At 40.9% G+C, this 144179-nt stretch overlaps 4 protein-coding genes across 4 annotated transcripts; 2 read left to right on the top strand and 2 right to left on the bottom strand.

Moving 5' to 3' along the window:
• The first annotated feature begins 3245 nt into the window (after positions 1-3245).
• On the top strand, positions 3246-41452 carry NSMAF (neutral sphingomyelinase activation associated factor). Its single transcript, XM_072329645.1, has 31 exons — positions 3246-3428; positions 13498-13587; positions 13686-13764; positions 13851-13918; positions 14006-14042; positions 16958-17008; positions 19445-19516; positions 19897-19944; positions 20043-20095; positions 20602-20731; positions 21686-21757; positions 22608-22716; positions 26032-26208; positions 27021-27100; positions 28293-28383; positions 28476-28539; positions 28650-28701; positions 30425-30545; positions 30825-30956; positions 32281-32323; positions 32693-32850; positions 34277-34385; positions 35189-35247; positions 36006-36073; positions 37474-37541; positions 37780-37903; positions 38585-38668; positions 39166-39316; positions 39700-39802; positions 40386-40495; positions 41086-41452. Exons 1-31 carry the CDS (start codon positions 3376-3378, stop codon positions 41178-41180), a joined length of 2751 nt encoding a protein of 916 aa, XP_072185746.1. The 5' UTR covers positions 3246-3375; the 3' UTR covers positions 41181-41452.
• A 3051-nt stretch (positions 41453-44503) lies between these two features.
• SDCBP (syndecan binding protein) lies at positions 44504-57812 on the bottom strand. Its single transcript, XM_072328346.1, has 9 exons — positions 57536-57812; positions 53671-53736; positions 51998-52076; positions 49430-49530; positions 49016-49174; positions 47783-47958; positions 46250-46421; positions 45674-45765; positions 44504-45224 (listed from the first exon to the last, which is right to left on the bottom strand). The coding sequence occupies exons 2-9, from the start codon at positions 53719-53721 to the stop codon at positions 45170-45172; spliced, it is 885 nt and encodes a 294-aa protein (XP_072184447.1). The 5' UTR covers positions 53722-53736; positions 57536-57812; the 3' UTR covers positions 44504-45169.
• CYP7A1 (cytochrome P450 family 7 subfamily A member 1) lies at positions 57679-78932 on the top strand. The gene is made up of 6 exons (XM_072328344.1): positions 57679-57827; positions 73160-73400; positions 74135-74745; positions 76384-76514; positions 77165-77340; positions 77966-78932. The coding sequence occupies exons 3-6, from the start codon at positions 74246-74248 to the stop codon at positions 78263-78265; spliced, it is 1107 nt and encodes a 368-aa protein (XP_072184445.1). The 5' UTR covers positions 57679-57827; positions 73160-73400; positions 74135-74245; the 3' UTR covers positions 78266-78932.
• An 18331-nt stretch (positions 78933-97263) lies between these two features.
• Positions 97264-113417, bottom strand: UBXN2B (UBX domain protein 2B). The gene is made up of 9 exons (XM_072329970.1): positions 113267-113417; positions 112338-112429; positions 109910-109981; positions 109570-109729; positions 108250-108327; positions 104489-104598; positions 104134-104271; positions 102162-102323; positions 97264-98909 (listed from the first exon to the last, which is right to left on the bottom strand). The coding sequence occupies exons 1-9, from the start codon at positions 113387-113389 to the stop codon at positions 98747-98749; spliced, it is 1098 nt and encodes a 365-aa protein (XP_072186071.1). The 5' UTR covers positions 113390-113417; the 3' UTR covers positions 97264-98746.
• Positions 113418-144179: the final 30762 nt, after the last annotated feature.

Genomic DNA, 144179 nt, shown 5'->3' on the forward strand with positions numbered 1-144179 from the left:
AGAAATGGTAAAACTAGCTTTAAATCAAGCTAATCTTGGTTCTAAAAGCAGGCTCATCATAAAAGCATACCATTCTATATGAGTTAATTAACCTCCTTTCTGCATGGTCTAGGCTGCAACTCAGTAATTTAAAGCTAACCTAGATTTCCTACAGAGAACAATAGACTCATTTTTAATTAAACATACAATAGCGAGCTATCTTGATGTGAACAAAAGGAAGAGGAAGCTTAGGTAGACTGTGTTAAAGTCACATTAAGAGCCCTTCAAGGATTTGAATAAAAGTCATAATAAGGGGACAAAGAAGACTAATATAAAGGCATAAAATCACGTAGCCTACAGTATAAAATGAAGTAGAATGAGATATAAAAGGCAACAAGAAAATATTCTGGGAATATATTAGAAGTGCTCAGATACTTACTTAAGTTTATCTTACAGAAGAATTTAAAGAAGAAATGAGTTAAAAACTATTTAGATGATATGTGCTTGAGTTAAGAGCCTGAAGAACTCGGTTCAATAGTATAGCAAAAAATAATGTGACTTGTTAAAAGGCTGTGCAGATTCAAAGAGACCAGAATAGGATAAAATGCGTATAAGGAAAGCACATCCAAAGCGATCTAGGTTAATTTTCACCCTGAGGGGCATTCTAGAAAAAAATATGTTTAAACAAATTTGTCAAGAATATGTGATCTCACATTAATCTCATGGCCTTTTTCACAAACAATTTCCCCAAGTCTGTAGAAAAAAAGCTGTCACGGATCTTAAATTTAGAATAAGTCAGAGACTGCCCCATGACAGTTTTATTAAAACAAAAAGCAAAGTAAATACAATTGTAATGAAATACAGTTTTCATGAAATCAAAACCAAAAGGCACGTTCCTTGCAAAAAACAAACATGGAGAACATTTTCAGCAAGCTCCCATAAGGATATATTGTCATTTCACTCCACTCAATCATCCCTTTAATGATCTGCAAGATATAACAGAATATACTTGGGAAAACTTGGGAACTGCAAGACAAAGTTAGAGCTCAAAATCAGTTCTGTAACTTGGATAAGTATCTAAAAGTTAGCAGGATGAAATCATCAGGGCTAAGGCAAAATGTTACACCTGAGAATATAAATGCATAGTCTAAAAATGAGAGAACTAGGTGGCAATATATTAGAAAAGGTTCACAGCAGAAGTAAGGCTTTTGTCACAGAAGCAATCACGGAAGCAAATTATTTCTGGGATGTATTGATAGAATTTGTTCTTACATCCAATAATGTAATAACATAATTTCTACACTCTAGTTGGTGTTGATGTCTCAGCTGGACTACTGAAAGAGGCATTATACGCTAAGGTAAATGCAAAAGTCATACTGGAAAGGAGCTAGAGAAGAACAAAAAGTCATTTATTTAATGTAGGCTAGGATGAACGTGAGCAACACTGTTTTGTCTATGAAAAGATAGTGTACATATCTACACACAAACACTTGTACAAATGAATGTGCATGCATATTAACGCACACTTAAAAATGTGAATATATTAAAAAATATTTTAAAGTATTGTTCATTTTCATTGGAAATATGAGAAGGAACGCAGCAAGAAAATTCAAGTTGGATACAGGAAATATATTTTCATGCAGGTAAGCATTGGTGCAATCTACACACAAGCGTTGCAGCTTTCCCTCAAGTAGATGTTTTTATAAATCAATTAGACAATTTTTTTGTGGGTGATGCCACTTTTGAAAACGTGATCCACAGCCTCCTTAGATTCTGTGAACTCCTCCAGAGAGGTCCCTGAAAAACAAATGAGCAAAGCAAACCTAATCTCAGCATATACAACAGTGCTCATATTCATGTTTACGAGTGCACAATTGCGGATCAACATATATCTGAACCTGCTTCAGTTGCAGAGATTAGATTAAACTCTTGGGGCCTATGAGCCTATAATTCTTTTTATTCCTATGTTAAAAATCACATCCCCTCTGCAACTCAATTTTCTTTTACTTAACAAAAACGCAAATAGTATTTTCCTGTCTCACATGGGGACTGTGTCAGTACATGCATTATAGATTGCTCAGATAGAGTGGCAGTTTCATGAACTAAAGCATTCAGAATTCTATTTACCTCTCCTCCACAGAGGTCTTCTAGGTTTTGAACATCTGGAAGAAGGATGTGGAGCTTCTGGAGTAGGCCCAGAAGAGGGCCACAATGACAATCAGAGGGCTGGATCGCCTCTCCTACAAAGACAGGTTGAGGGAGATAGGCTTGTTCAGCCTGGAGGAGGCTCCAGGGAAACCTCACCAGGGCCTTCCAGTGCTTAAAAAGTTTCTAAGCTTGTAGTAATAGGACAAGGATGATCGGCTTTAAACTAAAAGGGGAGATTTGGGTTAGATGTTAGGTGGAAATACTTTTCTCAGAGGGCAGTGAGGCATTGTCACAGCTGCCCTGAGGGGCTGTGGTGCACCATCCCTGGAGGTGCTCAGGGTCAGGCTGGATGGGCCCTGGGCAGCTGAGCTGGTGGGGGGCAGCCCCATTCTTGGGAGGGAGATGGGACAGGATGGCTTTAAGGTCCCTTCCAACCAAAGCCACTCTGTGACTGCATGATCATACAGCATGTGTAACATCGTGGGCAAAAGGAGTCTCACATCAACTGTATTATATTTACAACGACTTATTTAAATACAAGTAAGTAAGCTCTTTTGATACCAAATAAAGAACAGATAACATGAGCGCGTGCAATTGAGAAGGCTTGCAACAGAAACTTCCACAAAGCTTTCACAAAACACAACGGCTCTGAGTACAAAAGCTTCCAGTCAGCCCTACAGAACAAGAGAAGCTCTCAATCAGCTCCTTCCCACTTTGTGCCCGCTGCCTAGGAAGTACGCTGGATTTTGACGGTGGACAGGAGAACCGGGCTGCTTCCCTGCACTTCAGAGCAAATTTCGGCACAGGCTTCAAACCAGCCTGGAGGCAGCAGGGACGCCGGGCCCGCCGTCACCCTGCTCTCTTACTTCCGCAGCCGCCCGCATGGCCTTGGGCTCAGGGGTGGCACCTCCGTACCCGCAACAACAGAAACAACGCGGCGTTAGTTCTGAGGAGGAAGAAGAAGGAGGAAGGCAGGGAGCGATGTGAGCGTTGCCTCACGGGAGTCCAGAAGAGACCCTGACCGGCCGCAGCGCCGCAACAGCCCGGGCGAGGGCGCATAGCCCGGTGCCGGCAGCCTTCCTTCCCCTTCCCCGCCTCTCCGCCTGTATAAGCGGGGCGGGCGCCCCCGGCCGGGCCCGCCAGACCGGTTGGCTCCTGTGGGTCACGGTATTCTCTCCGCCTCCCTGAGGCGCGGCCCGGCCCGGCTCGGCCCGGCGTCCTGCGGCCGCACAGAGGCCGGGCGGCTCCATGGCTTTCATCCGCAAGCGGCGGCAGGAGCAGGAGCTGTACTCCAAGGAGAGGTGAGCGCCCGGCTCGGCCTCGGCGCGGGAGCGGGCTCACCCGGCCCGAGGGGCGCGGGCCCTGCGGGAGGCCCCGGCGGAGCGCTGGGTGGAAGGGGCGGCTGCGGTGCCCGGCCTCGGCGTCCTTGTTACTACTGCTGTCATCGATTACCTTGACATAAGGCTGAAAGGGCTGCAGGGTAAAGCTGGAAAACTAAGAGTTGCGTATAAGCTCCTGTTTTTGGAGCGTTCATGGCATGGAGGTGCAGACCTCTTGCACCGTAGATGCTGTTTATGATTTACCTGAACATGCTGATCAGAATGTTGTCAGCCCTCGTGTTATGGGCTCCCTGGCAGCTCCCCAGAGCACTGAATGCAGCTGCTTTTCCTGCTGTCTGACTGCAGCCGCTGTGCTTTGTGCCTGTGACTACCTGAACCTGTGAGCAGGCCATACCACACGTGCCTGTGTGAGTCTTGAATGTGCTCTCTTATTTTTAGCTAGTGACACAGTTTATTTTATGCGCCTAACCTACATCTGGCTTGTCAAAAAGCTTCAAAGTCCCTTCTGATCTTGGTATTTCCACGAAGATCTCTGTGAAGTAAGAACTGGGCTCAAGTGCTCCCTAGTTGTGGCCCACACTGTGAGAGGCAGGTCCCACATGGACACGTTGCTGGTGCACATCTCTGCTGTTTGTTGTTTAGGAGCATATCACGTGGCAAAGAGTTTGGCTCCCTTTGTCCTGTAAATTCTGATTCGTTGCTGTTGAGAGATGATGCTACTACAGCCTTTGGAGTGTTGACATGGGGGGGGGGGGGGGGGGGAAATCTTAAAAACATTTCTTAAACACTCTGAAGAGCTTTTGTCTCTGAAATATCAAATGAGTAATATGTAATCCTGCTGCCTTTTGTGTCAGTCCTGCCTTAAAGCAGCACAGAGAAGCTGTTTACTTCTCTCTCTCTTGAAGAGGTTGCACTGAAATCTTCTCTTTAAGCCTTGCTGGGTACATGTTGCAGGGATACAACACAGGTTCCTGCCCCTGAGCTTCCCTTGTCTGAAGTAACATCCCTGTAGCTATTTCATAGTGAGCTGACTAGGGCTTGAAACTTAGTGGTAGTGGTGTTTCACACGTGGGTTTGTTGTTTGATTATTTATATAAAGCAATGTACAAATGTGTAAGCTGTGGAAGTTCTGGTTAACAGTACTGTGAAACAGTGGGTAAAAAGTTAATCTTCTTACATAGTTGCTTTGGGGGAGGAAGGAGGGAAGACCAGTTCTAAGTGGTAAGAAAAAGGCCCTGAACTAATTAGTTGGACTGAATTAATATCTGATTACATAAGCCTACTTTTCTGACTTATTTTCTAGGAGAAAACAAGGTAATTCTAAAATGGCTTGTTTGTATGCTGAGAACGGGGAAGGGGGGGGTTCCTTTATATAAACCAATCCACTGGCAGCAGTTTCCCCTTCAAACATACCTGTGTTAGAAGACACTTTTTCACTTTTCCTGGGTGTTCAGAGTTTAATAAAAGATGAGATATTGTGTCTTGTCTTAATTATGTGTGTGGTTACCCAGTGCAACCTTTAAAAACAGTCTACATTCATGGGTAGGAATAGATGTGTATTTTTCCCAATTAATCTTAGTTAAAAGTGAAATTAAGTGATGTTTTGCTGAGTTGCTGCTTTCTTTATCTCTTGAGTTCTTGGTTCTGCTGGCTGTGTGCCCAAGCACAGGTGTTTCTAACACTTGCTACACAGGTCTTTTATAAATAGACCTGCTGGTTTGCCTGCTTGGCTTTCTGTTGCCAGAGTTTATCTGTTCTGCTGCTAACATCACTCGTGCAGCGTAGGTCCTGCAGGTTCACCTGTGTGATAGTTGCTTGGTGCTTTAAATCTGTATCTTTATCTCGCCCTCTTGGGACAAAATATTCATAACGGAGGGTTTTATACAAACATTAGCAAATGAGTCCTACAGTTGGCTGGCAGATGCTGTGCTTTTAAGAGGAGGCTTGCTGTTAGAGCTAGTTGATGTAGCCACAGGCTGCCACAAAGGTGGGTGATCTGCTGTGATCCTGACAATGTACTTCCATTATCAAGACTGTGCTTCCAATATCTGGTCAAGTGATGGCTCAAGGTGTGTCCAGTCAAACACCTTAAGGTATCGTGCCCCAGTGGTTTTCCAGCATGTGCAGTGAAGTGCTGGAAATGGGAACAGTGGAACAGTGCAGTCACAGTTAAGAAATTAAAGCAGGATCAATGGGCTAGCTTCTCTTCTGGGCAGTATACACAGAATTTTGCTGAGATGTGTCCCTGCACACTCATTCCTATGTTCAGTTAGAACTGATTTGGTGCTTGAGTTGGTAGGTGATATTGGTACATAAAATCAATTGTGGGTCTGTCGGTTTCCTTTTGCTGTTTTTGGGTTGGTTCTTCCACACCCTGAACAGTCTTCTGCTGGTTCTCAACTGGAGCTCAGTTTGGTTCTTTGAGAACTGAAGTATAAAAAGATATGCACGTTAAGCAAAATAAAAGGCCTCAAACCTAATAAAACTGTGTCTGCTGGGAGATATGTCATAGCATTTCAGCAGGGCTTGTGCACCTCAAGTTGAAGTTGGTATGACAAGAATTCTACATTTCGTTTCAGTGCTGCATGCTTTGAACAGTGCCGGGAATGTTTGGGGTGTAATTTGGGTACCCGAACCTTATATTTAGGAGATGACATCATGTGAAGTTCAGTTTTGCAAGTGTTTTTCCTGGTACTTAGCATACTGCCTAGTTCTTTGATGTGTCTTGGGTGTGTTCTTGGCTCGGATCCCCCAGCCCTTTTCTGAATGGCAAATTATATGTCAAAAATAAACAGAAAGCCAGAATTCTTCACTGCTTTGTTTCCCAGCCTCACCTGCAGTATGCTACTACTGCTGTAGGTTAACTAGATTAACATTTGTTTTGCTTGGCAAGGTGCTTATGCTTTGTTTTGTTCTGCTCTTTTCTTGAGGCTATTTCCACATTGCTTCTATACGGATCTTTCAGATTTCCTTCATACCGTTTTTCTGGGACAACACAAGAATATGAAATTGTCTCCAAGTTATATTGGCACGTTTTAATTTACTTGTAAGTGTGGGTACTTATTTTCTAAGCTCAAATAATTACAAGAGTATCTGTTTACTCCACAAGGTTCAGTGGACTAATGCCAGTGGATGTGGGTTGGTATCAAGATGCTCTGATGCAGAAGTTGTTAGAGCCTTTACTAAAGTTCCTTCTTCTAGTCTCTCATGACTGCTTCTGCTGTTGGTCTGAGATGGAAGGTTGGCTTTAAGTCTGAGATGTGGCAGCTTAAATGTTTTTCCACCCACCATAAAGATCAAAACTACTGATTGATTTCATCCTGGAAAGTGGAACTGCTGTTTTCGCTGTCTCTGACCAGAGCTGCCTGCCAAGCAGAAGGGTCTCCTCTCTACCCATATTGTTCTTGTCATGACCACTTCACACTGCATGGTCTCTGGTCCTTGTTGTTACCTTCCATCAACTCATTCAAGTTATTCTAGCCAGGCAAACTATCCTGGGGAAACTGCGTGGCTCTGAATGGAAGCGTGTATACTTTACTGTTCTGATGGCTTCTTCAGTTGGAAGTGAGTTGTCTCTGCCGCTTTAAGCAGGTTGTGGGGTGAAGGAAGTTGGTAGGCTGAGTTGGACCAGTGAAGTTGTTAAAGCTCTTGTTCTTCAGATTTTGAAGTGATCCAAAGCTTTATGCACGTAATTATTTTTATTTTTATTTTTATTTTTATTTTTATTTTTATTTTTATTTTTATTTTTATTTTTATTTTTATTTTTATTTTTATTTTTATTTTTATTTTTATTTTTATTTTTATTTTTATTTTTTTATTTTTATTTTTTATTTTTATTTTTATTTTTTTGAGAAGCTTCCTTGCAATTTTACTTTCTATTGGCAAGAATTTGAGGATAGAGATGAGACTGTTAAGAGTCTAAAATGCAAGGCGTGAGCATCTTTGAAACTCTCACTCTGTACATATATTTTAATCATAGAATCACCAAGGTTGGAAAAGACCTAAAAGATCATCCAGTCCAACCATTCACCGTTCACCAACAGCTCCCACTAAACCATGCCCCTCAACACAACATCCAGTCTTTCCTTGAATTACCCCCAGGGTCAGTGACTCCACCACCTCCCTGGGCAGTCCGTTCCAGTACCTGACCACCCTTTCTGAGAAGTAATACTTCCTATTGTCCAGCCTGAATCTCCCCTGCTGCAGCTTGAAACCATTCCCTCTGGTCCTATCACTAATGACACAAGAGAAGGGGCCCACCCCCAGCTCACTACAACCTCCCTTCAGGAAGTTAGAGAGAGCTATAAGGTCTCCCCTGAGCCTCCTCTTCTCCAGGCTGAACATCCCCAGCTCCTTCAACCTCTCCTCATAAGGCCTGTGCTCCAGACCCCTCACCTGGGGGTGTTCAAGGAATGATTGGATGTTGTGTTGAGGGACGTGGTTTAGCGGGAGCTATTGGTAATAGGTGAACGGTTGAACTGGATGATCTTTTAGGTCTTTTCCAACCATGGTGATTCTATGATACTATGAATTAAATAGCTTGGTGACCACAAAGAATGTGAATGTAAGCCTGTGACAAATGTCTGTATTGCGGAGCCAGAATGAATATATACTACGATATGCTAAGCTATGAGTTTTATTGCTTGATTTCAAGGGCTTTGGCATCAACAGGTACTTTCTGAGTTGCTTTTCAAGAGAGCACAGCTTCTTAGATAAGTAATATCTTTAATAAATGCTAATGAAATCATATATAAGTAGGAAGTTTCAAGTAACAGTTGAACTACACATTTTGCAGGTGGGTTAAAGTGAACCTCTTGCTGATGCTAAGGCAAATACCTCAAACTTGATCCTTTTGTTTGCCTGAAACAATGGCTTCAGATAGACAACTGTTACTGCGTTATGGGAGAGCAAGGTTTGAGAGCAGCAGCCACGTATAGAAGATACTTGTGTTTTTTTTAAATCAAAAAATACAAGTGCTTGTATTAAAACAAAAACTCTTATTTTCCAGATACTAATTCTTGCTGATAATTTGAAAAGAAAAAAAAAATCATTTTAGTTGTGATGATGATGGTGTGCATTTCCTAGTTGATAACTACTGTTTGTAGTTGAGTTTCTTTTTTGTTGTTGTGGCTTGGTTTGGTATTATTTGGAGAAAATGCTGCTGTGAATAGATGTTTGGTTTTTCCCGTGGGAGGTGTCAAGCCGCTTATGTTACTGAAGTTGACCATTCATTTTCCCTGGAACACCTTGTTAACATGTTTGAGGAGCAGCCTTGCCTGGTGTCACACAGCTTGGTACTGGCTTTGTGTGCTAAGCTGTTCTACCAGAGCAGAATGACAACTCATGGGCCTGCACACCACAGTGAACAGCACAGCTGCTCATTGGTGCAAGGCCAAAAGTACAAGTTCTCCACTTATACTCTGCCAGTTTCTTATGCTGGGTTTCATTCTCTTCCTACTGCTTGGTTTTGATTTCCCTTTTCCTGCTCTCTCTCCCCTTGTTGCACACAGAAGAATCAAACTGCCATTCTTGATGTATACCAAACATGCCTACAATTCTTGTCATAGGACTATGTGACAGCTGATAGCACATAAATATTGCATGTCAGTATCCTGATAACCACAAGTGTCTTTAGTATACCTCTAGTTCTTTGGAAGACAATCACACTGCAGGTTCATCTGAAGTCCGTCTCCTTGGCTGCATGTTGAAGATCCCCATTGCTGCAATTGTGTAGTTTCTGTGCTAGATTTTCTATTTGTGCAGGCCTTCACAACACTGTTAACTACTGATGCAGCATAGCAGGGGATGTTGTGTTCCCTTGCTGTCTACTTGTTAAACCTCCTGACAATCCTGAAACAACATCTGATGTGGTGATGGCCCCTCACGAGAGACCCTGTTGATACAACAGTATTCGTGGCTATACTTTTTGACTTATTTACACGGAAAAAGTCAATTTTGTGAAGGTAGAAGCTCTGACTGTTCTATAATAATGTTTGATAAAACCAGATTTCTTTCATTTCTTTCTTTTTTTAAATTTTTTTGATGACCCCATGGATCACTAGAATAGACAAATGAAATAGAAATACTTAAACTATAAGGGCTGATAAGAGTTGGAAAAATTCCAGGTTATTTTGCAGGTCATGCTTCATAATTTCAAGGTTCATTGTAAGCCGTAATTTAAACTGGTCTAAACTTGTAAGCCAGTCACAATTGGTTGAAATACAAGGTTGAAGATTTTGGTATAATAAATAAAATTTAAACATATATTCATATGTTTATGAAATAGAAGTGAGGTGGAACTACTACTGAAGGACAATAATTGAAAGACAACAGAAGGAAAGGGAAACCCAAGGAGCTCCAGGGAATTGGAACATGCTGGTAATATCTTAGAGAGTAAAATAGAGCTTGGTCTATGTAAGCATGCAGTTAGACTCAAGAAGAAAATGTTTTTCATCTTAGCTTACAATCTCTTTAAGTAATACATTCTTATGTCTTGGTGAGGAAGCAGTGAAATCATTTGAGGAATACAGTATGGCTGAGAGGGGTGACATTTCTGAAGTGGTGCAGTTTTCATGACAGAATCTTTAGCGACATTGTAAGTTCAACTTGATTGTGACTGAGGCCTTAGATTAAAAGCTAATGGTTGTGTGTTGAGAGACTTGATGTCTGGATTTGTTAGTCTGCAGAAATGACTTGGTAGCCTGAAAATATTAAAGGAAAATGCAGTTTGGGTAAAGAGAATTGAATGGGAGAACAGCAAGAAGCATGTGGATGCTTGGAAGAGGCTGCAGAACCAGCTGGAAGTTTTTGTGCATTGCAAAGAGAAAGACAAAATGTGGGAAAATGTGCTCTTCCTCAGACAGCAGAATTGAGAGCAAAGGTTGCAGTGCAGGGGAATGCTGGTCTCCTGCAAAGCTTTCTTTGTAGAACTGAATAGCATGTAGTGGTGTGGAAGAGATGTGAAGAGGCTAAGACTAAAATGGTGAACTGGATGCTGATGGTAAATAGTGTAATTTAAAGGAAAAAAACAAAAAGAACCTAGTTTTCTACAGCACCTAGTTGAACTCTTCATAATAGCTATGTGTCTTTATCTTGAGTTTTTGAGCCTACCTTAGGCATTAATGCTTCACAAACATCGGATGCAGTGGCAGTGAGGGTAATGCAAGGGGAAGTATACCTCAAGTCCTTCCCACTGGCCCCATGCATCTGGCTTTGGGAGGATGAATTGATGCAAAAGCTGTTGAGTATGAAGACAGAACACTTTATGGTATGAAAGAATCATCCTGAAACGTTTCAAAGAAAACTCTTGGCTTGTGTATTTAGTTTTATGTAAATGTGTTGGTGTCACTGCAAATAGCATAGCTGATGTTTTGATGTAGCTTATCTTGAATATATGAAGAATTCCTGCATTTGTTAAAACCTTAAAAGGGAAGTCTAATAATTGTGTAGACAACAGGTGCATTATGAAAGACCGTATAAATGTGTGGAACTTGTCCAAAGGATGGATGAAGACAAAGGAAGGAGCGTAAAAATGGAGAACTTCAGAAACTAATTCAGTGGAACATGGCCAGTTGTCTTGGAAGAGGATTTTGGGACCACTAACATCATTGGTCTGAAGCTGGTTGTTTCCTATGTCTGTAGTGTCAGATCCTGGATGAAGAATTGGAGTAGTTTTCAAACAAATCAAAGGTGTTTAACTTCTAAAAAGGTAATTACTTTGTCTTGTGGATACTAAGCAAAGTGTATAGGCATGCATATAGATAGATAGACAGACAGATAGATAGATAGATAATGTCAGAAAGAAATGTTCTGATGGTGAATTACTGTTTAGGTATTCTGATGTAACTTCAATAAAAGGCTTTAAATAAAAGTATGATAGCACTTGCTGTATCAGTGTTTGCAGGCGTCCAGGCCTTTTAAGCTTGTCCCAAGTGATTTAGGTAATGTTGAAAAATGAGATTTAATGGTAGCTGTGTGGAATCTGCTACAGTTTCGTACTTATCTACCCTTTTAACGTGTAGAATGCTCTTGGTGAAGGATTTTTTTTCCCTTCAAAATGTGGAGCTGGAACCTTTGTTTCCTGAAATGATCAAAGTAAATATGATTCAGCTCCTTCAGAGGCACCAAAGCCTCTGAAGCCTGGAAATTCAGTTTATGCCTGTTGACAACTCTTTGGAAGGGTAGAAAATAGCAAGACAAAGGGAAATGGTTATGAGTTGAAGGAGGGAAGATTTAGGTTAGATATGAGGAGGAAGTTCTTTACTATGAGAGAGGTGGGGTACTGGAACAGGCTGCCCAGAGGGGTTGTGGATGCCCCATCCCTGGAGGTGTTCAAGGCCAGATTGGATGGAGCCCTGGGCAGCCTGGTCTAGTATTAGAAATTGAGGTTGGTGGCCCTACATGTGGCAGGGTGGTTGGAGCTTCATGATCCTTGAGGTCCCTTCCAACCCAAGCCATTCTATGATTCTGTGACAGGACGTGCTTTCATAGGTTGCAGTAAGTTTGAAAAATAAACTTCTATAAATAAAAGAAGGCAACTGATGTTTTGTCCTCCGAGAAACTGTGAAGGCAAAGCTCTTAAAACTCAGATGAAAACTGGAGATATTCAAGAACCGTACAGTACCAGCAACATTGGGATAGGCTGGTGTGATGTATACCATTGTAACTTCTATGTTTTCTTAGTGGCATCATAATATACCTGTGTTCAGGAGTATAGGGGTGTTGATAACATGCTAGACTTCTTTAAAAAGCAGCGAGAGAATTAGAAGAGTGTTTTGGACATGGGCTATTAGGAGGAGAGGCAGTTTTGACCATGTAGATCCATTGCTACTTGTAGTTACAGCCAACTTTTGTTACGCTCTGTTTGGTGTAATGCAGTCATGACACAAAACTTAAGTAAACAAGATGAATTTTCCAATAGTACTCTTTTTTTTCTAGTATATAATATGCTTTCTTAACAAGCAGACACTTTAGTAAGTAGTTCATTTTGTGAACCCTTGACACGCTTACTGCTTGTTATTTAAATGTGAAATACTGCTCTGGGGATGCTTGGCACTTATTAGCATTTTCACAAGCGTTTCTTGTAAAATGCATCACGAATGCATTACAGAAGTTAGCTCAAAGCATGGATGTGACTAATGGTAAGTACTTCTGCCTGTGAGGGAAGCCCCATGCGCAAGCAGCTGTTGTTCCTGTGACTGAAGGACGTAAGATATTTCCACTCCTCCTGCTGTGCCAATGCTCAGTCATTCCCTACCGCTGAAACTTGTAGGTGAGCACGGATTCACCCTGCTAGTAAATATTTAATTACATGCAGCAGTTGTTGAAGCTGTTTGAGGATGTAGGTTTGCGTTATATCAAGGCTAGCCTACTTGCATTTACCTTGTGAGAGTATTGGTGTCACAGTGGTCCTACAGTGAAATACATCAGACTTTTCTTTTTGGTTGAGGTTTGTTTATTAGTCCATTAACAGGCTTTCTGTGCATTTGAGCAAGCACAGGTACAAGGAAAAGTGGTTAGAGAGGAAGGTTATGCTTCACTAGGAGGTATCTATTGAGTGGTGCAGCCATATTATAAAAGCCACACGTGGTCTTCACTTAATGTTTTAAACCAATGACACTCGTCTTTGCTTCAGAAAGATCTTCACTTAAATGTAGCTTGCTGTTAGTTCCTGCTCCACCTCTCGTGTCACTGCATATTTTAGCTGGCTTACACTGATGTGAGTTAAATGAATTACTATTTTAAAAGACTGGCTGTTCTAGGATAGTTCACACCTGAGATGTGAACAACCTGAAAGATCAAACTTTACATCTTTTGGAGGAGCATCAGACAGTCGTTGTCACATGCACGGAATTCCCATACAGATTTGTTCTTCTAAAAAATTAACTTATTCATTCTTAGGGGTTGAGTGAGAAGCAGGGCACCAATAGCAGCGAACATTTCCCGTGCACTTGATGTATTTTGTTAAGGGTATTAACTGTTCTATGTTGTTCTGGTTTTGAAGGAGTAATTTGAGTTTGTTTATTCGTAGGTTTTCACTGCTGCTTCTTAACCTGGAAGAATATTACTTTGAACAACACAGAGCTAATCATATCATAAATAAAGGTTGCAGAGATGAAAGGTACGAAAGTTTTACCTTCACTCATTTACAGGAGCCATTCTAGTCTCATCTACCTGCAAAATATACACAACCACTTCTTCATTTATTGTTTCCTTTAGGAAAATAAGGGGTTCTCTAAAAATCTGCTCAAAGTCAATCATTTTTGAACCTGATGAAAATCTCCAACCCATTATCAAGGTAAGCAGTGCAACACTGCAACTTCTTGGGAAGGTAAGATTGCATTTAAGGAGCACATATGTATATATTTTTATGACCTGCTGCAGATACCATTGAGAGACTGCATTAGTATAAAAGCACCAGAAGACAATGAAGCGAATAACCTCTTCTTACGGTATGTGAATTTGAGTTATTGTATATATGCATTCAGCTCTTTTTAAAGCTGAAACGTCTGTCTCTAAATATCTTACTTTCATTTTAGGGAGACATCTGGTGGGATTTCTGTTGTGTGTAATCAGGTAAGAGCTGCATATAACAGATTTTCAATGTATAAATGTGAGATGTTATGTATTTCAATGGTGTTCCTCAGAGCTGGAATTCTAGGACGAGGAGTTGACTGGAAGCAAAACTTGCATGAATGTGAAGCTGTTGATGCTTGGTAACTTTAAACTATTAGTGGCTCTATTAATGGGACTTTGATTAAAGGGAATTTTCTGCGCTGTGCATGCTATAATGGAACTTGGGACAATTGTAGAAGAGAGTACAAGAGAGAAGATTGAAACTGGTTATATCTTTGTTTTGGTCTTGCTACAGTTACATATAGTTTTCTTCCTTCTGTAGCATGTATTGGTAATGGCAGAGCCATCTTAATTCTTGAAGTTCAGTGGAGCATGTTTTCACAAAGTATACGTCCACCAAATCCTTTTCAGTAGCTATCCTAAATCATGGATTCAGGCTTCAGTTGTGAGTTATGACTGACTTGAACGTGTTTGTACTTGGTAAAAAACAACAGAATGTACTTAAAGCTTTGATTAATTGGAGCTGGGAAGTGTTCCAATGCTTCAAAATAAGTTCATGTTTTCATTTCAGGAAATAACTGAGATGAGGTGGGAAATACTTCCTTAAACATTGCAGCAAATCTATAACGTTTCTTTTTAAAAAGACTTGCATTTAGTAGCCTTGCTCAGTTAAGTGCTGTGACAGTCAAAAAGGAGCTCAGGCATGTAATTTAATTTGCACTAGAAAAGTTCGTGGCCTGTGTTAAAGTAATCAGTACACTTAATTTCATCTTGAAACTACTTCTCTGAGGAGTTCTGCCTAGTTAAGGCTCATTGTGTTCATGGTTTTTTTTTAATGTATTCAGCTGTTTTATTTTTATAAGTCATTTCTGGTTATTCTGTGTAAACTTCCAGGTGGTAAAGGAAAAAATAAAACACAAATCTGAAGTATTGTCTTTAATGTCACTGCCCTTTTTATTACCTGTCCCTCTATCATATGGTATTAACATATGATCTTCAGAACAGGTTTGTGCAGAAATATTACAAAGGGGAAAAAAAAATAACTTTTAAAATGGCAAATGTTGTCAGCCCCACCATGTAGAATGTCCGTCATCGTTCTGTCAATGGGGAAGTGCTCTGAAATGTTTTGCTGGGATGATACGTGCTTGTATCTTTGTATAAGAGTATGTCAGGTATGAAGTACTCACAGGTCGTATTCGTGATAAATCATGACCTCAATATGAATATCTCTTCTGAGTGGAATTTCTGCCTTATAGGAAAGTGAACATGTTTAAGATGATCTGATCATTCAATATGTTTGCCTTTTTTCATGCTCAAAATAGTGTTAATCCATAGCTGGACAAGAAGCTTTGCTCTGTCTAACGAGTAACTTAAAGACTAATGGCTGTACAGTACAGTAAATAGAAATAATGTGGGATTATATAAGCTTATTTTTCAGTAATTTTTCTCAAGGTAGAGTTGGAGAACCATCTTACAAAACAGGAAACTAATACAACATGCTAATTTTAATTCATTTATTTTTGTCTCTACTTCTGTGTGTATTTTGCTGTGTACTGTCTGCTTTTCCCATGTCATTTGGAATTTGGGTGTCTCAGTGTAGAAAAGTCTTTAATTATTGTACAAGAAGTAAGAGTTAAGTATAAAGCGCATGTCTTTTACTGGGTTGATTTTTCTTATGTCCTAATTCAGGTCTGTAAAAGCTGATATCAGATTAAAGGAGCTAATTATTATTTAAAATAGCACTTACAGAGGCATGCTGAGCATACCATTTAATTTCTTCTGGCATATCGGTACTGTGTGTTGTCTTGTGGCAAAGGCCACCTTTCCTACTTGTGGGTTCTACTTCTGTCAAGGCAGATGCTACCCACTCACTTAACCTTTGTTTGTCAGGCCAAAGTCTCTTCCAACCTGAGCAATTCTATGGTCCTATGATTTGCTTTTGTCTTTTTTGCTTGCCTTTGGGTGCAGACCCACAGGCCTGGTGCTTGCTGTAGGAAGCACACCAAGGCACTGGGCACTAAGCAAGTTATGTGCATGGAATGGGTGGATGTCTGGTGTGTGAGAAGGCCAGTGGGGTGGATCTGGTGTATTTTCTGGATCTCATACCCATTTAGAGTCTTAACCAGGTCTGAGAGTTTAGCAAGTACGAGCCTTTCCTACAGACGGAGTGAAACATGACTCATTTTTAGCTTTGGCATCTTTCAGACAATAAATGATAAGCCTTTCTGTAGGGGTTGTGAAGAAAATGAAATGAAGGGGTTTCATATGCTTTTTGTTGGTTTTGTGTGGGTTCTTTTGAGTGGAGGATTCTCTCCAGATCTGGGAGTAGCATCAAAGAAACAAAACTGCCGTAGGATGGGAAAGGAAATGACATTCTTAGCTGTTGGAACTGGAAGCAAAATGTTTTGTAGTAGGAAGAGCTCATTTGAGAAGACACGTGCAGCGGTCATGGAGTGAGGCCCCTCTGTGAGAGGGGGCATTCCCTTCAGAGCAGAAGCCCAGGGGTGTAAGCTGCCAGAAAAAAGCAGGCAGAAGTATTCTGTTGAATGGGGTTAGGCTGGTGGCTGTGCTTACTGCCTTCAGTCTTACAGCTTCTTGAAGGTCATATGATGGGAATAGAAACTCACTAATTGACCATCACAGTAAGCCTGTGAAATGCATTTGAACACTCATCCCTTTCACAGCAGCTACAAAAGGTCATTGTTTTGTTTTTTTCCTGTTCATCTAGGGTAGCTAAAGCAGGATGTTGCAACCTAGTGTTTTGGTTGCTTAAGCAGTGTTCTTAGCTTTGTATTTATCAGAACATACTTTTATTATTGATGGTGGGGGGAGGGCTGTTATTTTGTTTTTTTGGCAGGTGGTTGGTTGTTAGTTTGATTTTGGACAAAAGCCATAACAGTCTCTTTCTCTTTCAGGTTTTTCTCATTAAAGAAAGAAATGTTATTGCGCCCTATAAAACAGTAAGAGTAAGTATACAGTCTTTCATTATTCTTAGCAAACTAACATTCTGTGAAGATCAATGCTCTCCATTATAAAATTGTAAGATAACTATAATTGGAGAAATATAGTAAAACTTCAAAAAATATGTGATTGTGTGTATTAGATAAAACTAGTGCCTGTATTCTTCCATAATGCATGTGTGATATTTGTTGGAATACGTGCTGCAGTCTTGTCTCTCGCTAGTTACCTCAGTGTGCACTTCTATGGGCTCAACAATCAGACAGGTAATTTGATGCTCATATTCAGTGGGCACCATTTCTCCTCAGTTTTAAAATATGCTCCCAGCCGAATGGGTCACAGTTCAAAGAAACTGCAGATAAAGTTTGCTCACAACAGAAACCAGAGCTTGCTTCTGATGCTTTCTACTCAAATTCTTGAGTTTGAAGGCTTCGAGGTAAGGAACTGAGGGGTTTTCAGCTGAAACAGGAGGTAGATGAAGATACAAACGCAAAGTGGAAAACAGAGTCATTTAAACACTGTTTTTGCCCCCAACTTTATTCCACAGTTCAGAAATGAAGCATACAATTAAATTTCTTGCCATGTTTCTTCAGATAAAAGGCTCTAAGAACAATCAAGTCAGTAAACACATAACTATCAATAGCATTGCTGACACAGTAGGAAAAGAAGATAATTGGAAGGGCTGTTTGGAAAATTCTCCATTTTAGTTTGTCTGAAGTCAAGATACCAAAATAATTCCTAATAGTTAACCATTACAACTTTTCTCACCAAAGTGCAGTTATGTTTCTTCATAGTGAAACAGTCTAGTTTGCCTTCAGCCACTTAAGAGTATTTCTTCGTTGTTGGTAGGTATACTTGAATCATTGCCTGTTCCAGATTCTCTGGGTGCTAGAATCTGGTACTATGATTTTTGCTTCCATGTCTTCCACTGATTTTTATGTTATTTTCTGGGGGGAGATCTATTACAAAACACCAAATCACGATCTTTCCAGGATGGGGAGCTAGACCCAGAGCTGCTCTCCTCAGCTTTTACCCTGTAGGCTATAAACGATCCTTGTAGACTATCCAGTAGGATATGAGAGCCATGATTCTCCTGTTGAAGGAAAAATGTGTGGTCAGTGAAATATTACTGAGGCCTTCATCCAAACTGTTGCTGAATTTCTTGTCTCTCATTAATCTGTCACAGTTTGCTTTCTGAACCGTGCTTTGCTCTTGGATTTCTGTCAGTTCATCTCAGACTGCATACATTGTGCTAACAGTCATCTCGAGTTTGTTCTGTTCTTAGGTTGTTTGTAGTTGTACCCATGTTGATTCATGCCTTGAAGTAGACTTAATGATCAACATTTTAGAAGTTTAACTTAAGGAATAACAGAATCCTATAAAACTGTCAGTGAAGTTTTATACTATGCTCAAGGGTTTTCAAGGGATCCCAACCACCTCCACTGTAGATGAGTCATGTGTAAGAGTTACTATCAGCCGGTCCATATGCATTTTTAACAGATTTAAGTCAAAAACAGAAATATTTTGAAATTATGTTATGTACATCAAACAATTGATGTAAAGGAGAGTGATTGCTTTTAAAGCCTAGTCAAAATTCAAGATTTGATGGCCTGGAATATTTTGTCTAAAAAGTTAAGTGTTAGCTGTCTAAATGTATTGTGTCATGAACAAATCAGAGCACTTATTAGTTCTGTATTTACACCTGACGGAGTGTCAGCCAAACCTGCTAGTGGCAAGGAGGTTGGAACTTGGCGATCATAGAATCATAGAATTACCCAGGTTGGAAAAGACCTTGAAGATCATCAAGTCCAACCGCAGCCTAACCAGTAGCCTATCTCTAAAAAACCTCTGCTAAATCATATCCCTGAGTACCACATCCAAATGGCTCTTAAACATCCAGGGATGGCGATTCAACCACCTCCCTGGGGAGCCTATTCCAGTACCTAACCACCCTTTCTGTAAAGAAGTTCTTCCTAATATCCAACCTGAACTTGCCCTGGCGCAACTTAAGGCCATTTCCCCTTGTCCTGTCACTTGTCACTAGTGAGAACAGATCTTTAAGGTCTCTTCCAATATAAGCCTTCCTATGATTACATGATTTGCTTCTGTATGTGATGCTAAACTAGTTAGAGCATGTATTAGTTCTAGACTAATAGACTAATAGTTCTAGATATGTTGGTGCTACATTAAATGGAGTGCTTCAAAGCTGTTATGTTGTATTGTATTAAGTAACTGACCAAGGACTGCACAAGGAAGTTACCACAGGAAGTTAGATTTATAAAGATAAGATAAAAAACACCACAGGTTTTACATAGGTCTTTCAGATGTACGCTGCAGCCTATGGAAACATACTTTGACAACGTTTAATTTCAGTTAATTTTTTTTTTCTTGTATTGCATTTTAAGCTTTTTTTTTTTTTGTAGTAAATATGCTTTTGATTTTAGGGTAAAACAGAACACCTATTCCAACTGGATGTAGCTGGGAAACTAGGAGATGTTGTGCAAACTCTACATCAGGTATGTGGTTATCACTACACACTTTTCCACAGCATCTTTTTTGATATTCAGTGGGAAGCTTCCTTTAAGTATTTTTAAGTAACTTTTTCTGCACGTGAAATTCTTGGAGTATCTGGTTTTTAAACTGCAACAGCTGAACGTACCTTCTAGTTCTAAAATCTGTTTGAAGCTATTCTCATTAGCTTTTTACTGTCTGTGATGATGATATATCGACAAATTACTCGACAATAAAAATGAGTGAATGCATTCATCTTTAAAGAGGAAAAAATAATAGCTCTTTTAGTACTCTCTTAGTCAAGAATGCCAATGCCTTCCTAGTCGCTATAGACTTTCAAACTGTGAGACATCAGTCCTATTTCACTTAGTTCACTGTCCTTTAGCTCTACAGGGCTTCTTGTCTAGATAAGATGGGAGATCAAGCTGCCATGGTAAGTGTCTGATTATTTCAGAATATTATTGCTTCTAATGAAATTCTAATTGCATTTCAATCCTAAACCATATTAATCTGTTTTTTCTTTCACATTAGATAACTGCTATACTGCAGTCCCGTTTGGCTAGAACTTCATTTGATAAAAACAGGTATCTTTCTAATAACTTATGGGAAAATGTTTTGTTTTTTACCTGTTGGTGGTTTAGTCTACAGCTTCATTATATAGTAGGTGCTTCTTTGGGCAGCACAAGTTGTCTAAATTGGAGATTTATCCTCTTAATATTCTGAAAAAATTTGGTATGGAGAGTAGGAAATTCTGTGTAGTGAAGGTTGTACGTGTTACTTTTTTTCCCATTTTTTTTCCTCTTCAAGCTGTTCTATCCATGCATTTGTTCCAAGTTAGGTATTGGTATATGCCAAATAAAATAGTGTATAAGATAATATAAGTAGTAGCAGGTTACTGCTCTGAGAATGAAGTAGTACGTACAACTTTCCTTTCCGGGCTGCCGGTTAAAGTTCTCAACAAAGAACCTTCTTCATGCCTAAAGCATCCCTGTTCAGATGTGCTGAAGTTATAAACTAACCTAAAGCGTTTAAGGATAGCTCTGCGTATATAAGAACCAGCGGTAAACTTACACCCTTTCTTCACTTGTAGATTTCAAAGCATTTCTGAAACGCTGCGTATGGAATGTAAAGCAGAAATGGTGACACCACTGGTGACTAATCCAGGGCATGTGTGTGTTACTGATGCTAATTTGTACTTCCAGCCTCTTAATGGATATCCTGTAAGTGCCTCATAGATGATCTTGCATATGGTGCGAGCACACTGTTCCTCTAAGGGACGGTTTCCAGTTCTTGTATTATTCCCCTTAAATGCACATAGGGCACACATCCAAGAAGATTTATTTTCATTTCTGATAAAGGGTCCTTAGTTTTCCTGTAATTTCTGCTGCTTTGTTATATTCAGTACTCTGAGGTTTTGTTCTGAGCTAACTTTCTTAGCATTGACAGAGCACAAAATATCCTTTGCTTGTTCTCCATTAATATTCTTTAAAATTACTCTCTGTAGCATACAGCTCGAGTTTCTAATGTTACTCTGTGGTGCTGCCCCTGCCTGATGAGAGCTTTCATTCACTTTGTATTAGCTAGGAAGTTTGTAGCTAGGTTTTCTATTAATCTGAATGTTTCTTTCCCTATTGGAAAACTGAATGTATATCATAGGTGGATTGCTGCTTTGGAACTTCGTCACAAAGAAATAGCAGCATTAGTCCTAACAGGCCTCTAAGATAGGAAAAACATGTCCTGACAAGTAAAATCTGCTTCCAGGTTATTATGGTGGCTTATTGTGACAGAACGCCATTCAATTTCTGTCCATCAGATGGCACCCTCAGCAAACGTTGTGCCCGCTAGCCCGATGGCTTCCTTATTTTTAGTATAGTTCTGTGTGTTCTGCTCATCTTTTGCTTGATTATTCTTACTGGCAACAAATTTGGGTGATAATACGTTGTTATTTAGTCTTAAGCTGATTTACTATTCAGACAAGAAGCTACAGCAAAGATGAACTTCTTTTTAAAGTAGCTGCCTAAAACCACTGTTTGTCTGCTAGTGTGATACGGAAGGATATAGCTTTTGTATTGCTTGGTGTCTCTAGTTCAGAGAAACTTCAGGTTGACTGGAAAGATTAAGGTAGAAGAGCAGGTCTCCATCTTTTCCATCCCTCTGCCCCATTCCTCCTACAGAAACCAGTAGTGCGAATCACACTGCAAAATGTACGCCGCATCTATAAAAGAAGACATGGTCTAATGCCACTGGTAAGCTCAAATACTTCTTTCTATTTTTTAAACAACATGGTGTGTATATAGTTTCTATTTAAGAACCAGTTCTGTTTAAGGACCAGTCGAAACTGTATGCATTGTTAAGCAGAAGTAGTTTTAAAAACTAAGGATTATGCAGTGAACAGCATTCATAAAATACTTTGTGTTTTTGAAGTGTTTTAGTTCCCTGTGTTGTCAAAAAGATGAAAACATAAAAGGTGAATTCTGTCAAGGATGAAAAACTCCCTTTATAAGCAGTTGGTGTAGAGGGGGAGAGAAGGGAGTACTTCCAGGAAGCAATTCATTCTATTTATCTCAGACACCTATCTTAGGATAGAACGAATTGCCTTCTCATGGTGCATTTTCTCTCTGGATTGATTCATGGAGGGTATCTGATCACTACTGTAGATTGAAACTAATGTTGAGTGATGAACCCTGCTGTATGTGACTGAGGGATGACGACAGTGCTGCAGTGGAACCTCAGTTGTGTGCTCCCAGCATTTACACTGAAATTTCAGACTTGAACAAAACCTTCCTTGCAAAACACATTTAAACTAAAAAACAAACAAACAACACCGCCAACAAAACCTTACCTGCCCTTAAACAAGCTAGGTAGGGACTGTCTGTGAACACCTGTTATTCTGTTTGCTTGACTGGGTGTAAATGGAATATTGTTATGGTTGGAAGTAGGAAAGATGAAAATGCTAGACTTGTATGTATGTATGTAAAACTATGACCAGCACTAAGTTTTAGACATTAGTAACTGGAATATTCTGTAAAAGCATGAATGTTATGGCTTGTTAGTAACTGCTTTCAATTTTCTGTTTCCCCCTCTTTAATTTCAAAGGGACTCGAAGTATTTTGCACAGAAAATGATATCTGTTCCGACATCTACTTGAAATTCTACAACTGTCAAGATCGAGACGAGCTCTATTACCTTATTGCTACATATATAGGTTTGCAGCTTTTATTTATTAATGTAGTTTGTAGTTCCTTGCAAGGACTAATTTGTCTGGATTTTCCTCTCTTGGTTTGTGGGAAGAATTAAAAGGTGTAGTAGCCTAAGAATTTTTAATAGAAGACAGCAAAGTTCAAAATGGATGTTGAAAAGTTGCGTGTTTTGTTTGTATCTGAAGATGAAAGTTGAGATAACGCTATTGAAATGAAACTGATTATTTTGATCTGCAACTTAACATGTACCTTCAAAGGAAAAAAAAATACTATCTTCAACAGAAAGGAGTACGTAAGATCAATTCTGCCAAATTATGTTCTGTATGGATGGATTCCTCTCCTGCCCCATTAAGTCTGTGTAAAGAATCCTAGAATTGTTTGAGTTGGGAGGGACCCTTATAGGCCATTTAGGCCAACTCCCTGGCATTGAACTGGGACATCTGCAGCTCGATCAAGGGAACACCTCCATGGACAGAGTGTTCACCACTTCTCTGGGCAACCTGTTCCAGTGCCTCCCTAACCTTGTTGTAAAAACCATTTTCCTTGTATCCAATCTGAATCTCCTGTTTTAGTTTGTAGCCATTTCCCCTTGTCCTGTCACAACAGACCCCCTAAAGAGTCTGTCAGCTTCTCTCTTAGAGCCTCCCTTTAGATACTGAAAGACCACTTTTAGGTCTCCTTGGGCACTTCTCTTTTCCAGGCTGAACAAATGATCCTCATAAGGGTGGTGTTCTGTACAGGAGAAAACTCTTGCAAACAAATGGATTTTAAGTGCAAACACAAATATCTGAACTTTCCTAAGGCCCAGCAATGGATGGTGAAATCTGCCCTTCTAAAACAGTTACGTTCTTATTTCCATTAAGTCCTTCATTCATTACTTCCTAGCAAACGAGTGTATCTTTTGCAGATCATGAACAGAAACATTCCAAAATACTGGCACATGTAATGAGAAAATGCAGGAAAAGAGACTTATTTTTTTCCTAGAATGCTACTATGACTGAAACATTGGAACTCCTGTTTATTGCCAGTATTGAAAGTGTTCATGTAAATTCTGTACTATCTTGTTATTGTAGAAATAGAATAGAAATCTTGTTCTATTTTAATGAATTTGCCTAAGCATCAGTTAACATTTTCCCCACTTCATCAAAGCTTGGAGTGTTCTCAGGGATAAGTGGAAAATCCACAGAGGAACATTCCCTCAGAACTGTTTCAGTCTTTTCATCTTGAAAAGGAAGTAGATTCTGATGTGATTTTCTCTCTTATTGAAATAATGGCGTGCTGTTGGCCTACATCAGACATTGTTTGCTGGATAACTTTATTGTCTGTTTTTTTCCAAAGATGAAAAATTTCCAAGTGTAGGGACTGATGAAGTCAGAGCTTCCAGTCTGGCTGTACTTTCCAAAGAGGTCACCGCATTCCTATAAAAAAAGTGTACGAGTGTGGAAAAGTGGGTAGGGTTTTGTTTTCTTCATTCCCTTTCGGAGCAGTCCTTTGGTCTATCTTGCAGCACTTGTTGAAATTGGACATCAGAAAGCAAGCTCAACCTTTCTTTAACTTCCAAAAATGTTCTTAACATCTTAGTAGCTGCCACTGACAGCAGAAGGTCCTTTCTTCAAAGGTGCTCCCAGTTTGTATCTGTAGAATTTCCAGTGGCAAGATGAGGATTGGAATATGTTTTTTCCATCCTAGTTAAAACAGGCCTACCACATGCTAATCTGAATTCCTTTTCCTAGCAATTCCAGTGGCAATATTTGAATAATTTTTATGTTCTGTAGTGTCACGGGTTACCCTAAAGTCTACCGGCACCTATGACAGGGGTATAGACGGCCTGCAGGGCCGCTATCCCAAAAGGAAAAGAAAACAGGGAAAGAGAAAATAAATACAGCGGCAACGATCTAAGGAGGCACACTATTTTACTAAATACTATATCGGAATACAGAATAACACAATATAATGTAATATAAATGGAATTAAGGCTAACGAATCAAGTAAAATAAGAGAGAGTGAGTCCCGAAACCGAGAGGCCTACTGTAACTCTAGGCGAAACGGCTGGAACGCTTCCACACACTCCCCCATGGCTGGCAGGATCCGAGAGAGCGAGTCCAGCACTGAAGTGAGATTATATAGTCCTGGTCATATGACTGACCGTGGTGTTCCCTGGGACATGTAGTCTTCTTTCTGTGAGCAGCAGATTCGTCAAAATTATCTATGCTTAACATGATGTTATGATGTGGAATACTGATAGCAAAATTACAAAATTGCAAAACCATGACATGTAGAAATCTCAATTCTTCGGTTTCTGAATATGTTGTAGCTTTCAGCAACAAATAGCAGTAAGAGATATTTAAAGACTTCAACCAGGAGAAAGAGCAGCTGTTGACAGAGAAGGAGTAAAACAAGCATGCAGAAGTATACCAGAAGTGTACTGTCTAACACTTTTCATAGCAAGGATGTAGTTTTACTGTGGTTACTTGATGAGGAGCCTGACATGGAGGGCTCCTTGCTTGATTACAGTCATTCATTTCTGCTATTTCAGGCACTTGTAGAGGTGCTGGAAAGGTAGCATGAATAGTTAAAACCAGAAAAGCACATTTCAGGTGTTAAATCTCCACATTACAGGACAAAATCAAGACAACAAAGAAACCTCTTGAAATTCACCTTAAGACTGAGGTACGGAATGAAATCAACACTCCTGGGTCATTATGTAGTCAAGAGGCATATTTTTGTGTACAGCCACTGAATAGAGTAAAGCAGTTGTGAGTTTCTTGAGCCCCTGCACACTGCTTTAAATTGAAGCTTCAGGAACCTAGTTCCTATTTTCTTGACTGGTGGTCAAGTTGCATCTTCCACTAGTCTCTCTGTATTAGTTGTTCTAAAACTGCACTCTGTTTCCATGCGTGGCTCCTTTCTGTATTGTCAGTGGGCATTCTTAGCTGACCAGTAGGAAAATATATTTAATTCTTTGGTTTCCTAGCAGAGATGCTTTTAGAAACTCTAAGTCTTAAAAGATGTCTGTTTGCCAAGAAAGCTGTTCATGGTCTGCAAATATTTTTTGATACCTCCATAAACAGTCAGGTACTTTCCCATCTTTTGTTTCCATATTTAATTCTAATGCTCCTCTAGGCCTATCTGAACACGTCTTACAAAATGCATTAAGTATAGCAGCTATTGAAACATAAAATCACCACTTAGCTCTAACTTTTTATTTTAAGCTTCTGTGCCAATAATTATTTTATATTACCTTGAATAATGTTAATCTCTGTAAAATGTTATGAGTGGAACTCCAAACCTCAAACCCTTAATGTTTGGTTGTATTTCAGAAAATCATATTACGGAGCATACAGCTGAGAGTTACATGTTGCAATGGCAGCGAGGACACATATCAAACTACCAGTATCTGCTTCATCTCAACAATCTGGCTGATAGAAGCTGCAATGATCTCTCCCAGTATCCTGTATTTCCCTGGATCATAGCAGACTACTCTAGTGCAGAATTAGGTATGTGTATATGAGATGACATGTTAGTGCATCGTGCTTGGCAGCTTGGGGCAAGGCATTAGGAATGTGTTTTGCTGCGTGATGTTCCAAGTATATCAGGATGCACCCGTCGTTATTGACCTTGGATGTTTTCATGTGCATTACTCTTAGTCTGGAGCTCAGTGGAAAAAATACCTCCATCGTTCCACTTTTTCTGTGAAAAAAATCACTTTTCAGAGTGTTTTGTGTCTGTTCAGTCACTTTGAAAATAAGATTCCAAGACTGCCTGTGGTTTGGAGAAATCCGTAAGAACCAATAGAATGGCCTTTGGAACAATGCGGATGCATTGAAATGAATAAGATCTAGGTGTTCTTGGGCAGGTTTTTAATACTACAAGTTAAAAGAAGCTACCAAGGCTTCTGTCTAAGTAGGCTACTTTTTTTAAGGGCCTTTTTTAATGTGTGTTGGAAGCCTGTAGGGGAAGCACCTACTCAGATTCTGCGGTCTGATTGTTTGGTGGCTTTAACTGTAGCATGCTGAATAGAAGTAGAAGGAAAACTATCCTGGCTACCAGCTGGTATCTGTCTCATGTATCAGATGATGTTAGTTGCAATAACTGTGAAGTATGTATAACCACTTAAGCAGGAAATTTGAGGTAAGTATGTGCTTATGGTAAGAATTTTATTCTTTTGCAGTTGGGGAGAAAATAATTCAAGTGTTTCTGTGGATTTTGTTGTTGTTATTTTCCTCATGTTAGGTTGTTTTGGGGTTTTTAGTGTTGATCAGAACGTGCTCCTTTCTAGCAGGAATGATCCATGGTCTGTTTTTTCCAGATCTGACAAAACCTGCAACATTCCGTGACCTTAGTAAACCAATTGGTGCCCTGAATAAAGAGAGACTTGAGAGATTATTGGTATGTATATCTTGCTCTTTATCTATAGTACGCTTTTGGCCTTGTGCATGTTGGCAATAGAAGAAGTTTTTGTCAGGCAACCTTTGGGAAGTATGCAGACCTATAAACAATCTTGCCTATAAAACCTCATCACATTTATGTTCAGTTTGATATTTATCTGTACTGATTTTACAAGTGAAAAATCTCAAATTATTTGAGTCTAGTTTCTCTGTCTTAATACCATTCTTACGTGTTGTACCTTTAAATGTTCTGTGTGTTTGGTTGGTTGTTATAAAACCACCAAGTCATATAACTACTATATTGAAAAATATAAAACTTTAAGAGCAAAAGAATAAAAAGCATAATGTAAAATATGGATATGGCAAAGTAGGAGCAATGCAAAGAAAGATGCAGAGTTTGAGGGAGAGTGCTTTAAAGGGAGGAAATAGGGAGTTGTGGAGATTGGAGTATCATGAAGATCCCACGTGCAGATAATAGTGCATGCATTTCTTCCATTTCTCAGAATAAGCGGGCATTCTTTTTCACAAGTAGTCAAATATACAATTAGAGATAGAAGGTCCTCAATTCCTTTGCTTTCAATTCGTTGCTGTGGTAAGTTAACAATTCCCAAATCACGTACAGTTCTTCAGATTCTGTGTACAAATACAATCAGTGTTATATTTTCAGTAACAGTAAATAAAGATTTCTTTCTAAGATCAGGCTGTTTCCTCGAACTGCTAGCCATCTCATACTGCACTAATAGGCTTCTTATTTAGAGCACAGCAGGTTCTAGGGATAACCTGTAGAAGGTTAAGTCGTGAAGAAATGTGCCATGTTGAGTTCAACCAGTGTGTTCTTCCATAACCTTAGTAAACTTCACATGAAGTGCAAAGAGGGGGAAGTCAGTGTTCATGCTCCCTTGAAGTTATATCACTGCTTTAGCATGGGGAAAGTCAGAGAAGTAAAAAGTGAAGACCTGATAATTCTGGATGATGAGTTAAAAGAACCTTGTGCCTTATTGATTTACTGACCTAATTAAATCTGCACGCTTACTAGTGCTTAAAATGTGTTTTGTCTATGGGAAAAAGAAATGTAATGGGTGGCTTTCATCTCTCACTTTTTTTTAGTAAATCTATAGAGATTGTAAGTAAAATAGTGAAAGAAAGCAGGAGCACTGATACTAAACAGTCCTCTCTTCCTTCTTATGCTGTAGACACGTTATGAGGAAATGCCTGAACCGAAGTTCATGTATGGGAGCCACTATTCATCCCCGGGTTACGTTTTGTTTTATCTTGTTAGAGTTGGTATGTTTGCTTTTACGTGCCTTCTGTTCAGACAGTTGCCTCAGAAGCAGGCAAGGTTTGAAGAAAGATGGTGACTTTTTATTCCTCTCTAGCTCCAGAATACATGCTCTGTCTGCAGAATGGGAAGTTTGATCATGCCGACAGGATGTTCAACAGGTTTGCTTACATTTTGTCTGTATGTAAGTTGTCATTTTAAAATAGGCATCAGGGGAGTGCAAAGCATTTGCGGTGTTTTCTAACAAACGTGTCATTGATATGTTGTCTAGTGTTGCAGAAACCTGGAAGAACTGTTTGGATGGCGCAACGGATTTCAAAGAGGTAAATGGCCAGGAAATGAAACTTGAGTCTAAACACTTGTGCGGGACTTTTCTCAGATGTCTCCTGTTGGTCTTCATTCATTTATATTTTATCTCAGCTATTGATGGCATTTTATGTATCTTTTCATGTTTTGAACCTTTTTTTTCCTCTGTAATTGGTGATTCCTCGTATGTTTTACTGTCTTTTCATTTGACAGAAATGTCATTATGAATGTTAAAGGACTAAGGGGGAAACGTGTAACCATAGGTATTGGGTTCATCTACTGGAGTCTCTCAGGGATTTGGCTGCATTATAAGGCTAAGCAGGGTGGTGCAGGCGATATAAGAGAAGGAAGGGATGCCGTCTGAACGGACATGAACAAGCTTGGGAGGTGGGTCTGAGAGAACCTGATGAGATTCAAGGATACCACGTGCTAAGTGTTGTGCTTGGATTAGGGTAATCCCAGATATCCATGCAGACTGGGAAAGTTGTTGAGAGCGGCTCTGTGAAGAAGGACTTGAGGATGAATCAGTAGTATGTGCTTGCAGCTCAGAAAGCCAACTGTATCCTGGGCTGCATCAACAGACAGATGGCCAGCAGGGTGAGGGAGGTAACTGTCCTCCTTTGCAGTGCCCTTGTGAAGCCCCATCTGGGGTGCTGTGTCCAGGCCTGGGCAATACAAGATAGACACAGGTCCAGAGGAGAGCCGTGAAGATATCTTAAAGGCTGGAGCACCCTTCTTCTGAAGAAAGGTTGAGGAAGCAGCTCAGTTTGGAGGAGACCTCATTGTGGCATTCCATTATTTAAACAGAGCTTATAATAAGAAGAGAGGCTGACTTTGTTCACAGTCTGATAGCAGTAGGACAAGGCAGAATGGTTTTAAACTAGAAGAGGAAAAATGTGGATATCAGGAGGGAATTCTTTACTCAGGCACTGAAACAGATTGCCCAGAGAAGTTGTGAATGCCCCATCCCTGTGGGTGTTTGTGCCCAGGTTTGATGGGGTCCTGGGTGGCCTGATTTAGTGGCTGGCAGCACTGCTGTCACAGTGGGGGGGGCTGGAACTAGATGGGATTCAAGGTCTTGTTGGATCCAAGTTATTCTATGGTAACAGTACATTTGGGACATTAAAAGATAGAGATTTCAACCTGTTTGTTTGAGCTTTATAGAAGCAATAACTCAGATGTTGAATGATTAACTGCCAACTAGTGGGTGATGTTTGATGTTTTTCATTCAAGTGGTAAATGATAATTAATGTTAAAAATATATAATGGAGGAACTAAGAATGGTTAGCTTTGTTGGTCTTTAAATAACTGATCTAAATTCTCAAACTTCTGTCATCATTCCAGCTGTATTCTAGATTTTTGTCATGAATCATAACCAGGTGTCTTAAAAATAAGAAGGGCAGCTCTGCCGTTAGAGATCTGAAGGTATTCTTGTTGTTATGGATTCACATGGTACATGTACTGCGTTAAAAATATATAAGCTCCTGAATTTAGTTTGGATAATTGCCTTGTTGGTGGACAGGAAGCCTAATAGTTGGAAGTTGAAATTGTAATGCAAGGAAATTTCCAGTGCTTCTTCTCTGACAAATAGGAAAGCCTGGAGGAATTACTATCCAACTTTAGGCCTTAATGTGTGAACTTGGATAACCTTGTTTTTACTGAATGTCTTCTAGTTAAAATGACTAAAGCTAAGCTAACCTCAGAACATTTTCCTTTCTTATTTCTTTTCTTTTCTACCAGTTGATTCCAGAATTTTATGAAAACGATTCCAGCTTTCTAGTAAACAGCTTGAAATTGGACTTGGGAAAAAGACAGGGTGGAAAGACTGTTGAAGATGTAGAGCTTCCCCCTTGGGCATCAGGTAGTAGTCCAGCTTCTTGCGTGATGAATGAATTCAGGATTACCTTTGTTATTTCCTGGGATTGTTTTCTTCTCAAAAGCTCTCAGTTATCTTCTGAAGTAATTTTTGGTGTTAAATATGGATATATTCTGAAGTTGTGTTTAATTTTTATAGCAATTTTGAGCTCAGTATGGGTCTGCTGCTTTGGTTCTTTCTGGAAGAACAGAGAGGGATAATGATAGTAAGTGGGAAATCTTCTCCGATTAACCTGTCTCAAATCTTCTCTGATTAACCTGCCAGGTCCTGATGACTTCCTTCGGAAGAGCCAAGAGGCTTTAGAAAGTGAGTATGTATCAGAGCATCTTCATGAGTGGATTGACCTCATATTTGGCTGCAAACAGAAAGGAAGTAAAGCTGTTGCAGCTTGCAATGGTAAGTATACATTGCACTGAAGTAGCAAAACCAAAACAAGGCATATAACAGCTGTCTGTAATGATAAGTTGGCTTTGATTTTTTTATTACTATGCTTTAAATGCTTGATCCTAAAAGGAAATATGGGTTATCTTTACCAGAAGAAGTGCCTTACTTGTAAAATCTATCGTCTTTTCCTTTGAAGACGTAAAATCTTTGCTCAGGGATATGATTTAGCAAAGGGTTGTTAGTTAGTGTAGTATGGTCAGGTTCTGGTTGGACTTAATGATCTTTAAGTTCTTTTCCAACCTGAGCAATTCTGTGATTCTAAAGAGGTAGCTGAAATGATTCTGCAGCGTTCCTGTTATTTACAGTGCAGCACAGCAATGTAATATTCAAGTAGGGTGTCTCAGTTAGGAACAAGAGTTTGTAGGAGCAGCCATGCAAACAGGCACTGAACTTTCCCTACACTGTGATTGTAGTCTTGGAAGTTTCCTCCTCTACCCCAACTTGAGTGAATTGGGTAAAGGAAGATTAGCAGATGCACATTGTAGGATGGAGATAACGTGGTTATTCCAGAAACACCCTGATTATAAGCAGAATTTGAGATAAGCATGTTTTGTTCTTTCTTACAATTACTGGGAACGAAAGCATAAGCAATTCTTAACTTTGATAGTTATTGCTTTCTGCTTCCAGAGCGAGCTCATGTGATGTGAAAATAGATAGGAATATGCTTCCTCACATACCTTAGAATCACAATTAGCTGTATTTTGAGTGTGTAAGGTCCAGTTACTATATCATTGGTGTCATAAGTGTAAGGTAGAATATGCCAGAGACTCTGAATAAAGGGAAGTGGAGGGATGTTATGGCATCTGTTTGTTATTATGCAAATATACTTCTAAAGCAAATCATGCTTCTCTTGATGCAATGTGCCTTTTTGTTAATGTGATGAACTGCAAGATCATCTTGAATAGATAAGAGACAGAAAGGACTTGTGTACGAATGACTTGGTATCAAGAGATGGTGTTCATATACAAGGCAATGTTATTTGCAGAGTTTGCAACCCACTAGATTTACATTGAATGAGCTGCAGCATAGATAGACTTTTATCATCTTTCTTGCTATATTCTGTTACCTGTCTATAAAATTACCAAAGATCTAGTTTCGTAGCTATGCATTTTTGGGGAGGTGGGAGTACGTTCTCCTTCATGAAGATTAAATAAGCTCTTCTTCCTTTATGAAGGAGCTGGCTTTGGAAACTGCTTCTGAGTCTCTTAGATTCAAGCCCAGGATAAACCTTGTATTTTTATCTTGTTCAAATATATATATATTATTTTTTTTGCAGTGTTTCACCCATTAACTTATGAAGGAGGAGTGGATTTAAACAGGTAATGAAGAATGTGAACGTTTTTGTAAAAACAGCTAAATTTATTGCTATCTCTTCACATTCTCTGCTGGCTGTAAAATAAGCCGGTGAACTGGTACCAGGTTGTCAGTTTTAACAGATGTTCAGAGATCGTTACTTGAACTCTTCTTTGTGTTGGTTTCTCTGGTTTTTATTTGTCTTTTATTTGTTATTTTTAGCCGAAGGTCGTGTTCTCATTGTACATAAAGGAAATTGTGGAGCTGTCATATGAATGTCTGTTGTGTCTGTGGTAAATCAATTCTGTGATGAGGGCAGTAACTGTATTTTCAGCCTGTGCTTCCAGGGTGGAAAGAAAGAACTTGCCCTGACTAATCATGTTGTTTCTCTGAAGCATTATGGACCCCAATGAGAAAGTAGCTCTGCTGACGCAGATCTTGGAGTTTGGACAGACACCGAAGCAGTTGTTCACAACTCCTCATCCTCAACGGATAATGCCAAAAAGCTCCTCTCGAACATCTAGTCACAGTGTTTCCGTACCTGAATCTCCAGGTAAGTGTGTAACAGATAAATTGATGATGTAATTGACTTGTAATTTTGAGTTTTCTATCTTTTCCCACAGGAGTTCATGACAGGCCTCTCTTGGCCACTCGCCCTTTAAGTAGAGTTAAAATAAATCCATGAGATTATCTATTAAAGGAAAAACTGGCAAGATTGGTTTGAAATCTGAAAATATGCACATCCTGTAGCTGTGAATCCTGCACTTTGCTTTATGTTCCAGTTGCCTCCTCTGGGAATGTTCAGTTTCTACTTTTGAAGATGTAGGAGGGCTGCGTTCCTTGGCCTTTTGTGCCACTTCAGAATCAAACTGACAGGACAGCAGCTTCTTTGACACTCTCTGTAGATACTCTAAATAACGTTGAGATTTGTTCTGTTCTTGAACAGAAATGTCTTTACGGTGATTCCTTCAGAAGAGGGCTGGCCAGCAGGGACAGGGAGGTGACTGTCCCTCTCTATTCTGCCCTTGTGTGGCCCCATGTGGAGTACTGTGTTCAGGTCTGGAGCCCCCAGTACAAGAAGGACTGGGAGCTGTTAGAGAGGGTCCAGAGGAGGGTCACAAAGATGATCAGGGGGCTGGAGCACCTCCCCTATGAAGACAGGCTGGGGGAGCTGCACTTGTCCAGCCTGGAGAAGGCTGCAGGGTGACCTCATTGCAGCCTTCCAGTACCTGAAGGGAGCCTGTAAACAGGAGGGGAATAAACTCTTTGAAAAGGTAGATAACAGCAGGACAAGGGGAAATGGTTTTAAATTGAAGGAGGGAAGATTTACGTTGGATGTCAGGGGGAAGTTCTTTACTAGGAGAATGATGAGGTGCTGGCACAGCTGCCCAGAGAGGCTTGTGGATGCCCCGTCCCTGGTGGTGTTCAAGGCCAGGTTAAATGGGGAGGTTGGTGGCCCTGCCTGTGACGGGGGTGGGAGCTTTATAATCCTTGAAGTCCCTTCCAACTCGGCCATTTTGTGGTTCTGTCATCAGCTTGAACTATATAAAGCCTGAGAATTTAATTTGAACATCTGGATATGAATGTGTGAGACTGGGGTCTTTATTCCCTCTGCCGTTGCTTGAGTGAAACTCTGTAGAGAACTTGCTTTGTACCTACAGTACATATTGAAAAAAGAATTGTGATGATAATTTATATTTAGCGTGTTTCCACTTCTTTATCCCTTAACTTTTGAGACACTGCAGAAAACAAACTTGTGATAACAGAACGTAGTAGAATATTAGGTAGGTGGCTTTCATGGTACTTTTCCATTTGGGAAACTCTTGATATTTCAATGTGTACGGTAACCAGAAAATGTGTATTCCTGGAGATCTGTGAGATTTCTGCACTTTTGTATTTATCTTTGTACCTTCACCTACTTCTTGACGTTTATCTTATTTCTGTTTGTGGTAAAACTCTCCTTTGGCATTTTGTTGCAGTTTCTCCACATGAAGAATCATTTGAAGATTTGACGGAAGAAAGCATTACGCTTGCTTGGAACAATATATCTAAACTAAGACAAGATGAGCAATATAAAATTCACAAAGAGTAGGTACTGCTCTTCCCTCTTCAGTCACAACTGTTGTGTTTAATTAGGGATAGAAGCATCTGTGAGTGTATTAGAACAACGGGTTAGGGCTTATGGTATCCTTTCTTGTTTATTTATCTTTTTTGAGATAGCTGGGTTATCAGTCTAGATAAGGTAGTTATGAGCTTAATTTTCTTCTTTAGACAGATCTAAAGCTAAGTTCGTTCACATTTCAGAATGTTCCCATTCTCCAAAACAGTGATAGCAGTGGCTAGAGAAACATTTCCACTTATTTGTTCATGTCTAAGTACAGTAGCACCTAACTTCATACTATTTAATTTGAACGTTTAAGCCAATTAAAAGTTCAGCTACTGCACAACCCAGAGCTGCCTCTATGTGAGGAGCTTGTAGAGTCTCCATCCATAGGCTGTAAGGTAATCCAGATACCCCACTGGTGTTCTGATGGGTCCCTAGGGAGCCATGCACCAGCAGCCCCATTTCAGGTGAACTTTGACAACACCCAGCTAATCCCACATTGGGAAGATTGAATGGGAAACCATTAACCCTTTCACATGGGCACATCCTTTCCAGTGAGGATGAAGTTCTTGCAGAATCATATAGGGAACCTGTACTGATGATAGCAAGATATATTTATGTATGTGGGCATGTTGCTCACCACTGTAGTATTTTTAATGTCAGTGAATTTCTTGACTTTTTTTTTAATAGAAATCAAATACCAAATTTCAGCAGTATTTAATTTGCAGTATTATGGGAAAGTTTCAAATCCTATGAAATCACTGATGAGCTTACTTGTATTTAACAGGGCAATTACTGGAATAGCAGTCACCTGCAATGGCTCTTCTGTTTTCACCACATCCCAAGGTGGGTATTATTGCAGAGTTATTGCCTCAAACCTGCAGTGCAAATGCTTCAGTAAGAAGCTGTAACACCAGGTGATGTTTTGTGAGCAAAGGAGCAAGCAGCTTTCAAATGTGAGAGCAAAATTAAGGCAGTGTTAAATGGGATCGCTGAGTTCTCATTTGTGCAGTTTTCAAAGGAGCACAGCCCTAATCTTCTGCCACATACAAGATGATCATTTTCACTTCATGCCCTGTTGCTTCCTGCAAATACTGAAGTTCTCAAATATGTCAGTACTTCTGCTTGATTTTGGGTTGTTAATCTGCAAGTCACCCGTTACGGAAATTAATAAAGTTAGATAGATATTTCCTGTACTTAAATCATCATAGTATCATAGTATCGTGCGAGTTGGAAGGGACTTTAGAGATCATAGAGTCCAACTCCCTGGATTCAAGCCCTCTAGTGTAGCAAAGCAGCACTTGTACCACTTGCGCCACAAGGGGGATTTGAACCTGGGCCCTCAGTGTTGCAAGTGGCGGTTCTAACAGCGTGCGCCATGTTTAAGTTTCAGATCTCCATGGATTTTAATGTCGTCCATATCTAGGCTTGCAAAGGTGTTAACTTCTCCCCTTAGATTATTCATTTGAAGTCTGAGAAACAAACACATACCTGATTCTTGCAATTAAATGTATCAATCTTCAAACAGACACAACATTTCTATCTTCTGTTGGATAAACCAAGCAGCCATTTTATATGTAATATGCCTTGTCCTTTATCCTTAGACTCAACTTTGAAGATGTTTTCCAAAGAATCAAAAACACTCCAAAGAAGTGTGTCCTTTTCAAACATGGTAAGCTGTTGTCAAATTAAAAACATCATTAGGGTTCTTGAAAGCTACTCACAGAACTGTCTCTTAGTGTACCTCAGTGTGTTCTTTCTTCTCCTGACTCCTCAGTTACATAACGCGTGGATCATTTAGCAGAGTGAATTGAGATTCCCTTTCAGGCCTCCAGGGAGAGCACGTCCTGTGGATGCAGGAAGGGAGCATTAAATGGTTCTCTTTACTTTTGTGTTAATGCTGCTCTGAGTTTTCTGCCATATAGGGAAGATCTTGTGGTACACAAAGATACTCTGGCATGAGCAGACAGGTCTTTCTGAACAACTTTGAATTGCTGTTCAAGATCAGAAACGAAGCTTGAATTATACCCGTGTTCAGATCATACCCAAAGTGTTTGGAGTCTGTCAGTCAGCTGAAGAATGCAAAGGACAGGGAATGGAATCTCAGCTGTGTGAATTTCAGCAGTCCTCGCTTCATGAGCGATGATCTCAACAACCTCTGAACAACGTGCTTCTCAAACAGGACTTTGAAAGGGATATTCTGTACTTGATTTTCTGTGCTCGAGTACAGGGGCCGGAGCTGGATCATTGTCTGAGTCATTTACTGAGACAAGATGCTAGGATGTATTAACCCTCCTCTGTACCCACCTCTCCACGGGGAGGGAAGGGAAGGCAGATACATTGCCTGGATAGAAGCATATTTGAGCACATCCCCCAACAAGTGGTAGGATCAAGACACTGGTGCCTGTCTTCGCATGCTCCTCTTGACAGTATACAAAGGGAGTAGTCCAAGTTAGTCTCTAGTGAGGAGGTCATGTACACTTTTGTTCTCTTCCTCTTCATTCTCTCCTACCCCCTTGGTAGTTTCAGTGCTGATCTGTTGCAGCAAGGCCAGAAGCAATAGTCTCTTTGCATTCCAGCTGCCTGCTGTTCTTAAAAACAGATTTTGTGATGACACTTACAGAAGCACTGCACTGTTGTTTTCCTTCTGCTTCCAGCGATGCAACTGGGAAGGTGTCTGTAAAGAATGTTCAGTTTGTTTGTTTCTTGCTGTTGAGAATAACAGAAATTACATAGCAAAATCCATTGCTTCAAAGAGCAGAGCAGATAGGTTGCCGTCATGGAAAAAAAACAACATGAAAGAAAACCTGTTTCTTCAGGTTTCTTCTTGCATATAGAATCGACATAGCTTGAAAGATAAAAAGCCGGCTGGTTTCTCCTGAGTGTGGTGGAATCACATGCCTCGTACCTGAAGTGCTTCGGAAAAGGAGATCCAATCCATCAGTTGTGCGCGTGTTTCTGAATGTTGTGCATATAAAAGATAGCTGTGCTCCTTGTTTTCCAGAGCCGTGTAAATGTACTTCTCTTTGAGGGTCAGAAATAGAACACTGCTTTGTTTTTCCTTTTCCACAGGCTTTGTCATCTTGTATCATCTTACCAGGAGACACCACTGTCGTTAGTTCTTCATGGGACAATAATATGTGAGTATTTACTTCCTATTGACTCCACCGAATTAAATCGAGTACCTTGGTAATTATGGTTATGGTTACAGATACAGAAGATCACTGATAAAATGCGCTATCTGTACTTGTAGTTTTGTTATTTATTCCAGTCTGGTTCCTGTTAGAAACTGTAGAAAGGAAGTTATTGTCATCAATTCAGAGCAAGCTGTTTGTGTTTTCTTGAAGGTATAACGCCTTTATGATCTCTTCCTGTTAGATATTTCTATTCAATTGCGTTTGGAAGACGGCAGGACATCTTAATGGGACACGATGACGCCGTCAGTAAAATTTGCTGGCGCGATGGGTGTTTGTATTCCGCATCCTGGGATTCCACTGTGAAGGTCTGTATGCGAGTTCATAATATTTTAGTAACTATTTATCGCTAACAGTTGATATTTGGCCAGAGACAAGCATTGGAGTGGAATATTTTTAGATCATTTAGGTCATATTTATAAGCTATTATAAATATTATAGTAGAATAAGTACAAATAGTTTATCTTGTGTTAGCTTTACATCGGCTGTTTTCAAAAGGTGAAATGTTGCTTTAAAGCAACGTCATTCATTCTGACTTAATTTCCTTTTTTTGGGTGAACTGCATTTGTTGGAGGAATTGGGATGTTTTGTGACCTGGATTGACAATTGTTTGCTGAATAGAACAGGCTCCTAATAGTAGTTCTGTAGTGTATTTCTTCAGCTAAGTGCTAATTGAAAGCCTACAGGTAGACAGAAAAATAATGTGGAAGTTGGAGGTAGGAAAGCATTTCCCAAAGCCTTCTTGTGGTAAGTACCCATTCAGTGCTGTGATATACAGTGCTTTGGTAATCTACTTGGAATCAGCACAGCCATGTTTAAGGTGTTGCTTTGCTTAACGTGATCAGTTTAAGGTGCCAGTTGCTGTTGTACCACACAGATGAGGTTTGCAGTTACACAAGCAGCACTTGTTTTGTGAGCATTAAGTAATGGAGAAACTCATCCAATTTCACTAATGCTTCCTTGAGCAAACTTAAATGTTTGTGTTGTAGGTGTGGAAATGCGTACCTGGAGAGACATTGAGCAATAAAAGAAACTGCTTTGAATTGCTTGCAGAGTTAGAGCACGATGTTAGTGTAAGTATGCTGACAGAGGTGCAGTACCTCAGCATTTGAGATTATATCAGATGATCTCGACTCTCATTTTAATGAACAGCTGAAGTATGAGGATTGTCTGGGGTGGCGCTTTGCTTTACTGTGTTTTTTCTCTTAGGGGGTTTCTGGGGCAGTGTTGTTTCATTGGCTTTTGTTGGCATAACCTTGCCTGAGGTGAGCGTCCTGCTCTCCAGCATCCCCTCCTTCCTTGGTTGAAAGGCCTGCTCTTAAGGAGGAAAGCAACAGCAGGAAGAGTTCTGCTTTGTGGTCTTGATTTTATTTACTTGTTATTCTCTAATTGGCTTGCAGTTAATCACATGCAGCTGTGCACTTTTCTTACAGGATCTAATGTCACTCTTAGAGTATATTTAAAGAAATTCCTTGCCATTTGGTTCTTCCCGATAAACCTCAAGGGTAAAGTTTTGCATTACGGTGGAGAATACAGGTACTAAAAGTATCTGAAATGTTTCATTTCCTAGGTAAATACGATCGGCCTTACCGCTTCAAACACGATACTGGCATCTGGAACCAAAGAGGGCACCATCAGCGTTTGGGACATTACCACAGCAACAGTGTTGCACCAGTTGCCTTGTCATTCTGGTACTGTGTTCGATGCTGCGTTTAGTCCCGGTATGTTGGATTTCAGTTTTAATATATACACCTGCAGGTTTCCTGATTACATGTAATAGACTCTGGTTATTGGAATTACTAGTCTAAGGGGAATGGCACAGTAGTTGGAACTAGGTGGTCTTTAAAGGTCCCTTCTAATTCAGTCATTCTGATTCTATGAGACACTTCTCTGCTATAAGGAAGTTTTTAATTGATGCAAGGCCGTACCAAACTGTAGACCAGTAGTCTAGATTCTAGACCAGTGTTTATCATTGTATGCCTGCAGACAATGTAAAGTAGGTTTTCTGTAAAGTAGGTCAGGCCTGTCACAGGCAACATGCCGTACTGCGTATCTAAACGTGCTCCTTCTGTTTGTTATTGTCATGGTTTGCTCTCTTGTGTAGATGGCAGACATCTACTCAGTGCGGGAGAAGACTGTTGTTTTAAAGTAATAGATGTACAGACTGGAATGCTTATATCTTCTGTGACTGCCGATGAGCCACAAAGGTAATCCTGACAACGTACGTATGGATTATGAAGCTGCATGGCCAGCTTAGTTAATTGTGGAGATGCTCAGTGGTTGGCCATAGCAACAAGTGCGCTAACAGTGAAGGTACAGAATGTAATGAAACAGTTAATTTGCACTTAAGCGCAAAAGCACGTGTGTGCTTTCAAACTGGGATAAAAGAAACAACTGTGTAAGGAAGTAACTCTTTGGTTTTTATACAAGTTAATTAAAGACAGTGTTGAAAAAGACCTGCTTGGCTGTAGCACCAACCTGCTCTTCCAGAACTTTGGCTACTGACATTTCTAGCAAGCAGCCATTTCTCTTACTTGCATTACCTCTGTCAATAACCTTTGTTTTCCAAAGCTCCTTTTTTGTATAAGCTAAGAAGAGATGATTGGCTTTTGAATTTTAAAGAGCAGTTGGTTGATACAACATTGTATACATTTTAGGTGGTGAAAAAAATAAGACTTATCAGGTAAAGAGATGTGGACTGAAGTAGGAAACGGGCAGTAGTAGCCTTTCCTATTTGTTCTCGCTTATATACAGAAGTTGTAAGTATACTAAGGAAGAGTTACTTTGCAGGTGCTTCAGGTGGGATGGAAATACTGTCTTGTCAGGAAGTCAGTCTGGTGAATTACTGACTTGGGACCTCCTCAGTGGAAAAGTCACTGAAAGAATCAAAGGACATGCAGGTATGACTGAACTATTCTTGTTCTCAGATTGCCTGGGAGCTTCCTATTTTCTATGTGTTGGTATTGACAAGCTTTGAGAACCACTTGCTCCACTCCTCAGTGGCTCATGATATTACACGTACCTTTTTCTTCTGTCCCAGGTAACACCTGAGTCTCCTAGGAAATGTAAACAGCAGCACTCTTCCAGCCTTGTTACAAGACTAAACAGATGCACACGAGTTTTCTAATTGCAGAGCTAACATATCAGTCGATAGCCAGGAGAATGTTTAAAAGTGAGCTGCTAAGCATACATTTTAAGATGATGCAATTCTAATATGAAGAGCCCAAAGGGCAAAGTTGGACAACTTTCTCCCCCTCTCTCAGTGAATCCTTTTGCTGCTGTGATCTGTATTGTGTCAATGTACAGTTTGCCTCTTCCCCAAGTGGCTGAGGCAGTGAACAGTGAACAGGATACAAGGCGGCTCTTCTTACTGGATATACTGTCAATGTAATGCAAAATACTGACCGATGATCCTAAACTGACTTCAGTTCGTTCCACTCTCTTCACTACTACTTGTGTCTGTTTTGATTTTTAATGTCTTTTCCTCCAGGTGCTGTAACCTCCATGTGGATGAATGAACAGTGCAGCAGTGTTATTACTGGAGGGGAAGACAGACAGATGATATTCTGGAAGCTGCAATACTAAGTGCCTTTCCCTCCAGGTGTTTAAATGAACTCTTTCATTTTAAACCAAGCCTTTTAAAGGAACTTACTTAACTGTGTGCAATGATGGCTGCTGGAGTTCAACCAGAGAAGAAGCTTTGCTCAACCACAACTTTCTAGCTTCTGGTGACTTCACTGAGAGCTCTTAACTTCCATTATGTACGCATTTGGTTTTCATAAACTACCAAAAATGCTTGTCTAATAATGAGATGACTAATTAAAGACCTATTTTTCTGTAACTAAAGAGCCCCTGACTGGTAGTTACTGTTGTAGTATGTTGTGTGAACCATTTCCAAAGAAGCAGCAGTTGCATTTAGAAGATTTAAGATACTTGCAACATGACAACGTATGTACTTCTTTGCATCACACATTTCTAGCAGCGATGTGTATGATGGTAAATGCTGCTTTGAACACTTACAACTTAGGCAGCTGAGCAGGGGTCAGTCTACTGTGTAGTCTCCAGCTGTGGCTATCTGCAAAGGCAGAGAAAAATCAGAGAGCGTAGTGGTCTTTTTCCTCTTATTGAACAAACCAAAACCACAGCCTTAATGCATTACCCTGAAAGGGAGCCATGGATAATTATAACCCCTTACTGCAGGGAAGTTTGATATTGACATGTTGTACGTATATCAGTCTTCCCCTAACACTGTAATATATTTTATTTCTGATGCCTTGCATCTCTTCTGTTACAAATATCTTTGTCTTCCTCGCCTTTTTGTTTTATTTGGGGTTTTCAGCTTCTTTCAACTCTAATACAGCATTCAAGTTCCAGCCCAGAGATTCTTGGAGTACAGGTATAACTCACAGGTCTACGTGATCCCTTGTTACCGTAACCCAGGGGTAAAGCAGTGCTGGTGTACTGGGCTTATTTTTCCCTGTAGGGCTTCAGAATACACTTCCCTGCAAGGGGCTCCTCTGAGGTTAAAGACTTCAGGTAGCCCTTAGGGGCATATTAGAGTAACAGCTACCTGTGGTTGTGTTCCCTCAGTCCAACGCAAGAGGAGTGTTTTTTTAATGGTATTAAACAGCTGCCTCAAAATGGCTGGTTGGTACTTGCTGGTTTTTTTCCTATTATTTATTTCCTACATGTAGCCAAAAAAGGGAGTGAAACCCAAACTCTACAAGCATCCAGACAGGTCACAATTGAATAGCAGAGCCTGTTAAAAGCTCAGTTGTCTTTACTTGTTTACCTCCCCACTCCACTCTCTTTCTTGCCTTGCTCACAGGGTTAAGTTTTCTGCACCCAGCTCTTACAGGAGCTTTAAACTTGTTTTGTAACTTGTTTCACAAGTCAGTGTGCACCTCTACTCCACTCTGGCTAATCTGCAGTTGGGCAGCTTAGAGTTACACTCTGCTATGCCCGATGAAGCACAAATGAACTTCCTGAGTACTAATAACTACCCCCCACTCTTCACACCCCCTTCTCTTATTCAAGTTTTGGACACAGGCCCACTCCTTTGTCACTATAGGGCCCTCTATGCAGCATATTAAGGGATTATGTTTTTTTTCTCATCTCCAGGCCTGTTCTAATTTGTTTTCATCTGTCTAAAGATACATAAAAGAACAGACACATCCACTTACTTATACACTGTCTTGAGTTCTAGGGCTTTCCTAAGAACCTCAGGATCACTGCTAAAAGCCACAGGTCCTACTCTGGTGTATCACAGTATCGTGCGAGTTGGAAGGGACCTTAGAGATCATCGAGTCCAACTCCCGGGATTCGAGCCCTCTGTGTAGCAGAGCAGCATTTCGGCCACTTGCGCCACAGGGGGGATTTGAACCCCGGGCCTCTGGTGTTGCAAGCAGCAACTTATACCACTGCGCCACCGGAGGCACACAAGTGTAAGGCTGAATCATAATACAGTGTGAAATCATTAATCAGTGCTGCTAACAGAGCTCACTCCCATGATTCTACTGCCTGGTCCTTACTAACTGAACAATTCAAGTGGCTCCCAGCGTGAATTTCACTGCTACTGCAGCAGGCTTCTCTCAGAGCAGCAGGTGAACATGCAGTACTGAACTGGCACAGCAACATGCCCAGGAAGAAAAGCAGGCCTGTGGCTCATTGACATAACTGAAGTTCCCAACTCTATACCAAGCATCACATCTGCAGGCAGGAAAAGCCACAGCTACCCCTGTGTGCTAATACAGTGGCCCTGTAAGCTGTGCTACATGACAAGCTATCAACTGTTTGCTTTCTTCAGAGGCGTATTTTGCATCCCTTTTGGAAATATTTCTTCAGTTAGATGAACAAGCGAATAAGGTACCGCCTTCCCCAGACCACTTCTGGCTCTAGGTTAATTCAGAATGAATGCCTTAATCATCTCCCACATACATATTATACTCATTAATACCTATTCTAAAATAAAGAGTGCTTGCTATGACTTTATGCTCCCACAAACTGTTAGAGAGACTGAAGTTCACACAATCAGTGCCTGCAACAGAACATGAAAAAGGAAACAAATTGCTAAACCTGGCATTTAACTTCAGAACAATTAAAGACTCAATCTGTGCCTACAACCTCATCTTGCAGGTCTCCACCCACCAACTGTGTCCCCACTGAGTTTGTCACTCACCACAGAGCAGCATGGATTGGAAAGGAAGGGGAAAAGATAGATTGATGCAAGTTGACTTATTAAGGGGAAAATCAAAAAAGTGATATAAAGACAATGAGCACTACTTACCAGCACAGCAAAGCCCAGGTAAGTCTCCAAGCAGCAGTTCAGAAAGTATTTCCTCCCCTTGCCCAGTTCTACTGCTAAGCATCATGTTAAACAGTGCAGAATACTACTTTGGTCAGCTCCGGTCAGCAATCCCATCTGTGTCCCTTCAAGCCTCTTGCCCACCCCCCACCTACTGTAGGAATAGGCAGCAGAATAAAAAGCAGAAGGCTTCAGTGCACTGCAGGCACTGTTCAAACACACACAGGATATCACTACTCTTAATGCAAATCTAAACGCCAGCAGCACCTGGAAGCACATCGAACAAAGTTAATTCCATTCCCGCCAGCCCCAGTATACTTAATGAGCAGCATACAGCTGAGAGCACAACTGCAACTACACATTAGTGCTCCTGAGGAACACAAATTAACATGTAGAATGGAAAACAGAAGGTAGAAAATAAGCATGTATTGTCTCAACATTCAGGCTCTACATTTTTAATGTATTTCAACTTAGTTGGCAGTAAAGTTTTAAACAACTTCCTACCTAAGCTTGTTTCCTAGCCTGTCCTTGCTTCCAGCTGTCGCTGGCCTTAGTGAATGAAGCCCGTCTTAGCTGATCTCATTAAGCACACTCACACACCATCTAAAGTTTCGGTCATTTATTGTCATTACTTCTGAATCCTTAAGAACTTGGTTAAGGCGAGAGAGAAGCATATTAGTTACAATTTGTATAACAAGTAATAAAAAGATTTGATTATCTGTACACTACTTTTCATTGTACTTAATGAGTGATGCCTTCAGCTATATTCAGCCTAGCTGGCATTCATGTGTAAACAGTATTTACTAGAACAAAAAATAAGCTACTACTAGCCATACTTCTAAAGCACTATCTCAAATCTACTCTTGCAAATAGAAAGCAGTAAAAATACTTGTTGTTGTTTCTTAAACATACAAAGCACAGCATTGCCCTAGTTAACAACACTTAACTTTGCAAGTTACATCTGGTTCCTTCGGTTGCATGGCTTATCATAGTAGTAAACTAAGGAAGAGACGTATGAAAAGAAGTCCTAACATAATTGGAATTTCACATTTGTCAAGCATATAAGGCTACAAGTCTTACAGTTTGCGGATAAACAAGATATGTTGAACTGTAACATTCCCAGCCATGACAGATGCAAGTGCTTGACACAGCCTAACTTCTCCTGGCCTCCAAAAAGGCTCATGTGCAGAAGAAAGAAATCACTGAGTATAATAGGCCAGGTTGAGCGGAATTCTCATTATACGTGTACACACACATGCACGAGGGGAGCTTAGACTTCAGGAACAGAGTGATCCATGAGGCTTTTCATGATGCTTGTGGCCATCCTAAAGAAAAGGAGAAGGCGCTCAGTTGTGCAAGACAGAGGCGGAAGTCTAAAAGAATGACTGACTGTTGTATCTTTGTCATTGCTATCTCTAATTAAAAATACAGGCCTCCCACACCATTAGAAACAGAGTTCTAGTTACAAGGTAACCAAAACTTGTACTTCAAAGCACTTAGTCTAACTACACTTAGAAGAGGGTTTACTGAAGTAAAGAAGAAGCAAAGGAGCACCACTGCCATGGGAACAGCTTGAAAACAGAACCAAAACACCGCAGTCTGATGCAAGTCATTGGATGACGCACGCTTTCAAACTTCCCCGTCTTAACCAGACTTTCTGTCAAGCTTGTTCTCATGGCAAGACCAAGTTACTTTCTATTTAACCTGCGAAAGCTAGTAGTTGTCAACCTGAGTATAATTAACACTGTGGCTGCTTTGTTCGGTTGTTACCTACCTCTTGATTATATACTCATAAATACTTGAGGGCATGATGGTAATTGTCACGACACTTCCAGCTGTTGCCAAGATGTCTGCAATCTGAGGGTCCTGTTATCGAACAAGAAATCATATGAGCAATGTCACTCGAGATGACTGATAATGCAGAGCTCAGGAGCTCCTTCTAGACACATTCAGAGATGCACAGGGTTTTAACCTTCAGGGCTAATCACTAACCCACAGCGCCAATCAATAGGCATCTGTGGAGTTTTCTTAACAGGAACTGCCTGGAGAAGGGATATGGCATCCTACTGCAACTTGACACAGGTTGGCAGAAGGAACATTCATTACATTTTGCAAGTTAAAGACTAACAACAGCGGGCTAAGTGTAACAGGTAGATACAGAGAGGAAGAGGAGTTTCCCCATTAACAGCAAAGACGCCTTGAAACAGGTGTTTCCCATAACACTATGGATCAAGGTACCTCATTATTTGGTTGTTTTATTAAAGAACATACCATCTCCCCCTCTGCAAAATACAGTTACTGCACAGAAAAATAGGTGCTCCCTACATCAAGCATGCAGTACTTATCTTACCTTCAATCCAATTACATTCTGGCCATTAATTTCACAGATGTTGTGCTCTGTAAGAAGTCCATTTCTTGCAGCAGAGCTGTCTTTCACTATTGAGGTTATTTTTCCATTCTTGAATATGAAACCAACATGCCCTGTGCTGTCCTTATGCATAGTAATGATACGTTCAAAAGGCCTGTAAGATATAGAGGAATTGTAAAATGCAGAAACGCATTTTCAGTTTGCTAAACCACAGCAAGAACTACACGCTATTTCAGCTCCTGTGACTCACAAGAAGTTCATACAGCTGAAGTACGGCTCACTCAGAATACAATGAAAAGCAATCAGGTTTAGTTTCACTTTGGGAATAGTTGCTATTTTAACCTCTTCTTTCCACAGCAAAAAGTCACATTCCACACATAAGCTTGTTTCTAAACCTGATGTTTTCCCTTTTCTATAGATATTCCCCCTCTAAATTAATAATAAACCACACACCAAAACACCCAACCACCCAAGCGGCCATTCAAACACACGAGTGTTAGCAGGTAGCTGACACTGCAGGCCACTGTAATCCAGGAGTAGGTTAGAAGTCAGACACAGAAGTGGTACAGAGCAGGGAAATTTACTATCACTGTATTTTAGTTTAACACAATAGAAGTCTTATGCTGCCATCGGGGTTAACCTTCATTCTTAAAATGTAACACTGAAAGAGCTTCTGAAGGCCTGCTAAGTCACACTGTGTATGATACGCCTTCTCAACCTATGGGTTCACGTCGAATCCTTCCCATTATGACTACACATGGTATCCAAAACCAATTTTAAAAGCTGTATTGCTTTACCAAACGTACTTTGTAATAAACATGTCACAAATTCACAGGTAAGACACGAAGTCCAGAAGGAAACTATGATGCTAAAGATAAATGCAAATGAAAGTTTTAAACACGTGACTACAATGAATATTTCAATGCTATCTTCTGTTGCTTCTTTAGTTGGTATAAGCACAAGTCAAGTTGTGTCAAAGAAGCAGAGAATTTGTAATTTCATGGTTTAAAGTTGTGACAGCACTCATCAGTTTACCTTAAAGACATCAGGCCTCATGACACCTGGATCACAGGTGCCAGGGCAAGTTCAGGTTGGATATTAGGAAGAACTTCTTTACAGAAAGGGTAGTTAGGTACTGGAATAGGCTCCCCAGGGAGGTGGTTGAATCGCCATCCCTGGATGTGTTCAAGAGCCGTTTGGATGTGGTGCTCAGGGATATGATTTAGCAGAGGGTTTTTAGAGATGGGGTACTGGTTAGGCTGCAGTTGGACCTGATGATCTTCAAGGTCTTTTCCAACCTGGGTAATTCTATGATTCTATGATTCTATGGAAGTTTGCAAGTGCAAATAGAAATAGCAACTATATGCTTTAAAATATCCCTAGAGATCTACATGAAGAAAGGGTCTGTTTGTCTACATACTATGCCAGCAATGCTTCTCAAGTGAGGGGAAACCCAAAACTTACAGAATTACAAATGGTTGTCACCCATCTTGGAATTCCTGCAGCGAGCCTTACCTGTCCCGAATGATCATTGAAATCCTCTCCCCAGAGGCCTGTTTCAGCACTTTATGTGCTTTATCAGAACTCCATCCTGCACAGTTTTCACCATTGATCTGCAGAACTTGGTCCCCAAACCGTAGGCCAGCCAGAGACGCTGGAGAGTTTGCTTGTACTAATTGGACAAATATTCCCTACAAAAAGAAAGGGGCAGGGTGAAAGCAAAAAAAAAGAAGTCTGTGCAACTGATCATACTGACTAGTACTAAATTCGCCTATCTTCGTGTGTATTTGACTAAGAACTCCTGCACAAGACAGTCTATAAGTAGCTTTAGAAATGTATCAGCAGTGCTAGGAGCTCCACAACAGTATTCCCTCTTACTCAATCTCATTAGTTTTCAACTTCCTACCCATTATGAATTGCTAGGCTGCTACAAAAGGTAAAAAACAATCAACAAATAAGCAGTAGAACCACCAATTCTGCTAATTCCTAGTCAAAGTACCCCAAAACCCAGATAGAGCAGGTCAATACAGGATGTAGATCATCCCTCTTGGGGTGACAGGACAGGCAGTAAGAAGCAGTCACAGTTCTCTCTAGGAAAACTCCAGCATATCTGGATTAGGAGAAATGCAGCATCAATTTAATCCTATTTGAAGCCCTGATTACAGTGTGTTTTTACTGCTTTCCACACTGAGAATCAAGAGATACCAAAAGATGGAAGCTTCAGAGCAGACTTAGGAATCCCCTGTATCTTCTGGTAGTACATTCGTGTTAAGGGAAACTAGAAGAGATCTACTCTGAAATTATTCCTTGCATACAAGTAAAGCGATACTCTTGTTATCCCAGTTTTCCTCACAAGTAGCGTACTGCACAACTCCACTAACATTCTAAAAATCTATGAGAAGAATCTATATTTAAGCCATATGCATTACTCCACCTACTGCTGAACTTAAGTACCCCCCAGTTTCCACAAGGATAAAGCCTTGAACTGCTAAGTTCTCATCCCAGCTCTGCAAGGACACTTCTACTCTCTAAAGGTAAAAAGAGGTGTTATGGAACATGGGAATATATTGCTGCTATGAATTCAGACCCCAGTCCATGCTCTAGTTTGAGCTAATGGAGAACTTCCAAATTCTGATAGCAGATAATGAAGCATTACACACAAGGCTATTTTCTGACCATATAGATACTAGTTTAGCTACCAATCCAGCAATAGGATTTCCCCTGGCAAAAGCAAGCTGCTATACTTACGTTGTCAACAGACTTCAGGCGAAGTCCAATTTTTCCATCTTGATCTTTACACAAAATTGTTTCACGGATGCCTTGCTTAATTTCTGCTCTGCGAATCCCAATATCATTTCCAGTCACTGGAGCTACCATATAATTAGCAGGTGGTCGTGTTACCAGTTGCTGATTAAAACAAAACCAGACAACTTACTTCAGGGGATTAAAAATAATTAAATCATAACACCAGCTCTTTTCCACCTCCCTCCAAAAAGTAAATACACTGCTTAGTTTACAAGTGGAGGAAAAAATGACTTTTTCCTACAAAGTAGCATTAATCAGTTAATTGTAGTACTTAAGGCAAATAATAGCCCACTGCGTAGAATGCTAGATAAGCAGTCTATGCTTGCGGTTACTGAAACATAATTGACTGGTACTTACACCTTGTGGCTGAGCAACTGGCAAGTTTCTCTGCACCTCTTCCTCATTGAGACTCAGACCCATATACTGAGAAAGTTCTGGATATAATCTGGGGTACAAGCCTATGTGAGGAGAAACATGAAATTAATATACCTGTCAATTTAACAGAACAGCACACTATTCATGTATAGTAACTGAAATCTTGTGGTATCGTAACATATTTTATTTGAGAATTACAATGGAGAACAGAAGCGAACAATGCAAGAGGTATTCATGGAAACAACAGGCATTTTGTCTGGAAATGTTCTCCCCAGGAAAATCACACACACAAGTTGAATACAATGCTCTTCACAGTATCACAGTATCGTGCGAGTTGGAAGGGACCTTAGAGATCATCGAGTCCAACTCCCGGTTTCGAGCCCTCTGTGTAGCGAAGCGGCACTTCTACCCCCTGCGCAACAGGGGGGATTCGAACCCCGGGCTCTTCTTGAGCAAGTTGCTACCATTCTCTCACAGTTCCAGTGGAAGTCTTTTTATAGTCACGCTGCTCACACAGAGAAAGAACCACAGCCCTTGACACATCCAGCAGGACAATCCTCTTCTGAGGGGAGCGGGTGGCAAGGAATGGGGAAAAGGGAAGTTGCACAGATCTGTCAGATCTCAAGTCAAACTGCTCCAGAAATAAGCTTGCTGCTGCTCATGTTCCACAGATGATTAAATGGTGCTACCTGACAAGCAGCAGTTACAACAACTCTTACAAATCCAATTGCCCTTCACACAAGAGTGGTGATAGAAGAGGCTTCTAGGAGAGCAAAAATGCTACAAGGGGCAGCTATGAAAGCAAGCAGGCTCATCAATATACATCAATTAGGTTTCTAGTGTTCATTTATGGGTACACATACAACTACTTGAAGAATCCACATTTGACCAGAAACTGACAACTACCTTTCCCATGAAAAAACTGAAAGGTCAACACAAGATATTCTTCTTTAACCAACATACTTTCAACAACTGAAAGCATTTTGGGATGAGTTCACTATCTGTTTCACACAAGAAAAAAAATAATTATTTGAAAATTGGTTTAGTGATAGCAATCAGTAAAGCCTTTAATGACTGTTTCTTCTGTGGTTGCCTTCTGCTTGCATTTCAAGCCCTTAAAAATGAAAGCTGTAAATGATTTTGGCAACACCTTATTTTTCTCTTTTGTTCTTCATCAAAAGATAAGACTGCAGAATGCACTGTGTTGGTTGTATTACATTCCAATTCAAAATAGGAGAGAGTACTCCAAACAACACAAAACATCCAGCACCTCTCAATAATGATAACCTACAGCCTCCTGCCTCCAAAAGGACTGAGGGAGTCCCTGTGGGCTTGGCATGTCCTAGAAACTGTCCATATGCCCTGACAAAATGGTGATCTAGTAATTTCCCCGCAGGGATGGTTGTCTACATCACAAGGTCTAGGTAAAACAGGTTGCCCAAGGAGGCTGTGGATGCCCCATCCCTGGAGGCATTCAAGGCCAGGCTGGATGTGGCTCTGGGCAGCCTGATCTGGTGGTTGGTGACCCTGCACATAGCAGGGGGGTTGAAACTAGATGGTCATTGTGGTCCTTTTCAACTCAGATCATTCTATGATTTTTCAGCCATACACAACGTTTGTGCAGACAAGCTGATGTCAAAATATGTCATTTGATCAGCAATATGAAAGGCACAAAAGTTGCAGGGGAATACCAACTCCAAGCATCAGAAAGAACGCTACTAAATAGGGACCAGTGACACAAATTTCCATCTGGTCTGATGATGCTAGCTCAGGTAAGATCTTCAGTTCTTTCTGGTCCAGTTCACCTTCCCAGATCTAAGGTGGGTCTCTGATGTGCTAAATAAGTTCCAGCCTTAAAATCACTTAGGTCACACCAGCTCCAAGAGCGTAACTGGAGACAAAGGTACACCCACCAAGCCTTAGTACCTGCTCTATCAGCATTCTTGACTGCTCTTCCAGCACTGTAGCTGGTCATGCTAGTTACAGATTTTCAGGCACATCCGTGCATCTTTGTGGGTGCACATCAGCATGGGGATAAAAGGGTGAAATGAGACAGACAGCTTTAGGCCCATTGAGTTTTCTAACATACATTTTTACCCCAAAAGCTGCAGAAAGCACGATACCATCGAAGTTCCATTTTCCTGAGCACTTCTCTATTAACAGATTCATGTTTGCTCCTTTCCAAGCAAGTTCATATGCTCCAGAGAAAGATGTAGTAGTTAAACACTAGAATAGGCTCCCCAGGGAGGTGGTTGAGTCACCATCCCTGGATGTGCTTAAGAGCCATTTGGATGCGGTGCTCAGAGATATGATTTAGCAGAGGGTTGTTAGAGTTAGGGTACTATGGTTAGGCTGAGGTTGGACCTGATGATCTTTGAGGTCTTTTCCAACATGAATAATTCTTTGATTCCATGATGCCCAGATTCATGCTGCTGTCTGAAGTTTACAAACATGTGATAGATAAGTAAGTGTATGCAAGTGGCTGAGGTGAGAGTCGAGGAGAGCTCAAAGGGTACCAACATTAGCACACTGTGCAGCACATGACCTTACCTCCATCATGAGGAATAGGAGCAGAAGCTTCAGACAAGATTGCAGGATTAGCCGGGTTTGAAGAGAAGGCAGTCTGAGCCTAAAGGGAAAGAAACTTGCACACATTACCACAGGACTTTCTGGTATAAGAGATCTTTGTTACAGAGCCAGTGGACTAAGTTTTGTTGGTTTTTTTAATGTGCTAATTACCACTCATCTTCAAGCACTGAAGTCAATCATTTTCTTTGAAGTATTTAAGACAATACGCAGCAGTGTTATCATACTGCTTCAACAAGAAGTCATACCTTCCTCAGAGACAGAGCTACACTAATAACACAGGAAGGCTTCACCGTCAGCATCAGTTCCAGTTTTGTCATTAAGCAAGGTAAAAAGTCTATGAGTTTACATAAAAAAATGCATTAAGCTTGGCTGACAAAGCTTAAAACTTAAAGTTTAAAAGCACATCCAGCACCATATGAAAGAACAACAGCTTTTTCAGGTAGATAACCAGCAGCTCTACCTTTTCATTAGTTAGAAGTATCATTCATGGGTTCTGCCATAACCACTTACAGGCTGCAAGTTCCATACAGTTTAACGCTACTAATTTAATACCTTCTGTAAGATAAGTACTTTCCAAAATGATTTTTCATAAGAGAATTAGCAAATACACAACTTTACATGAACATGCTAAGCTTAGTTTCCATATTGCTTACAGGCTTACAAATACAAGAGACTTGTTTTAAAGTAAGCCATTATAGAATTGACTCTATATAGTTGAATTCTATGATTCTATGATTCAATTCCTTTTCTTCTCACAGTATCTGAGCTGCTTCTTTCTTAGCCTTCAGCATCCACGAACAGTTGAAAACATTACCTTATAGAGACCTATTATTATGAAGGACAGAAACAGCCACCTTAACATTGCTACTGATGTTAAAAGTTAAAGGTGTGGTTAAGTTTCAGAGCAGCAAAACACAGTGCCAAACAGGACGCAGAAATCACCAAATTCAACATGATGACCAAATTACTGATTTTTTTTTTGTTGTTTTTTTTTTAAGGAAATAATGCTTAAAAATAAAAGATTTCATAGTCCTGTTCTCTCCAGGAAGTCACATTTAAGAAGTTTCAGAGCAAAAGTGACTCATTATTTAGTCACCAACTCAAACTCTGTACAGTAAGAGCAGAGTTTTGTTTTTTACAACTCCCCCCCGCCACACACTCCAGTTCTCATTTTAATCATACTGATTTGCTGAGGACACACTGCATCCTTCAGTACTAGCATAAAAATACCCTATTCCCATTACCTCACTGGTCACAAGAGTTAAGTAGTGAAGAGTTTTTAGTTATAGTATTTAAACACTGGCAGATGGTCATTAAAAGGCTGAAGGAGCATATAATATAATCAGCTGCAGGCAGTGTTGGGTTTTGTTTTTAAATCAAAGTTTACTGTCACCTGACTGTATCTTCATCTCAGAATAATGCAGGGCACATGGGGTTGAACAAAGAAACCCCAATGCAGTGCCTACAGTTCCAAAGCTCCTTCCCCACACAGAGAAATGCAGGTAAGACTGAGGCACTTTACCTTTTCAGAGACTGTACAATACATCATCTAGTAGTAGTTCTCCCCTCCCTGTCTTAAACAGCAACAGGATCATTACTGTTACCAAAACCACCCTTATGAAAGCCTGCCATACCTGAATAACTTTGTCCACCTTCAGATCTTCTAGGGAAGGATAGAGAGACATGTTGATGCAGCCTCACTGGGTTGGAGAAAGAAAAAGAAAGGGTTAGCCATTCGGTATTTGCATTACAGCTTAAAACAGAAACGAAAGAGAAAGCAAACAAAGCACTAAATAAGCAAGCTGTGACCTGTAAACCTTAGCACTACAGATACAAAGCACTGAAGACAAATTTCATTAAGACTAACCTTTCCATCTGTTATCACTAATAGCCTGTGTATAATAGGCTTTGCTTACTCAGTGCTGTTAAAGTTTAGGTTGCAGCCATGAGAAAGCCTGCACAGACAACAGCTTCACAGGAAGTATTGCGACAATGATGAGGATTAAGAAGGAAACCTAATTATGTTCCATCTCCCAAGTAGGACAGTAATTCATATGCAGCTGAGGAAAACAGTTCAGAAGTTTTCACACTATCTAAAGGCTTTCATCTTTTCTAACACTCCTATCAAGAAGTCACTCAAGAGAACTGGCTTCCTGGGTCCATTTGTACCATATTAAATGCAACAAACCACGAACCACCCAGATCTAGACAGTGGTGGGTTTTGAAATCCACAGACTTCAGCTTGCCTCCCTCATGTGATGAGGAGAGAGCTCTGTGGCAACATAACAGGAAGCAGCGAAATAAAAACGCTCCACGTGATCTCGGAAGGCACGCAGTTCTGCTAGATCTGAGCCACACAGGCTTTAGAAAATTCCACTTTCGAGAGATCCTTCGCTCAAATTCTCACCGAGGTCAACAGAACGTTGCAAAAGAGTCGTTAAGACAGTTCACCCCCAGAATATGTGAATGTTTTAACTGAGCAAAGGAAAGGCCAGAAACAGAACGTAAGAACATGATAAAGCTTTGAAAATTAGAACGTGGCACAGAAAACATGAATGCAGTTAACAGAGGTGAAAGGCTTCTGGTTGGGAGACTGATTCTCTCATCCAAAGATAAGTTAGAGGTCCTGATTAGTGCAAGACTGAAAGAGACCACTATATAAATCCTTGAGCTGCTGCCTCTTCACATGCAGACACTAGGTTGATTTAAAAAAAAGCTGATGATTAATTGCTGCAGTAACACAATAGATGTCTCTTCACATAACATTAATGTCATCAACTGCTTTTCTACTTGTTCAGCAGAGCGCCCAGCAGCTCAAGTATCATGTCACACTACAATTAACATTTCCAAAAGGAGCCCGAAGTGGGACAAAGATCTAAACCACCCCAACAGAAGAGGCCACGCGTTTATCATTATTTGCAACTGATATTTTTCGTCAGGTCACTGCAAGCAAACGAAATATAACTGAGACCCAGAAACATTAAAAATTAAACGGACGCATTTAACGTCAGTGTAAAACTTCAATTTAAGGCAGCATTGACCTGAGTGCCATCAATGCAAATGCTTTTGCTCCATCAAAAAGGAGAATAGCAACCGCAAGCCAAAGCCTAGCAAAACGCATGCTCAGGTAAGTGGTCCCTAGCCACCTCGTTCTGCTGCTAAAAGCATGGGATGGCTTAGACTGGAAGGGATATTAAAGATCATACGGTTCCATTCCCCTGCAGCAGGCAGGGCTGCCCCCACCAGACAAGGCTGTCCATCCCACCTGACCTTGAGCGCCTCCAGGGATGGGGCACCACAGCTTCTCTGGGCAGCTGTGCCACTGCCCTCAGAGAGAAAAATTTAACTTAGGCATCTAACTTAAATCTCCCCTCTTTTATTCTACAGTTATATCCGCAGTAAAGCTACACAGAACACCGCATTCACAGCAGCACAGACTGCACTCAGGCAGAGACCACTGCAGCATCTGCTGGGTCTCTAAATCTGACCACCATTCCACGGCATCCTACTTCCAGCTGGGCCATCTCCCCACAGTCCACTCTCACCCTGCACAGCGATCACCAGTAACACCCATCACAGACTATCATCTCAAAACTGTTCTACTTCACGAGGAGCAGCAGCAGTGCTAAACGTACGGGCTCTCCAGGCACCAAAGAAACCCCTCCAGAAGCTTACCCTGCTACTTCACCACCACTCAGGCCACCTCCCTTCCCGGCTGGAAGCTTGCAAACCCCAGGGTGTGTCACAGCTCCCAAAGAGTTGCCCTGCCAGCTTCCTTCTCAAAATCTCACTGGATGCTATTTTTGGTTTTCCAATAAATAACTGGAATAACGGTCACCACTAACTGCATTCTTATCTCCTTACATACCAGCTTTGTTGCTCTTACAAAAAAAAGGAGCGTTTTCTATTTCCACACGGACTGTTCTAACAGTTAAATATGTACCTAACGTCTCATTAAGCAACATGAGATGCCCTGAAGTACTGTATTTAGTTCAAAACACAACCATTTAGCAGCTACCATCATCCTCAAGGACCGCCAGGAACCTCAGGAAGAACCCATCCGTGACTCATAGCAATAATAAGCCTGAACACAAAGTCTGGGCAGCCACTGGAACGGCTTCAGACAGGAGCTGGGGAGCAGTTACCACACAGCGGGAGCTGCTCACCTCCTGTCCTCCTCCCTCAGGAGCCTACACTGGCAGCAGAACCATTTTCCGGTTGTTTACAGGTTCCTACATCACATGAAGAACGTATATTAGTAAGCTGAGGCTTTCACGAAAAGCGCAAAAGCAAAAAGGAAAGAAAGCCCAGTTTCCAAGTATCCTCAGGCCAGAAGTTCCTTCAGCAAGCTGCCTGGCCAAGCTGATCCTATTGACCAAGGGCAGCGCCCAACCAACAGGCAGGCAGCACTCGTGACACACTCAGGCTGTGTGCAGGGAGTCCCGTAGGTAGTAGGAGCAGTCTGGTGACACGCAGGTTTGCATGAAGAACAACGGGCAGCCCAACACACTTGTTGGGTTGGAATCCACAGAGCTGAACGCATCCTGAGATCTAGCTAATGTCCGATCTGTGCCTATCACTGTCTCTGAAAGAGGCAGCAGGCAGTACAAGGAGCCGGAGCGGGGTGAGCAAAGGTAATTTGTGCCTGCGGCTCACACGGAGATTACAGCAAGCCACAAAACCAGCATTTGAGTAGCAACTTTGGCTTTCGGAACAGCTCGAAAGTTGTGAGGTTAAGTTTCTTCTCCAAACTTAGGAGCGACTTCCCGAAGGTCGGGTTGAGACAGCAGGAAGGCAGCAGCTGTTTTGCAAGCTGTGACCTCCACTAATCACACGGCGTTTTCCTGCCGATACCACCTAATTGGCCTCCGAGCGTTGCCCTCCTTACAGAGGAAAGCTCGGGAAGGTGCTGCCTCCATTTCAGAGCTGAGGAAGGGCTCGCTTTCCCACAAAGGCAAAACACATCCGTTTCACCTCCGGATCCCAACAGCAGGCGGTACGAACGCCCAACCCCCAGGCAGAGGAGCAGGGGTGCTGACTGGGAACCAAGCCATACGCAAGGAACCCGCAGTCTGAACGGGAAGGAGCAGCACCCCGAAACCAAAGCAGCAAACGGATACCGACGCACACAGCGTTCGTTTCTCTGCTCCGTCACGGCGGCCGGAGGAGCCCCGAGGAAGGGGCTCCCATCGGCAGACAACCCCCACGAAATGGCTGCTCGGGGCGCCGCTGGAGCGGCGGACACACACCGTTTCCACCAGCCAAACGGCGAAACCATTCCCCCGCCGGCAAGGCCGGCCCGCCCCGCAGCTTCTCCTCCCGCCGGGGCCCCCTGCCCGTCCCACCGCGGTCTGTCCGCCTTCCCCCCCACCCCGCCGTGTCCAACACTGCACTCGCAGCTCCCCACCCCCTCCTCACACACCGCCGAGGAAGTCACACCGCTCCAGGCCCACAAAGGGGAGCGGGAGGCCGACGAAAGGGAAAGAGTTCTCCCCATACCTCCGGTCCTGCCGTCGAAGAAGGGGTCAGCGCACAGAAGAACAACCGCAGCTCGCGCAACTCCCAGCCGCGCCGCTATGAGGGGAGCGGGGGCGGTGGTGGAGCTGGCCCGGCTTTGCGCATGCTCCGAGGCGCTGCCGGCTGGGGAGGCGGAACCGCCGGGGCTGAAGGGGCTGAAAAGGGGCTGAAAAAGGGCTGAAAAGGGGCTGAAAAAGGGCTGAAGGGGCTGAGAGCTTTCGCTGGTGGCATGGAAAGCGGAGGCAGCGAGGTCGGGAGTGAAGGGAGCGCAGAGGTGGGGTTGTCCTGCCTTCCTGAGTAGGGGATCTTGTCCGCTGCAAGGCATGCTCGCTCCCGTGCATTTACATTTTTCCTTTAACAAAGTTCATTTTGCTGCATTGTCTCAGTTGCTGGATGTTTTGTGTTGTTTGCTTATTAATTTCGGTTTCTGTTTTCCTATGTTGTGCATTCATCGCAGAGCCTGCTGCGGATCAGGCTCGCCACAAGGCTTTGCCTAGCAGTGGTTCCTGGAAGGGGAGCACATCTACAGAAATGCCTTGAGAGAAACCATGACACAGAGTATAGCCATGGCAGAGAAGTTCTGTGTGAGTTAGAAAGGCTTTTGTACTTAATTGCCATAATCCACACATATTCTCTGTGTTTATAGCATTGATCTCTCTACCACAGTGTTCCATCTTGAAAAGTCCTTCTTCGCTATGGTCCCTGACTCGTTCATCAGACAGGCAACTAGATGTGCTGAGCTCCCTGAATCTTATCTCGAGTTGAGAAACCTGAGTGTTCAATGAAGGTGTTTAACCTTTATTGAACCTTCCAGCCCCTCAGGAGGAGATCAGCGCCTGCCTTCAGCCCCTTCCTTCTGCCCTGCAACTGCCGGCTTCTCAACCAGTCTTGGCAGTGCTCAGGCCCTCCTGTGGGACACCTCAACTCTGCCTCAGCACAACTCAAATACATCAAAAGAACAGGAATGTTCTGCTGGGCCAGTGAGCTAAAGGGGATTTAACCAGCGCCAGCTAGAGCAAGGGAAGGGAGGGTGCAGATAGAAGAGGGGAGAGGAGGAGAGGGAAGAAATGGGATTGAGAAGGAAGGGTGATTCCCTTCCTTCTGGCTGTTTCACCATTTGAACTACCCATACACTTACAATTACGCTAAATGGAGATTTTTGTTGTGTGTTTTCCTGTCCTCATATCTTCCTCATGAGCGGAGCAGAGGGCAGCGCTGATCTCTGCTCCCTGGTGACAGTGACAGGACCTGAGGGAACAGCATGGGGCTGTGCCACAGAAGGGGTAGGTGGGGGTTAGGAAAAGGTCTTTCACCAGAGAGCAGTGAGCATGAAACTGGCTCCCCAGGGCAATGGGTGCAGCCTCAAGCTGCTGGAGTTCCAGAAGTGTTTGGACAATGCTCTCAGGACATAGGTTTTGGGTTTTGGTTGGTGTTGTGTGTAGCCGGGAGTTGAGCTCGATGATCCATGTGGATCCCTTCCAACTCAAGATATTCTGTGATTCTATAGTAAGTTTCTTGATTTTCTCCTGTTGTCAGCATCTTCACTGAGCACTGTGGAGTATGCAGCAAAGTAGAAGCCACTGCAACAGTGCTTAGTGCAGAGGTGCAGCCTCTTTCCAGCTGTTCTAAGTCCAACTATCACCCAGGCCTACTGCCTTCTTTTGTGAACATCTGAACCACTGGCTACTGAGTCATGCAAGTATGGGTCACTAAACAGTTATGAAGTGAAATCTGGGGCTTGGGGTATACATTCTCAAAAATCCTGTGCTGGTGCTTTCTGAACAGGGAAGAAGTTCTGGTTTAATAATGACAGATGATGACTGCTTTTGTAGTGATGAATTTTCTGTGTAGCCAAAAGTGAATTTTCACAGAAGTGCAGTGAAAGATTTACAATACTTACACCTCAGAAGTGTTTTGTCCTGCAATGAGCCCCTTGCAGTGAAGCCCCATATTCACTCAGGAGCACCAAGATCATGGTAGCGCCTTTCTAGCACAGGGATAGCAGGCATGCCATAGATTGCTCTCCTACTGGTGCAGTTCTGCTGGTCACTGGTCTGACAATTGAAAGGCAACTTTTTCTTTTGTTTTGGCATCAAATGTCCTTCTCTTTGCAGAGATGCTATTCTTCCTTCCAGAGAGGGAGCTTGTTACTTGCTGTTCTCTGCATTACTTCATCCCTTGTCATGATACTTTGAGATGTCCTGCTATCAAGGTGATAGCATTTGTCAGACTATGGTGATGCCCTAGCCAGGACATTCAGCTCTGTATAGTCTGCTGTTTGTTCAGCTTGCTTTTTGTGCACCATCAAAAATCCAGGTTACAAGCAGTAGCTCCACTAATAAAGATTAATCTCATCACCTTCATTTCCAAGCGCCAACTTCACTAACAATTTGAAGACTAGTATGAGGATGTGGAGGATGTGGCTATGCTTAAGAACAGGTTTTAGAAGATCTCCCTTTCCAAGATTGCCACCGAGATGAGACTGGGGAGCCTGAAGGAGTCGGAGGTAAAAGGCCCAAACTGCTCTTGATCAGTTCCTGAGCTACTTTCGAGAAGGGTTCCGAGACTGTATCTATTGTTTGAGCATAGTGGAAAAAATAGGGGAAGTTATCGGATGTTTGTTGAACTTAGAACACCCAAGGACAATAGCATGCTAACGTTCCGTTCTCAATATACTATTTCTTTTCTGTTTGTTTGTTTTTTTTTCCTTTTTCCTGGTCATGTGCCAACTTTTAAAGACTAATGGATTGGTATCAGCCTCTGCAGCTGCAAAACTCTTAATAAAATAATGCCGAGTGGTTACCTCAAAATTCATATTTTTCCTTTGAAGCTGGGAACAAACTGTGCTTTTGTTTGCTAGGAAATTCTCCACCCATTCAACAGTGAAACATGACAGACGATCACTAAAAGCATGTGCAAGTTGTGCAGGCAGCACCTCGTCATTACTGGAAGAGGAATAATTGCTCTGGAGTGGTTCTGTTCCTGGGATAGTCGTGAGAGTATTAACTGGCCCTGTTCCAAGCTGTGTGCAATGAGCAAGGAGTAGCCTGACGTGTTCTTTGTACTTCTTGAACAAACCAGCCCCAAACCAACGTACGTAACTGCTGCGTCAGGCTGGGCTGTACCAACTCACCTCTAGGCTTCCTAAAGAAGAATTAAAGAAGGCTGTCACCATAAATTTATGTTCTTTGTAGGTGAAATTACACCATGGCAACTTCACCAAGTTCAAGTGCTTAACATTAGATAAGCTGCAGGAATTAGAACTGCCGACGCCGCTTTGTTTCTGACTCCCAAGCTACCTTCAGTGGATGGCATGACACCTCATCCCGTTGTCGCCCGCCATCTCACAGCTGGGTGGTGCTCAGGGAATGCATGATTTTCCACTGCTCAGTTTGCAGTTTCATGCCTGATTTCCTGCCTGCTATTCAGACGGCTGTAGAGATGGAAATGCTAATGTTGTCACAGTCTTTTCTAAGTAACCCTCCAGTGTCTGACTGCTGTGCAAACAATTACCGATTTGTTTTCCGTCCTAACTCCAAGGTATGGGCAGAGAGTCAAGGCACTTCACTCTAGTGTGCTCACATTGTGCATTATAACAAGCTTCCAGTTCTACAAACTTTTATTTCATGTACTGAGGATTGTTTATTAAATGGATACCTTCCTGCCCTCACTTTGGGCTGCGTGTGCCCGACACTCCTCCAAATGGCCTTCAGGGCTTCCTGCGGGGCAGCTGCAGACTGAGGAAAACACAATGGCTGCTTGTGAAGAGCCTGGCAGGAGGACTTGTTTATCACCTATGTGAGAGCAAGGAGCAACACTCACCCCACTGCAGGAGCCTGGAGACACCCCTCTCTGGCCATGATCCTTCCTCCCTGCGTGTTAGACACCTCCCTGCCCCTACAGCAGGCAAAGCAGTGGTCATGTGGGCTGCAGTCTCCTTACTGGGTGACCCTGAGCCCAGGAGGAGGCGGGAAGATGCCCTGGGAAGCATCGGATGCTGGCCTCAGGTGGGAGGGTCTGCACTTTCCCTGCACTCAGGCCACGGACAGGAGTTTGGTGGAAGGAGCAGAGGCCAGGCATAGCAGAAATAAGGCATATATTTCAGTTTAACTGTTAGCACTGTTTGTTCAGGAATTCAATGCTTTTATTCCTTTTTTCTCAGTGTCTTTAACTGAGCATGTTGTACATTCACATCAGAGACTGTCTAGCTCAGGCAGGGGCCCTGGTCTCTGAGTTAGGCAACTCCGGTGAAATTCTGTGTTCTTGATGAAGCATGACACCAGACTGGAGGACTGCAGACACGTCCGTCTGCCCTCAAAGTATGCAGACCGCATAGCCTGGCGGGCCGTACCTCAGTGCTCTGCCTTTACTGGGTCACAGAGAAACACTGGAGCCAGCCAAAAATGAAAGCATGGCCAGAATTTAGATAGGTTTGAGTACTGCCACCCGAGAAGTGCCACTGCGGCAGCAAGGTACACCTTGCCATGGAGAATGCTCTGAGCCTGCTAACGCAGAGCAGGAGTGCTGGTGGCATAAAGAAGCAGGAGCACAGCTGCATGGATGGGAGTCTGGCATTTTGTCTTAAAACAGCTGAGCGTAAATCTGATCAGACACCAGCCTTCAAGTTGGAGTAGTTGAGATGAAGTCAGCTACTCTTCTTTGTTGTGGGAACAGTGACTGTGGGTACAGGAGTCAAAGGAGAGCCAGCACCAACAGTGACTCAATCTCCTTCAGCAAGGTTCACCTGTCACAGCTGGATATCATTGCTCCCCCTCAGCTAACCTGAGAGTTTTGTAGGAGACAGCCCCGGGGAGCAGGAATTGCCCTTAGTGGCCGAATGCTCACTGCATGTGTCTCATCTGAGGGAATGCTGCACCGGCAGCACAGCGCCCTGGCTTTTCTGGGGAGCTATCTGCACACTGACTCAGCAAGTCACATGCTTTCTGCAGCACAGGTTGTTTTGGAAGTCCGCCACCGTATGTCTGACTGCACGGAACCTGCTTAACTTACAAGATTCGAGTCTTGTAAGAGCCACGTGCCTTCTGGAGCACTCATGTTTATTAATTTGTTGGGAGAGGCAATAATTGGTTCCCACTTGTAAACTTTCCAGCTGTTTCACTGTTCCTCTCTTTTACCTTATGTTTTCTCTTAACCTCCTGTTCTCTGTAACATCTATCTGTCATCCATCATCTATCACTTTTTTCTTCCTGCATTACCATGCTCCTTTTGTCTATTTCTTTTTCTGTTACGGTTTAAGTCTTCCCATTTGCAAAGTAAAGCCATAATAGATCTTTGTTTTTAGCTTATATAAGTTAAATGTATATATAGAAACATCGAGGCAGAGCTGAGTAAAATACAGTATTACGGCAATTCTGGTAGAGGAAAATCAAATTACATATTAAATTTTAGCAAAAATGGATAGTTTTCCAAATTAGCCATCTGCATGCAGTTGCAATTAAATTTTCTCAGGCCAGAAGGCTGATTCACATGTAAAGCTAGTGGGCTGTGGTTTAGACAACTTGTTTATGTTGTTCCATATTCTTCTCTTTCTAATCTCGTCTGGATGGTTGAGCAGCCTCACACTTTCAAGGTGCTTTCGTATCATGTCTGTTACAGCAACGTCTTCCTTTCTTTTACACAATGAAGACATTGTTCACTGCCAAAGCTTCTTTTAGACAAGCAAAATAAAAATAAAAATAAAAACTTGTATATAGATACAAATATAATCACTATGAGAAATATATCACAGAAAAAGATTCCAGCTACGGCTGGCAGATTTCTCCATATACAAATAAACTCACCGTTGAATTGCTCTATCGTGTCCTCCAACAAATACTGTAAAACAGAGAGTAGCACGTAGAGGTGGGGAAAATATAATAATCAAGCAATTCTGCTGTGAGAAGGACACCTGCGTTTTTGCTTGGATGAGAAAAATGTGGATCAGTCACAGAGAACCTCACATTCAGTTTCCCCAATCCTTAAACTGATGGAAGACTTCACCGATTCCAGAATAGCTGTGAGAGCCACCATCAAGGGCAACTCATAGATGACTTCCAACTATAAATTCCTTCCTGGCCCGTCTCCCTTCAGATCAACAGCTACAGTCCATAGGAAGGGTCCTCACTTTGACCATAGGTCCTATATTGGCTCCCAGCTCTTAAAGTGAATCCTGCCAGTAAGGCGGGAGACCCTTTAATTCCTTTCCTTTCCAGCGGAGGATACCACTGCACAGACTGATTGCTTCAGGAGCCAAACAAGCATGCAGCCAGCCTCTCGGCAACTTCATGTGTGGTTTGCCAAAGTGGCACAAGCCTGAGACGTAGGACCAGACACATACCCAGAGGGATGCCAGCACTTGTACAGAGAAGATGAAAATTGCTGTAATCGTTCTGAAGATGCCATCCTTCTCACAAAGTAACTTCTCACAGACATCAATAACTATTTATACTATTTTCTCATATGCCTGCCCACTGCTTTACAAAACTGGCCAGTCAGTCTCTGCCTTCTCCTACTGCATTGCCTGAGCACTGCAGCTGCCTTCCAGCCTATTAAAGCTAGATACAAATATATTTCATTGAGATATCTGCCTTTGAGGGGATGGGGGGGACAGCAAAACTATCCTTCTCTCTTACTGTCCTTCAGTCTCCATTTAAGGTGTCTGCTAAACCTACAGTCAGCATATCTGTTGGTGAATGGTTTGGGCATTTTCCTGTTGGTGGATGAGCCTATCTTCTTCTTTGGAGACTTTGCACTGATTTGCTTGGCCAGGCTAAAGACCAAGTAGAATTAAAGGCTTTTTATCTTTTGTTTGACAATTTTATAGTACCTTAGTTGCGTATGTAAGTAGAAAGGGGGAGGGTCTTACGTGTGCGTGTAGGTGTAAACCTGTGCATAACTATTTCAGCATTTTTGTTTGGATCAGGAGTGCAAAGAGAATTTGCCTCTGGAGAGGCAGAATTGGACTTCACAAAGGGCATCATTTTTTGTGTTGTTTTTTTTTTGTTTGTTTGTTTGTTTTCCTATTTGATATGAATGTTAACCTTGGCAATACAGGACAACATCTAGTCTGTTCTGCTGATGAGCATCCAGTCCATTTAGCCAATGAGCAATGTGAAGGTGGAAAAGGTCTGTATATGTAAAGATAGATAGACATCAGCTCTTCAGCACCGGTTGACTCTAGGGATCCAGTCCTGTTATTTCACTCTACTTGCTTTTGCTGACATGTTGTTGGATGGCTAAGGATCTTTCATCATCCCAGTCTCCATGACTTCTAAATGGGGACACAAAAGCAAGTTGTGAATTTGATGGAGTAAGGAACATGAAGAGCTACACTTCAGAGCTGGATAACTCAGGAAGGTGAATACACACAACAAGTTGAAGGAGAGCAAGTAGTGAGCCACGATGATATGTGGGAGACAGGAAGGCTGTGCACTTCTTCATTTTTCATTTGTTGGTTAAAAAAAAAAAAAAAAAAACAAAATAAAAGGGGAAGAAAAAAATAAGAGAATAAAATTGAAGAAAAGCAGGACAAAAGTGCTGTTACATTCCCTGCTCCATCTGCTGGGCCAGTCCAGAATAGCTTGTCATGCTCTACGGTTGCCCTGTAGTCTTTTTCTACTAGCTTGTCACCTTTCTCCAAATATCTCTATATATTTTGCATTAATATCATTTTTTTTTTTTTTTTGTAATGGCGTCTGAGCTTTGATTTCTCCCTGTTTAGTGTTTCGATAACAAATGATACAAATAAACTGAGTACTTCCTGTAGTAGTTCTACTATTTGAAGGAGAACTGTCAAGTCAGCATGCGGCATATTATTAAAATCCATTGAAATGAAAGAAAGGATGATATTTGTTAATGAGATCTGGTTTGAGATGGTTGATACCAAAGGAAAAATAGTGGTATAGCAAGATCCGTCTTTTGAGGGAAGGGTTACAAGATTTCAAACCCACATTGCCAAAGAAAATTCCAGTGAGAAAATGAAGCGATGTGGTGGAAGCAATCATTCTTATCATTATTAGATATATGAGGACGCTCTGAGATGTACACATTAACTTGTTCAGTAAAGAAAACAGCCATCCATATTGCTATTGAAATGTTTGGGGTGCCTGTCCTTAAAGAGGCTGCAAATTGCTTGGTTTCCACACCTGTCCAACTTTATAATCTATTGTAATGCAAAGACAAGACATTGTACGTGCATAGTTCTTCATAATGAAAGAAATGACAGGTTCAAAGGTATTACAGAGGTATCCTATTGCAAAAGAGTTGTACCTCTTTCAGACAATCCACAGCAGGGGAGAGGAGTAAAGGAAATCTGAGCAGAGCACTTCTCTGGAGTGAGATGACTCACAGATTTTGCAGAAGGCAGATTGCAGCGTAGGCAAAATCTGCCCTTTGAGCAACCATAATGATTAAAATAAATAGAACTGTAGGGTTATATTCTAGTATGATGAAATTGCTGTAGATTATTTAGATGATTAAAATCCTAAACTGCTTGGCATTATTTCCTACGGCATATTTAATATTATTTTCATGGCATCATAAAAGGGTTTGTGTTGGAAGGGACCTTTAAGATCATGTAGTTCCAACCCCCTGCTGTAGGCAGGAACACCTCCCTCTAGACCAGGTTGCTCACAGCCCCATCCAGCCTGGCCTTGAGTGCTTCCAGGCATCCACAACCATACAGGGCAACCTGGTCCAATGTCTCACCACCCGCACAGTAAAGAATTTCTTCCTAATATCTACTGTAATCTACCCTTTTCCAGCTTAAAATTTCAGTTCTTTTAGAATGTTGGATTTACTTGTGCTTTATTTACCATGAGCCAGCCTAAAACTCTCTTCCCCCCATAATAGCTCTCAAACAACCTACAATCACACTTAAATGCAAAAGACAAATACATAGGCATGTAGAATGAATGCCAGTTTTGATTTACAGAAAGAGGAAACGCTTCCTAGCAAAGTTCAGTGCCTGCTCTAGGACACAGCACACAAGTGCCAGTCGAAGAGGTTTACCAGTAGGTGGTGATATTTAATTATTTATTAGTCGTTTTCTAGCGCTACGAGCAGCTGTGCTCAGGGACTTCTAAACCTCTTGTTTATGGTTTCCTTTCTTATTGCTGCAGCTTTCTGAAATGCTTGTTCTATGTTTCAGAAGCATTTCCTAGCTGTGACGGCAGCTCCATGCCGCTCTGTGTCAGCCCGCACTGCTCTGCCAACCTCTACTGTGCTGCAGCGTTGCTTTATTTTCCATCTGCTGGTGAAAACTATTAACCCAGATCTCACAACACAATCAAGGGGGGAAAAAAAGTCAATTGTTTTTGTAACGGCGTGTACCTCTTATTGACTTCCACTGAATAAAGAGGCTTTAGTTCACTGTGAGCAGCATTGCTGTTTACAGGCAACTGCACTCAGCACCCTTCTGTAACTCAGTCACACCCTTCTGTGCTTCAGCGCCCCAGAGTTATGAAGCCATCAGCAACCCTGGAAAAAAAAAGAATGATTAACCTTAACTTGGCCTATCAATTATTGTCTATTTAAGTACTGTGTGTGGGTCACGACTAATTAAAACCATAGAGCTGCAAGGAGAGAGTTGAAGCTGGTTGGGTGGATAGTGAGTTGTTTCTATGCAGAAAGCAAGCCAAGAGGCTCTCTTAAGCTTCAGGAATCAAAGCAGTTCCTCTCCAAATGTGAAGCTGAGCCTGTTTGCTTCATGGGAGCAGCACTGGATCCATGGAGTCCATGCCCAAAAATACTTCACAGCCTGGGACAGAGGTGACAGACAAGGGTGCTCTTGGTAGCCACTGCGTACATTATGCAGTTGTTAAAATGTTTTCCATTTTCCTTTAACTACCATCAAATGCACTGTTCAGTTTTTCCCCTCTTTGTAAAAGATGGACAACCAAAACAGGCATAAGCGCTGCTTTATTTGTGTTGGTGACACTGGACCAAGAGGGCTATAATAGTTATTTATCAACAGTGCTGCAACCTAAAGGTTTCTTAAATGGAAAAGAGGGCAGGCATTTAATTTTTCCAGGGAAGAAAAAGAAAAAAAATGCAATTATTTAAAATAGGCCACAAAGCAAGTCCTGTTCTCTGCTTAAACATGGTTGCTCTTCTAATACTGTTACGCAGTTTTAGAGAAATTACTCCTGTTGTGGCAGCAGGGTAATATCTGTAACTGATGCTCTCATCACACTGCAGTACAGCTACCCAGATCACGTAGGGAAAAGGCAGTGCGATGGTGTGAGGAGCCACGGGTATCTGATGCTCTATCATAGAATCATGAGGCTGGAAAGGACCTACAAGATCATCTGGTCCAACTGTCCTCCCATTACCATTGCTACCACAAGCCACTAACACATATCTCGTAGCTCCTCATCCAGATGTCTCTTGAACACTGCCAGGGATGGAGACTCCACCACCTCCCTGGGCAGCCATTCCAGTGCCTGACCATTCTCTGAGAGAAAAAGCTTTTTCTTACATCTAATCTAAACCTCCTCTGGCGCAACTTGCAGCCATTTCCTCGGGTCCTGTTTATGCAGATGTTATAAAGTGACCGTACCTGCTTAGAATGACGAAATGACATTATTAGACCCCACGTGACCAGTGAGACATTGCTCTATGCTGCTGAGCTGCCTCCTCGATGGCTCAGTGCCAGGTGCTAGGGGCAAGCCAAAGCTGGAGCATTCACCGTAAGGGACAAGAAGTTTCATCTTAAGCGGTTAAAAATAGCATCACGATAGAAATAACATAGCTGTGCCTTTTTCTTTCCAGTGGTCATCCAACAATTCTCATCGTGGTATTTGTTCATTTCTATTAAAAAGCAGCATAGCTTCCATTAGTTTTCCCTTAATTTTCTTGAGGAGTTTAAACAAAGCACAAGAGGAGATTTCTTTTAATGGGTTATCCTTTTACCCTTCTAGAGCACCAAAAGTGCTCTCCTACTCCCCACGGCTTAGACTTGAGGGAGAACAGCAGGGAGAAGCCAGACATTCTCTACCAAATAGAAGCATGTCCAGGAGTGCTCCTAGCGCTGACCTTTGGGCAGCGGGAATGTCCCCAGCAGTTACTTCATGCCTGGATTATCTCCAGCCCAGAGCTAGCAGACTTTTTGCTCCAGTCTCTCTTTGCTTTGTAGTACGTCCCCCACTGTACCCGGTCCTCTTTCCCACCCAATTCTTCTTGACTCTTTTCCTTCCCTTTGCTATCCAGGTCATTTTTCTGTTGAGTTAATAAGATGTGTCTCTCATAGTGTTCTTCTAGTCAGTCCTACTGGAAGTGGCTTCAGGTGAGGAACATACTCCCACTGTATATGTCACAGTCTGTTCTTGGGGATGTCCTACTTAATGGTAATAATGAAGAATGAATGGCCAAGAACTGATCATAGCTAGTGTGATTCATCATTCATGGTTTATTGTATTTTGTACGCATATACCTCGTATTCCTGCTGAAACACATTCTGCTGCTTGTCCTGCTCCACTAGTAGCAATGCAATGCATGGCTTTCTTCCCATGCAAATCTGTTTTTCGTGATCTTCTCCCAGATCTCTTTGCCCTAAGCCTTTTGACTGCACTTCCCCCTCTAATAAATTAAGTCATACTGCAGGTAGAATTTAGCCAACTCTTGAATGGAATGTCCCATCCTGTCACTTGAGAAGGTTCTCTTGCCATGGTGCTGGAGACTGGCAGACACACTGTGCAGACACAGAGGGTACATTTCAGTTTACAGTCTTTTCGGCTCATAATGATAGAAGTGAGTGAGGGAAAGGCTTCAAGCCCAGGAGTTATGAATTTGAAAGGACTTTGAGTTTTAAAACAGAAAGCTACGGAACTGGGGAGTAAGAAGTCTGCAGATAGCATTCAGAGCAGCATACAACACGAGTAGATGAAGTTTCTGGGCAGTTTCTTTTTATTTGAGTAGTGGAACCATGATAACAGATAAAAGCAAATATCAGAACAAAAGAGGCTGCTTAGATGGTGCCCACAAGGAGCTTTCCAGTTCTCCCTCCCATCCCCATCTGGAGAGAATAAATGAGCAGCTGGGTGGTGCTGAGCTGCCTGCCAGGGTTAAACCTTTTTGGTACCCAATGTGGGGCATGAAGGGTTTGAGACAGCAACAGATTTGATTGGTTTGTGGAGTGTGTTAAATCAAGTTTATATACTATAGCAGGTTAGCTGCTAATTGGCAAGCTCCTGTACTTGTCATGCAGCTTGCTTGCCTTATTGTATGTTATAGATCAGTGCTTGATAGTGGCTTATTTGGCTTCTGCCTTGTCCTCTACTCCTTATCATCTTGCTTTGCTGTGCCTGGGAACATTTTGATAGCAGCCAAGGCCACAAGCCTGGGCTGGCAGATGGCTGGGTCATCACTGCTGTCCCTGTGCTGCTGCACTGGACAGACTGGGACTCCAGACTGAGCTCAGCTCAGATGGACTGTGACCTGTAGATGAGCCCACATGGGAGCATGTATACCCCAAAGCATCTGTGGCCATGGGTAAGTCCACTTTGAAGCAAGCACACTTCAAATTGTCTGTGGCCATGGAGAAATTCATGCTGCAGCAGGTACACACCTTGCAAAGCCCATAAAACATCTGGGGAGAAGGCCATACCAGAATACCACAAAGTGTCTGTGACTGTGGATAAGACCACAGCACAGTAGGTGTCCAGAAAGACAGTGGCTAGTGGAAAAGACTGTGCCAGGTACACCTCAAAGCAACTGTGGCTGTGGATAAACTCATACTGCAGCAGATATACCTCTAGAAATGTAGCCCATTAATAAGACCACAACAGATCAGGTATGCTTTAAATTGTCTGTGGCTGCAGATAAGTCCATGACACAGCAGAAAAACCTCTGAAGGAACTACGGCTCTTTATCTCAACCCAGGAGTTCTCGCTTTCTAATTCTCTCCCCCGTCCCACTTGGGCAGAGAGAACAAATGGCTGTGTGGTAATTAGCTGCCCACCGGAGTTAAACCACAACAAATGGAGAATTAGAAAGGTCTTAGCAATGTATGGACAAGCTATCACGGAATCACAGAATTACAGAGGTTTGAAGGCACCTCAGGGTTTATCTGGCCCAACCCTCCCCCAAGCAGAGTGCACAGGCCATATCCAGGCATCTGCTGAATATCTCCAAGCAAGAGGCTCCACAGCTTCTGGGCAGAGGTGCTCCATGCTGGTGCTCCATCACCTGCACATCACAGAAATGCTGCCTGCCGTTCAGAGGGAACTCCTGTGTTCCAGCTTGTGCCTACTGCCTCTTCTCCTGGCACTGGGCACCACTGAAATGAGCCTGGATCCACCCTCTCTGCAGCTCCCCTTCAGGTATTTACAGATAGTGATGAACCTCCTGTTCTCCAGGCTCAACAGTGTAATGCTCTAAACGTGTTTTCGTTTCCCTTGCTCTGCATTACATCAAACGTATTTCATCCTTTCTAGTAGAGAAACACAGTTAGAGGAATAAGCCTTTTACCCACAGCCAAATCTCTCCCACTCCCTCTCACAGCAGCGCACCACAGCCAGGTAAATGCACACAAAGGAGAAAGGAGAGAATAGGCAGGCTGGCAGCCAAGGGACACCATGAACTGCAGCCACCATTTACCCAGCCTGACTCCACTGAACATCTGTCAGCAGCCATTTAATTTATTGCTAAACTTGAACTATAGACTGTAATTGGTAAATCTGCAGGACAGATGAAAACGCACCTGAGAGGCCTTCAAATTATCAACTATTACAGCTGTTTGATTACTTTGGAACCACTTCTGATACCTGATATCAGCTCAAGGCCGTGTCTGCAACTGTCCACATCAGTCCAGTGAAGAGCTCTGCAGAAAGATGTCAGAGCAGAGACAAAGCAGCCTTCGTCCAGAAATGGTTAATCAATAGCTTGCTAGGTTGACTGAGTGCCATTATATGCAGCGGTGCATCTACCGTATAAAAAATGTGACCGGTCATTCCGTATCATTCTCAGTCACCTCTTCTGCCATAGCATTACTGAGCAGGTTTTCCACTTGGAAGTTTGGGAGCACTACCAGAAATGTTCATAGCACCATGGATCTGGGGAACAGTGATAATAGTCTGTTGTACTTTATTGTTTCTTTTTGGGAGGAGAAGGAGGAGGTAAGGAATCCATTTGTAAATGCATCTTAGTATATACCTGTTCTTTGCTTCTTTGAAGCATACTGTGCGTGTGACTGAAATGAGTGTAACCTGAAGATCATCAGATGGATAAATGTGGGTGGATAAATGCAGGATAACATGGGAAATACTCTCTTTTGAGAGACTTATGTTACAATAGAATCCAGCTGCACAGACTTTTAATAGTGAGTTCGTTTTTTGAGATAGGTGTTGATACAAATCTATGCACAAATGAGCTAATTAAGATATTAATATGTGTGTTCTGTTTTGCTAAAGCACTGGGCTTAGTGTATTCTAATCATAGCAAATACCTGCTTCTATCTACATAGCTTAATACCTATTTAGAAACATTTCCTATTATCAGTCTATCCTAGGTGGTTACACAGAGCAAGTTATTTGCTTATGACAGGCTTTTTAGCACGGTCTGTGGTGATAGAAGGGGAAATGGCTTCAAACTTAAAGAGGGGAGACTTAGGTTGGATATAAAGAAAAAGTCTTTCACAGTGGGGGTGCTGAGGCAGTGGCACAGGTTGCCCAAAGATGTGGTGGGTGCTCTGTACTTGGAGACTTTCAAGGCCAGGCTGGAAGGGGGTTCTGAGCATCCTGATGTAGCTGTAGGTTTCTCTGCTCACTGGAGGGGAGTTGGACCAGATGACCTTTAAAGGTCCCTTTCAACCAAGGATTCTATGATTCTGTTATAATTTTGTATTTTTTAGCAACCATTTTCTGGTTTTACTATTAAAAGTTCGACAAAAGAAGTAAAGATATTTAACCTCATAGAATGATAACCATCAAGAACATACTGGGGGATAAAGTTATTTTAGCAGCCACGGTGACTTTCTGCAGGAAAGTCATTTTCTGACTGTCAGAATAAAGAAAATATCATTTAAGCACGTGCTTCATTTTAAGCATATGCTTAACATAAGGCATGGGCTTAATGACGATTTGCCTGAAAGACTAAATCTTATGCCTAGTGAAGATCATGGCAAATTTCCCACTGAAAACAGTGGGATTGGGTCCAAGTGAGATACACCAATAATAACAACCTTTCTACACTCAAAAGCCAATTCCCCCTTGGTGTTCAGATTGATTTGTGGATATCATTATGTTTCAGACAGTATTAGTGGAAAGCATTTATGAGACCATTATGGACCCGTGCATGTTAGCTAGAGGCAACAATGCTGCATTTCAACATGTGAAAACAAACAAACAAACAAACTCAATCTAGGGAAAAGAGAGATGGTGAAACTGTGTTCTGTCATGCTTATTGTGATGCAGACTGTTATCATTTTTTGACTAACATACACTTCACAATTGGCTTACTCTTCAGAAGGGGAAGAAATCACTTGCCAACAGCAGCAGAAATGAAGTATTAAAACTCTCCCATCACCATTTTGCTTACTTGGTAGTTTTGAAGAAGTGATTTTGATACATACTTCTAAACTCAAAGTTGTTTTTTGTGTGTGTTTTGTAGGCGCCAAGGAGAGCCACCACTTGAAAATGGGTTCCTTCCATACCTGGGCTGTGCCTTGCAGTTTGGTGCCAACCCCCTCGAATTCCTCAGGGAAAAACAGAAGAAGCATGGCCACATTTTCACTTGCCAAGTAGCAGGGAAATATATTCATTTCCTCACTGACCCTTTTTCATACCATTCACTGATACGCCAGGGAAAACACTTGGACTGGAAAAAGTTCCATTTTGCTACTTCTGCCAAGGTACCACTTTAAAAATGCTTTTAATATCTAACATGCTGGCAGGACAGACAGTGCTTAGCTAATCCCTGTAGCATTACTATGACTTTGAAATATAAGTTTTACATTTCTGCACTTTTATTGGCTTGAAATCTTGAGGGTTTGGGTTTTTTTTCTTTCTTTCTTTTTCGTTAATGGAAAGAAAATTTACAGTGATTTGGATTATCCAAGAAATACATTTAGCAAGGCAGTATCCCAAATTGCTGTAGTAGAAACACAATTAGAACCTTCTGCCAAATTATATACAGTTTGCTGAAGCTTAAGCTTTCTTCAGGAGATTCTTACAACTATGGGAGATTAGGGGTCCTATTGCCTCAAAATGTGATGCAACACAATGGAAGGTCTATCAGACTTTTACTGAAGTAAGCAAGCAGGCTCCTTTTGATGTCAGTGGGAGCCGAATGATGCTTTACGTAAACACATCCATTTATCTGGGAGCATCTGTTCACTTTTATTTTCATTTGCCTACCTAGCTGCTTTGGTTTGCTTAGAAAATACTGGTTCTAGTATTCGTAGTCCTTATGATGCTTCCCTATGGTTAGCTATGATGTGTTTTGGCTCTAATTTCTGCAGTCCTCATGATACTTTCACATGTTCTTCAGTTAAGTGTGTATACTTTGGCTTTAATTTCTATTAGGCTTTGTCATCAAGTTGATATCAGGTCTTGTTTATCGTGCACATAATTCATTTTGTAACAGGCTTTTGGGCATGGTAGCATTGACCCAGCAGAAGGAAACACCACTGAAAATTTTCATCATACCTTCATTAGAACCCTTCAAGGTAATGCCCTAGATGCCCTCATCGAAGCAATGATGGAAAATCTACAATACGTCATGCTGCAGTCAAGAGCATCTAAACTTCAGCCTAACACCTGGGTTACAGAAGGACTTTACACGTTCTGTTGCCAGGTGATGTTTGAATCTGGCTTTTTAACACTTTTTGGTAAAGAGTTTAATCCAAACCATGACAAAAATCTATCAAAGCGGGAAACAGAGAGAGCTCGTATCCTAAATGCCCTGGAAAACTTCAAGGAATTCGATAGGATCTTCCCAGCCCTTGTGGCAGGGCTGCCTATCCATCTATTCAAGAGTGCCCACAGTGCCCGTGAGAAGCTGGGAGAGGCTCTGCTCCACAAGAACCTACTGAAAAGGGACAACCTCTCCGAGCTTGTCATGCTCCGCATGTTCCTGAATGACACTCTGTCAACCTTTGATGACATGGAAAAAGCAAAGACCCACGTGGCAGTGCTCTGGGCCTCGCAAGCTAACACCATTCCTGCTACTTTTTGGAGCTTGTTCTACCTTCTTAAGTAAGTCCCAACGTTTCTCATTTCCAAATGAGAAGAATAATGTTTATTGTCTTTCAGAAACCAGTTCACTGCTATGGACAAATTCCGCTGCTACAGCCAATGTTAACATAAGTGACAAGCTGTTCTGGACTTCTGGAGAAAACCCCCTTTCTTGGTCCTCAGACCAAGCAGCAGTGGTACCACTGGTGGCAATTCCATAGATGCTTTTCAAGAAATACTACTTTGAATCCTAGCAGTAAGAAGTAGGATGTAATATGCTTTGTAAATTAAGTTTTGGAGTAACCCTATATGATATGACCTTAAAAGTGCTGGTTGCAGTCAGGATACTGATTGTACTGAAGGCTCTCCCGGTATAATCACATCTTTTTAGATCATCTCTCTAGAGCAGGCAAAACAAGCTCTAACTTTGTTGTTGTTTTCACAGATATTAAATAGAAAATAGTTTATATGTTGATAGATCCCACTGAGGTTACAGTAGATACGCAGCAATACTGAAATGGAACCTCCCTGCTGCCTTCTTCACCCTTGCTGCAGCAGTACTTTTGTATTTGAGGATAAAGCCACTGTGGCAGCATAAAGAGTAACCCCCAAAATATTGTTCAAATAATGCATGACGTTTTAGGACAGAGATTTGAGATTCACCTGAGATATGTCTGGATTCCTTGAGAGAAGGATGGGCATTCAAACCCCAAGTGGTTCAGGATTCTTACATCTCATTTCCTAAACCTCCACATTGGACTTTCCAATGTAGTATTTTCCTAAGTTTGGATAGCTGCAGTGTAAATGGCATCTGCTGAGCTTGTGACTCGTGAGAGGAGTACACAGTTCAGATAAAACAATTACATGTCCATTTTGGAGCGAATCTAAACTTGCATAATCTAGCCCTACATGACTAACTCTTGAGTATTCATCTAAATTTCTGTCTTGTACTTTCATGTCTACCCACTGACGTTAATAATTGAAGGTTTTTTGTACCTTTCATTCCATGAATGCACTGGCTTAAATCTCCTGGCCTTGAAGTCTTTTAATGCCAGAATTATGCATTCATAACAATGATACTGTCGCATTCTGTATTATCAACCATACATATTTCACCATAGTTTATAGATAAATAGTTTATAGATATTCTATGCCTGTAAGAAAATCTAGACAGTAGAGGATACTATGTGGACTTTTAGTGTTAAGAATTTTCTTTCCAGTTAGACACAATATATCGCTACGGAATAGGACATCATCTAGGAAAGTGATGCTATAAAACTGACTTATGATTCCCTTCCTAAATCTTGTAGCTGCTGTAGGGCTCCTTCCTAATCTATGACTGATTGTTTCTGATTTCTTACTCTTGGCATTGCTTTTCAGTGACATCACTGTCTATTACCAATGTTATGCACGTCAGTTCTGTCCCATTGTCATTGGAGACAGAATCAAATTGTGTTCTTTTCCTTTTTTGCAGCTATTGCCCCTTTGCCAAGACATCAAACAGTGCGATGGCATAAGTAGATTTTGCTGCAACACTGCCGTGTTAGAAATTTCTGCAGCTAACAAACTAAATTTTAGTCAGGACAGAAATGAATGGCAAAACGCATTTTTATACCATCCTTAAGATAACGTTACACTGCTTCCTCTTTTTGATTTTAGGAATCCAGAAGCAATGAAAGCTGCTACCAAAGAAGTGCAAAGTATTTTGGAAAGTGCTGGAGAGAAGATCAGCTTAGATGGCAACTATATTTCATTGAACCGAAAACAGCTGGATAACATGCCAGTGCTAGGTATAACTCTTTTATTTGGCAGTACCAGAAATCACCCCACAATTTTCAATATCTTCTATTAGTTCCCAAATGAATACTCGCTATGGGATTACTATTAACCAACAAAAAAACAGAACATCTATTTGTTCCTTATCAATGGCTAACACTATCATTCTTACCAGAATCAGAACTGGTCCTGGGAATATTAATTCACATGAATAGCACATTTCATGGGCAAAGGGATGTCCAAATACTGCTACACAACCACACAGCGTTGGACACCCTTGGGTAATTCAGAACAGTACTTTGTTTACTTAAGATCAAATAAAGAGGGTGCTGTCAAATTTTATATCTCATTATGGAAGGTTATTTTTTCACTTTTGCCTTTACCTCAATGTGAAAGTGTGTTTCACTTTCAAATGTTACGTTGCATCAGCTATAAATATTTTTCTATGGGAAAGAAGATTATGTTCTCAGTCTAATCTGCAGAAAGGATAATAATGCCAAATAAAAAATGAGGAAGATACTTTCTTAAGCATTTGTAATGTTTTGTTAAATTACTTCTCACTATAGGTCTGCTGGTGGATTTGAATAGTTCAAAATACATAAGCTCCCCCATGGATATATACGTACTGTTTCTATGGTAACCATTTCTTTTCCTCTTCCTATAGACAGCATCATCAAGGAGGCAATGAGGCTATCGAGTGCATCCATGACTTTCCGAGTTGCTAAGGAGGATTTCACTTTGCATTTAGAGAACAGTTTTTACAACATTCGCAAGGATGATATTGTAGCTCTTTATCCTCAACTGTTGCATTTTGATCCAGAAATCTATGCTGATCCCTTGGTAAGTATTTATCATAGCACATTACATTCTGAGCTCTAGCAGAAACTAACATGCTGTTCAACAGATCATTTATCAGGAGTGCCCCACAGTTGAATCACTGTTACACTCCAGACAGTCTGTTCTTAACGCATGGATACTCAAAGGTGGGCAAGAGAAAAAGTAAAGCCAGTGCAATCACTTTCTATCTGAATAACATGATTTGCTATAACCAACAACTGGGCAGAAACCCAAGACAACCTTCTACTTTTTGCTTTCCTCAGTAAGGAAAGGTCATCATTGTAGGGAGCTCGAGGGAGGACAAGGGTAGTATTGTCCCAAAGATGTGAAATGATCAATGTTTCGATGCGTGAACTGTGATGCAAGTTGTAATGCTTATTTTAAGGGGTCAGAAAAGAAAAATTATCAGAAAGATTCCCTAGCTCAATTCTAGCAAGGGTCCTGAGATGATATGGTCCCACAGGCCAGAACTTCTCAGAGGCCACACGTTCCAAAAAGCAGAAAAACTGCCTTGTACAATACTCCCAGAGGCAGTTCCCTCCCAGCCTGCATTCTGTGTCTTAATAGCATTCCCCAGCCCTTGGAGGTATTCAGGTATCAAGTAACTCTCTTGTGGGTTTTATTACAGACATTCAAATATGATCGCTATCTCAGTGAGAACAAAGAAGAGAAGACTGACTTCTACCGCAACGGGCGCAAGTTAAAGTATTATTACATGCCATTTGGGGCAGGAATAGCAAAATGCCCTGGCAGGTTATTTGCTGTCCATGAAATTAAACAATTTTTGGTTTTAATATTTTCATATTTTGAGATAGATCTCGTTGACAGTAACGTGCAGTGTCCTTCTTTAGATCAATCCCGTGCAGGACTGGGTATTTTGCAACCATCCAATGACATTGACTTCAGGTACAGACTAAAATGCCTATGAATACAGATATTATTAAATCTATAAGCTATGTACAGTATAAATACACTATGTAACCTATACTTTGTATATATAATATATATATTTGCAAATGAAATGTTACAAATATCAGCGGAAAAATCCATAGAAAGAAGCTACTTCATCAGCTTAATAGAAAATATATGATGCATGCCACATGGTAGCAGCAGACAGTGGGTTTAATGCATTATGTCGATATAAAAGTTACCCCTTTTACCAACCATTCTAAAATGCAACTAGCGGTTTTGAACTGTGTTATATAGTAAGTTTTGGGGGTGGGGGAAGGTTTGGCCAGCAAATACTTTTTCAGTGTCCCATTTTTCTAATATAATCAGAAGGTTACCAGGTTGTTCAAAATGGTATAAATTCAACAAGAAGTTAAAACTTATTCTTTTTTTATAACTGAAATGTTGGGGATAGAAAGTTCTCCTCAGGGGTGAAGATAAAATTTTATTGTTTAAAGGCAGTGGAAGGGAAAGGTTTCCTGGTGAAATACCTTTATGTTTTTATGAAGAACTAGAAAAAGAGTTGAATAAAATCTACAAAATTTTTCACGTTCTAGTGAAATTACAATACCTGTATTATATTCACTGTAATATATTTCTTTTCAGAAAGTTGTAAATGTACTAAAATAAATGATATTGTATGTACCAAGTGCCTCTCTAGATTGTTGGTTGTTTTAATATCTTAATTCTCAAAGATCTGCAATGCTCATCTCATGCCAACTGAGCCACCTTTTATACTAACCAGCTTCTCCTCATGTGTCTTGCCCTCTTCACCATCTTTGTTTTCAATATGGAGATAAAGAAACAGCAACAAAAGCTTGTGGTTGGATTGTGCACCCATCTCTACATTCTGAATTTCCATAGGCCATCCTAAGTCACACTCTATAGATGTTCCTAGTCAAGTTCCTTTAAAGGAACTATACATGGGCTGTAATGGCCCATGTATTTCATTTTCAGTGGAGGCATGCCTGTAAGAACAACCATCATAGGGATGATACCATTTGGTTCTCTGTAACATCCCATCCTTTTCATAGAATCATAGAATGGCCTGGGTTGAAAGGGACCACAATGATCACCCAGTTTCAACCCCCCTGCTATGTGCGGGGTTACCAACCACCAGACCAGGCTGCCCAGAGCCACATCCAGCCTGGCCTTGAATGCCTCCAGGGATGGGGCATCCACAGCCTCCTTGTTGTGGATGCCCCATCCCATTCCAGTGCATCACCACCCTCTGAGTGAAAAACTCCCTCCTAATATCTAACCCAAACCTCCCCTGTCTTAGTTTAAATCCATTCCCCCTTGTTCTATCTGCAAATTCTTTTGCAAATGTTGGATAGGTGTCATAAAATCCAGTTTTCAGTGAACCATCTACAGGTCGAAAGCAGGAGATTTCTTATCAACTGCCAATGGAAAGAATAAATGGACTTAAATTTCAGTTGTTTTCCTGTCATTTGTATGTATCAAAGGATTCACCTTTTGTGCTTGACTTGAATGTCAGCCTCATCACAGAAAATGAAATACACAGCTATTTGATATTTTCAAGTTTTACATTCTGGCAAGGCATCTGATCTGGCTGACAGAGCTTCCTAAACATGGAATTTTGGACTCTGTCCTAGAACTGCCTTAAATTATGTATGTTTCTCTTCTCACTATCCACCACGTTAAATATGCAAAGGTAAAGAAGTAGATTCAGCATGTGTGATTATTAACATTTATAGTATCTGTAATATTACAACTATTAAGTATAATGAAAGTGGCTCCGAGTTATTAGTTCTGTTCTCTTGGTAAGGAAGTATCCAGGGAAATATCCAGTATTTGCACTTCCACCAGTTATGTTTTTGCATGATTTCTATCAATTATAGCACTTTCATTCTTAGTACTGACTCAGAGAATACGTGAAAGTCGGCACACATCACATATGTCCTGGCACATATTAATACCATTAGAGTATCTGCTCCTTTCTTAAACAAATAATGCTTAAAACAGCAGTTTTTGAGGGGAGCAACGTTATGCAACATTTTAAGCAAATGCTCTTCCTTGATGAAAAAGTATTCAAAATAGAATTACAGTGGTAGAGAATGAAAGATAAATTGATTCATAAATTCCTAAATTAATTGCTAAATTAATTCCAGTTTCCCTGAAAGTTAAACCTTCTTTCATATCCACTTGCCTCCTTCAAACTGACAGCTGCAGTCTGCTTTAATATTTGCTTTCAGCTCCCTTGGTCTATGAGAAATCGAAGCATTCAGTAGCTCCCAAAGCTGATTTGACTTTCAGCTACCTAAGGAATACCACTCATAGTGAATTAGCATCAAAACCACCACAGGATTATCCCAGTGGATTAAAATTGAGTCTGGAGCATTGTGGGGAGGTCAATGACTTTATCTTGAGTTGACGCTCACAGAGACAGCACAGGCAATACAGAAAAGAAGATCTCCAGGTCTGAACTGCCTATTTGACATTTCTTCCTCCTTCCTCTGCTGTGTGACAGTCCCAATCCACTGGAAATATGTTCTCAGGTCTTCGCTTGTCTGGCCTGATCTCACTTGCCCAACCTTACCTACTCTCCCAACTGTGTATGTATTAAGTCAGACACCTGTTTTTTTCCTAGTGCCCTGAAAAACACTCTTTCCTAAACCACTAAGTCTTCCCCTTGTTATATTCCTTTGTTTACTCCTTCTGGAAACTCGAACAGACCTTCAGAGGGTGTTGGAAAGGAAATAGGTGCTGTGGCTCTGGTTCGTCAATCCCTTTATAAAGACTTCAGCATTTTACCTAAACGTTCAGTTAGAGGCAGCCATCCACAGTCCTCATTGCAGCAGACATGTAGAGAGAAACTTCACTTTCAGTTTGAGGTTTGCTTTTTCTGCTGTTTTCCCCAGGGAGAATTAGATCAGTCTTTAATGCTCAGCACATAGAAGATAACTGCTAACAAATAAGTTTTGGATTTCTCTATAGCCTTCAGCCAATTTTGTACCAAGAAGGTCAAGAGCAAATAAATAAAAAATTGTTGAGTTCTGTGACTAGGTTGCTATGATTCTACTCCTCCTAGGGCAAAAATGACTAAGAAATGGCCAGGAGAGCTCCCAAGACATTTTGTGTCCAAATTACTATAATCTTAGAACTGTGTTCATGAGAATTATTCAGTGAACACAAAAGCTAGATAAAAAGATCCAGCTTAAGACTAGCTCCTTAGCCCTCCCTAGACTACACAGTCATTTGGGCCAAAAGCCAGTCTGAGTCTACCTAAAGTCGGGAACTGGAAATAATTAATGTCAGAGAAAGTGAATGGTGAGACGGAGTCCTCCAAATGGCTCGATCTCATTGTTGTACTTGAGAAAAGTAGTACCACGTTCCAGTAGTAGCAGCAGTACCAGGTTCTGAGTCATGTGAATAAGGTCTACGACCATTCCGTGTGCATAGGGTTGGACTGGCAATACCTACAAACTGCTTTGGGTCTGGTTATGTCATAAAGTCACCCTGACATCAAGTTCTAGCCAAATTTATTTTAACCAGACAGTTCATTTTTCTATAAACTATTTTTTTCCTAACATATCCTTTCATTTACATTATGCTCTTGGTTTAAACCTACTGAGAGCAAGAGCATTCATAGACATAGCTCCAACATTAGGCTTATGGTCCGTCCTGCACTCAGACCTTTCCACACAGGATTTATAATATATCTTACTCACAACCTTCTATTGCTCTGAGTTACCTGATCCAGCGGAAGGCTCATTCAATGAGGAATGTGGGAAGTCTTCTTCCAAAATACAAACCTTGGCACTAGTTCATGCTACACAACAGTTTTCTAATAACAGTGATGCAGATCTGAATACTTGACAACAGCCAGCTTTTGCACACCTCTCACACTGAGCTAACTCGGGTTTCCTAGGAGAGGCAGTGTGGCCATTCCCAAGCTAACAAGTCACAGCCCACAGGCAAGCATGAGAGTCCATATCCAGCCCCCTCCATCACAGTGCCTTAGCTGCAGGGTCACCATAAGCTGGTAGAAGCCAGAACCACTGCCACAGGTCCCACATGGGTGGCTCAGGTGCTCCTGCCAAAATCCCCATGGGAGCACAGGCCTCACCATTCAGCTTCCTATCACTTTTTTCCTGCTGGGGTAGGAATTCTCAGTGGATGTCTGAACCCACAGGCTGTGAATTGATACTCACGCCAAAAGAAACTTAAAGCAGTACAGTTGAGCAGATCCTTTTGCCTAGTTCTGAACTCCTGTGGCATAAGGATTATAACAGCGTATCTACAGAGGACTCTGCAGAGCAATGCCACTTGCTAGTGCTGATCTAGTGTTAGGCAGCTGAAAAGATCCAGCATAACCTCCAGAGTGCTCTTCCTACTTTATGGCAAAAAAAACCCAACAAAACACAGATAAAAAGTTCAAACAGTTTTCTTACATCTATTTTCTTCTTCTCTCTCTCTCATTCTTCTTCTTTTTTTTTTTTTTTTTTTTTTTTAAAGTATTAGTTTATATGTATTTTTGTTTGCTGCCATGACTGCTACTTTTCTAACCCCAGTTAAACCTCTGTTACCAGGGTCACACAGATGCAAGTGAGGGAAGAAAATGGTCCAAAGTCTGTGGCGGCTATGCTTCAGCTAAAGTAATCAAATACTTCAGCAATCAATGCTCACCTGCCTTACCAGGGTCACGGACGCCATGAGGTTATATCAGGGTGATTCTCTTCGCTGCCTCTCCAATAACGGTACTTCTCTCAAGACAGGAGGAATGAATAAATAAATAAATAATGTAAGGTGAAACACCATGCAAGCAATTAGGAAAATGCCGAGCTGATCCAGGCTGGTATGAAGGAGGCAGCCTATGCCGTGTTATGTGAGGTTACACGTGTATTTCATGTTACGTAACTGCTGGGTAAAATGCATAAAGAGATAGAAGCAGAAAGGAGGCAAAGACCCCACCTCCCAGGTGAGAATCCCAACCATTAGGATGGCACAGGCATTCACTTTTCTCAGTGAATCTGTCAGTGAATCTGTTAGCTTTTCTCTGAAAAAACTGAACAGACTGAGCAGGACAACTTGCATGACTCCAAGCTGTACTCCTATAATAAGATTCCTCCCATAGCTGAAAAACCATTCAGTTCTGCTTCTGATGTAGAGCAGGGAACCGAACCCACACCCCAAGGGAAGACTCTAACTGCATGATTACACTATAAAGGGTGGGTTAAAGTGAGGGCACCTCCTAAGAGAAGCAAACGTGCATGATGGATCAGATATGCCATGTAGTTTCAGGCACAAGGTTTTTTGGATTAGTTCTCTTTGGGGCTGTGTGAGTGCCTCTCTGCAGCAATCGAGGGATAGGGAGCAAGCCATGAGCAGCTGAGTGAGAGCAGGTGGCTTGTGACCTAAGCAAAAGAGACAGAATCAAGGCAGTAAAAATGTTTTACAGCTTTCAGGCTAAAAGAAAACATTACCTCATGCTGCAGTTCTTGGAAGCAACACAATGACCTTACTAATGTAACAAGACACCTTAGCAGGAAAAGACAATTTACATGTCTGAAACCATGCTGGCCACAGCTGCTGTTCACCAGCTGGGATTCATCTGAGGAGTAACTCCACCAGGTGACCTTTTGCTAGATGCTAAGAGTCATTTAACACCACCTGGTCAGGCAGTAGCACCAGGCAGGCTGAGCCAGCTCCTTTCCAGTAGTGTGGGTACGAGGCAGCAGCAGCCCCTGTTGGAGGCAGCGGTGTCAGGCTTGGGACTGGAGGATGCAGAGTGGAGGGGCCTTAGAATCAAAGAGTCATAAAGGCTGGAAATCTAAGATCATCCAGTCCAGCCACCCACCTACCACCAATATTGCTCACTAAACCATAACCTTCAGGGCCACATCTACACGTTTCTTGGACACCTCCAGGGACAGTGACTCCACCACCTCCCTGGGCAGCCTGTTCCAATGCCTGACCACTATTTCTGAGAAGAGATTTTTCCCAATATCCAACCTGAACCTCCGCTGTCACAACCTGAGGCTGTTCCCTCTAGTTCTCTCACTAGTCACATGAGAAAAGAGGCAGACACCCACCTCGCCACAACCTCCTTTCAGGGAGTTGTAGAGAGCAATAAGGTCTGCCCTGAGCCTTTTCCTTTCCAGACTGAACAATTCCAGCTCCCTCAGCTGCTCTTCATAAGACTTGTGTTCCAGACTCCTTACAGATTCATTGACCTCTGGACACGCTCCAGGGCCTCAGTATTTTTCTTGTGGTGAGAGACTGAAAACTGAACACAGTACTCGAGGTGCAGCCTCACCAGTGCTGAGTACAGAGCTCCATTCACTTCCACTCTCTGGGCCTGGTTTTCCAGACAGTTCTTTTCCCAGTAGCACTGACTGTGAATGGTTGGGGCCCGGCCCTCAAAAGCTGCAGCACATCAGCAACTTTCTCAAGGTTCAGGGTCAGCCTGGAACTGCCTGACAGGGTTACTCTAAAACCATAGCTGCCAAATTTTAAATGGAAGAGGCTGCCATTACACTGCATGGGGACTCAGTCTCTGAGCTCTGCCTTGAGCTCCTCGTCTTGGGTCCTGAAGGGTCAAGGGCAAAGCTGTGTGCACAGTGCTACTCTAGATCAAAACTGAGCTCAAGCAAAGGCAGAACTGTGAGTGTCTGGTAACAGAACACCTTTAGGTTCAGTCAGACTTTCTTCAGCATGTCAAATGTCTTCAGTGACCACAGCTTTAAACAGAGATTTTTCAATTCATAGCTAAGTTTTAAACGGTTCTTTGATTATATTATAGGACCTTTCTTGAAAGTTTCTAAAGGAAGAGGAACATGAAAGAGGAAAAATTGTAATTTTGCCTGAAAGCGTGAAAGATGTTTTTAGTATAATCACAGTTTAGTTGTCAGTGAGGTGCTTCAGAAAATGCTGTCTACAGTCCTGGTGTAAACAGAGCTATAGCAGGTTGAATATGCATCCACTATTTACGAAATGCACGAAGTGCTGAAGAAGTGTACTCAACTGCCTGAACACAGAATCATAGAACCATAGAATGACTTAGGTGGGAAGGGACCTTAAAGATATAGTTCCAGCCCCTTGCTATGGGCAGGGCTGCTCCCCACCAGCTCAGGCTGCCCAGAGCCCATTCAACCTGAGTCTTGAATACCTTCAGGGATGGGGCACCCACAGCTTCTCTGGGCAGCCTGTGCCATCACCTCACCATACTCCAAGTGAAAAATTTCCCACTAACATCTAACCTAAATCTCCCCTCTTTAAGTTTAAAGCCATTCCACCTTGTCCTATCATGACCATGTAGAAAGTTGGTTTCTCTCCTGCTTGTAAGCTCCCCTCAAGTACTGGAAGGCTGCAATGAAATCTCCCTGGAGCTTTCTCCTCTCCAAGTGGAACAAGCCCAACTCCCTCAACCCTTCTTCACAGGAGAGGTGCTCCAGCCCTCTGACCAATGTAGTGATCCTCCTCTGGACCTGCTCCGTAGGACTAAGATCTGCCCACATTCACACCACAGTAACTGCAGGCATGTCAGCAAACTTAAAGAGAGGGTTTGAGCATAACAGTGTCTGCGGGCCTGTCCCTCTTTAGGCAGCTGTATACAGCAGCTTTGGTGGTAAAAGCAGTCATTGCCTCACAGTAACCTTAGAATTAAACAATAAAAAGATTACATGTTCTTAAATGGACTACTGTTCAGTAGTCAAAGTAAACACCTGCCTTGCTAACTGTTGTTGACTTTATTTTGTTTTCTGCCAAGACAGACAAATCTGTGAGATGCACTTAAAATCAAACAACCAAAATCAAACAATCTTCAGTGTTTCACTTATCAAGAAAAGAAAGAGGTCACTTCAGAGCAATCAGAGTAAAGCCAATGATTTTTTTTTTAAATGAAAAGCCAATTTTACACAATTTGCCGGTAAATAAGATTCTGCAGACTCTCTATTTATATTTTTATAGGTAACAATCATTTCTGAAATCTACCTCCTCAGACAGGAGGACCCCATAGAGATTGTGAAAGATTAAAACACCTTGGCTGATTAAATCATTCTGGGAACAATTCAGTGCGAAACCCCATGTAATTCCTTTTCAAAAGCATTTGTACAGTTGTTGACTGACAGGAGATTAAATGTCTCAGAGTCTCCAATAACTACAGACTTGAGGCATACAGACATCCATAGGAACATCAGAAAACCATCAACTGGGAATGATCAGACTGAAGGTTCAACAAACCTTCAGTTTCTGTCAGGAGTAACACCACACAGTGCCAAATGAATACAGGAATATGTCGAATGTAACTGAAACCTCCTCAGGACCCCTGTAAGAACCAGAGGCGTGCAACCTACCAGCCATACCTACCAGAAATTCTTTTCTCAGAGAGCAGCGAGGCACTTGCAAAGGCTGCCTACAGAAGCTGTGGGTGCCCCATCCCTGGAGGCACTTAATGCCATGCTGGATGGGGCCCTGAGCAGCCTAATCTGGTGGGGGGAGCCCCATATGATCCTGTGATCCTAAATTCTATGATTTTCAAAAGATATATATCATTTTTTTCTGTGATGTTCTGGTGTGTTTCAGGAATCCTCTGCTCTAACGTTAAATGCTGGCAGATGCCCTGCATGAAGTGCTTACTCATGGGATCACAGAACCAAGTTTTTGTTGTCCCTGTGATTTGCTGTGCCAGCTGCACCATGGACAGTTTCACCTTTAACTTCGTTTGTAGACAGATCAATGCCAACTCCCCTGTCTCTTCTCAGCCCATTCTCTGTGCAGGTATCTGATCTGTGCCCTACAGAGTCTGAAAAAGAATTGTGGACAGACGGGAACTTTTAGTACCTCCAAAAACCTTTTTCACTTACCACCACAAATCCGCATGAATGGTTGGAAGAACAGGTTGATGAACAGTGCCCAAAGAACAGGATTAGCAGATGGGAGGTGATCTGGGCCTTGATGACCTACCATGATTTCAGCTCTTCACCCTTCTTCAAAGACAACTTTTCCTTAAGCAGGGGGATAAATATTTCCTCTATTCTACTCAACATTTTAGCATGGATGCTCTGGCACAAGTAAGCAAAGCCTCAGGAAAGGTGCAGGTTCTCTGAAAATACACCCTCTACATGCAACCTGCTCGTTTCATGACTTATTTCTCACTTATAAGAACTCATAACAAGGACTAATATTCTTATAAGAGTTAGAGGCTGGTGTTAAAAATAATGGGGAAACCCTTAACAGTGTAAGCTACAGTAATTATATGGGTTCTGTTAAGCATGCCTCATGCATTAGCTTTTCTCAGGTATTACTCAGAGGCAACGAACCTGCGTAAACAGATCAGGATATGCAGAGATACCTGTGGGAGCCTGACATTAGGAGGCATTTTGATGCCAGAAGGTAGATGCCTGGTTGCCATTCAGTAACCAAACTGAGGCTCCCACTGCAAGCAAAGAAGAGCCAAGGGCTAAAGGGCCGCCCCAATCTCACCCCAGTAGCGGTTTCTAAAGTTATGCATTGGCATACATTACATGATTATTCCCTGGCCTAATTCTTTACTATTATTTTTATGATTTATATTGTAACCACACAGATCATGACTTCCTTGTAAGAATTGTACAAACACAGAAATGCTGTTCCCAAGGAGGTCGTAGTCTATGAAGAACACAAGTGAAAAGCATCCATCCAGAGAAGGACAAGGAAGAAAGGAGGCAGTGCTGCCAGCATGCCAACTAGCAGTATGATAGACCAACAGGTTGATGGAGGTCAAGTTCATCATTGGCACTGAAAGCATCTGTCTCCATCTGGTCAGAGGTGGAGCAAAAGACACCAGATGCCAGACAGGTGAGGAGTAACCTGTGAAGCTACTTGAAAGTGAAAAAAAAGAACAGTTTGTCTTTGGTTCTGCAAAGGGTGTAGGAGAAGTCTGCATGGCAGGGTCACAGTATAAATAAGTTACCTTTGCTACAAAAATAGATGTGAAAATCTATGAAAATGGCAGCAATGACGAGAGCTAAAAAGGAGCCCATGGGGGAGTGTTTTGTTCAGAGCATGGATAGGAAAGGCTGTATGTTAGTGGCAGTTACCCAGAAGCCAAGAGATAACATTTTAAGAAGAGGAGCGCCACTAATTGTGACACTGGCTGCCAACAGTGACCAAGGGTGAGGATGGGGTATTACTTTGAGACTTGGTGTGGCTTGAAGATATTGGGAAGAAGTGTCACTTGAATGAAGCCAATGTAAATACAACTTGTAGGAAGAAGTCAGCACTTGTGCAAGCTTAGAAGCAAGAGAGAGAAAAGAATGTGGCATGACCATGACTGAAGCAAGCTTGTGTTGGGAAACGAAAAAGCAAGAAAGAACAAAAGTTAAGAAATGAGAGATGGGGATTGCCAGGAGGTACAATAGGATGGAGTTAGAAGAAACACAGGACAGCTCTGTAAGTGACACCTTAGTGGAAAGCGTGAACGTAGGTTTGCAGAGGAGATCTCAGACGGATTCTGTTCCAAACAGTTACTGCTGTAAATAAAATACTGCAGGCTGAATTCGCATGCATGTACTTACACAAATATTTGTGAGTGCTCTGATCAAAGTTATTAGGTGATAGCGTTCAGCCTTGGATGCTGGCCTTGAACAGCATTTATTAAGGTGTTCCACTACTACTGCTATTGCTAAAGATCAGTACACCAAACTGCACTGCCAACCAGCCTTGACCCTTTGTGCAGAGGACTACCAGTAAAATAATATACTTGGAGCTTGCCAAATAAAACACATGAGACTATCAGCAGTGCTGTGTAACCACTATTATAATCTCTGTATTGCCAAAATTATGCTGGGCAACAAGAACTGGTTAAAGAAATACAGCATTTTCTCTGCTTGCTATGCTTATCCATGGGGATAATTATTATATTTTTGGGCAGGTGTTTTTCATAATAGCTTCAGGTTTCTAACTTCAGCGTAATAATTTCAGCAACGAATATGTGGTGACATACAAAAAGGAAAGGGAAAAACTGGGTATGTACAGTATGAAATAGTATGTACAGATTGAAATAGTTTACGTTAGCAGCACTAGCAAGGGCTTTGATTTGTTTGCCCATACACAGGTATACACGGCTGTTACAAATGCCAGTCTGCACAGACCTGGTAAGATATTTCAAACACTGTTTTCTGTAGAAAAATGCAACATCTGAGATATTATGTGTGATTTGATGTAATGAATCACAGGGGATGGAATGAAAGATTATTTTCTTTCACTTTGTTCAAAGTGAAACAATACCGGTTTTATTCCCATTTGAAAAAAGCTCTTTCATTTCAAAATTACTGCAAATTAAAGGATTAAAGATGAAAAACACCATTGTTTCACTTGATCTGTGTTGGCTGTTGTGATGTTTTAGTTTGCTGAACATTCCCATATATTTTGCTTCAGGTTAGATCTGTGGAATGACTACCGTCCAGCTCCTTCCAAAAGGAATTATTTCCATAGCTTCATAGTAACCACAACTTCCACTTTCCTATTTTAATCACTGAATCATTAACATTCTCCTACCGTGGGACATATATTGAAATCTACCTAAACTAGGTACATTTTCTACCGACAACATTTACCAGCCACTTTGAAGTTCTTCAGCAGTAAAAGCTCCCCAAAATAAAAGGGAGTTGCCTGCTTCCAATCTCATCAACATCAGTAGGAACTGAAACTAAAGCTTCTCAGTGAAAGAATTCAATCTGTAAAGCTTTTTAAATCCTCCTTTGTAATCACTATTACAAGGGCAGAAAGGGGTGTTGTTACTATTAGCTTAAAATGACACGAGGGGCACATATTAAGACACATTCCAAGGACAATTATGTACCTACTGCTCTATAAACAAATGTGGACTCATCAAAACATTCCTCTTTGCTGACTTTAAGTTTTGGCGTCATACGATAATAGAATCATTTAGGTTGGAAAAGACCATCAACATCATCAAGTCCAACCACAGTCTCATGATTGCGGTAGGTTTCCTGTTCAAATCAGGCCACAAGATGCCCATTGCACAAACCCTTGAAAGTCAACAGAAAGTGCTTTAAAAGTGCAGAGCTGCACCATTATTATTTTAAAATACAATGGGAAAAAAGACAAATTGCAATCAAAAAGCAAGTCAGTAACTGACATTTCAGAACACTACTACTTGGTTTCATTTGCTGCTTATTCTGATAAGCTTTCATGTATTTGTGCTTGGTGATGCAGATGTTTCTTATCAACATGAGAATTTCATTAATTTGCTTGTTTTACACAAAGCAATATAGAACGACCCCTATTCATAAAAGAAAACAACCCAGTTTGCTAGGCTCACTGATGCAAGGCGATCCACCTCCATCATTAATTTCCACTCCCAAAACACAGAAAGAAACTACATCAATCATATCCTTCAAAGGAAGAATTTTAACAAAGTCTGAAGACAGTGGGAAAATCCTTCTGCATAAGAACTACATTTTACCCAGAATGACAGTCTTATCAGATTGAAAATTGATTCTTATTTAAAATCATAAGGTTATAATTTGAGGGTGCAAAGATGTTTTAGCTTTTGGTTTCTTTCCCTTACTCAGCACTAATTACCATCATTTGTAAAGCAAGTTGTACCAAGTCCACATGCTAAGAGTTTTCTCTCCTGGCACTGGTTCCAACCAATCCCCAAACCTCCATCTTTTCACTTGGCATGCGTATCACATTTATGGTTTCTTGTCTGTGCTACTGTGCACTACCTGATCTGTCAGTCCCTTGCTAAGACTGAAGAGTACAGTGAAAGAACTCTAGGGAACAAATGAATGATGAGAGTTTTTTACCTAAGCCATTCCATAATTCATCCTTCTATTGATTTTTTTTTTAATCTCAGTCTTGGTTTTGCAAGCAAGAAAGGAAGAGCTTCATGCAACAGATGCTCATAGGAAGAGGTTCAGAAGCAAAGTCACATTTTGCTGCTAGATAAGTTTGTTTGTGGTTTTGGGCTTAAAAATGAGAACAAACCCCTTCTGGCTTCTGTAGCAATCCCGAAAGATTGCTCTGCTTAGAAAAATAGAGAAGCAAGAAAAGAAAAAAAATAAAGAACAAGAATCAGAAAGGAGAAATTCCCCCTCAGCTCAGTTGCACCATCAACAGTTTTTGGTGAGATACAAGTTGACAGATCAGCTGCAGTAAGATCACAAATCCTGTTACTGAGACAACATTGCTGAAGTGCATTCGCTTAGTTAAAGGTTATAATCATACACTTAGTCAAAAATGTAGAGGAAAAACACAAGTCCTCAGCATCATTCTTGGATGCAAAAGTTGGAAAAGCAACGAGAAAAGAGAAATCCATAGTAAGTAGGGACCGTGGGGACCAGCCACCACTCTCTCTCATGCTAAACAAGGTCCTTTGTTGTTATTACATAATTAGAATGACTGAAGTCAGATAGCCCCTCAGGGTCCCTCTGGCCCAACCCCAGTTCCAGAGGGACACTCAGAACAGGGGCCTAGGCCCATACCCAGGTAGCTGCTGAAGATCTCCAAGGAGATTCTGCAGCCTCTGAGCAGCCTGTACTAGTTCTCTGTCACCTGCACAGCACAGAAGTGCTCCTGGTGTTCAGAGGGAACCTCCTCTGCTCCAATTTATGCCCACTGCTTCTTGTTCTGGTATGGGGCACTACAAAAAGGAGGCTGGACCCACCCACTCTGCACCTCTCCTTCAGGTATTTACAGATATTAATGAGATCTCTATGAGCCTACTCTTCTTCAGCCCCAGCTCAGCGTCAGCCTCCCCTAGTAGGAGACATGTCCCAGGGCCTTCATTCTCTTGGTGGCCCCCTGTTGGACACTCTTCATTATGACCAGGGGATCAGAACAGGACACAGTGCTTTAGGGGCAGCCTCACTAATGCTGAACAGTGAATCCACTTATTACGTCCACTGTTATTTGCAGCCAACTTCACCCTGCATTCCCTGTGTTTTGGCTCTCTAAATAAGAGATGAGGCTCATATTTAGAATGCAATTCCTGCCTTTTACCTCTCCCTTCAGATTAAAAAGACTTCATTCTGGACAGAGAAGGGTTGAGAACCTCTCAGAGGTCATTACCTCCTGAGTAATAGCAACAGAGAAGCAACACAAAAGAAATTCGAGATGTTTAACTTGAAAAACTTAGCTTATCAGAAAGGGAGGAAATAAAAATGCATTAATGACACTTGCATCAAATATGACAATCTTCCACCAGTAAGTTGAGAATGAGTTGTTTCTCGTCCTTCAAAAGATGTCTTGTCAATGACTTCTTAAATATGCATCTCAAAAAATGGCTCTCAGAAAGAAGGTGAACCCTTGGGATACAAAGCTTTCCAAAGAACATAAACTTCAGTTAGAAAAGATGCTGCTACATGATCAGCCTAATTAACCACCAAAGCAAAGCATTATTCAGGTTAGTACTCATTACTCAAGCAGAATCGATAGCTGCAAAATGGATAAGGTGCAACATACTAAATGAGACTCTGAGAACAAAGAAATATGTTGTCAGAAGGCTCCCTCTGTCACCGGGACAGGTGCTCAAATGGGCAAGAATACAAGGAACATACTTGACAATTACGAAAGGACAGCCATATAGCACAGGAAGTGTAGGCTGCAAGCTCAGTAGTAAGAAGGCAGCATCCTTTACTGTCACATCTCTTGGAGTTTTTCTAGTAGAAATATCTGCTACAGATCACGATCTGTTCCTCAGACTGACAGCATAAAAAGGAAAGAGAAATCTTCCCCTATTTATTTGCTATTATCAGCTCACACAGTGTTTCTCTAATTAACTGCCCAAACCAGAAAGTAAAACTCAGTTCTTCCCTGGTGTTAAATAGCTGTTTCTCGATTGCTTAACTGACACATTCAAGTACGGCCTTCAAATCTCCAGAACATTCTGACTTCCTATAATCAATACTTAGTCTTGTCTACAGTAAAGCTGTAATGCTGTTGTAACAATACTTAACAAACCATTCTATGCTTGTACAGAGATAGTGGCACTATCTCAGCTTACAAATGGTGCTATTCTAAGAATGTTCATGAAGTGAAGAGCATGTTTGTTGGTGGCCTTGGCAATGAGTGAAGGCTATTTGGTAATCGCTAACTCCAGGTCACCTCTACCTTCTCTGCTTGCGCAGCAGATTGGGTAATAAAACCTATAAAGACAACTAAGGCAAACAGACCTTGCCAGGTTGGCGTGTTCTAACTTCTATGTGTTCAGCTAAGCTGCTGTTTCAAAAGAGAAAGAAATGAGAGAACGGGTATTTATCTGACATATGTTTTCCCTACACCAAAACTAGAGATTGCGCACATCTGTGCATCAACTTGGAGATCCATGGAAAGAACGTATTGCAGCATCACTCGATTCTGTTCGGGCCCTGAACAGAAAAGCCTTAGGAGCTAAGCATCAAACTTAATTATTTTCATGTGTTTGCAGGCAGGCCAACAGTCTTCAGTAAACTGCTCAGAGCACAGAATTACATGTAGACATTAAGTATTACAACATCGACTTACAGGGATTTTCTGTATATGGACGTTTAGCTGAGTAAATAACAAGTAAAAACTGTTCTGTGGAAGAGGTCATTGCAGGTTACAGGAATAACATGAAGAACTAAAGATCTTCCAAAAGTCTATCTAGTTTTCTCACATTTACTTGCTGATAATGGAACCTTCTCTATACCTTTATCATAAATGCAACCTAAGCTTTATTTCTTGGACTGCAGGATCCTCCAAAAACAGAGCTGTTCTCCAAAGGCTGAGGTCTGCTACAACAATACGAAAAGCACTGCCTGTTCATACTGAATCCTTTGGTGGACAAAGTCCACGAATGGTCAGATTTAAATGTGAAATATCAAAACAACAAAGAACGGAGGGAGGTTGGGAGGGAAGACTCAACAAATGGCCAACAAGCTGCATGTTGTACCATACAAAGAATAGTTTCCTGTTTAGTGGTTGAAAAGATAAACCTGAAATACACCTGTACCACTCAGTGATACAGCTGAGCCTTCCCAGCATTGATATCTAAGACATGATTTGAGTTCATCACCTTTATCTGAGCAGACCCTTTTAAGGTCTGATGGTCTGATCTCTCTGGATGAAGCATTCAACCCCTTCACACAAACCAGGCTTATCTTCAGTGGTGATCACATTCACTAAGCAGTTCCAGGAGGGTCTAAGACCTGTGGCTGTTACCAGGAAAGATTTCTTAGAAAACCAAATAAGTTACTGGACTGTAAGAGTAGAAACAAATCATTTAGTGAACAACATCTTAACAAAACCAACTTTCTATACCCACTTATGCTCGATCTTCTGCTTTCAACAGTTCCTTTTAGACTAGGGGATGCAAGGACTGCTATGGAAAGTAGCACAGCTTTAGTAAAGATACACAGCTTTAAAAGCTATACAAATAATTTTATAGTTACCCGAGAGCATACGCATGTTCCAAACAAAAGACCCAATAGAAGAGGTGATACAGATGGAAACAAGGGCTCACAAGGATTGATATACTCATTTATAGACAATATGTGGCAGTAAAATCCTGCATTCAAAGCCATAATCACCTCAAATCAGATTTTAACCACCACCTTGTTAATAGATGAAGTATTCAAGCATAAGCACAAATGAATGCCACACCTGAGTTCTTCTCTATCAAGTTGTAAACTTTCTCATAAAGCTAGCACTTGCATTTGCACATACATTTGCCACTCCTCTTCTGCTGCAGCACAGGATACAGTTGGCCTTTTGGGCTGCCAGCACACACTGCTGCCTCATGTTCAGCTTTACTTAATGGAAATACTGAAGATGCACAGTGATATATTTACATTTTCTACCTTTAAGTATGAAACAGCCATCATCGATTATTAATTGCAAGAATGATTAGCCAAAAGCCAAGTAAACTGCTCTCCATATACTAAGCCATTTCATTCTACTTGTCTCAAGAGCAAAACCCATACATGCTGTGTTTAATTAAACAAATCTTAAAGAAAACCAGCATAATAACAAGAATCGAAATAGCAGTTGATTCGTTGCAGTAGTTCATATATTAAAGAATGTATTTTAATTTTGCTTCAGAAATACCTGAATTGATCTTTCATCTCTGCGCAAGATTCTAATTTTCATTATGCTTTTTCCTACTAGAGCCCTGTAATACTTCCCTCCCACCCTGTGAATGAATGCCCTACGTAAATCAGCTCAGCTCTCCCTTTTCTACCAGATAAGCTACCTGTGTTGAGCTTTAAGGTAATTTCTTCAGCTCTTAAATCATTTCCACTTACTTTGTTCCCAAAGCTCTTCAGCAAGACAAGCACCGTAAGAAGTATTGAATTCACCACTAGCCAACACATGGATAAAAATATCCACCCAGCCATGAAGAAGACTCTGTAAGACTCAAAGGAGTATGAACAGTTCTGCTGAATTTTGTTCCTGCTCTCATCCAACTCCTTTTCAGGATCAATGCTTTCCAGACTATTCGTGCCTTCCACAGTTAGTTCCAGATTCATACCATGACATTTAGCTGCATTAAGGATACAGTTTGATCTGACTGCTATAACTCACTAAGTGCTCAACACGATTGCCCACTCACATTTATCACTGTGTTAATCTTTGGGTTTTTGAAGTTTACATTGCAACAGCTGATGATCAGCTGAACTGCACCAATTCTAGTTCTAAGCTTTTCAAGAACCCATTCCAACAATATCCAACTCATAGAAACAACACCAGCTTGCTGCTCCCTGTGTGACATCATTTCAGTACTTATTTTTATGCTCTTGCCACTCACGGCCTTGTCTGTCCCTAGAACTGCACATGCCCTGGCTGAGGCCTGACAGGCTTGAACAGCACAAGCAAAGGGAAGGAGCAGTCTGTTCCTCCTGCAAAACAATGCTATTTAAAGACTGTGGGAGCTTTCCCTTAGTGCAAGCAACTAGGCAGGGAGCTGCTAACTGCACCTCTGAGCACTTACAAACTCTTACTTGGCTCATTTAATATTAAGAGAGATTTGCATTAAGAGCGAGAACAGCATGATCTTCTTGTTAGCATATGCAACAAGTGCATCCAGTAGTCAGATTAAGGCAGAATGTTTACAAACTTCTCAAAATGCTGCTGAAAAAAATCCAAACCAACAAGCCTGATTATGTTTACCCAGAATAAATGATTACAAAAACGGGAGCGGTATCCAAAAAAAGCAAAGGCTTTCAAGCCCAGATTTTCAACAGAAAACATTTGCTTTTGGATTGTTCGGGTCTTATGTGATAAAGGATTTCTGTAAAAGGCAAGCAGAGGTCAAGCCTGAGCCTTTCATAAGCTGCCTAGAAGAGTGACAGCATTATCACTTCTATTTCACAGAAGCTAAGAGGAACTTCCAAGCACCTCAATAGTCTTGCTCCGTGAGAGATCTTCTACCAGTTCCATTTTCATACTCCCTCCTTCCTTGAAGCTACACGTAGATCTTTATTCTAAGAACAGCTCTGTGCCTTTTGTTAGCTTCAAGAGTGAGAATTTAACATTAATAAAAAGGGAGGACAACAATTATGAAAGAAAGAGTTCCAGAGGTTTTCAAGTACTAAGAAGCAGTGAAATATTTTAATTCACGCACTGATACGTATTCCTAATGCTTGACAAAATGAACTCAACTACTAGGGCTCCTAGATAGATTAACATTCACCAGCTACTTGAAATAAACACTGTCATAATATGAGCTGGTTTTTGGCACAGGAAGAGGGAAAAAAAAATATTATTTGTTTAAACACTGTGCTTAATGTCAGTCTTCAGAAATAATAAAGCAGTGTAATTGCACCCACATTCTGAGCTGAAATAAGCCCAAAGCACAGACTGCCCACGGTCTGCTTCACAATACTGACTCTGACCTCACATTTATAGATAGAATATAAATGTATAAAACACATGCACAGTGCGTGTCCATCCCTTTCCATGTAGGCCTAAATATCTTTTCTATTTGCCACGCAACATAATCAGCACAACACAACACAACACAAACTGAGAAGAACAAAAACTGCCTACGGTCTTTTAGCGTAGTTTATTTACTCAGCACATTAAATGCATTATGATTAAATCATGCAAACCGATTACAAAAGCAAATGACATCAATTACAACTGCACATTTAAAATTTACTCAAACTTCTGCTTTGAGATGAAAAGTTGAGACTAATCTGATATACCAACCAAAGATAAAGCTATGCATAAATAAACATGTTGACGTTTGCAAGGTAAAGTAATCAAATCAGCGAAAACAGGATTTTTAATGCATATATCTGTACAAAGAATACAGACCATTTACTCTCCTTCAGAGTCTGATCCATTCATTTGATACAAAGCCACAGATATTATAAATCTGCATACTATTAAAGCACAGCAGCCAGTCTACCCACTATGTAAGATTCCTACTTACATATTGCAGTGTAGGACCATGTTATTTGAAAAAAATATATATATATGTGATTTCAAAGATTAAGAGGTTTAATTATACAACCTCCAAATGGAAGTGTATAATGGCAAGTTGCACAAGTAAATCCCCACTGAATATTACAAAAGGTCTTTAGCCAAAATTCCAAGTATAAAGATCTGACTTTTCAGGTCAAAACCACACAATCAGTTAACACATCTACTTTTGTGCATGCAAATGACTGAATAAACAACTTTCGTGTCTGTGCACCTTGGTAGTTTTTATTTAAGTAACTGTTCATGTGAAGAATCACACAGATGCACAGGGTTCAAGTTCAAAGTGACCAGAGACCTACCATCACAAAACCTACGTCACAGCAGTTCTTCAGATGACAGTGGTCTTTCTCACTCCCCTAACTTCAGAAGAAAAGAAATTCATACTTTGTACCACAAGAAGAACAACCAGAATACAAATGAGAACATTACTATAGTCTGCAAGAGCTGAGCTTTGCATCTCCTGATACCGATTCTCTCAGAACAACAATATAAGGATATTTACATAAGAATTAAAATACAAATAATTATACTACACCATGAAACACTAGAAACAAAATATACAAAACTTATAATACAGCATTAATTATCTGTCAACCTATCAAACAGAATACCTTAATGTTAATACAGCTCAGAAGGTAAACATAACCTACAGGCTAAGTTTTCACATGGCTGTTTGTCAATGCAGCATAGAACATATCCATAGTGCAAATCTTACAAACTGTAAGAAATACTCTCTCCCCTCCAGTAAAATGCTTCTCCCCCCCGCCATAAAACAATGAAGAGTCACTGTGATAGCTCACATCTCGTACATGCCATTGTTTGAAACACACTAACACAGGGAAGCTCAATGTTAACATTGAAAAGGGGTTAAACAGAGCTGAGAAATTAAAATAAGATATGCCATAGCTGGAAGACATGAAACTCAAAAATCTGATCGATGGAAGTGGAAGAATAAAGATGCCCATCCTTCTTCTTTTTCATCTACTGAAAACATTGTATGACAATACAGCACATACTCCATACTGTAGCAACGGCTCTAAGATTACTTTAGTTGCTGAAGAATCACAGTGTTAAGTATATCTGCTTCTCGTAGTGTCAGGCTTTCATCTGTTAGCTCTTTATTTGGAAAGGTCGTCACAAGAACAAAATCAGTTGTTGCAAATGCTGGACGGGACTGGATAATGAAATCTCGAATATCTTTAATCCTGTGGAAGGGATATGGACATGAAAGCTGTGTATGATTCCATTCCAACCTGAATCTCTGAAGACTAAGAACATAATAACAGATTGAAAAACTGTTTAATATGTCCTAATGGTTTTACTTTTCAGTTTCATCCATACTGGTAAGGACTGCAGCCTGGAGATGTTTGACTTCCTGTAGACAAAACCTGATGAATTAATTTTAATGCTGCTCATTTCCTCAAATGAGAGAATTAAAAAAAGGACTAACATCGAAGTGTATTGCAAATTGATACTTAACACAGGAGGTCAAGTAATTTCAATTTCAGTTGCCAAAAAAAAATCCCTATTAATTAGTATATACCAAAGAGGTTTAAACATTAATGGAAGGAATAATCTTATAACATACAGTGATGAGAAAGCAGAGGGGAATTATTAGTGCACCTCAAGAGCAAGTAGGTTTCCCCTGCTTTCACTTAGTACTGAACTAGCAACCAACAGTTCATAAAACAGACACAGCATAGCAAAAATAATTTAGTTTTATAAGACGTGGATGAAAGATAAGATTTTTAGTGATAAAAAACTAGTAATAAAACTGAGAATAATGTCTTTGCAGGTCTGTTGAACTAAGTAGGTAGTAACCAAATAAGCAGGGACTTTAACTTTTTATCTTCAAGGCTTATGATGCAAGCAATGCATTTTAGTAAGCCATTTTGATCACGTGTCAGCAGGAATAACTAAAAGAACACTAGCAATTATTAAATAAGCTTCTGCCAACACAACCATTCTTACAGACATTACTGGGAATTTACCACTTCTACCCTTCAATGCAGAGAACATAAAACATCATGATTACAGAGCCTCTCTAGCAGCCATACTGTTAAGTAATTTCTCCAGCTGGTGCTGGGAAGGAAGAGCCTGGGCTGGTACTATCAAGCCTACTGAAGTATGAGATGTTATTGCTGCAACTTCTTGTCTATTGGCATCTCAGCTGAAATTACCTTCTTGTAGTCTATGTATTTTGTCAGGTGAAGAAAGCTGCACATTGGCTCTGCCCTTAATATGAGACAGAAATGGAAGGGAAAAAAATAAAGGAGAACAGGTGTACTCTCAAAGCCATATAACAGCTTTGTAAAGAAACTGAGTCCACTAAGATACTAAGATCACTTTCAAGGAAGGATTCAAGACAAGTTTCAGCTGTGTTCTAACACAGTGCTGCATATTTTGGAGTGGACTAACTTAAGCCCTGCTTGCTACCAAGTGTGGGTAGAACCGCTACCCAAATCTCTGCTTTCTGCTCAAAGTTCTCTCAGCCACGTAGAATAGAAAGTGCAAAGCATAAACTTCACAGAACTTTGCTCTAAAACAATCTCTTAGACAAATAAATGAGGTTGGCCAACACCATTTGTGGTAATGCCCCAACAATGTCAATAAAAGTAATGGCAAGCTCTAAACAGCTGCCTACTAAGTTGACTGGAGCAGACGGTGACTGAATAAGACAGAGGCATTTAACACCTCAGTATTTAACAGCAATGATAGATCTTGGGGTGGATGGACCCCAGAGTTGGAAGACCCTGACTCTACATCTGTAGCCAATGGAACTGTAAAGGAACAACTGTAGTATCTCAACATTCCTAGATTCACAGAGCTAGGCGGATTCATTCCAGGGTGCTGAAAAAATTAGCAGATGTTATAGCTGGACTTCTCTCAAAATATTAAAAGAGATCATGGAAGTCTGGAGAAGTCCCTGCTGAATGGAAACCAGCCAACGTTACAGCCATCTTCAAAAAAAAGCACAAGAAACTGCAGCGTATCGATCTAATCTCAGTCCCCTGAAGAGGTACAGAGATACTGGAAGGGAATACAATCAGGGATAGTCAACACCAGTTCATCAAGGGAAGCCAGTGGATGTAATCTTTCTGGATTTCACTAAGACCTTTCGTACTGCCCCCCATGGCATCCTTCTGGACAAGTTGGCCAATTCTGAGATAAAGTTTCACACCATGCTGGGTGATGAACTGGTTTGACAGTAGCATGCACAGGGTTGTAGTGAATGGAGCTACACCTAGCTGGCAGACAGTCACCAGTGGTGTTCCCCAGGGCTCAATTCTACAGCCCGCTCAATATTTTTATCAATGATCTGGATGCAGGACTGGAGCGTGTCCTCAGCAGGTTTGCTGACGATGCTAAACTGAGAGGGACAAGAGGCCTTGCAGAGGGTTTTAGGCAGACTGGAGCACTGAGTAATTAGCGGCTTCTCCCCCTGGTAACCCATTCACAGGACCTATAGGAACAGCACAAAGCTGTACCAAAGGAGATTCAAACCTGTCATAAGGAAAAACTTCCTCATTGTGAGGGTCATCGTACACTGGAACAGGCTTACTAAAGAGGTGGTTAATGACCCATTTCTCTCAGCATTCCAGACACTTTTGGATAATGCCCTCAACAACATGTTTAACTTCTGGGTAGACCCAAAAGAGGTCAGGCAATCCAAATATATCATCTTTGAAGGTCTCTTCCTACTGAACTATTCTATTGTAATCAATCTGAACACTCACCAAGCTTCACACGCTGCCCATCCCTGGGAGACAACCATTCACTGTTTGTCAGCTCTAGCCCAGCCACACACCAGAACTGAAATGAATATGGTGTGACCGTATACCCTTTTGACCACAGGAATCAGTCTACACTTACAAACCACTTCTTATTCAGTCATAGCTTAGGCAGCTTCAAGTACAGTGAAACAAAAAGCTGGAGCTTCAGATTACAGGAGCAACCGTGATTATATTGTAGAATATATTATACTCCATAATGCCTTAAAACAAAGTGCCTTCCCAGAGTCATCCAAATCAGCCACTGACTTCTCCCATGATGAGCTCAGGGTTGAGATGACTACACTTGAAAGGCTGTCCAGACATCAGTTTCCTCAGGAAAACTAAGGGGATCTCATACTTAAACAGACACTCGTTATGGCTGGTACCGAGTCTTTACAAATCACAGGACATCACAAGTCAGGAAAGTTTGTGACTTTACAATTACCAAATATCCTGTTTTCAATTATACAGTTTTGCTCTGACGGACAATTTATCAATACATCTCTGTCTATGAAAACAATGCAGATCTGCAATATTCTGCTGGAACTTTATTTCACCCTTTTTAGTGCTTTGCTGATATTAATTTGATGATAAAACACAAGCTTACCACAATAGTTATTGTTACCTGTACTGAATCATGGACTGATTGATGAAGAATTAATTATTGATGTAGAATTAATTTACCTGTGTGTTTGATTAAATCTTTGTATTAATCGGCTTCCATCAGCTAATCTGATTTGAATTTTAGTTGCTGGAATGGCATCATCGATCAGAACAGGTGCATTAAGAATGGATTTGTCCTCCTCTTTTGGAGATGAAGGTGTGCTGACTATTTCAGGTGTAAGACTAGACAAAGTGGGGAAAAAAAAACATAAACTGAGATAAATAATACTTACATAGTTTCTTTTCAAAGACTGTAAAATTCCATATATATATTTTCCTGTAACTTGTGTAGATCCTTAACTATTTAATATCAGGTAAGTGTAATCAGGTACAAACTGGAATATCTGAACTGAAATATTATGCATACAGAACATGAACTGACAGTCTCTGATACTAAGATTACAGATCATAACTCATGGACTGAATTTAAAAAGAATAATTACACACCATTATATTGTACTAACTGTCCCAAACTACTTTAGAAATTGCTGTCATGAGCACTGTTTCATGATTCTGGGTATGCCCCACTTTTTTAGAACACAAGTGATATCAGCAGGTAATCAGCAACACCACACAGAAAGTTTTGTCCTGCATAGTATACAAATAAGGTAAATCTGACTGGAGATAACTATTTGGTCCCTTTCTTTCACTGTTTAAATAGCTAAGACTGCACAAGCTACCAAAACAAAAGAAATCTACAACGGGTGTGTACATTCTTCTATATAGAACTTCCTCTCTTCCTTGCCTGTTTATGTTTTGTATTTCTTTAAGTAGCACAAATAAGTGCTCAGGTGAAGATGCTACTGTATTCAATTGTTCGCAGCATCATTCCTACCAGAGCTTCTTACCTTTTTATTGCTTGTGAGCACATTTCCTGATGGTTTTTTTTTTGTTGTTGTTTTTGTTTTTTTGTTGTTTTTTTTTTTAAACCAGGAAATACAGTTTGGAAACTGCTAAGAAGCATTTACTGAATTATAGAGAATCATAGAATACCTCAGGTTGGAGAAGACCTTAAAGATCATCAAGTCCAACCACAACCTAATCACACTACTATAGCTCTAACAACCCTCCACTAAATCATGTCCCTGAGCACCACATCCAGAAGGCTTTTAAACACACCCAGAGATGGTGACTCAACCACCTTCCTGGGAAGCCTATTCCAGTGCTTAACAACACCTTCTGCAAAGTGTTTCCTGATATCCAACCTAAACTTAACCCAACCTAACTTGAGGCCATTCCTCCTTGTCCTGTCACCTGTAAGCAGTGAGAAGAGACCAACCCTGTTCTCACTGCAATCACCTTTCAGGCATTTGAAGAGAGCAATAATGTCTCCCCTCAGCCTCCTCTTCCCCAACATTAAGTGCAACAGCATACCATTAGTATCTTTTTTTGCAAACAAATAAATCACACAAATAGACATGACCATAAATAGAAGCCTAGGAGTAGGCACAACTCAACAGCTCTTATCAAATCAGTGGGAGAATATGGTATAAAACCGATAATTGTTATGTAAAAAAAGCCTGCTTGCTGGCAGAGTTGTCACTTAACTGTTTACTATGACAGTAATTTAATCTGAACAGAGATTAAGCATATTTGGACAAAGTAAACACTCAGAACACGGGAATAATTTCTGCAATATTATGTACCAGTTCTATTAGTAAAATATATATATATAGTAAATATATATATATATATATATATATATAGACAGACAGAATCATACATTAGAATAGGCAGAGAAATCTTGTATTTACAACAGACATCTAGCAGATCTAAGAGCAGGTCCAGGACACAGAAGACTTGCCTTTTAGTAAGATTACACGTAAGCTTCCATGGTTACAAGTGACTATAAAATCAGGGCTGGGACCTTGAAATCAAGGTGGCACAAAATGATTTCATACTGCTTTCATCACTTGATTAGTTCTCCAAAATAACTAATTAAATCCAGCTTTTGGCATGACAAACAGACACAGAAAACTCAGTGATTTTTTACCTTCCAAGTTTTTGCCCTTCTCCACTGAAAGCTTTGAATCGCAGTCTTGGCTTCACATATTCCTGCTCCTGGTGGTCTTCCATATCCAGGTTAACCTGGCCACCATGAACAAGTCGCTGCAGTTCCACAGGAATTTCCCTTAATACAAAAAAAGGCTCCCAGTTATGTTCTGTACTGCAACGAAGAATTACACAAAAATCTTACACTGTACAAGCTCATGCTTGTTCTCCACTCTACTTTAAAAGCCATAGATGCCCAGTTGTTTTATGAATTGGCTTGGTCTCAAAATAACAGATAACATTTTCTTCAGTTCACTTGAAGGATGTGCCCCAATAAAATTGCTGTTTTAACTCACCCTCTTTTAACAGACTCAAGAAACTGAGCATTTATTGGGTCTGAATAGGATCTTAGTTCTCCATCATCTAAACTGAAGCCGTTCCTCCACAGTTTCAGCAAAATTTGAACCTGAGGGAAAAACATGGAAGTTCCAGAAAGTGAAGATACACAGGTAAGGTATTTCAGTTTCCTACAGATTACTATTTATTCCACAGCCATTTTTACATTTGTGGTAAAAAATCTCTTATTAATCTGTTATTTGTGACATACAGACAATGTACAATGACTCCATAATGAGCTTGACAAAGCTTGAACTACTTTTAAAAGCAGTAAACACTTCCTGTTGATAAAATAAGAAATAAATACATATATTTATGAAATAATGCTGACATACCAGTTAGAGCTGTAACTGCCATTGCATCAAATTGTTTAACTGCAGTTAAAGTTGATGCTAGCTCTACCCTGCACCTCTCTTTCCTGTAACTAATGTCTTACTGTCCAGCAAGATTAGGTTTTCCTAGCCAGTAAAACTGTGCTTCCTTTAGAAAACTAGCCCTGTCTCAAATAATGGTAACCCCACTGCAGTGTGTTTCTGGCACAGCAGAGCAGGCTATTACTTAACAAGTAGAAGGATTACTTAAGAGGGAAAAAGGTATAATTTCCTGGCATGCCATGACATAATCTCCCAACCTAGACCACATCCTTTAGCTTCTTTCATTTCTTCCTGCCTTGATGAGCTTAACAACAACTCCAGCCACTCATCTGAATAGCAAGGTATAGAAGACTTTGTATTTTTGACTCTCCCTCACTTCCACACAATGATGTGATCCCAAACAAAATAAATCTGACAGGAGAAAAGGGAGAAAAAGAAGAAAAGATTAGCTTTTAACCTGGGTCATCTCCCTGATCCAGCTTATCACTTCTGCTGGCTTGTGGAAACAAGAGGCCAGACTAGACTGCCTTTCAACCTAACATCCTAGATTTTTGTTGGGTTTTTTTTTTTGGTTGGTTGGTTTTTTAACATTATGAGACTAGCAGAGTATACAAACTTGGTTTCTTTCTTATTAACAAGTGGAAGAATTTAAGCTGCATCTAAGACACAGGAAAAAGAAAACTGAAAATCATGCTCAGTCTAAAAAGCTGGCAAAGAAAAGCTTTTGATGTCTCCACTAACTTCATATTATCAGCTAGGATGCACTTACATTGTATAAGGAAGAAAAGGAGGAATAATTTAAAAGAAAAGATGACCTGATTTTTCCCCACATTCGATTTTGAGTCAGAGCAGACTATCACACAAACTGTGTCAAGTACAGCAAAGAAGTGTCAAGATGAGAAGATGGGAGTAACCTGCATAGAGAGGATTTACAAAACCAGCCATTTATAATTTGTGAGACAGAATGGTTTAATAAATTTCAGCCACTCACATGAAAAACACGAGTGCCAAGATGGAGAAAAACTTCTCTTTTTTCCCCCCCTCACTCTGTTTCCAATAGTGAAACCAGCACTTTCTCAGCTGTGGGTGAGCACCCAGTCTCTGACCTGAGTCTTCTTTCCCACTAGTTACAGTCTGCTATAAAAGGCAAACCATGCATTTTCCACCACACTGAAAATAATGTGCCAAGAGAAGACTCCAGCATAAATTGTATGCAGATGATATGGGATTCTTTTAGATTGTTATCTGTTTTCAGAAATAACTGTCTCAAGTTAGCTTCAAAATTTAAGGCAATTCTGAACTTGAATCACATCTAGAGAAAACTAATTTCCATTAAGAAAAAATAAATGCTTCAGAGGTGTTAAGGTAGCCATTTTTTATATTTCAAATTAATTTTGTTTTCAAGCATTTACCATAAAAAAGCAAGGGCTGACATTCACAGAACTGCCACTTTCAGTTGGTCAATAGACAGGATGTGAACTGCTTGGTTTCAAAGTCATTAATGTGCTCAAATAAATCTGGAACAGAATTCAAGCATGTCTGTGGTAGTTCAGATGCATTTAGGGGAAAAAGTCTTTGGTTAAGGCCTGCTTACCATAAGAAATGAAACAACTTTGTCAAATGGTTACTTGTCAGTCAGCCTCACCCCTCAATTCCTGGGAAGGGACTGGAGCAGCTAAACCTGGAAATCATTTTCCAGGCATAGGAAAGACATCAAATTCATCAAGAGCAGTCAGCATGGATTCACCAAGTAGAAGCTGTGTTTGACCAACTTCTGTAATGAAATGACTGGCCTGGTAGATGAGGGGAGAACAGTCAACATTGCCCACCTGGAGATCCTCATAGAAGGGCTGTTAAAAGTTTGGGCTGGATGAGCAAATAGTGAGCTGGACTGAAAATGAGATGAACAGACAGCCCTAAAGGGTGGTGATGAGTAGAACAGTCTAGTTGGAGGCAAGTAACTAACAATGTACTCCACAAGCCAATAGTGGGTTTAATCCTGTCTGTAATCTTCATTAGTGATCTCACCAATGGAACAGAACATACCCTCAGCAAATTTGAAGATGACACAAAAACTGGAAGGAGTAGCTGATACATCAGAGGTTCACGCTGCCATTCACAGATACCTCAACAGGATGGAAAATGGGCTGACAGGAACCAAAGCAGGCTCCCTACACCACGTCGCACAGGTAGGCGTCCAGGCGGGTCTTGAATATCTTCAGAGAAGGAGACTCCACCACCTCCCTGGGCAGCCTGTTCCAGTGCTCCGTCACCCTCACTGTAAAGAAGTTCTTGCGCACATTCATGCGGAACTTCCTATGCTGAAGTTTCAGCCCACTTCCCCTAGTCCTGTCCCCACGCACTACTGAAAACAGACCAGCCTTGCCACTATGGCTCCCACACTTCAGGTATTTATAAACCTGGATCAAGTCCCCTCTCAGCCTTCTTTTCTCAAGACTAAACAGACCCAGTTCCTTAAGTCTCTCCTCGTAGGGGAGATGCTCCAGGCCCTTCACCATCTTTGTGGCCCTCCGCTGGACTCGGATTCCAAGAGGTCCCTGTCTTTTTTGTACTGGGGAGCCCAGAACTGGACACAGTATTCCAGATGAGGCCTCACCAGTGCAGAGCAGAGGGGGAGGATCACTGCTAGGACCCTGCTAACTGCATACAAGTCATAATCAAAGCAGTCTCTACCCAGAATTTTGAAGAAATCCTTCATTTTTCTGGCTTTCCTAAGTTGCGGTATCATTTAACATACAGATGACTTGCTTTTCTAAATTATGAACTACCCAAAAATCATTCTTTGAACTTATAATTATTATTCTTATCTTAACCAAGCGTGGTAAAGATATTCAGGTGGTAGGTATTTACCAGTGAGTAAGCGTCACTTCTAATATGTGTACAGAGCAAAAAATGTTAAACAGAAATCATTAATTACCAAGGGATTTTAATTAACCCAAATCAGTTCAGTGAATGCCTACATTATAGTAGACTTAACAGCTGTTGCGTCTCTTCTCTGCGTCAAATCAAGCTTTTATTTCTAATCTCTGCTTCACAACTCTGGTCATGAGATCAGAACGCTCCCAGCAACTCATGTTCCCAAAGTTGCATGTGGTCACCCAGTCCTCTTACCCAGCATATCCATAACACAGCCCGTAGTGGTATCCACTAAATATTTTTCCTCTGGAAACACTTTCACTTAATTTCTACTGAATACATTTCTAATGTTTAGATATTTGTCCTTCTTCACAGACAACTGCGGTAATACTGGTATTTTAAGCTGTAGACATAGTAAAAGCAGGCAACAATCAGAGACACTGTTTATGGCTATTCAGAATTGTACTTACATCTTGATTTTCTCCATATATATATTCAGAGTGCTTTTGAGACGAGTCACCCAATCTATATCCACCACCAGAAAATGACTGAAAAATATACAAAGTAAAGCTCATTGAAGAGATATCTGAAACAGTTTATTAAATTTATACAATTAAAAACAACAACACACTTGCTTCAATGGCAAAAAGCAAACAATTGTAACTTGTATGCTTTCTAAAAATAAATTCTATCTAGTAACTTTTATAGGATCAATATTAGTTTCTAGTCTGCCCACTTTTTCAAACATAAGTAATTCAACACAGACATTGTGACAACTGCAGCTGATTTTTTAAAAATCAACTTAATTAAAAATGAAGCAAATAATCCCAGTTCAAGCTGATTCCTAACAATTCTTCGCACACGACACGTGCAAACAACTAAGGGATCAGGCCCAGCCAGCATGGATTCATCAAAGGCAGGTCCTGCTTGAACAACCTCATCTCCAACAATGATTGAGTGACCCACCTTGTGGATGTGGGAAAGGCTGTTGACACAGCCTACACAGACTTCAGCATCACATTTGACGCTGCCTTCCACACTGCTCTCCTGGAAAAGCTAGCAATGGCTAAGGCCAATAGGATGAAATTCAACAAGTCCTGCACTTTGGCCACAACAACCCCAGGCAACACTACAGGCTTGAAGCAGAGTAGCTGGAAGACTGTGTGGAAGAAATGGACCTGGGAGTGTTGGTCAGTGCTTGCTAAATGCAAGCCAGCAGTGTGCCCAGGAAGGCCAATGGTATTCTGGCTTGTATCAGAATGAGTTTTGCCAGTAGGAGCAAGGGGGTGATCGTTTCTCTGTACTCAGCAGTGGTGAGGCTACACCTCAAGTACTGTGTTCAGTTTTGGGCTCCTTACTATAAGACATGGGGGCCCTGGAGTGTGTCCAGAGAAGGGCAATGAAGCCGAGAAGGGTCTGGAACACAAGTCCTATGGGGAGTGACTGAGGGAACTGGGATTGTTCAGTCTCCAGAAGAGGAGGCTCTGGAGGTATTCAAGATATATTTAGATGTACTGAGGGACATGGTTTAACGGGGAAGTATTGGTGGTAGTTGGACGGTTGGACTGGATGATCTGGGAGGTCTTTTCCAACCTTGGTGATCCTGTGATTCCCTGAAATTGCATGGTATCCCATTTTTTTTTTCCTTGAACAAGCTACTGAGCACACATAGTACACAACTGCATTGATCAAATCCCTCTGCTCTCTGCAAACCACAGAAAGACGTATTTGCTCTCATGTGATTACGGAGCCTGATGTAAATAGAGATCAAAATGCCTTTTGACTTTTACCTTTGCTTTACTGAAGTCACCAGATGTTCTTGAGGCTTCATCTAGTGGTACAGCCCCGTGTTCTTTTGCTTCTTTGAAGAGTTCAGCAACAATTTTACTTGGATTGTTAGAAGCCCCAGAAATTTGTAATCCTCTATATTCTGAATCACCTGAATAAAATCTTTAGAATAATAACATTCATAACCAACAATGCTTTAAAATGACGAGTATCATTTTCCTCTTCCCATTAATGAAAGTAAGTCAAAAGACAAATGCATTTACAAAAACAGGGTGGAGCAATGTCTGGAAAAATAACACTTACTTTCACAATTGTTAAATGAGTTTTTTGTTTTCAAAATACCTTTGGTTTTCTTTGTCGTCACTCATACTTCTCTCTGGTTTTCTCAAACTTCTGAAAGAATCGATTTTAAGACTGTTGAGAAAAATGAAAGAACATACATGAAGATGACTGCTACATACTCTCCACGTATCAGAGGTACTAAATTCTTCACATCCAACTTCTGAAACCATTTCTTTTAAAGCTAAGAACATATTTTTATCATTTTTTAAACACGACGATTGTATTTATAAGCCAGAAAAAATCCTCCAGAAGATCCACCTGGGTGATAAGTTTATCTTCTCATAATAGCTTTTTGTCCAAGGTACACAGATGCTTAATACTAAACAAGCCTGAAGTGGAATTCTGCTGACAGTCTCACAGATAATAAAGGAAATATTACAAGCTGAACATCTATTGGAGAATCCTGTCTACCAGTGTTAACTTCGCTTCATATTCTTCCCACATTTTAGCTGATTTTGTTGCTTAGTGAAGTCACTGCTGTCACTTTCTTTGATGCCCTGGAGTTCCTGTCTATGTGTAACCCAGAATCTAAGAAGTAATTGTTTTCACTTCTATCCTGCATGATTTTAGAAACTCATTGAATGGTATTGTTGCAAAGACTTTGAATAGATTACTAAATGCCAGTTTAATTCTATCTTAGAACAAGGACCAGCTGGTAAGCTACCAGAAGACAAACGAGGCTGTTAGTTTACAATATGCCAGGAAGAGCAGTACAGATGTAAACTTTCATCCTGGTGTATTTCACAATAAAACTCATTGATGCAAAATCTACGTAAGGCAGCCAAGCTCACAGGCAGGATAAGAACACACACACAACAGTCTGTTACACGGCAGTTTGGTAGTTCAGCAATGTTTCATCACAGTACACTTCAAATAAAAATACAGTGAAGCAGGGCATCACTGTTTTAAGTACTGATGTTAAAACAAGGTGATTCTACGGCTCCAAGAAGGATCTGTTTTTTATCTTCTCAGAAAAAAAGATGCATAGTTGCAGACTTAAGTCATTGGCAGTAAAAGCTCTTGTACGGTATTCTTCTATTCTTAATCTCTTCTGTTTTCTTGCTTTGACACACTGTAGGCTCTGTGGGGCTTGTACTTTTATGCCAACTGACCTAAATTTGGTGAAGGTGCTAGAGATTGCATAACAGCACGGTATTTGCTCCAGTAGGGCCCACAGACATCCTCTATACCTGCAACTCTGAGAACAAGTTAGATGAATTCCAGAGAATCATTATGTTTCCTTGCCATTAACGCCTATCGTTTAAAAGGGAAATGAAGTCAATTAAAAAAATAAATAGATCTTATTTTGGATACCATTCAAATAGCTTAACTGTAGCCATTTTCCATGCTCAGATTCCAACATGATTGCCAACAAAGAACAAGTGCTTGCCAACACCTGTCATGCTAAGTATTTGCAACACTATTGCAGCTTTTTCTTCAGCTGGAACAGCACGCTGTAACTTCTTGACAGGTGCTGGTAAGTAGAGTTGTTCGTTTCATTTGTTCATTAATTCTGTTCTACGTAACTGATTTCAGGCAGTTTTATCCAAGAAACCCAAACTATTATATTGCAGAACTTTCTCATTTGGTGCTAAATTCCTTCTTCCTAAGGATTTGCATTTGTAAATACACTGAGGCATAGCGCTGCTGACTAAGCTCCTTTCCTGCTATTTGACCTCTTTTGAAATGGAGATTCATATTGGCAGCAGTGAATGAAAGACAAGCCAGATACAATCCCTGTTATGGCCTCATTGACAGCGATGATTTAAAGACTTCTTTAGAACAATTTAAAGAACAATTCATTAAGAACTGGCAAGGTTTCTTTATAAAAGTTTTAAAGCTATATTGACTCTTCAAACCCCATTGTGTGAACCGCAAACACTACAGGACTTTATATCTACAAACATGCCTTCTATCCACCCAGAACCACCAAACAGCTCAATCGCAAAGTCACCCTAATTTCTCTCATCTCCTATGAACCCACTACTCGTTTATCTGGCTAGTTACTTAAGTAGTACTGACCTAAACAGAAGACCGAGAGCAGCTCTTGCCAAGTTTCACACAAACTACTGATTTGCTGAATTGCGAAGGAAAGAACTGCAGTATTTTTCTGACACAGCAATTACCTGAATTCAGTCTCTGCAGAAAAAAAAACAAGCAGCACCGCATTTCACTTGGAGCATCTCAGGTGAAGTGGGTTTAAGGACTTTGGAATAGCATGTGACACAACAGCTCCCAAATAAGCATGACTAAAAAAGCATTCTAAGACACGGACTTCACATTATTACAGGGATTCCAAACTTTTGACTATGAACTGCTGTAGAGCACTGTTCATACAAAAAGAAGATGAAGCAACTATGACGGCAACATTTTGTTAGCTAACACAGGACCTATTTGACACATGTCTGAAGTACAAAGCATGCCTTACCCCTTTGAGTTACTCATCCTTGTCGTTGTTGGTTTGTCGGGACACAACGACTGCCTTTTAGCTTCATCTTCATATAACTCTGCCAAGGCCAACTGTTGGAAACAGTACTCTTTTTAGAGGTCTAGAGCTACACATGGAACAGAAATGAGACACACTAATGCTAAATGTGCACATCATCAGAAAATAAGAGACATCAACATGAGAACTCACAACTAATTATCTAAATTCAGCTTCCTTTCTATTGAGATACTCAATAGGCGCATGCCACAATGATGTGATACATGTACTCTGCTTGCACTTGATCCACACAGTCTCATTAGGTACCTTCAGCCAATATTAAAGCTTCAGAATACACACACATGTTACTCATATTCTCTTCAATGCTAATAAACTGCAATAAAGTTGCTAAGAGTACCTCTGACAAAACTGGGAAGCAAATACATTTTACACCTGTATGACACAGAAATGGGAAACAGAAATGCAACTAGAGTAAGTATGTACTAAGATTAAGATACAAACTCAGCCTGACTGGCTTGATTTCCAAATATCATTGCAAACATTTCTAATAAGAAACTTCTCCCCACGGGCTGCCATGTCAATGGAAAGTTGTTTTTCAGGAAACAGTGGGAGGCACATCTAACACACCATTTTTTAGCAGCTTACTTTTGCCCTGAATAACATTCTACGTTGTTTCATAAGTTTTCCTTAATTTAATACGCGATAGCAAGTCATAGGCGCAAGATCCATAAGCAGATGCTAAGGAGAAGTCAGGATAGAGAGACTACCACATAACTTCAGGTAGAGAGGCCCAGCCCCACCGGGAACCCCACGCTCCGCCCCCTCACGGCAGCCCGGCCAGAGCCAGGGGCACCCCTGAGGTAACGCTCCGCCCCGCTGAGAGACCGGGACGCCCCTTCCCGCCCGCTCACCTGCAAATCCCGTGCGCTGGGCGGACGGCCACCACCGCGGTGCTGCCGCTCCCTCCGGAGGCCTGGACCGGCCGCCGACATTTCCCCTTCCTGCTGCGCGGGAGCTGCCCCGCCGTCCGCCATCTTCTGAGGGCGGCCACCCCTCCCGCGGGTCGCCTTGGGCGGGGCCAGCGCCGAGCGGTACTTCCGGCTGCCATGGCAACGGAGCGGCCCCGCCCACGGGGCTGTTTCCATGGAGACGGATGGAGGCCCGCTGCCATCGGAGGGAGCTTGGGTGGTGGGCTTCGTGTCTGTGGGCTTGTCCGTGTCCTCAGCTTCCCCCTGCAGAGGTAAAGCAAAGCTGCATGCATAAGTAAAGCAAAATAAGTTCTTCATTCACGACTTCCCCTTGGCAGGCAGAGGTTTAGATGTTTCCATTGCTTCATCATTGCTTCAGCTCTTTACAAAGGTAGGCAATGTCAAGACAGGCTGCCCAGAGAGGCTGTGGATAGCCCGTCCCTGGAGGTGTTCAAGGCCAGGTTGGATGGGGCCCTGGGCAGCCTGGTCTTGTACTAGATCTGGAAGTTGGTGGTTCTGCCAGCAGCAGGGGGTTTAGAGCCTGATGATCCTTGAGGTCCTTTCCAACCCAAGCCATTCTATGATTCTATGATCATATTCAAGGATTCCTTAGGAATACAAAGAACATAAACACAAATGTCCACTGTCCTTTAACCATTGTTTTAACCATTGCACACAGTGCTGTGTGGTATGGGATACCCTTTCTGCTGCTTGGGGTCAGCTGTCCTGGCTGTGTTCCCCTCTGACTTCTTGCCCACCCCAGCCTCCTCACCAACAGGGCAAAGTGAGAGGAAGAAAACTTCCATACTGTGAAAGCACTGCTTAGTGAGAGCCAAAGCTCAAGTGTGTAGTCAACATTGCCTTAGTCCCAAATGGAAACACAGCACCTGGTGACTGCTATGAAGAATATTAACGCCATCTCAGACAGACCAGTACAATGAACCCCTGAAATTTTGGTTAAATATTTCATGTTCTAATCTGTACTGAAAGAAAACAACATAGTGTGAGAAGTAAGACTTGAAATGACCCTGAGTACAACTAATGAAGAACAAGTAATGTTTGAAAGTGTATGTTTTCATTTTCCCAAGAATGAACATAAGAAAAAAAGGAATCAAGGCAGTAAAAGAATATACATCTAATGAATATATTTCATATATAATGAAAAACAAGTATTGGTAATAGTACAAGTAGAAATCAATAGATCTGTTCCAATCAGATATTTCATTACAAAGCAGATCCATTGTATATGCACACAAATAAATATCTGTGAGGCCAGCTGAGATGACTGGCAGCTGAAGAGTTTTGTAATGCAAATTAGTGAATATGCAAGTGATTGCTGCGTGCAGTTGGCTACTTGGGGTTTCATCTGAAATTGTGAATTGACAGCTAACATCACTAATTATCCAGCATTCACACAAAATGCTCTATTAATCCTCAACTGAAATGAAGGGGGAACTTTCCTTAGCACGTGATGGTGACCTGTATGCTAAGCTGAGATATTTCTAAAGCAGACAGCTGGATGTGATTCACACTCTGTTGAAATAGCCAACTAACATTTGTTTTCAATGCCATTCAGACAAAAACCTACCGTTTTCTCTAGTGAGCCTGTCTAGACCCTGCTTACCATAGCTCACACTTCAGAAATGCTGGGGGCTGTGGTTAGCAGAGCTGGAGTCACACACAACCTTTTGAGGCAGACTGTTGAACAGTGCACCTGTGCTTGTGTCTTCTTAGTAAGCCAACTCTTTGGTGAGTATGCAGACTGGAGGATCTGCTCAGCTGATCAACCGCAAAGAAATACTGCTTCAGCATGCAGATCACTCTCATGGGTCAATACTACCTGCTATAAAGAGGTGTCAGTGTTGTTCTTAGTGAAACCATAGGTGCATGTGATTGCTGTTTCCTGCAGAATCTTTTCAGGTGTTTGACAAAGAACAGCACAACTGAAGGTTGCATATATAATACATTGCACTTCGTTCTCACATTCTCAGCTCTGTATGCCAAATCATGTGTGCTTGTAAAGAATTTTGGTCCTTAGGGAAAAACATGAATAGAAGTAAGATTCAGCTTCCATAGGCTCCTGCACTTGAAGCCTCTTTATGAATATGTCAAGAATAAAAATGCAGTCATGTCCTGTTCCATTCAGTCTTCCCTGGACTCATCAGTAGTGTGCAGCTGTTGTCTAATGGAAAGTGTCCTGTGGTGCTTGTGGTGATACACACTGAATTAGCAAAGAAGATGTCTAAACTGTAATTGCTGTAAAAAGCCAAATGGCTCCATTATTAAATCAGCTGTGTGTGGGTTTTTATGTTTTATTGTTTGTTTTCTTTTTAATAAATAAATAGGTGTCTCATATTTTGACAGGCCTGTCTACCCTAAACATTGGCATTATTCCCATCTGTCATTCTCTGTGCTTACCTCCTCTTCAGTTAAGGCTGCCAGCAATGTTTTCAGAGGTCACCTGAATACAGATTAGCATATATTATATATACATATATATATATTAGTGAAATTTATGTAATCTCGGGCATCTGGAAATATTAATCCATCTATCCCAAGCAGTCATTTTGATTTTTATAACAATATTATTGTGACCAATGTTTTCTTTCACAGTAATAGATTGAAAGCAGCTAATTACGGTCTGTTGGCTCTAGTTCCTTAAATAAAATTGGTTCTGTATTTTTCTTTATATCTTAAATACTCCGAGATATTTTTCTCCTGGTTATTAAAACTAACATCATTTTACAGTCTTCTCTTTGGGAATAACTCAGGTAATGGACAACAAGTCTTTTATTTTCAAAATCTCACTGCAGTTGTTGCTGTCCAGAAGTAAATACATAATAAAAAAGCAAGTAAAAACAGTAGTTAAACAAGCCCCACTTTGATTTCTTGGATGAAACATAAATGCAAAGAAGAAAAGGTAAGAAAAAAGTTATCACGTACACAAGATTAATACCAACATACACAGAAAGATATTTAAAATAAAAACATTGGAGAAACTATAAAAGAGTTTAGAATAGGGATGGGGAAAAATATATATTTTTATGTTTATAGAATTAAGGAACAGCTGGGCTAATGGGCTTGGAGGCTGAGAGAGAGAGCTGAGACTTGACATGAGTAAATACTTTTTGGACTAAGATCAAAATATTACTGGCACTGTAAGGTCAGGTCTTTGAACTTCAAGGACTTGTGATGACAAATTATACTTACTGTCTATAAAAATTTTACAGATTAAAATCTAGGATACAAAACACATTGACACCCTGGGATTACAGTGAATCAGGAATATAAAGGAAACCTTTTTATCTGCTAGACAGCACATAAATCTGGATTATTTTTTTTCAATAATCTACGGAACAGGAATGCATATATGATAAAAAATGACTAAGAAGCACCTATTTACATTGAAGAACATCCAAGTTTTGTATTTATCACCAGATCTAGTGGATGGCAACCTTGCCCATAGCAGGGGGGTTGGAACTGAATGAGCTCTAAACCATTCTGTGATCCTATCATTCTGTGATTCTATGTTTCTATGGTTCTACAACTCTGGGATTCTATGGTACACCTAGAGAGATGGAAGATCTGAGAATTTAACTAGTTTACTGAGTCATGGTACGTTCCTTATCTAAACATAGTTCAACTTGCAGAGTGATAGCTGCATCTGTCTTGAATCTTTTATACAATCTGCTACCTTTTTCTTGGAGGAGATAGAGAAAAATGGTGTGGATTGTTTACTCACAAAACACCTATTTCTGCTCTTTGAGGAAAAGCCTTCCGTCTTTAGAACTCTGAATGAAAGGTATTCAGAAAGGTCTGTTCACAGTGTTCCTACATAAAAAATGTTGAAATGAAGGTATGTCTTCAGCAGAACCAGAAGAGCTGTTGATAATTTGATGTGGTTTTTATGGGAGTTCCTAAAACTTGAACTGGACTGCTACAGTTTGCTGAGGTTGTACTATGGTGAGACTAAGATTTGTATAAGAAACACCATTTTCTTTTGGTTTAGCTTTAGTTCTGATATCACTTGCTTAAACACTGAGAGATCCTGTCTGGCCTAGGGCTGGCCAAGATTGGATTCCCAACAGCAAGGTAAAGCTGGAGGTAAATATCACCATGGTGTGCACCTTGTCACTATTTTGAGAAGTTGCTGGAACTGGAAAGTGTCAAATGTGAAGATCTGGTTACTGGGGCAGCTGGAAGAGATGTTTCAAAGAAAATGCAAGAGAGAGTTATTGGAGAATGAAGATACGTAACAAAAACTTTTCAAGGCTTTTTTTATCTTCACAGTGAAGTATAATATCTTCTTGTCTAGAAAGCTTTTACCTTTCACACTCAAACACCAAATTAATTAGTGCTGACGTACATTTTTATTTGAATCGATTAATTTATTTTCTGCCAAAAAAGCCAAGTCCTGTAGGAGAGGTTTTGTGAGTACTGGTCAGCAAGTAGTTCCCCAGTATTTTTGCTTCCCCACAAGTTGCAGTCCCATGGCCCTTGTCCTAGAAAGAGAGGAGTGGAGCAGGGAGGAGGACCTCTGTGCTTTGTGGATGTGAAGCAAACTGTGTTAGAGGGAAATTTCCCATAGGAAAATAGCATAGAAATGAGAAATGGGTTGGGGTGAACACAATGGGTTGTCATGGCCTATGATTACAATGTACCAGCTGTTCTGCAACTGATAACATTGTGTGATAAACCAAAGGAAATTTCTTAGGGGCTAAGAGATTCACATTTCTATTTAAAATAAAAATTATTTATTTATTTTTTAAAATACCCTCATAACAAACAGAACAGAGTTCATTAAAAATGTATCAGTATTACTAATGTCTAAAGGTCTACAATTCTCAAATTCATTGTGTTAAAATACTTAAGAGGAATTTATTTCTGCCGTTTAATGGTCAGTTATTTCAGTCTTGAATTTCTTGAACTCTCAACTACACCGAATTTTGCAAAAAAATAAAATAAAATTGCCAAACAGCAACATTCCATTGGCTTAATTTTTCCATTACTGTGCTGTTGCCTTCAAACATGTAATGGCTGACTACCTTTATTTCTTTCTTTTCTTGCTGGCTATATTTACCTACAATATTGAAAAAAGGTAATGATGTAGTATTCAGTTTGGGCACCTACAAGTGTTTGCCTTTCATTGGACAAGAACTGCGAGTGTAAAGCCTTCTCCAAAAACAGGAAAAAATGAAAGATGAAGAATAAAGGATACAATTGAGAAAAGCAAGAGAAGCCAACAAGTTACAGCTCTAATTGTAGCATTCAAGAGCAGAACTGAACTGCTTTCCAGTTATGGTTTTAGAAATCAGGACAGTTAAATTAATTGTGCCAGTGCTAATGTTTATTCATTTGGTGCTCTAGTTGCTATCGCCTTGTCTCCTTATTGCCAACAAATGGTTTCAGAGGGAGAGTACAGAGAAAGATGAAGCTTTCAGAGATCTGATGATCTGTAGTGTAACAGGTGCACCAAAACAGATTCAAGAGACTCCACCAGGGGAAGCTGTAGTCATGAAAATATTAGACAGAATGGTCCACACAGCTCAGGAAGACAGATTTCCTCAAATCTGTGTACTGCATTGCATATTTCCAATTCCCCACTCTCACTGTATCTCTCTCCAGTTCCTTAGTCACATCTGCATCTCAAATATCAGACTCCTATCATGCTCCTCAAGCTCCTTTCCATCCTTCCAGCCCATCTGGTAATTATCAGCAACTTTTTCTGTCCCTAGCAATGTTTCTGACACTAGTAAATTTCCATGACATACCCTTGGTTGTCCCTTCAGGAAAATAACTTGCAACTGTCCGTAATTTAATCTGTGTAAAATATATAGGTATATAAACTTCCTCTGAATACAGCTGCCAGTGTCAGTCCCACTTGAGCTTGGGTTTGGTTTTGCATTTCATGCTAGCAGTCAGTTTGGTAGAGCTCCTTTGCAATCAACAGAGGGACCTCAGGAGAGGTAGATAAACTTCCTCCAGGAGCCTTGATGTCTATGGATTTGCCTTTGGTAGAGCAGAGGCACATCAGCTTTTGTGTGACTTGTACTGTACTGCTCTAAGAACAGCAAGAAGGGACAAGCTGAGACAGTGCTGTCTGCTCAGGCACACTCAGCTGATGGGGAACAAGCTCATGGATGTGACTATGCTAGGTGAAATGAATCCTCCCTCTGAAATGGGTCTATTCACAGATCCAACAGGTGAAATGAGATCTGTCTACAAATCTTTTCAGGATCATTCACTGTGCCAGAATCCAATTTGCTTTTATTTGGAAAAATGTGATGAACAAGATTACCTTCAGAAAATATCTGCAAACCAAAAGTCAACTCTCCAGATGTCTCTGCTGTTCTCAGAGCAAGCTTTGCCTAAATCAGGATGTAAGATTTCGATCAGTCTCTTCTTCTACTCCCTGTACGACAAAAAGCATCAGCACAAACTGTTCTGTGTGATCTCAGAAGCATTTAGGAAACAAGAAACGTGCTTTCTGGTGTCTCCCATGTATTTTTAGAGCTGAGATACAATGTCAAGCTACGATTTCCCACTAGTGTTGCAAAGAAGCAGCAGCAGGTGGTGCTGAAACAACAGGCAGCAGGAACAGCAGATTTGGCTTGAATGGCAACAGTTCATGTTGTTTATTTATTATTTTTTTTTCCCCCAACTGATACCATTACTACAGCATTTTCTAATTTTAATATTATTTCTCTTGTTGCTGTAGGGGCTAAGAGCTGTAGCTATGTACTGAGGCAAATCAGTAGTGATTTCTATACAGAACATACAGAAGAAATAGGCAATTTATGGTATTTTGTTCCCCCTCTAGTTCAAGGAAGCAGGATAGCAGTGAGTTATGTAGCAGTCATGGGAATTCTCAGAAGCTTTGACAAAATGCTGCCAGTGATCTGAAGGCTGGGTTGAGGTGGTTTCTTTCCCTTTGATATAGTGCACACCTATAGGAATACCTCTCTGTTACCACATACACGAAGATACATGCTTGGAACTTGAATTAAATTATACAGCAGGCACTTAAAAGGAATCTGTGAAGAACTAATTCTCCGCATAGAACACCAGCCCTAACACTCTGAATCATTACCTTTGAATCATTATTCAAGGCAAAGTGTACGGGTTTCTTTGAAATCAGTGCCCCCTATTTTATTATGTTGGCCCAAAACATCAAAGGTGGTATGGCAGTAGAGGTTGAACCTTCCCACCAATATTCAATTACGTTTAGCCATTTGACAGAGGGCAGCAGAGGGGCAGTCTGACAAAATGGTGTCTGAGATGGAAGTGCACATGAAGCAGAGATATGTAATTGAATTCCTCCATGCAGAAAAAAATGGCATTCATTGATATTCATCGACACTTGCTGAACATTTGTGGAGACCAAACAGAGGATGTGAGCACAGTGAGGCGGTGGGTGGTACATTTTAGCAGTGGTGACAGTGAAATGAAAGACAGGCCACACTCTGGATGGCCATGCACAGCTGTCACACCCTGAAAAGAAGAGCATCTCCATCAGCTCATCCTCACAAACCGGCAGATTATGACCAGGGAGCTGTGTATGGAGCTGAATACCAGCCTCAGTGTGTTGGAAATGGTGGTAGCAACATCAGAATATCACAAAGTTTGTGCCAAGTGAGTCTCACACTTGCTCACCCAGGAACAGAAAGAACTCTGCATGCAAGTTTATCAGGACCTATGGAACCAACCTGAGGCTGAAAGTGACACTTTCCTGGATTACATCATTACTGATGACAAGATGTGGTGTCACCACAGAGACAAAATGTCCATAGAGTAGTGACATATGAATTCATCATCAAATAAAAAGTTCAAGATGCAGCTCTCATCAGCAGGTAAAGTGGTGCATACACTCTTTTTGGATAGGAAAGGGATGATCCTCCTAGATTTCCTGGAACCTGAACCATCAACTCTGACCGCTACACTGCAGTACTGACTAAGCTGAAGGTTCAAACTTCCAGAGTCAGGCCAGAGAAGACAGCCATTCTCTTGAAACACAGTAATGCCAAGCCCCCATGCCAATCTTGGCTGGACTGTTCTACCATACCTACCATATAGTCCGGATTTTGTGCCTTCTGACTTCCATCTGTTAGGGCTGATGAAAGATGGACTGTATGCACAACATTTTCCCAGCAATAATGTTGTCACAGCAGCTGTGAAACTGTGGATCATCTCCACTGATGCAGACTTTTATGAGCACAATGTACAGACTCTGTCTAGTTCATTGCTGGTGAAAATATGTAGTTAATGGTGGAGCCTGTGTTGAGAAATAGTGTTTTGTAGCTGAGAATTTTCTCTAATAATTTTTTTGCTGTAGCGTAACTCAAAGAGACACATCCAGAAATAAACCATTTCAGCTATATCCAGGTCTTTCAGGGATGCTTATTCCTTTTGAGTTTTTTTCCTTTATTTTATTACGTGTTGCGTCTTGGAATACAGTTTGACCTGATCTTTCTTTTCTTCTAATGGGTGAAATTCAAGTGCACCAGGGAACATGAAGAATACTTCATCCACATCCACTTAAATTTCTACCCTTCCCCTCAGCACAAGGTCTAGAATGTCATCTGTAGGCACCCTGTCCTTGCAACCTTTCCTTTCATTTCTACATGTTGTGTTTCTCATCTTTGGCAGTTCTTTAATCTTCCTTCACTACTGAATCAGTAAGTGGAAACAGTGAGGAGGGAAAGAAGAATTAAAGGAGATGAATAACAAGAGGCAGCTGTTGACTGCTACTCTTATAGCCTGGCCAGTATCTTCTAGGCACTTACAGACAAATGACGGAAACCCACAAATCTACAAATCTCCCTCCCATTAATCTGCATTAGTAGGGCAACCCACAGTGGGGTCAGAGAACCTGTCACACCTTGCAAGATGGCAGATGATGAACACCACCTGGGTTGTTACAGGATATGTGAACTTTGGAAAAGGACATCACCTAGACATTTCCATAAAGGAAGATTCCTGGGAAAATCAGTTTCTCCTGTGAGCCTTTGAAGTGTTCTGTACAAAACGAAAGTATAGGATTGCCAAGAAAGTTCACTTGGGAAGGCACGAAGTGGTGGATTCGTGCTTGCAGATTTCTGCAGCTCTGAGCAGCAGGGAGTCAGCTGCAGCTTACTTTTTGAATTAAGTTGTATCCCTTTCTAATGGCAGCATTGGCCTTTTCTCAAATAAGGATGACAAATTAAAATCTTGAAAAGCACTCCAGAACAAACTTAGAAATCCTTTGTTTTTTATGATTTTTGGTTGGTTACTTTGGAGAGCTTGAACTGGATTGAAATATGGGTATAAGTCATTTGGATAAGGAAAGTTAGAATCTACCCAGTGACGATGCTACTGGATATTCTGACAGGCTCAAAATGTCGAGCATTTTAGTTGATTGTTGGTTGGCTGGTTGGTAATTTTGTTGTTTGTTTTTTTCTCCAAAATGTTTCCAGGAACAAATATTTGTTGCTATTAAAGCCCTTTCTTCACTAGCATGGTAGTTTTGGTAATCTGGGATCTTGTAGTAAAAAAATCACTTGAGTGAGAAATATCTGCCCAACTGTGGTGAGGTCCTGGAACAGGCTGCCCAGGGAGGTTGTGGATGCCCCGTCCTTAGAGGTGTTCAAGGCCAGGTTGGATGGGGCCCTGGGCAACCTGATCTAGTAAATGTGGAAGTTTGGTGGCCCTGCCAGGCAGGGGGGCTGGAACTTCATGATCCTTGAGGTCCCTTCCAACCCAGGTCATTCTGTGATTCTGTGATTCTGTATTTGCAGCGGGATAGGATTGGACAGTTCTGCAGTTCTGCTTCTTCCCCTCAGATGACTGTCAAAATACTCTTGAGGTGCACTGCATTCACCTGGAAGTCCACCTCTGAGTGAGGACTGTCTGCTTACTTGTCGTGTTCTAGCACTACATTTCACTTCATCCAATAAGTAATCATAGTCTTGTCAAATAAATCTGTTAATAACTTGTGGTTTAGCTGGTAAAAGACTATGGTAAAAATGGGCCTAGGCTGGGAGATATGTCAAGCTGGACATTCTCTTATGCACCACTTAGCCCAGAAGAGCTGCTGCCTGCAACAGGTCTGGCAAGAAGCATTAGCAGGACTTTGATTACTGAAAGACTTACTGAAGAATCAGCTTGTGATTTTGTTCCAATTAGTCACTTAGGAGTTATTTAGGTCAGCTTGCCTTCCAAAAACAGATTTGGAGAAGTTCCCTCTAATGCCTTTTCACAGACTGATTCCCCTCTCTGACTTGTTCTGCACTTATGTAAAAAGCACTTTATAACAGGTCCTGAACACTCATTATTTCCCTGGTGCCTTACATGGCGCTACATTTTGAGACACCAGCCCAGGGAAAGCCTTCCCTAGACAGACATACAGATAATGCAGATGTGATAGAGCCGGACTCTCTGAAATGACTTTTCTTCATGAAATATTTTACTTAGTCCAAATCTTATGTGTGGCTGTGCAAGTAGTCAGTGGCAACAGGGCATTTTTTCTTTCTTTGAAACCACTTGGTACGACACAGTGCAGCTTCTTATTCTCTTGGATTTTCATTCTATTTGTGTACAATTAGAAACTACTGATTTATTAAGCAATGCTTTTATGTACCCCTGTACTTATGGCCGTGAAATTTCATTGAATAAGGCTAGCTTATTTACTTCACCAAGGAGCTGGCAGCAGCCCAGGAATGAAAGGCATTAGCAAACTGCAGCACCATTAGACACTGACCTAGCAGAGCCAGAACAAGTGCTGAGGGTGAGCAGTGTCAGGATGCCACTTCCAGGTGGGAGGCAATAACAGGACAGAGAGCTTTGATCAACAGAGATTTCTTCTGCAGTCACTCCACTGGCACAGCATGTCTGTGAAGCAATTAGCTGTTACATTTGTATTAAGAAATAGATGAAAGAATTTTTGTTGAGAAAAACATGCTGAATTACCCAGCAGAATATTGCTGCATTCAGTAACTCAAAATGAGTATATTGTTGGCCATCGAGGGGCCTTTCTGTGTTTCTCCTACTAGCAGTGATATGAAACTCAATTTTCCATGTCTAAATATCCCCTGAATATTCAGATCTTCTCCTCTTCTCCCTGAATGTAATATTGGGTTGCATGGTTGAACATCGGGATCATTTTCTCACCAGAAGGTGCTTTTGATGCTATGTGAGGAGGGCGCTGTGTCAAACTTTCGACAGAGTGCAGGGGTTCAACTGCATGAAAAGTTTGTGCAACTTTAAGGTGAAACACGGATTCCAGGACTCTGGATCGTGATCCATGACACATGCTCATTAGCCATGCATTGATGACCATTTGTGTATGTTCTTAGCGTGTAACAAAATAAAGGTATCATGACTTAGAAAACCCATCTTTATCTGAATATTGTAAACTGACAAAGAGTGCAAGTAAGAAAGCTGAAGATTCAATTCAGGTCATGATATGGAAAGGATTCAACATAACAGTGTTTTAAGAGGCACATAGTGACAGCCATGATCCAAACATCGGAATAATTCTCCTGGTAGCGTTTCCAAAGCTGTTTCACATATAGACAAACCTTGTAGATTTGTTATGTATTCTGACATAATTATTGTACTCTTTGGGTTATGATCGATGGGGAAGTTTTCTAGAAATTGATCTCACAATCAAACTTCAAAATCTGAGCTCTGTGTATGTTGGAAAGTTGAGATTTACAAGCAAACATTATTTGTGATTCGCTTTACCAAAGTTATTTGTTACTTCAGTATCTAATGAACCTAACACCCCTGAGCAGTCAGCATGTCTGTCTGCCCTGCATTAGGAATGAACTTCATGACACTGGGAGAACGACTTTTTTTCCAAAGTTATTTAAGTATCTACAGGCGCAACAAAATGGCTAATGGGATTTGGTGTCTAATTACTTTAAAGATTCTTTCCATAAGTGGTTTGTCTAGGATTACAAAGTGAACCTGTGATGGAGACTTAAACTGAAGTTTCAGGTTAGGTCCCTTTGGAAAAGTTCAGTTCCAGGAACACATACTAACATTTGCCAATTTTTGCAATGAATTTCTTTCCATCAACTTCTGACAAACTACAGATTCTCTTTTGTTTTGCTTTGCTTTTTAACTTTGCTAAAACTGAAGAGGAAACAACTTCCCATTCTTATGAACAACCTCACTGCATCTCAGAAACTGAGATTAAGTATAGCATTTCTAATTTTGTTCATTTTCTGAATATACATTTAACCCATTTGTTTGTTGACTTTGAGCAACCTTGGGATGAAGTCAATATCAAGTAGTGGTCAGAATTTTAAATGCATTTTAAGCATAGCCTAGAGACTTGGTCCCTGTTGACATTTAAAAGTTGGCGCTCTTCTATTAACTGTATGCACTATGTGTCAGTTAAAAATTAAGGCAGTGTGGAAATACATTACTTTCTTCTTTGTGGTTTAAGAAAATGAAAATGAATCTGGAATTGAATATTTGTTGTGTTTTCTTCTTCTTCTTCTTCTTCTTCTTCTTCTCCTTCTTTTTTCTTTAACAAACCAGTGCAAAAGGGCTGAATAAATTAAACTGTCAGATTCCAGTCGTTACACATCTTCCTGTGTGAAGCATGGAAATTGGAAGCACAGGCTGTGCATATTATGTTAATATTGTTTACTCTACTTGGTATCCATGACGTTGTATCCTGGTGAGTCTAAGCTACAACAGAATTATTCCTTACAGAAAAAAAAAAAAAAAAAAAAAAAAGAAAAAAGAAAAAAAAGAGAGAAATAAGGTTAACAAAACTGCATCTTGGCACTTTAGCTAAGTAAAACACAACTCTCACTGGAGTTCTGACCAGTATTTGGGGTATTCATGAGCTATTCTGCAGATGCTATGTCTCACATTAGCATGTATAACACCGAATCATCTTGTCAAAGAAGCCTTTTCTGTTCTACAGTATAACAAGGCGTTGATTGTGATTGTTGGATTATAGGGTCTGTCTGCTGAGACTTGTGCAAGATGTTAAAAGGACACAAAATGCTCTATTTGTAACTTGAACTCAGAGTGCACATTCTGTAATGTACTTTGTCCCAAAAATATAAGTGAAGGCCAAACATTTAGAAATGACTTTTTGTTTCATCGTGCTTTACTGTTCTGGAGTTTTTTACATGCTGTTCCAGTTTCACAGAAGATAAACTTTTCAGTTCTACCAAAGAGATATTAAAATACTTTACAGAAAATCTGTTGTTTTTCTCCAGAGTAAAGTCTCTTTTGTCATTTTGAACACTATGTGATTATCCGAGAATAACCAACTTCCTTTCCAGAAAAGATGACACAAAGTTAACGAATATCTTTTTTTCTGCTGTACATAGCATTAACTTCAACAGAGTAAACACTAAAACACTACTGGATATTGAATAAGTTTTGGGTTTTTTTCTAAATGTTATATAATACAGACCTACATCTGATACTGCAGGATTTAGTGTCTAGTCTCTCATGCCACATTATGCTGTTACCAACTGGAAATGCTTAACATTTACTAGAGTCACTAGAAGAGTATTTTAGCATTAGTATAGCAATACTGTAAACTGTGATACATAAGCATGGGTAAGACTCATGCTCTGGTCTCAGCGCTGCAGTGCCATGCAAAAGTATTTGGTGATTTCCAGGATGAAGCAAGAAGGATCTTCTTCATATATATTTTTTTAAGTTTAGCTTCAGGAGTTCCAACATTGCAAAGACATGTGAGCCACCATAGTGCCAATGTGTCTGTCAAGTCCATTTGCAACTCTATGGGAGAGTTACATTCGGATAGATTTTTTTATTCTTGTGAGTATAAAAAGGCATCAGGCACGCATGCATGTGTAGCATGAGTAGTTCACCACCACTGAGACCTGTCACAAGGACGTGCATTCCAGGGAATGACAGAGGCTGCAACTTCCAGCTGCTAGCTAGCACTTGGTCCCATCCTACTAGGCCAGTGTCTGCGACTTTCAGACCAAGATTGTGGCAGAGATGGCTTCAGCAATTCTGAACAGGAGCAGCGATGACTTCTCTTGTTCCTGGGTAGATTTTTTTGACTGTGGAAATAGCAACACTTACAAAGAATGGGTCGTTGTGTTCCTAAGAGATGCCCATGAGTTCAAGAAATCAAACAGAGAACAGCAGAACACATGCTTATTTCTGCAAATAACATCTTTGTTGCCAAAGCTATTTCTGAAATAAGTTAGGAAATAGAGTACATTAGCAGTCTTCTTACCCTCAGTGTGCATCTGGAAGGTTGTATTATGGTGCAATTTGGAGGTGAATATTTCTGCTGAAAGAAAGTTGAATTTTCTGAGCCATTGGTCACAGACATAAAATGATCTAAAAGGAAAGTGAAATGATGGCTCCAATGTAATGCACAAGAAATCAATTTAAAAGAAAAAATAAAACACTATTTTGAGAAAATTCTACAATAGATTGGTTTTATTAAGGCAAACATTGCCTGAGTTATTTGTTTGCATTTAGTGTTGTGAAATGCAGTTAATTAATTTGTACATGTTATGTTAGTATTTCTGGTCTGACCAACACGGACTATTTTTAATAGGCTTGGCTGGTCAAAATGTACAACTGTAATAAATTCAGGGATGGGAGGAAATTAGCAAGTTCACAGCACGTTTTACCACGTGGAAATTTGGACGGAACGTTTATAGAATCTAAAATACAAATTCTCTTTATTAACAATAAAACTAAGCTACTTTAGATTTAGCAACATAACAAAGTTAGGGCAGAATGAATGTAACATATGGAAAACCTTTAATTAGAAAGAGAATAGACCACAGGATGCTACGTTTATTAAAAGGCATGGACCCATAAAGAAGTTTAGGTGACTACCTCACGGAAAATCAGGGAGGGAAAGAAATCTTTGGGGACACCACAGCTACTTTTGTACCTCTATCGCTTAGTGATGAATATATTCAAATTACACTGAGTTAATTTTTGCCATTTCATTTTACAATTTCATTTGAACGAGTAGGAAGAAGTCCCAAAATTCACTGGGTAAGAAAGATATTTCTGCAGAAGAGGAGCATCTGAGAAATGTGCAATATAATGTGTCACTTGGGTGGTTATGCTCTAATTAAAGGAATTAATCCTAGGCAAGCTTACATAAGAAAGGAAGAAACTGTGGAAGCTTAGTGTGTTTTTCTGCAATGCTGATTTTATTGGACATTTATGCCTTCGTCCAGACAACATACGTGGGCTGTAGAATGCAAAATAAGTCTGGAAAAATGCTGCGCATCTGCCTCTCTTTTGTTCTGAGAAAATCACAAGTGTGGCTCCCACCAGACTTCAAAAGACCAATCCAAGCTGTTTAAAGATATGAGTGTTAAAATATTGAAATCCAAAGAACCTTTCATAATCCACATAAGAACAGGCCTCATTGAAGTGGCACAGAATGTACAGGGAACGAGTCTCCCTTGAAGGTAGGTTTTTCAGAAAGTTGGCATTTGTGTTGAAATTGCTCTTTAATTCAGACTGCACCGATCTGACAAGCCTCACATCACTCTGTAAGACACAACAACTGCTTATCAGGCAGGGAAAATGTCAAGAAGTGGCATGATTTATTTGCCAGAAAGAGGGGAAAGGCACTCAATGGTACAACAGACCTGACCGGAGGCCCTTAAAATTTAACAAGAGAATTGTAGAAGTCCTGAGTGACTACACCTTCAGGAAATCATGGAGAAGAACAAGGCACTTCATCAACCTCTCCTGACTATGCTGGCGCATCTCTGCTGTTTTGCTTATTGTTTTCTCTCTAATCTCCATCTGGTGCTAGTAGCAGCCAAATGCTGATTCCTCATTTGCTTTTCCCATTGAACAAAATGGACAGTTTTACAGGCCCATATCCTCTTATTCTCAACAGCACCAGCAACAGCATTAAGAGTTCTCTATACTGTAAGTGCTAGCTAGAAACCTTGCATCCACACACCACTGCACTCAAAATCTGAAGCAGTGGCACCCAGGCATGTTCCAGAAATATACATCTTGGTACTGTGGGTTATGGGGCTTGAGAAAGTGAAGGAATTGTCATTTTTTCTGTGCAAGGGAGAAGGTTTTTAAACACAGAAGGACTTGGGATATTGCACAAGGATGTGAGGATCTTCTTTTTGGAAGGAACTGCTATATAGAAAAGGAATGAAGGAGGATTTTTTCTTAAAATAGGAGAACTGGAATTATCTCTGAGGCAGTGAGAATTGGTGGAGCTGAAGCAATAGATGGGTGCCAGAGAGGGAATCCAAAGTAATGCCAGATCTGTGTTGTCTGGGCTACATTCAAGAAAAAGATATATCTGGGTAATGTAGATTGGCTCACATCTTCTAAGCATAAAGGGATTTTGGATCTAATATCTTGCAAGCTCTCAGCAGCAGGCCCAAGTCCCTTAGCTGCCTTTGAAAATCCTAGCCACTGGAGATAAATGTTATTTTTGGAGAAGGATTGAAATATCCTACCTACACTGTAAATATTATAGCTTTCAAAGCACCACAATGGAACATTTCAGGTGGTCCAGTCTTGTCAGCTACACTGGGTGGATTCCAGTTTGAGGCTTCCCGCAACGCTTTGTGTTGATGTAACTGTAGGTGTTAGGCCATGCAAATGCCTTCGGAGAAGAAAAGCCTGCAGTCTCACTTTTCTGTATGTACATATGGTCCATAAATGTTTCATCTGAGAGTTCTTCATCTAGCTGTCTTCCCTGCATTTCCTTTGTGAAATGTGTTAGGCCTGAGGGATTTGTTCCATGAAGCACCAAATGAACCTTGCTGCTGTAAGTGATGATACCATTATACATGACTCGGATTTATTTTGTGAGTATTATGGTTATTTATACTATGGCTCAACTATTTGTTTTTAAAGCTGTAATTGAGGTAAGAGTAAATCCTGAAAATTTGTAAATATTCTATTTTATGAGCTTAAGGCTAAGTATGGTTATTTTTATTATGTTAAAGAAAAAAAAATGATGAAGAGAATAGATAATTTTTTTTTCCCCTCTTATTGCCATAGATGTTTATATTCGTACTCACCAAAGGCAGCGAAGCCATAAAAGCCTATACAACAGCCCATTCTTTGCTGTTCCAAGAATATGTCATGGGGCTACATATTGAACAGGGCTGTGTGCAATAGAGCAGACTTAGCTGAGATGACTGGAGAAAATGTTATCATTAGCTCAGCAGGCAAACAACATTAGGAGACAGAAAACACTTGGGAAAGCCAATATGATTAAATCACTACTTGCTAGTCACGACTTCATTACATTTTGTGTCCAAAAATACCAATGCAGTTATTGAAGACAGAAGCAGTAAAAAGCGCAAGTGCCACAACTTTGAGGGAGAAGGAAGTATCAGACTACACTATTCCTCCAGACTAAGAGACAAAAAGCTTTGATTAAAGGAAATTATATCATGGGATTTTTCTAAGCAGCATTCAGTGTACGTCATAGAAAATTCAGCAGTGGAAATGAAGCAAATTATCAAGTAGATATTGCTAGGAAGACTAATGTTTCAAAAAAATCCTTGTGATTTCTATAGTAACAGAAGAGGATCCTCACTCTCTGATAATTAAAGCACTTTAACAAGGACCACCATGCCTACACAGTACCAGGCAGTGGCTTGTAATGTGTCACTGCACATTACAGAGTGTCCGGGCTGTGTCTGGCCCCACATGGTAAAATCCATATCACAGTATCACAGTGTCACAGTATCGTGCGAGTTGGAAGGGACCTATATAACACTGGGCAACAATGTAGGCACCAAATAATTCACGCACTCAAGTTCCCATGACTCTCTATGCAAGACACTTCATTTTGTGTTATGGATATAGTAGGAGTTACATGTAAATATCTATAGAAGAGGCCAAGTGGCACTGACCTTCCAGTATCTGGTAGTGCTTACCATTTGGCTCCACTAGAACATACATACTTTTCCCAGCCAGATATCATTAAAACTGTCCAAAACAGAGTAACAATGAATTAATGTGGGTACTAGCTGTCTAGGGTCTAAATCTATGCTCTCTTTTGTTTAACGTTAGTATGTCTTGCCCACACAGTACAATATACTTCAGTTTTGCTGTTCCAAGCCACATAATCTGCTACCTTTATCCCGTTTTAGTGTCCTACTAGTCACGTTAGGCACTGATGTTACTGCTGCTTGAAAACTATTAAAAAATAAGTAAATAAAGAGGACTCATTCCTCACTGCAGTGTAAATATTATTTAAAATCTTTGCACATATTCTCAGGTACCGAATGTTGTGCAGACAGATGCTACAAAAGCATCAACCTATGAACATTATCCAATGTCAGAAGAAAAGTATATACAACTTATATAATGAAATTCAGAGAAAATGAACAAGTTACCAGACAGTGCTTTAAAATGTATCCTTAATGTAAAGGATGGTGCTTTACATTCACCCTACCTCCCTGCAATGAAAAGAACTATACTGGAGCAAATGTAATAGACACCAGAGATACACTGGTTGCTGTAGCCTGTTACAGAATGAGAAGATGGTTTCCTTAGCAATAAGAATGATGACAGAAGGGTATCCATTCTCTTCTCTTGCTTTCTTTTTAGTAAATTCTCACGTTTGCTGGCTTACATGAAGGATCAAATGCCTAGTATTTATCTTCGACTGATGTGAACAGATGCAGAGTGAATAGATTTCATACTGATTAGCCTCTAGGAAACTCTACAAGTACAACTGCGCTTTAAATTTAGAAATATTAATTATTTTAACATGAGTGTACATTTCTTGATTAACTGTACGGGAAAACATTTGCATTAAATAATTGGCATGGTATTTGAAATGAGGGTTGTTGGTGTCATCTACACTGATTTTATTCTCATAATGTTATTTCACATGAATGCATTACGACGAATTTTTAAACGTTGCGCTTGGAAAAGTGGTTAAGAAAGGATTCATTCTGCCTCCTTAACTTAATCACAGGGTCATAGAATCATAGAATCACCAAGTTTGGAAAAGACCTAAAAGATCATCTAGTCGAACCATTCACCTATTACCAATAGCTCTCACTAAACCATGTCCCTCAACACAACATCCAATCATTTCAGTTTTGGGTGCCACAGTACAGGAAGATAACAAAACTATTAGAGTCCAAAGGATGGATGCAGAGATGGTAAAGAGTATAGAGGGCAAGCTGTAGGAGGAGCAGCTGATTTGCTCAGTGCAGAGCCGAGGAGCTTAGGGGAGCCTCATGGCGGCTGCAGCTCCTCACAGGGAGCGGAGGGGCTGCACTGAGCTCTGCTCTGTGTGACAGCAACAGGCCCCGAGCTGCTGGAGTTCAAGGAGCATTTGGACAGTGCTCTCAGACATGGGGTTTGGTTTTTGAGTGGCTCTGCGTGAAGCCTGGAGTTGGACTTGATCCTTGTGGGTCCATTCCAACTTAGGAAATTCTATGATTCTGTGAAAAAAAATCTATATTTCTGTCCTTGAGAGAAGAAAAACAATCTGATCTCTGCATGTACCTTGGTTTTAACTGTTTGATTTCCAAGAACTCAGTTGCAACAAGCATTGATTGCACTGGTGTTTCTTAATGGCCATAAAGCATTCTGACCAAAGCTGAGGTGTGCAGAGCATACATCCTTACTGTTTGGAAAATACATTCAAAATTCTATAAGCAGCATGTCCTGAGATATTCTGTTCTGTGTGAGATGAATAGTGCAAGAGAACAAAAAGGACACGTAACATCAAACCCTGCACAGAGCAAAAGGAAAATCACACTGATATGTAATGCTACAAGTGCTCTGTAATGCAAGTACTCCTCTGTCAGGAAGAGTATTTTTCTCTTACATTCAACAGATGCAATAGCAGTCTGAGGCACTAAAAGCGCAGTGTGTGACTAAAGTCTGACTTCAGTTTATGTGTGATGCTGCCCACTGCTTTATACAGTATCACAGTATCACAGTATCATGCGAGTTGGAAGGGACCTTAGAGATCATCAAGTCCAACTCCCGGGTTTCGAGCCCTCTGTGTAGCGAAGCGGCACTTCTACCCCCTGCACCACAGGGGGGATTCGAACCCTGGGCCACTGGTGTTGCAAGCAGCAGCTTATACCACTGAGCCACCGCAGTAACTTCATGTTTCAGTATGAACCAGTAATCCTCATAACTCAATAAACACGAGAAACCATGATTCCAGTTTTTCTGAAATATTTTCTGTGGCGGAAAATACATGGAACATTCAGGAGTTTTGCATCATTACTGTTCTCATTACCATTCTTTCCTTCATGTGTTTGTATGTGGATGAAAGACAGCGCTTCAATGACCTGTTGGGCAATGGATCGGGTGGCAAACATGTAAAATGCACTGGCCCCAAGCTAGTCTGTGAGAAATTTCTTAGAAAATAGTCCTGTTTTTGTGGTATGAAGTATAGATGAGTTTAATTTGAAAATAAAGCTTTCCCATGAAAATCTGAGCTTCTAAAATCCTAAGGGAAATGACGAGATGAATTTCCTCTTTTCCTATGTGCATTGTCTTTCAAGCCAGCTTGGAGCGGGCTCCCTGATTTGACAAATTCACATGGAGTCATCAGCCTCAGAGCCTCTCACAAGAGTTTGAAATAGGACACTGTTTCCTTGATCTCATTCTGTTGTGTATGAAAGGGTGAAGCCAACAACAGCTCACTTGTGTTTTGTGGGTTATGAATGTCTCTCACACTCTGAAGAGGCCATCAAAGTAAAGTCTTTCCAAAACAAACTTTTTCCAAGATTTTCATGCCAATAGCTTCCTTTTCCTGAGGATGGACAGCATTTGAAAATGACATCCCTTGTCCCATCCAAAATTAGTTCACCTGCTTTTTGCAGGCTCTTATTCTGCACATAGAGGGCAACTCTCATTGTTTTCAATTAATTTCATCAATCAGAGAGATTTGTAAGACTGTGTCAATGTACAGCTTCCATTACCAGGGGAAAAAAATGGTTTCATTTTAATGACTTCATTAGATAGACAACCACAGTGTTTTCCAGCTCTTTGCTCCCAGTAAGACTTAATTTTCTTTTTAGCTCTCTAAAATTACATCATAACTCTTTATCTGATCTTTGAAGGGAAGTGTGTTAATGCAAGAGGAGGCACAAACTAAATGTGTGCTCTTAGGGATAGCTTTCCTCTGTCTGTTCGTGGTGTCTTTTTGTTTACTGGTACTCAGTGCTGTCAACTGATACACATGTTGATTTTATGAGACATACTTTTCTGTGAGTCCATTAAGTACTAGCCTACTAGAACATAGAAAATGCTATGGCTATTGATTTTTGACACTGAAAGTCATGTAACAGCAGCTTTCAGTGGTTCACCAAATATTGCAAAAGAAATTAATCATGATAATAACTTCATACTCTAAAGTTACCTCATCTTTTCTACTCCAAGATGTCACACCATGAACTGTGGGATATATTGTGTGACTATAATGTGTTGTAAAAGCACCATAGAAAAGCACTGTTACATTGGGTGAATAATGGAGTAGATCACTTAATGAGAGCTTTTTGCAAGTGTTATGGGAGCAAAGAGGATATGTCTATTGTGTTGCCCCACAGCTGATCCAAGCCTATGTAACCAATCTTGACCCATCTCATCACACAAGAAAGCTCCACATTCAGCTCCACAGGTCTTCATGTCCTCCAGACTGCCAGTTCTTAAGTCTACATGCTTCAGAGGCTTTTCCGACATGTAACTACCTCTAGTTTCACCTTTCTTATGCAGGCCTCACAGCCTTTATTCTCCTGTCTCCAGCTCTTAGGTTGAGTGCCCTGTTCCGGAGAGTGAGAAAGGCCACCAGCCTCATTACAGCTAGTTGCTAGGTGGAAGTGCTATGGTTCTGCTAAGCAAAGGAGAATGCAGTGACTACACATAAAACATGGAACACAGGTACGCCTTCAAGAATCTGTCGTCTTTTGAAGATTATGGCTGGAATAGTTATCTTCCCCAAAGGTTCTTGTTGAGTTCTTTGTGGCAAGGAAGGAAGTTGAGGACAGAGGACAATATGTCAAGGCACTGCTGAGGATGCTCCGGTGGCTGAGAAAGCATAGCATTTGGTAAAATGTCACAATTCATTTGTGATCATGCAGAAAGTACCCTTTCTTCTCAAACTGTTCACAGACTCATGGGAGAATGCTTGCAGGGAGTGTTAGACATTACTTGCGGTGGCAAGAGTGCTTAGATTGCGTAGTGGCATTTCCAGGTTTTCAGATGAAATTTTAAATATCACAGCTGGTAGCATAAGTTGCAAAAAACTATTCTGATAAACCAACTCATCTCTTCTCAAAAGCTGTGTTTCTGTCTAACCAGTATAGATGTTAAAAATCTCCCAACTGATATATGGAACAACTGTACCTTTCTGTCCTTGGCCACAATTTCCCTGTGCTGCGGCACACTGCAGCTGTGCCATACCATGTGAGCTACCTGCCACCTTTCACTCTCAAAGTAGCTACACATCAGTGCTAGCGATTGTGTATCATCCAAATACATTTTGACATCCTTTGATGTGTGAGGACCTCTGGATATGCAGTATTCAAGAAAAAAAAAGAACCTTCCAACACCTAAAGTTTACCTGTTTGCCTTATCCCTCCAGAAAGCAGAGAGAACATGCATCGTAACCAGTTAGAACAAAGATTCTCAGTGATATTGTCTGAGGTGTTGCATTTATCAGGCAAAATTAACACAGAGCTAGATAGCATAAATTCACAAAGCATTCTTGTCACAGAGTTTCAGCATTCACTCTTGCCTTTGTCTTCAGTATTTTGTGCTTAGAGGTTCTTTTGTTTATTTGTTTCGGTATAAACTCCACTCTCATTGCTTTGGCTGTGTTTAAATCCACTTAAAGTGGATATTGCCACAGCAGAGGCAATAGGAACGTATTCAAATACAACATGAGGAAGTTCAGTTTTTGGCCATATTAGTCTTTTGCTGAATGTGATTTGTAATATTGCTTGCAGAGTTATTCCTGACTGGCCAAAAGACTCCATTAGGGTGTGATGCTGTCACAAGCTTCTTTCTACCTTCAGTGTGATCTCAGAGGGATGGTTCCTCTTTTACATTCTCACAGACTTCCTGAGGAACTAATTTATCTTCACAGAGGCTTTCATAATTAAAAATCTGTCTATGAGCAGTTCTGGGCGCAGATATGTTCCTTCACATGGGGATTTTTGAAGTCTGAAGAGTATATTTTTATTCCTCCTTTTTTTATTAGCACTTAGCCTGGCAACTAATTAATGTGATCTGAGAGTAGTACACTGAAGCTGTTGTCTGAAGTCTTCTATTGAAGGCTGAGGTAAATGTTCTGATGAAGAGGGCAGGAATGAAGCACCAAGAAGCCTAACTTGGGACAGCTGAAACTGTGTGAGACTGAGAAAAAGCTTTGTGAGGTAAAAGTAGTTTGGGGAAAGGAAGCAGCCTCTGGAAACAATGCAACTGAACACCTTTCAGAAGGAACAAAAAAGCTAGGGGTAAAGCTCCAAATAGGATAAGAACAGGACCAGAGGCTAAAAAGTTCAGATCTCTCTGTCACTGAAAGCACAAAACATTTACCTATCAGCAGAGAACAGTGAGCTCTCTGTACAGGAGAGGAGTAGTTCATGTACAGCTAGGCACCATGGAAATGCTTGTGATTATTTCTTTCCACATGCAAGAACATCATTTTGACAATAGAACCCAGAAAATGAACCATAAAATGTATTTGATGAAATGTTGAAATGAGTATTTCCCAAATTATATAAATTGCAAGTAGGCATGAAGGGGACCTGATTTTCTGCATGACTGAGCAGCCAGTTTTAGGAAACTACTAAGGAGTGCGCAGCTTTTGTTGGGTCAGAGTCCTGTCAGAAGCTGCTACCTTCAAGAACACTGCAGTGAGCCTTATGGTTCACATGGCCTTGTATATGAACCAGGATGTTACCATCTGCTAGACTTTTTTCTTTCCTTTCTGCCTTTTTTTCTCTCTTTTCTTTTTGGATGAAACTCATGGCAACAATGATGTATCAAGTTAGCTTTCACATCTAATACTGCTTCCTAATCAAAAGAGTGAAAGACTTTATCAAGGCCTTGTGTAGAGGCGAGGCTTGTCAACAAAGCAGATAAACAGATGCTTTTATTGAATTCCCAAGGCTACAGAAGGATTATCTTTCTACCTGAAGTCACACACACTGAAACAAAAGTTTGTTAAATAAAATTTGAAGTGTAAACTAAAGACTGTTTTCACCTCCAAAACAACCTAACTGTAAACCTAATTTAGCTCCATTCACTGTGGCCTGCAGTTTCTTAAGAGTTTATTAAATTAAAATTGGCTGGACACATTAAGCTGCAATGTTGCCAAATGGAACAAAAAATCCCATGCTGTACTCTCTTATCTGGTGAAATCACTGAGCTGAGGAAATGGCCCTCAGCTTATTCTGTCTCCCAAGCTGTGCCTGGGAAATGCAAAAGAAAGTGTAAATCAGCCAATGCCAAAAACATACCAGAGACCCTTGTAACACTTCAGTGTAGATGATTTCAGTTCCTGTGCCTGGGAACACTCCTCTGTGCTGTTTAACTTACTAGGGGAGAGGTCTTTGTGTGAGTGCATTTTTTACAATTAACAAATGTAAGCCTTTAAGAGGGACTGGAGCTACATGTATCATCTAGAGTGAAATCTGGAATAGTATTTTCATTCCTGCGTGACTGTTAAAATTGTTTACTGTTGCCTCTGATTCTTGGGTTAAGGTTTTCTGGAAGTCCAAACAGATGTAGGAGCCTCTGTTAGCAAAGAAACTATCTCATCTTATTAAAACCATGCATTTTTAAAGGAGCATTTATAGTGCTGACTATTAAATGATCGGACTTGCAAACTGGGATAATTATTTCTTTCTCATAACAAAACTAGTCCATGGAGATGTTGAAGGTGATTGTGTTGATTTTTTTTTCCCACAGTGTTGGCTTTCATTACTTATCAGACACAATGGATGATGATCTGCTTTAGAAAAGATGCAAGAGTATAAGAACTAACCAAGCTTTTCCTACCAATACGTTTGGGGAAACAGATAGAACTTTGAGAACAGCTAAAGGTGAGCTGGTGTGAATCTTCAAACAAAACGGTCATTCATCCATTAGATTTACAGCATTTCTACAGAAGTGTACATATGTTACTTTAGTCTAAGGAGTGCTCTGATATCATTCCTTGCTAGCAGGAACATCATGCTGTGAATTACAAGTAAAAACATCATTAAAATGGAATATGAAACTACATGGTTCACACAGGGTTGTTGTACATATAACATCAAACTGTCTGAACACACCTAGAAAAAGCCAAGAGAACTTGGTTATGGAAAGATAGGTAGAAGTGAAAAAAAAAAAAAAGCCATTCAATTATATTTAGGAGACGTTTTAAATTGATGACCTACTTTTTAGAAATGCACATATCCTTTTTCTGCACAGAAAGTTAAGTCAGTTAAGCTTACTTGTGTGTATCCTTATCTGTGTGAAGTTATACTTTACTCATTCTCCAACAGCTTCAGCCCTCCATACAAAGCAATCATTGTTTGTCTTTAAGCCATTGGTGGGGTATTCACAACTACACTGCAAAGTCAGACTGAAATTTTCTTTGCTACCACTCGGGATGTGACACGGGTATGAAAACAAGTTTCTGCTTATAGCATGCACTGTGTTTTTATCCTAGCCTTAGAATAATGGAATTTTCCAAGTTGGAAGGGACTGACAAAAATCATCAAGTTCAACTCCCAGTTCTACATAAGACCATCCTACATTCGAATCCTTTGTGTGAGAGTGTTATCTCAAACGCTCCTTGAACTCCAGTAGCTTGGTGCTGTTGACCATGTCCCTGGGCAGCCTGCCCCACACACACCACCCTCCAATGAAGAATGTTTCCCTAACCCCCAGCTGCCCCCTGACACAGCTCCATGCCTTTCCCTGTTGCTGTCACCAGAGAGCAGAGATCAGTGCTTCCCCTCTGCTCCTCTTGTGAGGAGCTTCAGGCCTTCATGAAGCCTCTGCTCACTTCCTCTACTCTGGGCTGAACAAACCGAGGGACCCGAGCTGCTCTTCTTGGTCTTATGCAAGTCCAGTCCAAAAGTTTCATAATAGCCATTCACTCGTGTCAATGCAGCAAACAGGAGCTTGCTTATTTGCAAACTCTTGCAAAAGCAAAATAGGAATGATTAAATCTGGTTCGATTCACTTCAGCTTATCCACCGCCTCATCTTGTGGTAGAACTTGCTAGGGAAGATAAGAAATGTTCATTTTAATTAAAATAAACATGTCCACATAGCTAGAGAAACTGTATCATTCATCACTCTGAATAGCTAACACTTCTGCTAGACTAGATTTATAACTGCTCTAATCAGAAGCCCAAATAGCATTAGGTAATTATCCCTTTAAAAAAAAAAAAAAAAAAAAAAAAAGAAGTGGTTCGGAGAATCTATAATGAAATCGCACCATTACAAATGAATTCAGGTGGGTCTAAATGCTCTGAGTTCTTGGATCTTGCAACAGGAAGCTGGGAGCTCTGGGATATCTCTAGGCCCTACCTGTGATCTGATTGTGATAGAGGCCATCAGCTGGGATCCTCTTAGGGAATGCGCTTTTCTGTCTTGTCCTCTGCAATGACCATTTCTCCCAACAGAATTCAGCAGAAAAATATCAGAGGAATATTAAAATCCCCAGTTCACTGTAGGCAATCTCTAGGGAGAAGTATTATGTTGCAGAACTAGAGTTTTGACAGCAAATGTGTGTATAATATGATGGTTCTGGCCATGGAGAGTTTTGGTAACTCTCTAGGCTCAAATTCTTAGGTAGAGTAAGTCTCATTGGTAACTTAGAATCATAGAATCATGAAGGTCGGAAAACATCTCCAAAATCATCCAATCCAACTGTTTACCTGCTACCGGTAATTTCCCACTAAACTATGTCCCTTAGTACATCTAAAAGTTTCTTGAACACCTCCAGGGATGGTGGCTCCACCATCCCCCTGGGCAGCCCATTACAGGTCCTGACCACTCTGTCTGAGAATAATTTTTTCTAATATCTAACCTGAACCTCCACTGGCACAATTTGAGGCCATTAGTTCTCATTCTATCACTATTACCAGAGTGAAAAGGCCAACCCCCACCTTGTCACAATCTCCTTTCAGGGAACTGGAGAGAGTGCTAAGGACCTGGCACTTGGTCTTGTAGAACTTCATCCATTGGCCTCAACCCAGTGATCCCACCTGTCCAGATCCCTCTGTAGGAACTTGCTATCCCCAAGCAGTTTGACGCTTCCTCCCAGCTTGGTGTCATCTACAAACTTACCGACAGTGCACTCAATATCCTCATCCAGGTCATCAATAAAGATATTGAAGAGGACAGGCCCCAGTACTGACCCCCTGGAGAACACCACTCGTGACCAGTCACCAGCTGAATTTAACTCCATTCACGACCACTCTCTGGACATGGCCATCCATCCAGTTCATTACCCAGCAAAGAGTGTACCTGTCCAAGCCATGGGCTGCCAGCTTCTCCAGGAGAACACTGTGGGAGATGGTGTCAGAGACTTGCTGAAGTCTAAGTAGACTCCATCAACAGTCTTTCCCTTTTTTACTAAGCAAGTGACTCAATCATGGAAGAAGATCAGAATTTATGAGCATGTGAGTAATTGCAGGTGGGACTACAGCCTCCAGTCAGAAAAAAAGGCATGCTATCGGTGTTGCTGCATACCAGTGTAATGACAAAAAACAGTTTTGATTGGGGAAATTGTTTTTATTGACTAGATAAAGCATGATGTATGGTTTCCATGTATTTTCTGTAAGCATGCCATCAGCCATCTAACCTAGATAGCAACAGGGGTAACTCAGGATGGATTTTATGAGATGTATTTAAAGTACTTTCATAACCAGATTCAACAGACATGATTTTTTGTTTCCCCCAAGCTTCTGATAAAGCCAGTGACCAGCTGTGAAAGTTAATTGTATGTTACGTTGTAAGTGGCTGGGGCTGGTGGAGAATCTTTAACCCCTGGTATATTTCTGTCCCTTGGCTGCAACACAGAAGGTGGAAGGCTGAATTTCACTTCCCCCTGGTTTCGTATATCTGTAGTATGTCAGTGTGTTGGGACCTTTTTCATGTTGCAATGAGTTTCAGGTTGGCTAGCCAAAATTTTTCTTCCATAGCGAGGAATGCAGATTCTTGTTGGTATTTTCATGTACATCTAGCCTGGATAAATCTCTACTCTACTGCTTATCTAGTTTGCCATTGCAGTAAACAATGAAGGATTATATATGTACATATATATTATTGATGTGTCTCAAGGGCTATTTCTTACAGATGGACTTTTTCTCATCAAAGACATAATTTGCAATTTTTCCACTTTATTTCATTTTTCATTTCAGATCTAATTATTCCTTTATTAATACCTCAGTGATGCTCATTGGCAACAGTTAAGATGCTGGTAGTGTTGGTAGCCAAAAGTGTCCTGCTTGGATATAACTGGATGAGATATTTGAAATTAAAGCAGACATTTTGAGTGATCTGCTCCAATAGCGATTATTACAACCAAATGATTTACTACAACCAGGTGATGTAGTCTCCTTTTCTCTGGACCTACCTGTATGCCTACTACAGCTTCCTGGAAGCCACTCAAACATATCAAAACCAGCATTTATTTATTTATTCTTCATGAAAGCTGCATTAAGAATTCACTTAGACCTTCTTTACATTAGCGGTATGCTGTGGTTTTGTTTCTTTATTTTTCCCATAGATTGAATGATGAGTGGGAATGACTGGAACAGGAGAAGAGAGCACACCACAGTTATTCATTTCCTTCTGCACATGTATTTCAGGGGCTATGATTTTTTTCTTTCCTCAAACTAATAAATTATCATCATACAGTAGAAAGACATAATCTTGTTTTCCATTTCTTAACACTCCTGGAAACAAATCATTTTATTTTTTATTTTTTTGTAGAAGACAGTTAAATGTTTACAAATAGTAATTACAATATTGTGATATGAATTATAGAAGCTAATTGAATTGAGTTCCTGTAAATGAGAAACTTTAAGATATTTTGCTGCATGCATCATCATTTCAAATCAATTTTAACCTCTCTCCTATTGATTTAGATTAGGGAGGTATCAGCTGAGAGGCTTTACAGATAGCATGCTAGAAATGGTCAAAGGCAGAATAAGATCAATTTGTGACCCCATATCCACTCCACTCCTTTTCTAATATCTAACCTGATCCCTCCACTGATGCAGCTTCAGGCCATTCCCTTGGGTCCATCCTGTAGGCTGTCACATGGGTTCCCCTCAGCCTCCTCTGCACTGGGCTAAACAAACCAAGGGACCTCAGCCTCTCCTCATACACATCACCCTCTCAACCCTTTATCATCTCTGTGGCCCTCCTTCAGACACTCTCAAACAGTTTTATGTTCTTCTATTGTGGTGCCCAAACCTGCGTACAGCACTCAAGGTAAGGCTGCAGCAGCACAGAACAGAGCGGGACAATCCCTTCCCTCAGCCTGGCTGATGGTCAGAGGATGTTGCCTTCTGGAGGTATCAGAGGAGATGTGGGTATGGAAATAAGGGCAATGAGCTGGGGAGAAAGACTGTGGGGCTTATTGGGGTTGAGTTTTCAGCATACCAACAAAAACACAGCACTGTGGGATGGGAGCTGCCTGTGCTTGCATATGGATGCGGAGCACTCCAGTGTCAGGGTCTTAATTTAGAGGATCACTTCTGTGTCTGGTGAGACAAATCTAAGGCTTCTCATACACACCCTGCAGATGTGAAGAGTGTAAGCCTGTCAGATTGCCTGGAAATCCTATTTTGTATATCTGAACATCTCCTGAGAGAGCATTTCAGCAGGTGGCACTGGCACTGCATCTGTCCCATGCTGTAGTACTACCAGGAAGAACAGATACCTCTTGCCATGAGAGCTGCTTTTTAAGCAAATGGCCTGCTGCTGATAAGGGGATGCTTCATGACTGCCAGCCTCAGATTGGGAAAGTAATTCTTCAGCCACAGATGAGGTTAATAAAAATCAGGGCTTGTAAGGGTGATAAATTGCTCATTAAAAAGTTGCACTGATAGTCTGCTCCTAATAAAACTTCAGCATTTCTCTTCCACTGTGATGCTTTCATATAGGAGGCAGATAAAATGATAACACTGCTTCTGGGAAAATTATCCTCTCACAGTAATTCAAATGCAACATTTCACCACAGATACCTTCTAGTGTTTTTGTATGAGAAATGTTATTAGGCTGTGTATTTCCCGGGACTGATTTACTTTTGCCAATTTTCAGACCCTAGTTCTTCTCTGAGCACACTGCCAGCTGCACCCTCACTTAAATGCTATTTAAAGTATTTTCCATTTGGTTTTTGTTTGTTTGTTTGTTTGGCTTTTTTTTTAACCTTTTCTTCCCAAAGAGTTACAGTTGTTAATTTCCCAAGCCCCCTCCCTTAATTTCCCAAGCTCCCTCCCTCTTTGTCCCTGACCCCTTTTTCCCCATTAGCTCCCTCTCTTCCTTCCAGGAGACCGCAGTCTTCCTCCTTCACATCTGCTTCACGGGAGTGCAAATCTTTCTTCATCACCAATGAAGTTACATTCAGAGTGGCATCAAGAACTCTGCAGGTCTGCCCATCCTTGATTTTCACTTAGAAGCTTTAGTGAGTGAAGGACATGCTTGCAGACTAAGTGAACTTCAGCAATTTCAATCAAGTCTGTGCCGGCTGTAGAGCTAGAGCTGGTTAAGCCTGCACATCTGATTGCCTCAGTTTCTTAGTGATAAAGCAGAAATCCAACACTTACCGGTTGTGATGGGATAAATTTGTTTAAAACTGTGAGCTGACGTAAAATGCTAAGTAATTTGTACAGTTATGGGCACTTTCA

Source organism: Excalfactoria chinensis, chromosome 2 (genome assembly GCF_039878825.1).
Source record: "Excalfactoria chinensis isolate bCotChi1 chromosome 2, bCotChi1.hap2, whole genome shotgun sequence".
Lineage (NCBI taxonomy): Eukaryota > Metazoa > Chordata > Aves > Galliformes > Phasianidae > Excalfactoria > Excalfactoria chinensis.

Bases quoted from the DNA above. Each gene is read 5' to 3' on its own strand.
- NSMAF (XM_072329645.1), top strand. From the start codon at position 3,376: ATGGCTTTCATCCGCAAGCGGCGGCAGGAGCAGGAGCTGTACTCCAAG. The intron at 19,945-20,042 runs GTAAGTGTCTGA...CTTTCACATTAG, and splicing joins TGGGAGATCAAGCTGCCATG to ATAACTGCTATACTGCAGTC. The intron at 30,546-30,824 runs GTAGTAGTCCAG...TTAACCTGCCAG, and splicing joins GCTTCCCCCTTGGGCATCAG to GTCCTGATGACTTCCTTCGG.
- SDCBP (XM_072328346.1), bottom strand. From the start codon at position 53,721: ATGTCTCTCTATCCTTCCCTAGAAGATCTGAAGGTGGACAAAGTTATT. The intron at 46,422-47,782 runs GTAAGGCTCGCT...TATATCTTACAG, and splicing joins TCAATGATCATTCGGGACAG to GCCTTTTGAACGTATCATTA. The intron at 45,766-46,249 runs GTAAGATAAGTA...GTTCGATAACAG, and splicing joins AGAATGTAATTGGATTGAAG to GACCCTCAGATTGCAGACAT.
- CYP7A1 (XM_072328344.1), top strand. From the start codon at position 74,246: ATGATGGAAAATCTACAATACGTCATGCTGCAGTCAAGAGCATCTAAA. The intron at 74,746-76,383 runs GTAAGTCCCAAC...TTTTGATTTTAG, and splicing joins AGCTTGTTCTACCTTCTTAA to GAATCCAGAAGCAATGAAAG. The intron at 77,341-77,965 runs GTAAGTATTTAT...GTTTTATTACAG, and splicing joins AAATCTATGCTGATCCCTTG to ACATTCAAATATGATCGCTA.
- UBXN2B (XM_072329970.1), bottom strand. From the start codon at position 113,389: ATGGCGGACGGCGGGGCAGCTCCCGCGCAGCAGGAAGGGGAAATGTCG. The intron at 109,730-109,909 runs GTATTTTGAAAA...ATTATTCTAAAG, and splicing joins GACGACAAAGAAAACCAAAG to ATTTTATTCAGGTGATTCAG. The intron at 98,910-102,161 runs GTAAATTAATTC...TCCCTTCCACAG, and splicing joins AGATTTAATCAAACACACAG to GATTAAAGATATTCGAGATT.